Below are 144,179 nucleotides of genomic sequence, written 5' to 3'. Positions count from 1 at the left end.
ATCCTTCTCATTTTCAGTTACCTCAACCCACGTGCTTCGGATGCCATGACTTCGGCCATGCCAAGTATTGCCTTCTGTGACGTTCGTTTGAAATTCCCCTTAAAAGATGCCTACGTTAGGGTTCATATTGCTGCATGGAAATACCATGACTAAAAAGCCAGTTGGAATTTATTTGGCATACACTTCCATATTGCTGTTCATTATCAAAGGAAGGAACATTAGCACAGCCTCCTTCATGTTTTGTCTAGGCAGCCATGTTGAGCACTCGATACTTACTGAGTCTGAGTCTTTAGAAACATTTTGTTTCTCTCTCTCTCGTGCTCTCTCTCATGCTCTCTGCTCTTTCTCACACACACACACTCGTGCTCTCTCTCGCTATCATGCCCCCGCTCGCTCGCTTGCTCACTCACTCTCTCTCCCACTCTCTCTCCTGCTCTCTCCCACGCTCGTTCTCATTGCCTTCTGGACTCTGAAGCAGCACTGACATCGTCCCCGTGATCGAATCTTTGTGTCACTCCAAATTCAATATTGAAATCCTATTACACGTGAGATGATGACTTCAGAAAGTAGGACTTCTGGCAGCGAATTAGACAGAATCCTCAAGAATGGACCTAGTGACCTCCTTAAAGAGATTGCTAGGTATTCCATCGCCCCTTCCACGATGTGAGGATGACGTCCCTTAAGACTCCTAGTGTCCCGGTATCTTCTCTTAGGTCCCTTGCCTTCCAGAACTGAAAATTTGTATGTGTTGGTCATGAGCCAAGCTCACCTGCTAGGCAGGAGACAGCTGTATCCCTCTATTTCATGTCCCTTTCAAAAGCATCCTGCTAATGCTTATACTCCATTGTCAGAGTTTTGCATCAATCAGTTTAATGTAATAAAAACAGTGAGGGGCATCAAACACACGTTTGAGTTGAAATAATTGAATTACATATCCTCGAAAATAAAGTGGATGGTTTTGTGGACTTTTTCTTTAAATAACCTGAACCCCAAGCACAATCAGATGCTTCATCTGGTACTCAACCCAAAGCTAGTCATCTGTTCCAACACTGAAGGCAACTGTATCAGACATGGCGTACATGTGGAGCCCTGTAAAGTTGACTGGCGATTCCATGACGACGAGGAATACAAGCGAATCATCTTCTTATTGGCTGATCTTAAGATCTGACCTCACTCCATCTGTGTCCCACTAACTCAAGCTCAAACAGATTGGTACAAGAGAGAACTAATGGCTAATAATAATGTTTCCTACACAGCCTTTGCATAGTCAATGAGGGCAGAGTAGGAAGAAAGGTTTTTCCCAACAGGAATAACATGGTGACCGATGTATAAGGATAAGTGAAGAAAAACGGCTCTCAGCTGGCTTCCTCTTGTACACCAGAACTTGAATTCTGTCTTTTTCAAATTTATTTTAAAAGCCAAGAGGGTCCAGATGGAGTTCACAGTATCTCAGATGCTCTTTTCTAACTCATCAGATGCCTTGGAAATAACGCTGTCCATGAATACGGTTCAGCAAATAAAGTCTGCGTTTACTAAGCATGTGTCAGGAACCTTGCTGCATAAGCACCTCCCTCCACAGTATCTCTTGTTTGAGCCACACAATCACTCCACGAGGTCACCATTACTTTTGTTATTGATGAGGACGCCGAGGCTCACGAAGCCTTGTTGTCTAATTGGTAAAGCAAAGGCTCAACCTCATGTGGCTGATAACTAGCACTTGCTGTAGCAAGACAATGCTCCAGACCCTCTGGATATTTAATTACGGCCTTGATTAGATCAGAAAGTTTCCAAGACCTTTTCCCTCATAGCACATATTAAATAATACCTCCTTAACCTCCCTGCCATTTAGCAACTTGAAAAGCACTTTAGACATGCCATCTCACTGATTAATAAGATTCCACAAAGCAAACATCGCTTTTGGTTTTATCAATAAAACTGCTGGCTAGAGCATTAGAACTAAGTTAATATGGTTCGAAATGTCGAACAATCTGTAGGTAGGGATGAAAGGACATGAACTATGGGTAATATGGCATTACCCAAAGTTAGGATTTTCATGCCATGGACAAGCAGCAACCCTTGTGGAAGCACCATCAGCATCAGGTCCACCTATACACCCAAAGCAGGGGTGGTGAGCAGAGGCCAGAGTCAGTTTGGAAACCACATCTTTCTCCACTGGAAACTGTTTTTGGCTCATGCTGAGCAGATTAAAACATTCCAAACTCATAGCAGGACTTAAGTCAGAATCTAAAACTTTTCTTTGCAATTTCCACAGTGTTTTTCTCCTTTCTAAGTTCTTTACTTAACTGAATCCCTGTCTGCTCCTACCCCTTTCCTCAGTCACTTCCCAGAGTACAACAATTTACTGCTCATTCCCTAAACTGCAGCAGCCTTGCGTTCCTTCCCGGTTGTAGATCTCTTCAGTATATCTGTTTTTTAAAGCTATACTCTTGGTTAAGGAGAAATTAGATGATATTTGGCTAGAGATCCAAGGAAATACAAATCCTACCCTTTCCATGGGGACCAAGAGGCAGAAAACACACAAGGAGAAACAGTACAGATGAAATGTAATACCACTTTCTTATTAGCCAGATGTGTGTGTCTTAGGTGAATCCTATTTCCTATATACCACTGTGACCATGAGGAAATCCCTCTGGCCATTATGTTATATTTATGTTCCAGGAGTAATAGTGACAGCCTTGGATTCCACTCCTGGAAACTCTCCTGCTGTCAGCCTGCCAACACATACATACCAAATCCTATCTTCAGAGACCACAGAAACTGAAATTCAGTGCACAGTGGGAACGAGCTGTGGTTACAACAGAGCTAACATCGTGTTCTGTCATTTCAGGCCACTCCATCCTGTGGGTAGCTTCAGACAACTATAAAGCAACCAACAAAGCCACCAGAAGAAACGCTCACAAGATAGGAATGGACATGTGTAAGGGCAGACTCCCCCTTCTCTCCCGACAACCAGCAAAATGGGCAGGTGGGATTGGGTGTATGGACAACAGTGGAAGTTCTGAGAGGCTAAATGCAAAGTCAGGGGCTAAAAGGGAGCCCACAAACGTTTTAGTTCCCCAGAGCTCCATACAGTCCACAATTTAACAGACAGAAAGTACATCTTCTGTCCTCCAGAGAATAGATAAGCATAAGAAATATAAGGCTTGCTTCAAATTTTTCTCTGCTCCCCACCCAGCCAGATCCTGCACACTCTTCTCCAGGGTCCAGTCTAATAATTCTGGTCTTCACCCTTCATCAAGGAAGCTGTCTCTTTAAAATAGACCATTACAGAAAACCATGACTGCTAAAAACACAGAGTTGTGGTGCCCAGTCGCAGCAGATACATCTACAAAACACTCCCATATCTAAACCTCAGGGAATATTTTTGAAAAGGGGGCAGAAAGATTATAAAATCCAGAGGTTCAGAATTTGCTGTGAGATCGTGTCTCTTAGTGACGTCAGAAGCTCTGTCCATGAAGTTCCACCAACATGACAGCCTAAACCTAAGCTAAAACAAGGACAACAGCAATAGACATGCGAAAATAGACTGGGGAAAGTAGATAAGGCCTCAACTCTACACAAAGAGCTAAGGCAACTAAGGAATGTTAAGAGAGGGATAAATTGTCTTCCCCAGGGAAGAATACACCGATTGGTTATCAATACCCAAATGGTCAGCAATGAAAACATATATACAAGTAACATTGTACGGACTAAGCAAGTTATACTTCTATATTTAGGAATACATGTATGTATATGTATGCATATATGTATATGTATGTATACATGTATGCATATGCATGTAACAATAATTTATAGAAAAGAGGCCATTAATTCAGAAGAGAGCAAGAAAGGGGGTATATGGAAGGAAAAAGGGTTTGGAGGGAGGAAAAGGAAGGGAAAATCATGTAATTACGTTATAATCTCAGAAAATAAAAGTAAATAAAATTAAGACCTGCAAAAGAATTTCTCTTTTCAGCCATTTCTCAGATGTCTAGTCCTCAAATGTTACAGGAATTAAATTATGATAACTCAAAATGCAGGAAGAGCAGTCAGGTCTGCATCCCTGAGGCAAACCAGTTGAAGCATGTGCCCTGCAAGTTTTAGTTACTGGTTCTGGGTGTTCTTTTGCAGCTACTCTCCTACAGAGTTTTTTCCAGCCCCTATCTTGTTAATTCCATGCACTAAAAGCTGAAATGCACCCAGCTTCTAGAGAGCCATGGTGTACCAAGTCAATGAGTATGTTAAAATCTGGATGGGCAAAAGCTGGAGCTTCAGACCTTTAAACTGACCTTTTTAAAAATTAGACAATAATATTTACTCTGTGGTCCTTATATCCCATGGAATCACAATTCAAGAAAGCAAAGCCAAGTCATTTGGACCTATTTCCTAGGACTTTAAATAGGCTTACATGCCTCTCAATGGAATCTTAAGGAAAGTGCCTTGAGTCATAGACCGAGTATTCACAGGTAGGTGCTCTGACCGTACTGAGCAATGTTCCTCCACCACAAATGTGGAGAGGAAGCAGGGCTGTCCTCTGCAGAGAAAGGGCGCCAGGTCCCCACCGTCTCTGCCACCTGTCCCAGCCCTCCCAGTCCATGGAGACATTGTGAACCCTGCTCCAAAGCAATGAATCTCAACTGGAAATTGTGTCAGCATCACCTGAAGGAACTCTCTAACCCACCCCCCAGATTGCTATAGACAACGGCAGCCTGAATTATCATCCGTGCCACCAGTGGAACAGAGAGGAACAGACGTTACGTTTTCCCCAATATTCTAATTTGTATCCCCTTCCTACCACTAAGGCACTAATAGATTCTCTATTGAAGTGTGACTGACAGTCAAAACCATCCACTAATTTGCCTAATCCATCCAAGCAACCCATCAATGGAGAGGGCAGGAGACGTCTAGCAAGGCGATCATTTCCCGCTGATAAAACTGTTCAATTCTCCTAGTCCAAATAGTCAAAGCCACAGCAGGTAGGATAAAGTGTCACTCTTTGGAGTTATAACCTATGCTTTGCATCTTTGCTAGGAACAAAACCAATAACAACAACAAAGCTAAAACTAAGTAAGTTTTTTTTAAAAAAAAAAAAAAAAAAAAAAAGTCTAGTCAAAGCAATTAGTCCCGCAAGTCCATCTGTGTGAGAGCTGAGATCTTGAGATCTGAAAACAACCACTTTGGCAACAAATTCTAAAACAACCCAAGTTCCCAGGCTTGCTCTAGAATGGTGCTGCTCAAGGTAATTATGAGTACTATGTCTGCATGTGTCACCATGTGTCACCCCGTGTGCCCTTAGAGGCCAGAAGAGGGAATTAGATCCCCTGAATCAGGAGTTGCAGACGACTGTGAGCACCACGTGGGTGCTGGAAACTGAGCCTAAGTTCTCTGCAAGAGCAGCAAGCGCCCTTAACAGTTGAACCATCCTTCCAGCCCCACAGTGTAGCCTGTAGACCAGTTATAGGAATATCTCTTGAGAGACTGATAGACATGCCATTTCTCCAGAACCATGACCCCTAATCGGAACTCTGCAGGCAGAATCCAGCAATCTGTGTTCTCAGATTCCTCCAGTTGATTCTGGTGTGTGCTTGAATTTCAAGAATCATGAATAAGGCTTTAGAATTATCCAGAAAACTGAAAAAAAATCAGAACACCTAAGCCCTAATCCCAGAGTCATTTCTAACAAAATCCAAGAAACATATTCCCTTCCCATCACAGAATGCTATTTTGAATAGCCCTTCAGAATTCATGGTTTCCTGCCGAGTGTCCACAGGAATCTGAGGAGAGCAAAAATGGGTTGACCTGCCCGTGCTAGCCTTAAACCACTTGAGTGAATAACTTTCAGTGATAGGAGCAGACCTCCAGCATTTTTCAAAATCTCCTCACACAATTCTCAAGCACAGTGAAGTGGAGAACAACCTCTACGGGGGCCTTCAGCTCCCCGTCCCCCTATGTCCTCATTTTCTCCACTGGAAGCCTTCTGCGCCCCCTCCTGCCTTAAGAGTCAGCGCCAACGATTTCAATCATTGGTAGTCACTTTTCAGAGCTCAGCCTCTCGTCAGCTGGGGCACATTTGTAGCCAACAGTTGTTGTGTAACCCTTCTCGGATTCACACCTGGAGATGGCGTTGCTAGTGTTAGGGGCAGCTCTGCCGGTAGGTAGAACCTGGAGCAGGGAAAGTCACATGCCCTCTGGAAAACACATTCCCTGGCAAAAGCAGTTCGGGCTGGGGACCAGACACACAGCTGTTCTAACAGTCTCAGTGTCGCAGCAAGTTCCTTCCAAGCAGCTTCAGGGATGCCCGAGGAGATGCTAAACCCATTAACTTAAGTCAACACGGCTACTGAGATAGCACCACGGGTCAGGGGACACTGTACAGGAGCATAAGACACTCTCAACGCAATTCTTGGAGGAGATGCTCTCACATCATACGAAACCACTGTGGAGACCATAAAACAACCTTGACAAGAACTGTGGGTAAATGATGGTATACGGCCAAAACATTTATAGACCCACCGGCTAAACATGTCTTAGGACTCAAGGATTTTATTTTTTCCCTCTGAAGTGGCATGCATTACTGACAGCTCATCAAACAAAAGGAAGAAGAAAGAATAGAAAATGCATATTCATGTGTGATAACAGAGGAAAAAGACACTGTAGGAGCAAATATTGATAGGCAAATATTTTCCTAGAGAAAGTGGTATGTATATTTCAGCTTCATAAAAATACACTTGAAAGACAAAGAAAAACTTTTTTTTCCCATTTTGGCTTCATTAGAACAACAAGAGGTTTTGTGTCTCCCATCAAAGTACATCCAGACCCTTCTGTCATGTCTGAGAGACTAGTGATTCTGCTATTAAATTGTGCTATATGGAAAAATCTTGACAAGAGCAATATCATTTATTAGACTAACAAATATGTTAGTTGAACCAGCTTTGGAGGCTTCTAAAATCCATTATACAACTGCAGCTCTTTTTCAGAGACCAGGATGTGTTACAGAGACCAATTCTCAGGACACAGTATGACTAATTTACTGGCACATTCCAAGAGACCATTATATCTTAAGAAGTATAGAAAAAATTATAACCTTCAACTTTGGAGAAAATCACTAGCGGCTGGTGTGTCTGTACTGAAAACCTCAACAAGTCATGTCTACGGCTCCGAGGATTCTCCCACTCAGCATTCTCAGACTCTGAAGAGGACACATTGAAGAGGAGCTACAGACAAAGTGAACAGGAAGCTTGAGCTCCTTTGGAAATGATTCATATGCCCAAGGTCGTCCAGCCCTCCCCCCAGCACTGTTCATACGGGGCTTTCCGCACATTCCAGTTCACTCTGACCAATTTCATTCCTATTTCTCTTTTTCTATGGATGGTACACCCACAGAGCCCTTTTAGGCCCTACAGTAATACACCCTAGTCCTAGATAAACACTTTATTCTCCCAGAGCCCACCGGTTCACCACGTCTCTTTGCAGGGAAGAGAGTTGAAGCCTAAGAAGAAAGTGAGCCTCACCCAACAGAGCATAAGAACGCCACAGCTGGGCCTAGCTCCCAGTGTCACGTGCCTCCGCCTCTCAGCTACACTCGCTATACAAACTTGGTTGTCACCAGGTGAGAGAAATCAAGCCCTTGAGAATGCTTCTACGCAGCCTAGGTTCCTCACCAGGAGATCTTGACTTTATTAAGAAAGTCGTCTCTTCTTCATGATCAACCAATGATGTGTGGTCAGGGCTGTAGATCTTTAACAGACAACCTGATGTACCTGCTGCCAAGTGTGCAGCCAGCTCCCCTGAGCCATGTCCTTGGCTGGGGAATGCTGGTCTTTGAAAGAACTGACTTTTGAAGAGAGTTAGGAAAGATTCTGGGCCACTTGGTAAGTCCCAAGCACTCAGCCACCTGCCAGTCCTCAGCCTCTGGAATACAGGTGATAAAGATTCATCATAAACCCCCAGCGAATCTGCAAGGAGAAAAAGAACCCTAGTACCTTCATCCACACACCAAGACGAGAGGCTTGCCATCAAGCAGACCAGAGACTTGGGCAATGCCAGCCTGGCTCAACCTTTTTGGCTGGTGTAGCAGCTGCTGGTGTAAAGAAGTAGGGATCTGGAAAGGGAGAAGAAGAAAAGAGAAAATGAAAACACCTAAGTGAAAAGAAGAGCTGTGGTCAAGAATTCAAGGCTGCCGGGCGGTGGTGGCGCACGCCTTTAATCCCAGCACTCGGGAGGCAGAGGCAGGCGGATCTCTGTGAGTTCGAGACCAGCCTGGTCTGCAAGAGCTAGTTCCAGGACAGGCTCCAAAGCTACAGAGAAACCCTGTCTCGAAAAACCAAAAAAAAAAAAAAAAAAAAAAAAGAGTTCAAGGCTTACCCATGAGCAATTCCCTTTGCCTCTAGGACATAGTTCAGGGGTGAATTGTTCTTGCAGGACTTGTTCTTCCACACCCTTGCAAAGCCCCATATGACTCGTTAGGCCAAAATGGACTGCAGCGGTGTGCAGCATTTGCTACAAGCCCCTTCATGACACCCTACCCAGAGCAGGTAGAGCAGATGCCTTCACCAACAGAAGGCAAGTTGTACCAACACGGGGGACCTTTGTCCTGGAGTGTCACCAAGATCTCCATACAATTTTGCTCCCATTTGCTACCATCCAAGTCACTGAACTTTAGTGGGTATCTATTGCTAAAATGTACACTGGCCTCTCCCAGTAGACAGAATAAGGAAGCCAAGAAGTGATTAAAAAATGAGAAAGAACAAAAACCAAGGAGAAAGTGAGGGATAAAGAGGAAGAAGAGGGAAAGTAGGAAGAAGAGGGGAAGAGAGAGGAGGATGAAGGGGACAGTCAACTATAACCCCCCCCCATATAAACTTCCTTCTGTTAGTGACAGAGACATGTGTTTTATAACAACGCCCATGGGAGAAGCCAGTGCTCAAGGGTCACAGCTTCACACTGCAAAGTGTGATGCATGTATGCATAGACCTTTCTATTGAGTCACACTTAATGCAATACACATACATACATTAATTACTTATTCATTATCAAACACCCACCAAATACCAGACATCGCAAGGCAACAGAAGAGACCAAAACACAGGCACAGTCACCGGCTTTAGGCAGCCTATAAACCACTGCTCCCCACCCCCTTAAAATGTCAGGAGCCCCTTCCAGCTGCTCCTGGGAAGGACAAAGTGTTTACAGACTCAGGAGCCGGGCAGTGATAAGTCTGGGGACAGCGCTCCCTGCTTTGGCTGGTTCTGCAGGCACCGGCTACTTGATCTTGAAAAGTTCCTGAGTTCCGTTTCCGGGGCTGTGATGAGACTGCCTGACCTAGACAACCTTGTGGAGGAGAACTCGGCACTGGCTCACAGCTTCAGAGATGCAGTCCCTCCTGAGAGCTTCTGTTCATCATTCAGCCCCTGAGACCCGGGTGTGGCAGAGGGGAGCCGCTCGTGGTAGAAGGGCTCACATGGTAGCAGGGAGGTGGGACGTCCCTGGATTTGTCATTTTTCCTCTGTTATCCTGGTGATAGTGCCACCTGCCTCCAGGGTGGATCCTCCTCTTTGCTCAGACCTCTCTGGAAATACCCTCCCAGACACACACAGATGTGGGGGACTCCACACCCAGTCAAGACAGCCATGAAGATCAACCATAACTAAGAGTGAGCGCTGAGGGTCAAAGTCCTCATCTCTGACACACGAGTTCAGTGTAGCTACCTCCCCATCACTGCAGTCACATAGAAAGTCAGGTCATAATAGCAGTCGTGCCAAGCAGTATTTACTGACCACTTGTTACGTTCCAGGCACCCACTGAACCTGGACTATTGCATTTAATCCTTTTCAATTGGTCACCGCAGGGAAGGTGGTATTTTTTTTCCTAGCTGCCATCAACATGTCTTTACCTACGGTCAAACAGAAATTTCATAGGGGGCGCTGCAGAGATGGTCCAACAAGTAGCAGCGCCAAACCTGAGTTTCCGTCTCCAGGATTCACGGACTGAAAGAAGAAAACTGGCTTCCACAAGTCAACCTTCGACCTCCACATGCCTGCCTGCCTGCCTGCCTGCCTGCCTGTCTGTCTCTTTCTCTCACTGTACATAAATAAACATACAATAAAGAAAAATAAAGCTGCTTTAAATATCTATGTAAAAAAACAAAATTTTCTTTTGAAAAATATTTAAGAAAACTTAACATGGGAAACAAAGCAGCTATTTTGGTTTTGTTTTTTAACTTTTTCTTGGAGCTATCAATGCTCCATCTCCTCAGGTCCTCAAAGAGAGCAAGCACCTGTGAGACACTCTTGAGTAATTGATCTCTGTCTTTGCTAGGAAACGAAGCTCTTCCGTTCAGGATCTATCTCCTTCCTGCTCTGGGCGGATCTTCCTGCCTCATCTAAGCCTGCAGGAAAGATGCTGAGTTTCCTCTGTAGACCAGACCCATTCTTCTCAGTTCCTGCGACCTCTGGGACAGCTTCACCTTCTTCCTTTGTTCCCCTTGGATCATCTGGGTGGCCCACAAGTTGCACGTCTGGGGTTCCCAGGTCTTAAGAGCAGCGTACCTTGCTGAAGTACGGCTGCCATCACTCTTCATTCCAGCCACTGTTGGTTACTTGTGTTCCTGTCTGTCCTTAGAACTAAATAAGAAAACAAACCAACAAACAAGTACAGACATTTTTCTCTAGGCTTGTAATGGAACTTCTGGCTGACTGGGTATTTGGTGAATCTCGGAGATCTAACTTTTTAATTTAAAAGTTGTTTCGAAGGCGCACTTGAGTAGAAATTCTAAATAACTGCCTGCCAGTTCCAACTAGCAGGCCTGGGAACCCAACAACGAGAGACGGGTGTGTGACTGTTGGCAGGAATGAGACCCCTTCCAACACATAACCTGGAGGCTGGGCTGCATAACGACGGTGCGATTGAACAACTTATTCTAATGGAGTGAGCCTTCTGCCAGCGGGTACCACACACATCCTCGTCCTCGTTCTGTTTGTCTGGCGCAGTATCTTTAAAAATGCTTCCATGTGTTCTGAGTATTTTATGAGCAGAAGATCTCACGTAGAATACAGACTGCAAACTTGTCTTGAAGTCAGATGATCTGGCAAACCAGGAAGTATGCCCCTCCCCTCAGATTATCCTGGCCAGTGAGCAGCCGCTGACCTTGGTTGGACTGGGCTGAACTCTCTGGCACTCAACAGTCTCTACTACTCCCTGACATCTGGCCTATTGCCTGTGTGTCACCTCCCTGAATACCTTCAGAGCTTTTAGTCGGCCTGTTTAATCCAGGTTGCTTAGTAACACAAGGAGATTGTGCACAGGCTATATGTGCCAAAGCCTTTTTAAAACTCCCGACCTAGTGGCTCCCCTTTCCCTTGGTTAACTCCACCTAGCATTGCAAGACCTGCCCTCGAGAATACCTTGGCTAACTAAAATGTCAGTCTGTGACTAATGCGCCGCTCTCAGACGACAGCACTGTTCATCTATGGGAAACTCTCGTGTCTGATTCTGGATGCCGACGTCCACAATGACTTTAGATGCTGGGTCTGTGTTGCAGGAAGCGTACCCAGTCCCCTCTGCTCTGTGTTCACACGCGCTGCATACATCCAAGAGGCTCCCATGTGCCTCCGCTGCTCTAGTTATGAAGTATGTCCCTGTGAAGTTCACCTCTAGTGGGGTAAAGACACAGAATAGATAACACAGGATATGCCAGATGTTGCCGTTATGAAGAAAATGAAAGAAAGTAGTGGGTCTAGAGAGGGATGTGGGTCCTGTTTTTGATACAGTGATACAGGAAATTTTAAGGACGTGACACTTGAGCATGGACCGGAAAGAGATGGACTTGTAAAGCGCATATTCATATTTGTTGGAAGAGCCTTTCACATAGACAGAAGCGTGAGTCAGCCTTGGGCGTAATGTGCTCAGCATGCAGTAGGAAAGCAGGAGCACTGTGGCTGGAGCTGCACATGCAAGGGAGAAGGGTGATGGGCAGAGTACGGGGAGCTGACTGACAGAAGTGGGCATTGCACTGAGCTACCTGATGGAGGAGAAGTGACAGAATCAGCTGGATAATTGCTAGGATAGCCCATGGAAGGCCACAAAGGGACTTTTGGCTTCTAATCCATGTGGAAAGAGGAATCAATGGAGAGTTTAAACATAGGATTGGTATGATCTGAATTAAGTTTAAAAAAAAAAAAAACATTGTTATGTCCACAGCATGTATATGAACATTCAAAGCCTTGTTCTCTGTAGACAGGCTTGAAAACAAATCTAAATGTGTATCATCTGATAAGGGAATAAATAAAATATAGTATATACATGCAATGCAATGTTTTCCAGAAATTAAAAGGAATGAGAAAGCCTGGTGATTTGTGCCTGTAATCTCACCACTCAGGAGAGAGAAGCCAAGGATTGCCAAGAGTCCAACCTGGGCTATATTACAACTTTCAGGCTAGACTGGGCTATAGAGTAAATCTGGTCTGAAAATTGAAACAAGGAAGCTACCCTATAATAAGGAGACAATACTTTATCCAGACATATTGGACTCTCCTAAAAATTACAAACTATTGCCATGTTCTTAGTTATGCTTCAGAACCTAGGGGTAAGAGACCATTGCTGAAGACAGCATATCTCTATGTCGTAGGACATGGAGAAATCAAGCTGGTACCAACCCAGAAGCTTCATCCCTACTGGCTAGCTTTTCCCGGGGCTGGGAGGGTCTAGAGTGCCACAAGAGTGGGAAATGAACAATGTTACCAAGCCGCCAACCCTGTAGACTACAATAACCACTGGCAAGATGCACCCACCAGTACAATAGCAGCATGTCTCATGGGAGTAACCAACCACTTTCTGGTTGAACTTAACACTCCTGCATAAGATAGAACCTATGCCTGGAACCTTTAGTCAGACCAAAATCCCCTGGCTGGCTAGGTCACAGACTCTATGGTAGAATCTAACACGATTATTTTGATAAATGGATATTTTATTAAATGTCCACATAAGTTCTTGTCTTTATACTCATAGACTAGTGTGTCTCTCAATCCTCATCAGAGAAACCTCTTTTTTGTAGTAGATGACAGAGACCCACAACTGGCAAAGATGAAGAAAATAAGAGATTTTGGGGTGTCCAGCTCTAAATAAGACATCTATATCACATTCCCTCCCTGAAGACTCGGATCGTTGAGAAGAGGTGGTGGAGAGATTGTAAAAACCAAAGGGAATAGATGTCAGCACCAAGCCAATTTGTGAGACAGGAGAAATAGTTGCATGAATTCACAACAGCTGCGACTATGTGTGCATGATCTGCCCTGGGTCAAGACAGCCAAAAGCCCAGCATGGGTGGTGGGAGCATCATGAAGCCCCACCCTTAGCTGGGGAACTATTGACAGCTGGTGACCATCCAGGGAGACATGTTCAGTTTTCTTCAGGGATGCAGGCCCTGAGAAGCCACCCACGCCCCCAGGAATGGCACCACACCCGTGTATATACAGGCAGCACTAACCGGATTCAGCGGGTGTTAGAAAGAAAGAGAGGGAGGGAGGAGGGAGGGGGCTGGGGAGAGGGAGGAAGAGAAAGAAAGTTGGGAAGGGAAAGTAATGGGGGATAGGAAATAAATTGAAAAGAAGGAAATGGGGATGGATTTGACCAAAACACGTTACATGCATGCATTAAATAAATTAAATAAAAAGAATTAGATACATTCTTTTTAATGGCAAATCATTTTTTTTTAAAAAACAACAGCTTAGTTTTTCATATCATTATATAGTAAAAGTTTAATAGTGGTCAGGCTGTGATTGTGCATGCCTTTAATCTCAGCACTTGGGAGGCAGAGGCAAAACCAAAGAAACAGGCTAATAGGTAATAAATATTAGCATAATTTTTCAAAAAATAAAGCACTGTAAAATACAAAATAACAGCAAAGGAAGCATTGGCGCATGTTAAAACATCGATAAGCCTAAATAACATCATCCTAAACAAAAGAAGCAGACGTGATTGATCACACGTTGCATGGTTCCATTTACAGGAGATGCGAAGTACAAACGGGGAGGCATACAGCGGAGCGTTAGTTCTCTGGGACCGCAAGGAAGGATGTGCATAGACCACAAGGAAACGCGAGCTTTGTTTTATTCCAGCGCTAGCGGTCAAAACTAGGGTTTGGGATTGCTGAGCAAGTTCTCTACACTGTCTGTGGCCTTGGTTTTAGAGACAGGGTCTCTCACTTGAATTCACTCTTAGCCCAGGATAGCCTGGACTTCAGGATCCTCCCGCCTCCAGGAGTATAATTGTGTACCACCACGCCCAACTAAGAATTTTATAAACTGAATTTAGGGGTGGCCACACCGCTCTGCGAAGGGCTAAACACAATTTAATTGTATACTGAGTACAATTAAACTTCAGGGTAGATAAAAGAATTCATCAATAAGGCCGTAGGGGCTTGAATCATTCTGACTGTTCTGGGGGTGGGGACTTCAGGGAAGGAAGGTGAAGAAGGAAGAGAGCCCATCTAAAGGCTTGTGGAATTATCCGGATGAAAGCAGTGTTGACTTGAGCTGTGATAGCCAGTGAGGGGTGAGATGTGGTCAGACACTGGTCCTCTGTCTGAGGACAGCAGTGGCAGAACTGGCCGCGCAGAAGAAAGGAAGCAAGACCAATGCCGAGCCGCAGAGTTGCCCTTTACCAAAAATGCAATGGAAAATGTGAAGAGCTATATTGTAGACAGAGAAGGTGGGGTATCTACAGGAAAAGAGAAGGGGACTGGGTGGGATTCAAAGCCTAGAACTTAATGAAACCAGATGCCTTAGTGACAAGAGCATGGTTGACCAAAGGGTCAGCAACATGCTTCACCTCCTGGTCACACAAGCTGCTGGCACGTGCGATATGCATTCAAACACATATCCCTGCAGATTGCGTTCAGCACAGGCTGCACACACTATTCCAAGTTAGGCAGGTGCTTTGGGAGTAAGACCCCTAAAGGCCAAACAAGCAGTGCAGACAAATGGCAAAAGGAAAGAATTTCCAGTTCATGCATGCTATTTTCATGAACAATCCATGATGCGCTGATGGCATGCAGAACCACAGTGTTGCATAGACGTTAACCATTTGTAAATTAACAACAAAAGTCCACTTAGGATTCTAAAACCAAAGTCAGACAAGCAACAATATATTTGTTCCACTTTCATCAACCCACCGCAATATCATAAAATCATAAATATTTTTTACCTTTTAGCTTTTTGCCTTTCAAACAGGGTTTCTCTGTGTAGCCTTAGCTGTCTTTGGCTGTCCTAGAACTTGCTTTGTAGACAGGGTAGCCTCGCAAACACAGAGATCCTCCTGCCTCCTGAGTGCTGGGGTTAAAAGTGTGTGCCACACCCACCTGACTAAAATTACAGAATCTTAGACACAAAAGGATCTTGGAATGAAATAGACAGATGAGATACAGAGCCTCCCAAAGACAAGTCGACTTACACATCAGTACAGAAATAATTTCTTTAGGATTACTGAATGAGAAGTGGCTTCCGAAGGGAACGGTCGTGGGAATACGGAAGCACAAGTCTAGAGAAGAGCTGATGGCGCCGAAACTTTCCCTGTGACTAGGTTACATGACGGAAGAGACTTGTGACAGCACATTGGCCATTTAAGTCAAAATGTTAAATGTCTGTGGCTTCAAACCACTGTTTCTACATTTAGAAATGCAAGCAAGGAAGATGTCTGGAGAGTCAATGCATACCGTTTCTCATGCTGGCATTCTATAACCACTAATAACTTAAAAATAATGAAATACCATTAATAAAATAAATTGAAAATGAATGAAAAGTTATATAAGCAGGGTTTTTAAACAAATTAAGACATATCATACCATGTAGGTATTATTCAATCACAAAAATAATGATGTTTCAATATTTACTAATATAAAAAAATTAAGGCACATTGTTAAATATAAAAGAAAAATTAAAGGCACACTACTGAGGTTTATAGATTTAACAAGATTTTTTTAAGACCGCAGCATCTAATACAACTCTATTTGAAATACAGAAAGCCATGTGTGCCGACTCTCAATTTTAAAAACTTATTATTTATGCATGTGCATGTGTGTGTGTGTGTGAGAGAGAAAGAGAGAGAGAGAGAGAGAGAGAGAGAGAAAGTGAGAGAGAATTGTGTGCACACATACACCTGTGGAAATCAGAGGACAATTTGCATAAATTGGTTCTCTCTACTGTACGGGTTCTGGGGATTAAATCTGATTGTTGGGTTTGGCAGCCAGTGACCTTCCCCACTGAGCCATCTCACCAGCCGGGGAATAATGTCTAATATACAATACAGTAGGAGCTATAGCTGACAACAGTTAATTATATTTCAAAATAGCTCACAGAAGGGATTTTTAATTTCCAAACACAAAGAAATGATTAAAAAATGAAATGATAGATACGATCATTTATGTGTATTGAAATGTCACAGTATACCTTGTAAGTACATAAATTACCATGTACTAATTAAGATTTTGATTTTAGAAAGTAATTATCACTGATTTCTCAACAGCTACTGTGCTTTTCTCCAGCCACCAAAGCCTGACTGTGGATGGAGGGTGTGCTTCGTCATGCACAGGGGGAAGCCCCTTCCACTGCATTGAGTGACTGGTTTAGGATTTGCTGGCCTGTATACAACCGTTTACAACTGACAAGCAGCTCTGGAACCCTGAGTGCCAAGCCTAAAGTAGGCATTTAGTTCAGGGACACTGTGGCTCTGTGATGTTCCTATTGACCAGATGACACACCTGTGGTAACAGTCGCCACAAAGCTTGCTGGTACCAGGCAGTCCAGACTCTTGAATGGCCTCTGAAAAAACACTGTGTCTCTCTCTTCCAAGAACTCACTTGTGCCTTCTCCCCACCCCACCCAACCCAGTTGAGTGCAGTCTTCCTTCCATAACTGTGAGATGTGGGTTGCCAGACCTGCTCCACCCCTCCCCCATTATGAAATATATGATGCTTGAGTTGTTCATATAAAAGGATATGTTAGCATATAGCCTAGTGACTCCAAGCCATCCCTAGGTGACTTATAGTGTCTAACTCAACATAATACTCTGTAAATCATTGTTGCACTAAATCGTTCACAGAAAAATGACAAGAAAAGAAATGTTCAATAGATACAATTTTTAAAAAATATTTGCAATCCTCGGTTGGCTGAATTCAAGATGAAAGACCATGAATACAGAAGATCAAATGTATTTTCTGTTGCACTAAAACTATTCATGCCTTGTAGTGTAAGCTCCTCGCTGTTTGACTACCTGCTCCCACCAAAGTAAGGTAACACCCCAGGCTCCTTTCTGTGGGATCTCTAGTTAAAGGAGAGGTAATTGGCAATCAGTGGTGTGGCCTCCGGGAAAATCTCACAGTAAGCGGTTCAAGAGCGAGACCACCCAACCCAGACAGTTGCTGTCTACAGAGCCATACCTGAACTAACTTCTTGGAGACTTTGTTGCCAAGGTTTGGGACCAGAGCAAGAGGCACAGTCAGGCTAGCTCTGGTTCCCAAGGCTCTCTTTGCATAAGTGAGTTTTTATCGCAAGCATTGCAGGAGCTTTGGAGCCAGGTTGCCAATTCCTGAGAAAGCCGGGAACCGACAGGGAGGGCTGAAACTGCCTGAAAAACATTTCATACTGTGTTACAAGCCAGCCCCACCACACAGAAGGCCCCTATTCGGCTCTCTACGTGGTTCTGAAGTCTCTTCAAAGCACTCAATTAAAACAAAAATGTTGCTTCTATAAAACTCAGGGCAGACTATTACGGAGCAAACAGCTGCCCTGTCATTAGAAACACAGGAAATGTTCTGAAGAGGGGATGCTTGGTGTTCCCAATCTCTTCTTCTGTGCCCCAAGTATGATACCCAGAAAATGAAGCAGTGTGTTAACTCGTGTTGTTGATTTTGTTTTCAAAAAGACTATTATAAAAGAGATGAGAATTCACTATAGAAGTATGTGAACATAGGGAAAGATCAGACTCAAGATCTTAACACTCAGAGTCTGTGCTTTCGGTGTTTGACTGTGTGTTTTGTAGCATGCATTTTCGAATTCTTGAAGACATATTCCAGACAATGTACTTAAAGCTTGAAAATCTGATTTTTTTTTTTTGCATAACTTTGGTCTATGGCCATTTCACATCCAATGGAGTGACATCATTAGCTAATAATGTCCCAGGAAATAATTCTGTGATAAATAGCCTTGTGTCTCTCTTGATGTACATCAGAGTGCCTCCTGAGGACGGCTTTACAGAACTCACATTGAGAAACAAGCTCTGCTTTGGGTTAATTAAAAGACAATGTATTAAATATTAAATATTAAAAGATAATAGCATCCTTACTTAAATTCCTACAGTGTCCTTTTAGTGTTCCCTACTATTAAATATATGTTATCAAATATTAATATGCTATCAAAGAAATAACTTTTTTCTCCTACAAGGCCTGAGTTATGAATCAATTTTTTATAACATAATTCTGTTAAAACTGTCAACTGTGGCTATCCTTAGGAAATAAAACTTGATTTTTTCTACTTTTCTTTTTTTTAAATTGCATTTCCCCAGTTTTCTACAATGGACACAATAGCACATTTACAGTGTTTCATAAAAGTAAAAGATTTTCAAGTAATGTGCATTCGTCCCACTCAGTGCTTTAGAAAAAACACTGTAGACGGCAAACACTGCTTGTCTTCCTGCTTACTCAAGACCTCAACAGGGAAAGTTGTGTTCCAGATTTAAAAAAAAAAATTAAGTCGATTTGCACAAGATTAACTAAATTTATTTATAAAACCGTGTAATCATTTCTTTAGTGCTCCCCATATAATCTGCATAAACTTAAGGTGGTGAAGCAGCAAAGCCCCCTTCTTGAAGACTGATCTGGGGACACACACAGTCCACACTTAATGCTCAGCTTCTTCTCAACATATTTCCTGATTTGAAAAAGAAAGAAAAATGAATTGAGCAATGTTCCGAGAATGCCTTGGTGCATTCATTATCCTCGTGGGTTTGGTAAGTAGCAAAGGAAGCCTTACAGCGTATAAAACCTCAGGCACAGAAAGTACAGGAATGAAAGTTAACTTGGGCAACAATCTTCTCTTGAAAGGAGGAAAAGAGAAATCATTAAATAGTAGATGTTGTGGGAGAAGTGGACAGCGCTCCTTAAGGAGAGAAGAAACCAAGCACTTAAAATACAAAACATTCAGAGACAAATGCGTATACCATATTAGTGTTCATCTTCCTCCATGACTCTTGATGTTACAGGCAAAATACACTCACTTCCGACAACTCAAAGAAAGGGGGCTTTTGAGAAAAAAAGACAGAGAACTCTACATAAAGTCAAATATACTCACTTTATCGTTTGGTCCCTGTAAGGCACACCAGGCTTAGATTAAATATACTCTGTAATAGTTGGGGCTTAGTAAGCAATGTTCTTTAATGTGTACCTGAGCGTTTTGTATTTGTTCATATCTTGCTCTACTTTATTCCATTGTTTATACCTAAAATTAGATTTATTTTGTATGCTCTTATTTTAACAGTACGAGTCTCTAGAGAAGAAGTTTTATTGACCTGGTTTCTAATACAGCTTTCTTTTCTGTGTGTTTAGTAGATGCCTATAAGAATCTGTAACCCAAAGCATTCACCTAGTAGCAGCTACCCAGATCTTAGGCACAGGACCACAGAGAAGACACTCACTAAAGGGTTATAATGGCAAATGCAAATCTGGTAATTAAAGACAAACTCACATTAGCCTAAATACTTCATGCCACAGTTAATGCTTGCTTCTTCCCCTGTTGCCATGGAGACGAAGAGCAGCTGGTGGGCCCTGTGTCTGTGGTTCCCCAGCTAGCCAGGGCTGCACATCACAATCACCTGGGGATCTCTAAAAAGACCAGACTCTAACTTCATTTCCCCTCCCCGAAGTCCTCACTCAGTGCCGAGATCATCAACTAGGCTTTGCATATTCAGCTCCAGGATTTTCATAAAAATTGGTTTTCTCCAAATTATTTTCCAGTCTAGTGCCATCAAAGAGTAAGAAAATATGTAAAACATTTAGTCTATGACATTTTATAAAACTCCTACGGTTGTCCAGATGTTTGAATTGATTCAAATATTTAACCAAAAAAAAAGTTGCATTTTGATGGGATTTTATTAACAGATCCGATGCCAGAATATTCCTGCAAAAATAAGCTGCTTCACCCTCTTCTGATTCAACCTTTTAAGCAACTAATATCTATGACTACAAGAGTTCCCTGAGAAATTTATAACATTAAGTAAATTTGATTGCTTAGTGGTTGATATGGTTTTGGGTTTTTTTTTTTTGTTTTGTTTTGTTTTTTGTTTTGGCTGTCTACCAAAATGGAGGAGACTATAAAGACATTTTCCACTGTAATTCTCTTTATTTTTTTTTTGTCCTCCTTTGCAAACAAATAAAATTAAGTGCTGAGAGAGAGAGAATAGACTAACAAGACCTACAAGGGAAACGGAGGGAGGGGGGCAAACGCAACTGCAATGCCCTCTGAAGGCACAGCCAAAGCCAGCTCTCCGGTACTGCATGGGATACGTTACCTGTACTGAGAAATGGAATTTTCCCATTAATGTTTTGGGCTGAACCTGTAAATACAAGAAAAGTAAGTGTCTGCTGGAGATTGAATGCTTTCTGCAGCAGACGCGAACACATTGGGAGTTTACAGCCTGTGCTGCTTCTGTTGATTTGTCTACCAGGCTACGTAACCAGCTCCTCGGAGACCAACAGTACTAGCCACACAAAGGCCTATGAAGCAGGATTAAATTAAAGAATGAGTCTACGTCTGTTAAAGTTCTGTGCCCCCGAGGTACCACAGCCACTTATCTGAGTGAATAACATTTTGGCTACAGATGGGGTTTTAAAAAGCATCTCAAGTCTTTAGTCGAAGGACCAGGCTTGGCGGGCAAAATTGTGGCATCCCGTTCCTACGTAAGACTGAACCTTAACTGGGCTATCAATCCAAGAAGAGGGTAGGCAGAAAATGAGTTCGGCCAGGGTAGAACCGGCTTCCTCCACTCTCATTCTGCAGCAGGGCTGGCTTTGCAGGGCTTGAGGTGGCTGGCGCCCCTGCCCACAGCGCAGGTTCTGAGAACGCTCCACACTCCCCACTGTCGATGCTCCCCTCAGAGGATCTCTTTGGCCGCAGTGCGCTGTCTCTTGACTCCCCCTGAACCCTGAGCTAAGCCTCCTCCCTGCAGCACGCCCATCTATGTAAAACGCTGCGAAGAGGATATAAGCAGTATAAAATCCTGATAGAACAAAATAAAATGTGCACCAATGTGCATCTGATAGATGTAGCAATTGATTTGTGGATTAGGTTTTTATTTTCAGCCCATTGAAAAGAAATAATGTATGGAGGCAATCTAGTACTAAGCATTTTAGAAAATCTATTTGAGATCATTTCTGCAGAAGCCCTGACAGTTTGTCATAAGAGGGGAGGAGAGCAAAGGATAATTGTCTCCAGTCTAGTAAAACACAGAATAACTGCCATCACACTTGAGTGAGCTTATAGCCAGCCGGTCCCAGGGCCTCCAGAAGATAGAGCAGTTAATGTTCCCTTTTATTTCAGAGGCTATGTCACTTGTATCACAGATTTATACCATGATACAGCAATTTCATCCAAACAGATGGATAATGATGTCAAAGGCAGAAACCCTGTTTTTATTGAGTTTTGCAAAGATTGCTCAGATAGCTGCTTCAATTGAAAAGCCCCAGCAGTACCTCAGCTCTTAATCTTTGTAATCTCAGTGGTATTAAATTTCATCATTTTTGTTTGAAGGAGGAAAATTCTGCAGTAATGGCTTCCTAATAGGAAACACAGAGGCGGCAAAGCCGGGGGCTCTCCGTGCGGTTGTTCCATAAGCACTGCTGATTTATAGGGCTGTTTATGACAGAAAGGAAAATTATCTGCTGCAGGTATAAATCAGGTAAAGAGTAGGAAATTGAACTGAGATATCATCTTGTCAGATGCTTAATGTTCTTCCTCCTGTCACTTTGGATAGGCCCAATTTGTAGAAGACTGCAGAGGTAAGGGAAGACAATTAACAGTGACAGAGTAGTAATAGATGAAGCTATAAAGCCAACCTGCTGGTGCTGGATGCTATGTATGATTTTAAGATGAAGTGGTGCCAAAAGTATATATTAGCTCAAACCAAGCATTTCCTGTGTTCAGCAATACCCAGCGTGGTACTTGTTTGTCACCTTCATTGAGATCTACATACTACACTTTACATATTAATGAACCCATAACATCTCACCTTTCCTGAAAGTCAAAGAAGTTCCACAGCTTCTTATTTGTTGTTTACTTATCAAACACACCAGGATTATTTGCCTAAGGAGCAAATAAGGAGGCTTCTCATTACGATAATCACATTTCTGGCAAACACCCAGAGGAGGGAAGGGAACTTAAACTCTCCAAACCCTCGGAGGCAGGGGAAGCAAAGAGAGGACAGTGCCGGGGGGGGGGGGGGGGGGGGGGGGGGGGGGGGGGGGGGGAGGGTAGGGGGGGTTGTGGGGAGCTAACAGCAGTATAGTCCCCAAAGCTAGTCTAGGGAAGCATTCAAAGATCACCCCAGAGAGCCATGGCAGAGCTATCTCTTTGCCATAAAGGCTGGGGAGGTTGGAGCAGAGACAGGTGGAGAAACTGACTGACCTTGGGCATCAGGTCACTGGAGCCCATTATCCGCAGAGGCTATGAACAACACAGGAATGAAACGAACCCAGGGACAGCCACCGTTTTAGCAGCTTCGTTAGGGCCAAGTAGAGACTCGGGCTGCCAAGAATGGAGGGCTTCTTGTTGTGGACTCTTTGTTTTTCGTTCCATCAAAGCCTCACAGAGTATTTGGCGTGACAGCGAGATTCTATTTAGAGAGAGCAAGGCACAGCACTCCAGGATCCTGCATCTCCTGATTAAGTTTCCACAGCTGGTAAATGAGATTCAGTTACACATTGGAGCCCGGTCAGTAAGCTGGCGGGTCCCAGGCAAAGAACAGTTTCAGGGTTAGGAAATCTACCTCAGCTCTGGTTAGCAGGAATTGTTAATAATAGTAATGGTATCCAAGATAAAAATAAGTTGCCTGAGTACATGCTTCCCCAGAAGAAACAAATCTAAAGAATTCCAGAGACATGAACATGAGGAAGTTCTAAACCACTGCTCAAAGGTGTCATTTCCAGAAAACTATTGGCACCTGTTGCAATGTACAGGAAGAAATATTTCAACTGAAGTTCCATGCCAGACTCAGCCTAAGAATGATGACTTTGGGCGAGCCGAACTCTATACAATCTACCTAAGTAAGCTCTCCATTAGATGCTACATTGAAATTGAAAGGTAGTAGCCAGGCGGTGGTGGTGCACACCTTTAATCCCAGCACTTGGGAGTCAGAGAAGGGGGATCTCTGTGAGTTCGAGGCCAGCCTGGTCTACAAGAGTGAGTTCCAGGAAAGGTTCCAAAGCTTCAGAAAAACCCTGTCTCAAAAAACAAAAAACAAAACAAAAATAAAAAAATAAAAATTGAAAGGTAGCATGCCGTTCACGCTCAGTGGATTAAATCTGAACGAGTGTACACTTGGAATCTATGTTTTTTTTAAGAAAGAATATTCTGCTCTTGGATCCTCAATCATTCTTCTCTGGTAAATAAAGATTTTTTTTAAAAAAGTATACGTTGGTATTTGCATGCAGTTTTGAATCTATACATTTTTCATTGTTGAACCGTTTTCCAACTAAACATTCATCTGTCTAATATGTGAGCATTTGGTTAAGTTCCTAATATCAGTGGACTGAGGGGAGAGTAGGCAAGTGAGGTAGCTAGGAGCCAGAAAAGGCGGGGACAAACGGAGAGCGGGTGGAAGGATTGGAGGGCCATGCTAGCGAGTCCTCTCCACCCAGAAAGAGTGAGTTCAATAAATGAGGCGGGGGCCAAAAGCAATAATAGGTGGAGAGAGGAAAATGAGCCACCTGCAGACTGTAAAAGGCTCTAAGAGCCAGAAATAATCACAAAGAAAATATAGTTGCAAATGGACCAGAGTTTACGGAGAAGTGTTTGCCAACAGTTCCTTACTAGACTAGGGCAGTGGAGAAAGGACATCCACAGGACATTAGGTGGCCATTATGCGTTTTTAAAATGGAGTTAAAATCAACAGTAGGGGCAGAGGCAGTGGAAGGTGGAGGAAGCAAGAACGGAGTTTTCCAGATATTAGGGTGGGAAGAGAAAGCAAAGGCGAGGCATAGGAGAGATGGAGAAAGGGAAGAATTCCCTAGGAAGGTTGAAAGCTTAGACCTTGGGGCTGCTGCAGGAATGCTAGTGCAGGAGAGAGCAGAAGTGGAGGCTCAGGCGTGGACTGGGGATAGAAAGGCATGAGGCAGGCCTTGGGATGGGAGCCAGGAGATTCACAACTAAACAAAGGGATCTGATCTAGATATCCGTCAGATCACTAAGGTAAAGAATGTCGAAAGTACCAAAACAAAAAAACAAAACATAGAGTGTGTACCTTTGTAAAGCACAGCTCATTGTGATGGACTTTCGAGGATCCAGCAATAAACACTTAAGAGTCAGATAATAGAATAATAATAAGCCAGCAATAATATCTTAAAATATCTTCTTTTGAATATTTATTCTATGTGTGTGAGTGCTTTGCCTGCATGTGTGTAAGTACCCCCTGTGTGTGCCTCATACCTGCAGAAGAGGGAGCTCAATCCTCTGGAACTGAATCACTGATGTCTGTGAGCTGTCATGTGGGTACTGGGAATTGAACCTGGATCCTCTGAAAAGTAGCAGGGCTCTTAAACTCTGAGCCATCTCTCCAGGCCCTTTAAAATATTTTCTCGTTGTTAAGTAAATTAGCCTGGAAACTTCACAGTACTTGGAGAGATTTGCAATTCTTATTGTTTAAATTTAAATTGGTTTTTTTAAAAAAACTTCTTAGATTGTTTTGTATGAATGAGTGTTACATCAAGCTATCTCTCTAGCCCCAATTTAATATAACCACTGAAGTGTTTAAGGCACTTGGATAAAATATCCCAAGAATGAATGCTCACTACTTTTTATGGCAGGGAGAAATAAAGGCTTATCAACAATTAAATAGGAAACTCATTATCTGTGGGGCTAAGTGTCAAACCCAAGATTTGCACATGCTAGGCTAGCCCTCTATTGAGCTCCACACACACACACACACACACACACACACACACAGCCCCAAATGTGCTGTTCTAGAAGGATACTGTGCCCTTGAGCACACAGTCAGATCCTGTGACTCTGGACCCTCACCAAGGCAGAGAGTGTGTCTCCTTTTCTTTACAGGCAAAGGTCTCTGCAGACGCAACTGGAACAGAGCCAAAGCTTTATCCATATCTGCCAGACACAGTCCCTCCTATTTGTGGGCAGGGATGGCAACCTCATGAACCATCAAAAATGCAGATAAGCCGGGATGTTTAGCTAACTTGACGCTGCGAACGCTGCTGTGCATAGACTTTGCACAGTCAGCTATGACTAAAATGTCAGATATCCTCCACGGCAACTCACGTTTCTAAAACTTTGCAGCTGGCTGTTTCCGTGGCCTGTTGGCTCTTCTTTAATCTGATCACTGAGACCTACGAGGAGATAGCATGAATCACATTCATTTCTGTCCTTGGCAGTCTTCACTTGACTTCTTAATGTTATTTGGCTTCTCTACGTTTAACAGTTTGAATTAAATTAAAGTCTAACAGGAATGGGAATCAGAATTTGTAAGATAAATCTTTTAACGAGCCCAACCTATTTTTTTTGAAACCAAGATTATAAAATGTTTTAAAGTATAAGAATATGAGAAATAAAAATGCCCCTTGCTCACTGTAAGACTCAAAGCTATGTTTAAAAAGATGAAGCTACTAATTTCAAAGCCAGGATTAATATATACTCCAGCATACGAGAAAAGATGTGCATTAATTTCACTATGCAAGGTTTTGTCATACAACTCTGAAGACAGAACATCTATCTAGTCTTAGGGTAAGCTGATATCTAAAATATATGCCGTGCTTGTGTCTACGGGGGAGACTGAGCTAAGAGAACTGGCTATTCAGCCAATATCTAACTAAGCATCTAGTACTTGAGTTGAGCTTTGAAGGTTGTTGGGACTTCCATAAAATAAAAATTAAATGAAGGAATCCCAGTTGGAATGGCAGAGGCAATATCAAGAATATCAATTTAGTGTGGGCATGTTGTTAGTTATCATCAAATTGCCTTAATAGAAAGGATTTTGGTCAAAGAAAGGAAGAAAGAAGAGAGAGAGAGAAAGAGAAGGGGAGAGAGAGAGAGAATAGGTAGATTGATAATAGGTAGGTAGTTAGGTAGGAATTTGTGAATAAATATCTTTTTAAAAAGAAAAAGATTCAAAGAAAGGGCAAGAGAAATATCTCCTTTCATTTACTAAACTCTGAAAATACAGAAATGAGTACGGCCCAGTCCTCAGGCTCACAGTTATCACCATGGTGGGGGAGGCAGCAGCAACCCTACAAACAGTAGGTCAGTGTTGTTTGCCTTGGAAATCTTTTGAGCACCCGAAAGAACAAAGCCAGCCTTGCATACCACAGGAACTTTGCACATCCATGAAGTATGGCATGGGGCACCCACGCAGAAGAATCAGCTTATGCAAAGATGGTTAGACACTTTCCTGTAGATTGTGTCCCTCTATTTTTTTTTTTTTTTTTTTTTTTTTTTGGTTTTTCGAGACAGGGTTTCCCTGTAGTTTCTAGAGCCTGTCCTGGAACTAGCTCTTGTAGACCAGGCTGGCCTCGAACTCAGAGATCCGCCTGCCTCTGCCTCCCGAGTGCTGGGATTAAAGGCGTGTGCCACCACCGCCTGGCTAAGCCCTTAGCTTTTTGTCAGGGGGTGTCCTCCCATCGAATCTTCAGATTTCCCTGAGGTGGGTATTATCTCCACTTAGCACGGGAGGAAACTGAGGCCCAGCGGGTTAGGCACTTGCCCAAGGTCACACGGCTAGAGGGTAGATTTCAACTCAGGAAGGCTGGATCTATTCACAGCTGTTAAATGAAACATCAGCACACACCCGTTAGTGGGTGAGGTGAAGGAAGTCTGGGGGGTTTGTCCCACCAGTATTACAGTTTGGAGAACATTTTCAACATGGCAAAGTCACTGGAAAGGAAGCCATTCTCAAGCACACGCTGTGTGTGTCCGTGTTGCTGCCTGTGTGGAAAGAGGGCCATTCTCAAGCACACGCTGTGTGTGTCCGTGTTGCTGCCTGTGTGGAAAGAGGGCCATTCTCAAACACACGCTGTGTGTGTCTGCCTTGCTGCCTATGAGACACTGTTGACTGCTCCAGGGACTTCGCCTTTCTGTTTGGAAATTGTGGTAGATGGCTGTCAGGGTTTCTGCTCAAAACTTCTATTCCCTTGAGAACAATTGGCCCTAAGTGCCTTCCTTTCCAGCGATGTGCTCGCAGTAGGGACCTCCTTGGTATCTGGGAGTCACAGCAATAGGACTGAAATGGTAATTGGTGAATTTCGCTGGGTTGAAATATGGTAGGTTTGGTTGGCATCCTTGGCTGTTTCTTCCACCACGTAGACAACACTGTGTATAGCTGTTGGGGGTAAAGCCAGAAGGCAGAGAGAAATATATACGGTTGGAAATTGGAGAGAACATTCTGAGGGGATTTGAATGCCTACGTTCTATTGTCCCTGAGTTCTAACGTACCACTTCTTCTTGAATTAAGGCATATGAGACAACCCTGTCATCTTCCAAACAATCTCTTCTACCGTAAACTAATTTAAATTCTGCCACTTAGAGTAAAAAACATTCTAACAGAAACATAAAAGAGTCATATGCACACAAAAATACTCAAAATAACCTTTATAAACAAAAGTTGCTGTGCCACTGGATGGATAAATAGACAGATGGATAGAATAATATATATATGTATATATGTATACATATATATTCTGATATATAGAGATATGCAGATAAATAACTAATCAGGAAACTATTTCATGAATGTGATTAGCAACTGAACATTCAATTAATGTTGCCAAACTTCGTCTGATGATCTTAGGGCTGCCCTCTTCTCTGTTGCCAGGACTCGGGGTTAGGCATTTTGCCAAAAGTTTCCTGAGTTCTTAAAGAATCTTGGGAAGATGCATTTGGAGTCCAAGTGGTATATAAGCTCCAATTCTACAATAAAGAAACTGATTTTTAACTAACCATAGCAGAGGGTAAACCCCAAATGTATACGTTTTCCTTTCAAAGTCATCAGTCTACAGCAACGCAGTAAGTCTTCAGAGGCTGCCATTTCTCGAAGCAATACCAGAACTGTACTTGGGGGTAGCCTTCCCAGATTCCCACCTAGTTCCCTGAATATTCATAACAGTACGAGGGTTTATCATTGGAGACAAGTCTAAACTTTTGGAGTGAGCCAAATATTGAGAGCCAAAGTTGTTGATTAAGGAGAGTAATTGAGCTTAGAAAACCATTTGGCATTAAAATAATTTTGAATGTAAATATGAAGATAGACTTTTCCATTTCATTATTTATAAACTGCCTTTGACAGGTAGTTTCACTTAGTTTTATACTGTTTAAATTCCATATGCAGTTTAGCTAAAAAGTAAAACTTCCAAATATTATTTGTGTGATTCAGCTCATTTGTCTAACAGATTCAAAAATGAAAATAAGGAAAGGTATTTTTCCTAAGTCTAAGGTCTGACAATAACACGAATACATACACTGCCATATGCTTTTGTATATATTATGTAAGCATATTTTTCAAGTCAAAATTTGATTTTTAACCTCACAAACAATGAACCATCATTTAGTCAGACAGCATTTTATCAGGAACAAGAGGGAACAATATGCAGAGATTCTTTATTTTAAATGTAATTTTTTTCCTCTTTGAAAAATAGAGCAGTTATAGCATTAATCATGTCAGGGGTTTTCTTTTAAAACATTTCCTTCCTTTTCAAGGAATTCTTTCACCTGCTCTGAGACCAAGACACCCACGGGAGGAGTCGAGTAACCAACACAAGCACTCGACTGCTTTCAGAAAGGGCATCATGACAGAGCTCTTCCAAAGCCTCCTCATTCACTCAACACAAAGATTTCAAAGCAGTCTCCCAAGTTCCCCAGAAGAATGTACATAACTGACTTTAAAAATCTATCAGCAAGATTGGCCCAGCATTATCTTTACTAGTGATTTCTTAAATAAACAAACAAACAAACAAACAAGCCTCTCCCCCCCCCAAAAAAAAATCTTTCTAGAACATCGTTTCAGACACCCCAGACAGAAATGTCACATGCGTGGCACGGAGGGCTGTTGCCTCTGTCCTGTTTCACGGTCTCGCATTCTGAGCAAACACAAAGGCTGTTCTCCCCAAAGAGTTCAGAGGGCACACGATTTCATTTCTTCAGAAAATTGTTTCTCGGGGTTTCAATCTTCTTAGCTGGAGATGACAAAACATAATATCAGAAGCACTTATTCCTCTGATCTGCCGTATTTTCACCGCATAAATAAAAGCTCGGGATGCATTTAAGACAGGTGGACTCAAACTTCGGGATACGCCACAGAGGTCACAAAAGGAAATTGGATAAACGTGAGAACATTTAATTGCAAAACGTTTATGAGCATGATCGAAGCAAAAGCCAAACCCTTTTAAAACAGCGTGAATTGTCAGTCTCGTTTTATTCGAGCGGCATTTGATTTTTCTAAATCTTGGGGTTCACGAGACAAGTGACAAAAAAAAACCAAATTGGATTTTAAGGAAAGGGGCTTCGAACAAGCGCCATTTGGCTGACGCTCCTCCTTTCTACTTCTGCGCGCTGTGGTGAGCGCTCTTTTGGTTTTCAACCTCATTACGCTCTTATTCATAAGGAATGGTATAAAAACCTTAAACCTCAAATGCTTTTAGAATAAAATAAACCACGCGTCTATGAAAAGATGAGAGCATAATGAGTTTTTGTAGCAGGCCTGGCGCACTGTACGACTGGCCTGGCCCCGCACTGAGTGAGCAATTCACATTAACATTAATATGTTCTTAGGCTCCTACTGTTCTATCATTTAGGCAATAATTCGAGGATCAATTTAATTGCATGGGAATTTCACTATTCCGGGCTGACTTTGTGGCTTTGTCATATAAGGAAATTGAGTTCGGAGCACCTAAGATTTCACGGTGATTTTTTTCTCGAGTAACTGACCACGTCTACTCTCGCACATCTGTTATATACCTGTCACTAAACATGTCATCGCGGAAGAAACTAGTTATAAAAGGGGGCTGCTTCCGAGGTGTGATACCACCTGTCTTGTCTCAGCTTCCAGATGATTTGCAAAAATCATACAAACTCTGTCACCTAGCAGAACATGAGTTACATATACCCTGTTCTATTATGGCTGCCATCTTGGATTAAGGCACTGCCTTAGCAGGTCCCTAATAACGCATTCATATTTAATCTGGGAATGCTAACATAGTGTGTCACATGGAATGTCTCCTTTAGACATCACGCGGTTCAGGAAAGTGTTTCTGTGTTGAGGTGAAATAGCACTCCCAGGATTGCTCTATGTTCTTAGCTATGGGGAGCTTCAGCAGACAGAGGTTCTTGAGGACTAGGGCACGGGGCATGGGGAAGGGAACAAAAGCTAAGATTCTGTTTCCGAATTCTTTTCCGTAGGTTTGAGCAACTAACTATATTCTTGGCACCAAGAATTACTTCTAATGATTGCAAGAAAGTCCAGAAAAGGTGCCTTTCTACTCTTAGGCAGCATTTCACACATTCTCCCTCACTGGGGAGGGGAAGGCTGAGGGTTATGAGCATTATTCTAAGACTCAAACTTTGTAGAACTTCTGAACTTGGATAAAATGCATTGAGAAGGTATACCAAGTTTAAATACACATGTACCAGACAGACACCAAAGCATATAAAAGGTCAAGTGCACTCTGATATAGCAGTGGGTGGTTCACTCAAGTCCAATAGGTCCTCTAAAACCAAAACACAAGGAAACCTCAGCCTTAAACTACACCACAGAGAAAATGGTTTAACAGACATGTAAAGGACACTCCATGGGAAAGCTACAAAAGACACATCCTTCTTAATAGCACATGCACTGTCTCTAAAATAGACCTCATTCTAAATCACAAATCATTGGAACAATTGCTTGTATTTTATCAGATTACACTGCAATAAAACTAGAATTCACTAGCATAAAAAACTACACAACTACAAAGAGGCTGAATGACATACTCTTGAGTGGTCACTGGGCTACTGAAGAAATCGCGGAGGAACTTAGAGAGAATGAAAATGTAACTTACCAGAACCTTTGAGACACAGCTGAGAGGAGCTAAAGCAGTTCCAGGGAAGGAGTGTGTGTAGAACTGTGATTGCTTCCACTAAAAAATCAGGAGGATCACAAAATAATAGCCAAATGTTGTGCCCAAGCATCCTAGAAAAACACTAACAATTCAAATTTCAAAGCTGTAGGTGGCAAGAATTAAATATCAGAGCAGAAACTAATGTAATAAAGACAAAAAATACATAGAATCAATCAAAGAGTTGATCCTGTAACTTAGTAAAATTAGAGTTGAAACAGGAGGTCATAGATTCCAGTGAAATCCAGACAATCATTAGTGAACATTTTGAAAACATTTGCATTTTTGCAACAGCAAGGAGATGAAACTAGCCTAAATATCCATCAACAGAGGAATGGATAATAAATATGTTGTATTTGTATGTATTTGTATGTATTTGTATGTAGTACAAACTTATATGTAAAGAAAAATGAAATAATGACATCTGTAGAACTATAGATAGGCTGTATTTTAATAGGCCTGACGCAGAAGGTTAATTCCCTATTATGTTTTCTCATACACAAATCCTAGATGTAACATAATTGTGTGTCCAAGCATGTGTGTGTTTATATTTACATGTGTGAAGTTAGCAGGGGATTGTATTCATGGAAGAAAAGAAATGGGGGTTGGGGAGAGAAGGTAATAGAATATTTGTGATATAAAAGCAGAACAGGGCATATCTGGGGGAAGGGAACCAGCCGAGGGGGTGGGGACAGAGGACAGGAAGGAGGCAGTGAAGGAGGGGAAGGAGGGGAACAACCTAGAACAAAGTATAATGGCATTTATTTATGAAAATTCTACTACAAAATACATACTTCATATTTTAACCTAAGAGAAGTTAATTTTAAAAAAACTTAAAGCCCACTAAAATTACAAAAATTTAAACAAGTTTTGAGGACATTCTGTTAATCTCTTTCTGAATGATTCTGTTCCATCTTTCGCTCAGCTTCCTAGGCCAAGTCCTGAAGATGCCCAGTTCTAACAGTCATTTGAACATTCATCAAAAAACAAGATGCACATTCTCCCGAGAGATGTGTGTGGCTCAAGAAATACTCACATGTATAATACCACTTGACTTAGAGGGAAAATTGAGTTAAAAATAGACCTCCCAAAGTTTAACATTTGCAATAAAAATATCAACAAAAAAATAAACCTAATAACATATTCTCACAAAAGCCAACATCCTGATTTAAAAGATATTATAAAATCATAATTTTTATCTTGAAGAAAAATGAATACATTATCATAGTAAGAAGATAGATAGGGATAGAGTATTTAAAGGGGAAAAATAAAGAATTGGGGCTGCTTTGTAGAAACAAGGGGAAATGCCTGCAGGGTATGGAAAAAGTGCCTCCAAGATTAAGCACGAGGCTACTCTTCTCTTAGTACTTAAGACCTAAATTCTGTGGTTTGAAACTTGCTGCATTTCCCTACTGCTGATTTGAGATGAAATACTTACCTTAGAAAATAGCGTGTATAGCCAACAGGTGCCTCCTGAGTTGTATTAGGCCCTTTCTCCTATTTCCAATTGCCTAAAAGCTAATTAGTATCATGAAAACATGGAATAGACTTTACTGGAAAAGCTGTTGTCCAAATGTAGATGAAGTGTTTCTAGAAGACAGGAGATATCTACACGTCCTATGTGCATTAGCTTTTTGGCAATCTGAAAATGTAGGAAACCTAAACAAAATAACCTCCAATATCCACCTAGCTTCTCTATTTTAGAACTGTTTCATTCTAGGGACTCCAATGCAATTTAAAATTGTTACACTTGTTTGTGTACACCCATGCATTCATGTACACACTACAGCACACATGGAGAGGTCAGAGAACAACTTCAGAGAATCAAACTCAGAGTTTCAGGCTTGGCAAATACCTTTACCACTCAGGTTTGCGGGGTTGGTAGAAAATCCCACTGAGCCAACGTGTCAGCTCTAATTTAACTTTTGAATGATGAGTAAGTAGCAGTAAATATAGATACTCTAGAAGACAATACATTTGCATATTAATTGGTGACAGAATACTGCTTGTTACCTCAATAAAAAGAAGCATTCTCCATTTTGAAATTCCAATGTAAACCATGGAAACTCCTGAACAACCCAGACTGTTGCCAAAGCTCTCCACAAACTAACGGTAAGGCCCTATTCCTGAAAACAGCACCTAGGTCTCAATGAACATGGAGAACTCAAGCTGGTGCCTTCGCCCCTATCATGGTTACGAAAGGTACTCTGTGAACTAACAAAGAAAGGTAATACCAACCCTGCTACAATCTGTCCCTTCCTGGTGACCTGCTTGCATGATACACTGTTGCAATAGTAGCCCAAAATCTGTGTAACCAACCACTATCTAATTGGATTTAAGGTCCACTCCGTAAGATGGAACCCATGCCTGACACTGCTTTGGTGGCCAAGAATCTAAGACTAGATAGGCCATGGACCAAATAGTGTTGTTCCACTAAAGGAATGTATGACTCCTAACAACGTTCTGTTATGCTCACAGATAAGTGTCTCACTCTGCAGTCATTAGAGAAGCTTTCCCCTGGTGGTAACTAACACGAGATCCATATCAAGACAATGTACAAAGAGTGAGAAACCCTGGAACATTCCATCTTAATTGGAATGTCTTCATCAAAGCCCTCTTCTCAAGACTCAGGGAACTTTGGGGAAGTGGAAACAGAAAGATTCTAAGAGCCATGGGGAATGAGGACACCATGAAAATAAGGCCTTCCAGACCCAACAGGACCGATGTACCTATGACCTCACAGAGACTGTGGCAGCGGGCACAGAGCCTGTATGGGTCCAGACAAAACAGGGTCCCAGCACTGATGGTGAACTGGACACCATCTCCCAGTCATGACTCCAGCTGTCTCCAATTAACAACTCAAAAAGGAACACTTAGTTTCTCTAACGCAGTATGGTATACAAGTCACACATAAGGGCAAGCCTATACCCAGAAGTAGATGACCGACACAAAATGAACTCTAAGGATTTGGGGAAATTTTCTGTCTCATATTACTGTGTCTGGGCATTTTCTTTTTTACCTTTTACTAATATATAATGGTTGTGAGGGTTCTCTCTCTCTCTCTCTCTCTCTCTCGCTCGCTCTCTCTCTCTCTCTCTCTCTCTCTCTCTGTGTGTGTGTGTGTGTGTGCATTCCTCATGGTCTTTCTTCATCCCTTCCCTCTTCCTTCCTTTTTTCCTTCCTTTCTTTCATTAGATTATTCCTTGCATTTTATCCTAGTCTGTCTTTTTTATTTGCCTGTTTGTTTTCTTTTAAAAGAAGAAAAAGGCCTGCAGTTGGAAAGATGGAGAGGCAGGGAGGATCTGGAAGAAAATAAGGGAGGGAAAACTGTGATTGGAATATACTATATGGAAATAACTATGTTTTTAATCAAAATTAAATAAATAAATTCTAGCATAAGAGAAGGTATGGGAAACATGTAAATGTTTAAATCAGCTATCGGGGCATGCCCACATTTGGGGGAATGTGCCCAAGAGGATATCTTCCTTTACAGTCCTTTAAAGATACACTCGTGAGAATAAACATTTTCTACCTTTTGGGGACTGTTCCATTAATTCATGACCAAGAAGCTATGTTCTAATCCAATACTTTGAACAAAAAAAAAAAAAAGATAAATCTGCCCAGGCCTCTTTCTTTGGCTCCTCTCTATTTTAAGTAGCAAGCCTGGTGATCTATTTTATTCAACACAAAATAAAAGCAGCGGTTGACTTCCACAACTGCCTTTGTTCTCCCTTGTTGGCCCCTTTTTGCCCTATTTGAATAGCACTGTATCTCCTTCAGTTTCCATTCTTAATGAGGTTATTTACCTCGCATACCCAATGAACCCAATGAGATTGTACCTTATATAATAAATTCTCTACTCTGAGGTATGTCTGAGAGGGCAACCTATTTCGCTATTAAAAGGTATAACCTTTTAACTGAGATCGGTCCTAAAGCTGGACACAACTTCTCTACTGAATTTCTCCAATTACTTAAAGATGTCACCGTGGCATACAGGGGTGTTCTCATTTACACACACTCGTGGATCAGCCACACAAACACCCACTCTCTACAAAATGACTTTTAAAAGCTCATTTGCTACCATATGTATAAATGCTCTTGCTTATGTGTGTTAATGAAATACACGTGTGCTAATGCTGCAAGCTGGGCACTAAAGAATAATCATTCCAATGCGTTAGCTTCGCTATTGATTACGTGAGCTAACGAAATGCACGCAACGACAGTCCATTCGGGCTCCAAATTTCCTTCCAGTCAGGAATTGCTACTCTCCCTATGCCCAGTTATTTACCAGAAGCTGTAACGTTGACTACCTTAATTTCAACTTACATTATTACCACAGTGAGAAATAGCAAGCCGAGAAATGTCCGAAAGTTTTGAAGCAAACAAAGGACAAGGAAGCCTGGATAGTTTACCATTTTGATGGTAACTTTAGTCTGCCATCATTGATGGGATTGAGGTAGAGACTGTTAGTAATTGAAGGGAAGTGGGGGGAGGGGCTGTTAAGTCTTTGAGTCCATTTAAGTAATACCATTAGAAGATACTACTATTACAAAGCATTTTAAATAAATACATTAAATAAAATTGTTTTACTTAAAAGTAATTTTAATAAAACTTTTCCTTAAAACCCTTTCTCACCTTTTTATTCTATTTTATTATCTATTACATTATTATTCTATTGACACAGAGTTTCACTCTATAACCCAAGCTGACCTATAACTCACAATGAAGCCCAGTTTGGCCTCAGACAAACTCAAGGTAATCCTGACTTCAGCCTCAGGTAATGGGACGAAGGTGTGAGCCACCATGTCCTGGGACTTTTGTATGTCTTTTCTCCCAGGGAGGGTGTGAACGCAGTCACCACCACCACCACAAATTTTGCAGCTGAGTGTCCCGCATTTGGAGAAATTGCAGGGCTCAGCACATATGGTTCACGATGGATGAGCCTGGCCCTGGGAAAACCACCTTGGTGATCACGGTATCTCCCCTGCCAGCTGAGTATACTTTCACATGTCTTAACTTCAGATTTCCATTAACCTGATCAGTGTGCTTGATGCTGCTGCCCCAATCTAAAAAACATGTTTTCAGTGCCATCCAAGTACAGTGCTGGTCAGATTGAATACCTACATGGAAAAGAATGGAACTTGATCCTTATCTCCCACACCTCACAAAGCTGAACTCCAAATGGGTCAAGGACCTCAACATAAGACCTGGGGCCCTGAACCTAACAGAGGAGAAAGTAAATGCTTGAGCTTATTGGGACAGAAAGCCTTTCTGGTCAGGACTCCAATAGCACAGGGAGTTCAGATCAACAGCTCAGCACATGGAGAGATGGCTCAGTGGTTAAGAGCACTGACTGCCCTTCCAGAGGACTGAGGTTCATTCGGAACACCCACACAAAAACTCACAACTATCTGTAGCTTCGGTCCTAGGGGATTCAACACCCTCTTCTGGCCTTTTCTAGCACCAGGCACACGCATGGTACACAAATATGCATGCAGTCAAAACATCCATACACGTAAATAAAATTGTCAAAAGACCAACAATTAAGAAATAGGACCTCACAACGCTAAAACGCTTTGTACAGCAAAGGACACCATCATTCAAACTAATACTAATTTGCACCAAAGGAAAAAACATAATCATCAGTCTTAGCTGTGAACCCTGAAAGCTACAATAATGTCTGGCCTGGCAAGACAAACCTGCTGGTGTAAAAGTAGTGTGAACATCAGGGAGTGACAAGCCATTTTCTAATCGGATTTAAGGCTCACTCTACAAGATGAAACCCATACCTGGGCACCATTGTCAGGCCAATAATTTGTGGCTCGACAGGTTAGGCTCTAGGGAAGAACCCACTACTGCTATTCTACTAAATGGACATAGTAGCAAACCAAGTCTTAATGACTCATTATTATAACCATAGGTCAATGCATATCTCAATCCTCATCAGAAAAATCGATTTGCATCTATTTCCATTAGATGTAAATGAACACAGAGACCCACAACTGGTCAAGGTGCCGAGAACAAGAGACTGCAGAACGCTTGGCCCTAAATGGGAAATCCGTATCACATCCCCTCCTCCCAGGGCTCAATATCATTGTAAAAGACAGGGTGGAAAGACTATAAGAGCCAGAGGTGGTGAATGAATACAAGAAAGCAGAGTCCTCTGGATACAACAGGGCAGCTGCACATGAGCTCAGCAAGTGTGACTCCATTCACAAGCCTTGTGTAAGGTCAAATCAAACGAAAGCCCTGCATGGAGAGGGAAGGTGGACACGAAGTCCCACCTCAGGTAAAGGAGCTATTGGCAACTGATAGCTGTTGGGAGACAGGAGCCAGTTTTCTTTAAGAGTTTTGCCCTTGGTAAATCGATCACACTGCCGTGGAAGGCCACACATTCAAGAATATATGTGCAGCACAAATTGGATTCGATGATGGGGGAAGGGGGCGGGGAAGGACACAAAGTTGTTCGGGTTGGGAAAGGGGGAGATCTGAGAGGAGTTGGAGGAGGGGTGAATATGATCTAAAAACATTGTACAAAATTCTCAAAGAATAAAAGAAAGGAAGCAGCGGCCAGAAAAGACCAGCTCTCTTAAGCCAAAAGCCTTTGCTTACAATTCTCAACAAAGGAATAATTAGAAGGAGGGTCTCCTCCACATAAACCATCTTGTTCTGCTCCCCTGCGGGAGACCCAGGAAAGTCTAGCCTGCTGGGACCGCATAGGTTGTGCCGAGACAATTCAAATATTGACGACCTACCATTTTACAGGCATTGTAAACATAGCAGAGAACAAAACCTCAGATATTTCTGGCAATAAGCATTTTTTCTACTGGTTGGGGAGATGATCTAGTAAGATATATATGTGCAGTATTTCAGAGAAGGATAAGATTGCTGCTGGGTGCTGGCAATAACAGTGAAATTGGTTTTAATTTAAGAAAGAAAGAAAGAAAGAAAGAAAGAAAGAAAGAAAGAAAGAAAGAAAGAAAGAAAGAGAGAGAGAGAGAGAGAGAGAGAGAGAGAGAGAGAAAGAAAGAAAGAAAGAAAGCGGAGTGAAGAAATATTTTAAAGAGATATGACCAGGTCAGAGACAGCAGGCTGCTGAGTATCTAAGATGAGTTTAAGGCAGAAAAAAAGGGGACACAGAAGAGGACCACCACGCGGGCATAAGGATGAGCAGTGTAGATCTTGTGAGCCATTGTGCGGCAGGCTTCTGCTATAAACATGAAGAGTAATGATAGGCGAGCAGGTAAGAGCCTATTCTAACAGCCCAGGTGAGAGAGGAGAGGGTCTTGGTGCTGAAAGACAGGCTGAGCCCACAGGCGGACTCAGTCACCATTGATCCTGCAAAAATAGCTATATTATAAATTCTAATTCAAAATATTTAAGTACTATAAAACACAATTCATGAGTAAGGATACAATTTAGTGGCTCCTGGGTGTTACAATTTATTATAAAGTATATTTGTATGTGTATCATTTAAGGCTGCTGCATATCTACATTAAAGATTGAGTCAATAATCACGGCAAGCAAAGCTTCAAAGCTAAGAAAGAAAACGGTTACAAGTTAACCTATGCATAATTTACATGGACACATCTTATAGTCTTATGTTGGTGTAGTATGAAGTGTGACTATTGTTACAACAAATAGACACGGTTTTCAAAGACATTTCTTTTTATTATTTTATGCATATTAGTCTGCATGTGTATATGCCTGTACCATGTGCATGCCTGGTGCCCAAGTAAGCCAGAGAGTGACTGAGCCCCTGGAACAGAGATTACCAGATAGTTGTGAGTTGCCATGTTGGTGCTGGAAATGAACCTGGGTTTTCTGCAAGAGAATCGAGCGCTGTTAGCAACTGAGCCATCTCTGTAGCTCTGCAGAATTTTTAATAAGACAAATAAATACCCTTAAGTAAACAGGTAATGATTATTTTGAATCAACAAGGACTGATATCTAAAACAAGTCATAATCTTATAAAAGTCAAAAGTTAAAGTACAAAGCTTGGTTGTGTTCAGTCACTTTTTGGTATTAAGGACGGAATCTGGGGCCTCGCACACGCTAGCAAGAGCTCTTTACACTGAGCTAAGATCGTGTGCTGTATCTTTTTCATGGTATAAGTCATTGAAACAAAACACAAGGAAGTTTTTAGTATAGGTTATTGGAAGAGGTTTTAAAGCAATTGTAATCTTAGCTTTCAATCGGGGGGGGGGGGGTCTCTTGAGCTTCGTTTTATTTTACAATTCTCCTGAAATAACTGTGCTTAAACTACTAAACATACAATCCTCTCGGGGGAAAAAAATGAGTCAAATGATTGGGAAATAACTATGTGGAATCTTTAACATAGTAAAACATACAACAAAAACAGTTATCAAGAAGAATTACATTTACAATATTCAGTCCATTTGTATTTAGCAAATTCAGAGAAAATACTCCACCATGCATCCCATCTTAGTAGCTCCAAAGTTTTATGCCTAATTTACTTTCTATCATAACTAAGGGAAACTAAAACTCTATTTAGTCTTTAACTCCATCAAAGATCCCAGAAGGGTGTACTATTACCTGAATAAACAGGAAGCACATTGCAAGAAACTTCCAAAACCCTAGAAATGACAGAGACATCTGGCTGCCTGGACAGTCACCCAAAGTTCCTCTGCAACACTGGGGCACCTGTCTTCAACCTACAGGCCTAGAGTATCTGGTAGACTTTTCATTGAAGCGGGAAATTTTAAGGACAGTTCCACCTTGTATTGGCAGTTTGTCAGTCACTTTCCTCGATGTCCTGCAGAGTGTCTGGCAGGCTCTTCCAGAAAGCAGGATCCCTGAAGAACCACCCCACATTGTTCTGGTAAATCAGTCACTGTCCTGTGGGTCCTGCATGTCCAGTTTATACAGCATTCTCTCAAGCAGTCAGGGCAAAAGCAGTTTCTTGCCCAAATGGCCAGCCTTGCCACAATGAAAGCAAGCTCCTATGGAGTTTCTTCAATGCCCATCATACTTTTTATAAAGTAAACACGTACTTCCATGATCCGATGTGTGTCGTTTTCATAGAAAACATTCTAAATTCCATATTCTGTAGGTCTTTGAAGGATTTGAGAATCATCTAAAATACACCAGTTTAAACCCGAAAACATACCTAATGTGACTCTAAGTTTGATGACAGATTAACTACTAAACTCCTTTCTCATCTATACATTGCATTTTAAATGAGCACATAAGCACAATACCCCAAACAAGAGTAGAAACATACAGTGTAACAAATTATCTTTAAATGTGTATCAATATACTAAAATTCATGCCAGTGAAAAATATCTGAGATTAATAGTTTTCTTATCCTATATTTCTCTATTCCCTTAAATGATAACAAACATCCATAATCCACAAAATAACCAAAGACCACCCACCCCATCTCTTGGGAATGTGGGCATCATGTTCTCCAAACTGCTTCCTCTTGTCTATGCACAAAAACATCTGTAAGGGTCCCTGAAAATGTTTGAGATAACGGCCAAGTCCTGGGAAGACCGGCAGTAATCTTTGTTAATATACATCACCTGTCAAGATTCAGGAGTTCTCCCTTCATCAAACCAAATCCACACTAACCTGCAACAAATCCACAGTCTCTTGTTTCCTGTGGAAACAAAGGCAAAACTTCTTCTCCAAAGTATTTTTGACTTCCATTTGACAAATACATGTTTTCACTTCCATTTTAAAGTTAAGGCATTCTTAAAATATCTAGGCTGACTTATTTCAAACAGCTCTTTCAATCCCATTTCTCTTAGCGGCTGTCATTTGCTTATCAACTATCAAAATATTCAAAATACTCACAACATACAGGATCCAGACTCCCTATGTATTTTCCAACTCTATGTGGCTTATTCATATATATATATATATATATATATATATATATATATATACAGCTTTACTTCTCTCTTTAAAGACTTTATTATTTCTAAACTATTTCTATGACTGTCCATGCCTTCTTTCTTTCTGAAGCCTACACACATTGAAACACACACTGGAACCTGTTTAGAGGTCTTTCCATCTAGACCTCTTTCACTGTATATCTTTTAGCTTTTCTTGACCGTGTGAGCAAAGCTTAAATTGCTAAGCTACAGCTGGGTCCTCCACGTGTCTTTGTTGAATGGCTCCGCCCAATTCTAGGCCCTGGGAGAGCTGGACCCACCCCTCACTGACCACTGAAACTGGAGAGCTGGCCCCAGTGGCTTTGGTGCTGGAGAGACGGCCCCGCCCTTGCCTGAGGGGTGGTTCCTGGAGGAGACCCTGGCAGACCAACCCAGCTACCACCCAGGCTCACATCCATGGCTTTGAGTTAGCCCAACCCAATATCTTCACCATCTATGACCTGCTGGAGCACGTGAAGAGGCCAGTCAGGCAGATCCATAGCCAAAGGCTCTCCATGACTGGGGCAACAACAGGATAACAGAAGTCTCAGTTAGAGTCTAATATTGATGGCATACCAGAAGCTAGGGGCCTTGAACCAGGCCAGCAACTCATTGCAGTGCATATCTGCACGTAAAGCTGTTTGGGCAAATGGGCATACTGTGCATGCGACACAGTGCAGCTTCCAATATCACTACGGCAAATGAAGATGTGATGGAGAAGAGGGAAAGAAGGAGGAGTGAAGTGGTTTCTTAATCATTTTTTAATTTTATTCTGGGGGAGGCTACAATGGTGGAGGGCAGACATGGAAGGAAGCAGTGGGAAATGAATGGGACGGAGGTACATGCTATGAAATTCCCAAAGAATCAATTTTTAAAATTGGGTTAAAAAAAGTAGAGGATACATGAAATACTTACACAATGGATAGCTAAGTTCAAACCTTGCCTCTACCACTTACTGAGTGACCCTTACATGAGTCAGTTTCCTTATCTACAAGAGATGGAGATAAAAATTATCTATTGCAAAGAATCATTCTAAGGATCAAATAATACTGTGGACATGAAAGATCTTATAACAGGCTAGATAAATATTAAGTGATCAATAAGAGCTCCACCCCATAGGAAACTAATGAATCAAAATGCCTCCAATTACACTGTTATACACAGTCATACGTTTAAAACACATAACTCTTAAGTAGTAGCCCTACAAAATCTCACACATACTGTAAATTTATCTGACTTTACAACACTAAATAGTGAAGTTAATTTTCAAACCTATTACAAATTGTCTTAAGTTCTCAATTGGTGAGGCTTGTATCATAATTTGTAGTAACTGTTCTTTGTTACATGAACATTCTAGACCAAACTATACTAGCATGCAATACTACATACTGCAGTATAATCATTTCTAAATTTATATACAAAGCCAACTTAAGGAAATTATTTGAACACACTTAAGAAATAGTCTCTGTAAGAGCTCAGTTGTGAGATGTCCAAAGAAATATTTTAAGGGATCAAAGATTATGGCATCATATTGAATATAATAAAATAAGTACTTATTAGGAGACAGAAGGTTTGATTCATTTCTCCTAATTAAAAAAATTAATGAGCTGCGCAGACACAGGAAGGCAGAGGAAATACGCAGCTGTGAGGAGAAGGGCTTCACGGTGCAGGCAAGCCCAGAGTGCTGCAAGCCACTGGGAGCCACCTCGCTCTGGTTCCTTCCTAATGCTCAACCCTGGATCATTCATAGAGCATTCCTTCCTTCTCGCCATTTTCTGGGTAACAGGGGTCTCTAGATTTTAATGCCCATAAAAACTCTTTTTCTCCCCAGACTCTGATCTCCCACTTTTAAAGCTGAATTTAAGCCAACTCTTTCCCAAAAGACTTTACACATATAAAAACATTCTGAATTTTGGAACTAAGAGTATTAACTGAGATCTGGCGATCTTTCTGTTGGGCCATTGTTCTAGATTTTAAGTTTATTTTAAAATAGTAAATGTAGTCAGAAATAAATTAAGAATAAGTAGTGAATTTTGATAGTAAGTTTAGAAAACTTGAGAAAAGTAATGCATATCCCACAGTTGAAGTAGTCAAAACATTGTATTTTTTCAAGTTCTTTTTATTTATGTCTAACACACACTCACACACACACACACACACACACACACACACATCTGAATTCTCCGATGTAAGATTAGCCCATATGCACTGTAACTTTGTATCCAGTTTCCTCTTAACACCAAACAAGCATTCATCGCACCAATTTTAAATTTTTTTAAGTATTTTAAAGAAATTAAAGACTCTCCCCCTTCCCTTTAGTATAGTGAAAAATATAAATGATCAGAATAAGTCAAACTAAAAAAAAAAACAAAACAAATGGATATGAAATTAAGGAGAAATTGAGGCAAGAACTGAGACTATGCACCCATGCATCCGTGCCCTCAGCTGTCTACATGGGAGGGAGAAACTCATTACCGTTGGCAGCTGCTCCAGGTCTGTAAAGAGCAGGTTAAAGGGTTGCAGCCTCTTCTTGGTGGCAGATGTCTACAAGGCCTCGGATGGTAGCGAGCGGACAGTGATTGATTCTAGAGTTTGGCAAGCGCAGTTCATGTGAAAACAGCTACAAGAAGCAAATTCTGGTCCAACCAGAGAGCATCTTGCTCAGACCCAGTTTTACTTTAAGAATGTAGCTAATTATACAGCAGTCTTATATAATTTATAAAGTATACAAACGGAAAAAACTAAATACTAAAAAGGAAGCTCACTATGTGTTAAAACTATGTGTTAAAAAGATAGCAAGGCCAGCAGGCATACACACAGACAGAATATTGTATACATAATAAATAAATAAATAAATAAATAAATTTAAAAAAAAAAGATAGCAAGCTGTAAAAAGAGCTTTGCAGAAATTTTTGGTGCTGGGGACAAAACTCGGTGGTTGAGTGCTTACACTAGGCCCTAGGCTGAATCTCTAGACCTGAATGGACAAGAAAATGACAACAAAAGACCACAAGACACAGCAAGCAGACACGAGTGAGCAAGATTAATGTCATGACGTCACTGCAGAAGCAAGAGCATCCTAGGAGGAAAGAAGTAGGAACTAAAGAAAATGGAATAAAGTTAAGTAGGAATATGATATTTACAATAGCAAATGTATTATGATTCCTCACAATACACCATCTTATTTTCAAAACTTAAAAAATATGACACATTTCAAGCCATTCTTCCACTCAAAAGTGTTCGTCGATAAAGCTATCATGAGTCCAAAACCACACTGAACACACTTTTCCATTAACTTCACCATGCAGTGTGGCTTCTGCTCATGAGGACAGTTTGAAGAATTCTCTAGTGCATGAAGATTCGATTTTTCACATCGGTCTAAACACGGCTATAATGCTGAGCAGTCGTTTAGTGGTTAAGTGTTCCCATGGCACAACTGCCTCCCCGCTTTGACTCCTGGTCCTCTTAGGAAATTAAATGAGATCTGTGTTCTTCTCCAGGATCAATGTGTGTACACACACACAAAACTGTACAAAGCATTCCCAGAGGCCTCCGAACTCCTTCCATCCCTACTAACAACCTCTGCATTAGAAAAGGAGGGGTTTAAAGAGAACTAGTAAAGAGGTAAACTGAGTCACGGGGCAAGGAAGACAGGGTGGAAGCTACAGGAAGAGCTTGGCCATTCTGGACCACACTGGCCAATGCACTTTCCACTTAGCATCTAATTAAGTGACACCACTGTGTTCTCATCTCGGAACTTCCTGTGGATGAGCCAGGCTATCAGACAAAACAGAGGCGCTATGAACTCTTAAGAACAGGGTCCCAATCTCATTTCTATCCCCCATGTCTGGCTTGTGGATAGCACTCATCGAAGGGAAAATGAAGGACTAAATGAACACATCAGGACGAAAATCCTACAGATGGCAGAACCTGTATGTGGCATTATTACAAAAGGGTCCTTATTATCACTAAATGTTCTTTTAGTCAATCACTGGCATATGTATTAAAATATCATTTGGTAAACCTGCTTTAAGCTGTCTTAGAACTTATCCCTAAAACACAAAATAGCTTTGCATTCATCTGCCTGTTATCAGTGCAATAATTAACAACCTTTATTAGCGAACAAGTGGATCTCATGAAGACCAAGCTTGTGTTGGAAACAAACGTACAAATTATAGCTATTTCCCCAAAAAAGCTAAACTTTACAAATTTCATAACTGGAACTTAAATGCATTTTAATTTTTTGCAATAATTGCATGGAAGGTAGAAACTAATGCAGCACTCCAATCTACTAAAGGTAATTGCTGCACCCGTGCTCATGCTGCACCAGTGCTCATGCTGCACCAGTGCTCATGCCAGGTTGACGGATGGCTCTGTGCAAAGGTCAACCTTCTGCACTCATACATTATCAAATCTGAAAGCATAATATTTGATTCTGACCAACCTTTAAACCGCCCACAAGACGTGTGAAAAATAGATGGAGTTTTACCTTTTTTTTTTTTTTTTTTAAATGAACCCATGTTTCGGAAGCAGAAGGGTCAAAAAGGCGGTGGCAAGGCTAGATGTCAGTACTATGAATCTCGCAGTGTCTTAGCTTATCAGCCAGGTCTAGTACAATGATTACAAGCAAAAATTGCTATACTAATGAAGACAAAGATCTAAGAAATTGACTAGCGCAGGCCCCCTGACAAAGGGCAGTACTTGGTGGACAATGATGCAGAAATGGGGGCATAAATCACCCTTTAGAGATAAAAACCCATGGCTCCGCAGTCATCTCCACGCTGTGGAACAGCCGCCACAACCCTCACTGCTCTGCTGGAATGCAGCAGCCTGCAACCCAGCTTCCTGGTCAGAAGACAAGTCATCGCTTCTCACGCTCCTCTTCCAACTCCACACATACAACCCTGCTGACCTACAACTTAGTAGTTCTGTGGCATTCTGGATTAAAAAGCAGTGTTTGCTGGGTGGACAAACCGGTCTGAACCCAAACAGCTTCTAGTCTCTCCAACAGAACCAGGGGACAGTAGGAAGAAAGAGAGAACAGTAGACAGAAGATCTCCACTTTCAGTAGACTATGGTTTATTATTAAATTGTTTATTCAGAGTGGGAGTGTTGTGTCATGGGCCATGTGTGGAGGTCAGAGGACAACTTTCTGGAGTCATTTCTTTTCTTCCACAATGTAGGTCTTGGGAACTGAACTCACGAAGCCAGGCTTGGCAGCAAGTGCCTTTACCAACTGAACAATTTTGCCTGGCTATGCTTATTTTGAAATACACTGGATGATAAAAGGTTGCTTATTTAAGGAAAGAAAGGTTTCATAATTTGAAAGAATTGAAAAAAATCAAAAAAGGTCCTCAAAACCAAAAAATGTGTTGAAAAGGAAGAGCAAGAATCCATCACATCTGTCAGTTCCCTTATTTCTCTGTTAGGTTTCTGTCTGGCAGACCTGTCCCATGGTGAAAGTGGGGTATTGATGTCCCCACTTGTGTGGGGGATTAATGTTTGATTTTAAATTTAGTAATGTTTCTTTTAAATATGAGGGTGTCCTTGTATTGGGGGCATAGATGTTCAGAATTGAGATTTTTCTCGATGGATTATTCCTGTAACAAATATGAAATGTCCTTCTCTATCTCTTTTGATTTTAGTTTGAAGTCTATTTTCTTAGATATTAAGACAGTTATACCAGCTTGTTTCTTTTCCCAACCCTTTACTCTGAGGAAAAGTCTGTCTTTGAGATTGAGGTGTGTTTCTTGTATGTAGCAGAAGGATGGATTCTGGTTTTGTATTCAATTTACTAGCCTGTCTTTTTATAGGTGAGTTGAGACCATTTATATTAATGGATATTAATGGCCAGTGATTGTTAATTCCTGTTAGTTTTTGTTGGTGGTGATGATAAGTTCATAGCAGCATTAGTCACTGGAAACAACCTAGATGCCCATCAACTGAAGAATGGATAAAGAAAATGTGGTTCATTTACACGATGGATTATTACTCAGCTGTAAAAAATAATAACATCTTGAAATCTGTAGTAAAATGGATGGATCTAGGAAAAACATATTGAGTGAGGTAACCCAGACCCAGAAAGACAAATATATTCAAAGAAAAACCAGCCAATCCACAATCCAAGAGAACCTAGACAACAAAGAGGACCCTAAGAGAGACATACATGGAAGACCTACATAGGAAGGAGAAAAAGACAAGATCTCCTGAGTAAATTGGGAGTGTGGGGGGTCACAAAAGAGGGTAGAAGGGAAAAGGGGAGGAAGGAAGGGAAGTGGAGAAAAATGTATAGCGCAATAAAAAAAAGAAAAGAAAAAGAATCCATCACAATATTCAGCCAACTAGGTCTCAAGAATATCAATTTTATTTCAATCTATATTGTTTCTATTACAAGACCCAAAGCACTCTACTCGGAAAATCCATACACTGTAGCTATGTGGACACACAGTTGAGAATAAAAGTTTATCCCAAATTTGCTTTTTTTTGAAAGATTGTATAAAGCAAAATATTATTAACTTAAAAAATGTATCAACTCCTAGAAAGTAAGAAAAGCCTTTGAAATTCTTGCTATAGACAATAAGACATTAGTACCAGTTTCATTTTTAGCAAACAGCTTATAGCTCATCAAACAAACATTGGCATGTCTTCATTATACTTGTACAAGTGCAGGATCCATTCCATTACACTGTTTTACTTTGAGGCAAGTACCCAACTTTAAAATCTATATACTGACCTATACATTAAAAAAGAAAACATTCTTAAATTATATTGCATACAAGGGGGTATGTGATTCTAGGCCGCACTAGATCCGGATGTCAAAAGGCAGCAATTTAAGAAACATCCTAAGCTACCATCAGTCACAGCATCAAATGGGTTGGAAATAGTGAAGTAAAAATCAATACAGTGCCTGGTGTGGCGGTACAGCCTTTAACCACAGCACTCTGAGGGCAGAGGCAGGTGAATCTCTCCGAGTTTAAGGCCAGTGTGGTCTACACAGCAAATTCAAGGCCAGTGAAAGGTAAATAGTGAAACTGAGAATATATATTTATAAAGTCATCTTTAAATATCTTAGAGGAGGAAGGGGAAGGATTGTTGAACCCAAGTTACCTTACCTGCAATTCATAAACCCAGCCCAAGCAACAGGCTCTCCTGAGCACCAGTCACGCTGTCTCTACTCTCCCACCCCAGAGCATGTGTGTGGGTCCTCTCCAGCTCAGCTCACGCATGCTATTGAGGCTCTCCTATGTCAGGCACCAAGAGAACAGCAGCAATACATCCTGGCCCCCAATTGGTGCTCTGGGCAAGCACTCACTTTCTAGACCTAACTCCATCACTGATAGGAGTTTCGGACAGAGCCAGGGCTCGACTTCTGGTGTCGGCAAAGGCAAATCCAGCACTTAGCAATAGGAATCTACTTTCTGATGATATATTTAGCACATCCAGTGCCAAGTTGGTGTTTACTTTGGTTTGAGATCAAGAGGGCGACAATCCGAAGGAACGCAGTCTATCTCCAGTATTCAATGAGAACTGGGAAGCAGGAAACCCAAGCACCCAGGTGTTTTTGCACAGATGCCATGTAAGATGATACAGAAGCAGGAAAACCTGAAGAGCCTTAGCCTAATTCCTTCAGCTACCAAAGAGTGCTCACGGGTGGTGAAAGAAGCAATCCAGTTACCATGTTGAATCCTATTTTCAGCCCATGATCCAAATAGTTTTCAGAAATGAATTTAATCTCCATGTGACACTGTTCTCTCCTCGAAGGCATTGGGGGACGCCTGAGAGACTGCAGGGGACATACCTAGAGCACAAGCCTCACCAGCAGGAGGCGCTACAAACGTCACCAAATGCCCTGCCTGCAACACCCTCCAAAGCAGACTAAGAAATATTTATTCCCATTTACAACATTTCTGAAATACATTTCCCTCCAGTTTTCCTAAATCAAATGCCAGAGATCTGGCAAAAGTCTTGAGTAGCTAAAAATTTGGCCTCTCTCACAGAATTTTGAACTGAGGGGGGCTTTAAGAACACTTTTTAAGCATCTCAGAATACTTGCAACATTTATCAGTTTTGATGCCAAAGGAAAAAAGGGGAGATGGCCAGCATGCTCCTGAGCGCACCTGTCACCACCCGTCAGAGATGGGAGGACGGCCCCAGGCAACCGTGCCCAGCTTTTACACCAGGGCGGCATACCCAGACTCGGGTCCTCATGCTTACAAAAAACACTTCCTCAGCTCTGACAGCAGTCTTTTTAAAGTCTTTGATATTTACATTGATTTCCTTTGTGGATATATGTGGGCATATAAATGCCACAGTAGGCATGCAGAGGTCAGAGGACAACCTGAGGACATTGGTTCTATCCTTTCCCCATGTGGGAACTGGCAGTCAAACTCAGGTCATCAGGCTAGGCAGCAGATAACTACCTTTACCTGCTGAGTTATGGCCCGGGCCCTAAAAAGGTTAAAGGTAACAGTAAAAATAAGTGAATGAATGAATGAATAAATAAATACAAGTAGAAAATGACAACTAGCTAAAATAAGCTGAGACAGATTGCCCACAGACTGACGCAATTCAATAATGTTTTCATTTTGCACTCATTTTAGTTTTTATTGTTTTCAAGACATAACTTTTCCAAATTTATATAACTGTCTAAATTCAAAATATATTATCAACTGACCAGTAGTATTAATACACTTAGAAAAGCTTGAGATACACCAAATTATAAAGTTATTATGATCCAACGGATCTCAATACACAAGCAATTCTATTCTGATTCATTATGACTTGGTTCTTAAATTATTTTTGGGTGGTTCCTTAGTTTGTGAACTGTATCTTCTGTCTCTCCATTTTTTCCTGCTGTTGTCCTAGAGCCATTCCACCGCCCACAACCACTGACAACAGCCGCCCGCCTCATTATTCTGCCCTCCAGCTGACACATACGAAAATCTAACAGGTTATATGCTAACTAAGTTAGGTACTGCCAGCTGGAAAAACAAGTTGTTAAAGAAATCCTAAACTTACCAATATTGAAACATTGAAAAACTAATGCTTCAATAGAAATCGTCCTACATTAAGTTAGATCTGATTTCACTCAGATGCCCATTGTCCCTGACCTAAAACTGACACTCATTCAGCATTGTGGAACCCAGCATAGAGTATTTAATGACAATCATTATGTAATTAAAATCAGTCTTCTCCGCCCCCACATACCCACATACATACACACACCCACATGCACATAGCTACAGACTTGACTCTACTGTGAAGGTGTGTATGCACAATGAGTGTAGGATGAAAAATGCATAGTTTAATAAATAATAAAATGTCCAACCTTGGGCTCCAAGTGGAGCTACTCCAATTCAACACCTATATATTGATTTCCTTCAGTATCTACATAAACAGGTGGTATTTCAGAACAAGAGCTTATGAAATCTGGGTGGCCGAGAGAAACTTTCTATATATTCAGCACTGAAAATTATTATGTATAGAAGCATGTATGTGGGGAAGGGAGTCAGTGGTGACAGTAGCTATAACACAAAACAACAACAGACGTCAGAATCAAGTCGGCAGAAGTCTGCCCTGGGCTTTGTCGGTAAGTACCTATATATAAGATCAGATCTCCTCTCTCAGTCAGACACAGAAATCATGGCAGGCAGAAACAAAGGTCTGAGCTGCAGAGAACAAGAGGAAAGCAGCAAGATGAAGCCAGATAAGCGGTTTAAAAGGCGATTTCACAACCTGAGGTGACAGGGGCATGCATTAAAAGGCAGTTCCATGATGACTTAGTGTAGGGACTTTAGGAGCCGGAGGCATATGTATTTCAGCAGCAGAGCTGTGTTTAACATGTATGAGGCCGTGGGTCCAATCCAAGGACAAGGAGGAAAAAGTCATCACTAGGTATGTCTCTACATTCAGATCTCTGAGTTTCCACATACCAGATAGAGAAAAAGCTGCGTACTCTCTCTACATCTTGCTTCTTGCCCGTAACTCAAGATATCCTCACAGAACTGTTTCAAAACCAAAACTGTGTGTAAACACACACATATACAGCAGGCAGAATATTATTTGATGGAACAATACAAATTATTAATATAATTCAAATGAAACGAAGACATAAAATAAATGTAAAGTGTTTAGAAGGGAGCAAGGCTCACAAAAATGATCCCAGAGCCCAGGAAGCTGAGGCCACGAGTCACAAATTCCAGACCAAGCCGGGCTATATTGCAATATTCTGGGGGAGTCAGGTGTTTGGAGTTGGGATGGACAGTCTGACTACAGAGGGAAAGGAAGAGGAAATAGACTTGAATACTGATGCTATTTGGTGGAAAGGAGAAACAAGTCTGAACAAGTGTTCTTTTTAAAGTATACTGATTTCACAATGGCAGGGCAGGAGGTGGGTAAATACGTAGCTATATCAAAGCTAGAGATCTGACGTTCATAGATAGACAGTAATTATGAAATCTCTGGACACTGATGAGAGCTCCCAGAGAATGAATGTACAGGGTGAAAACTAGCAATAGGTGAAAGCAGGGAATACCAACATCCAAAGGACACCGAAAACAAAAAACCAGAGGATAATGGTAGTGTATGTCCAGAACCAAAGGAAAAGGGTGTCTCAGAGGAAAAAGAACACTCCGTCAAATCGACCTGCCAAGTCGGAGTGAAGAACTAGAGTATTCACCGGACTTGACTAGTTAGGCACCTGATGAATGAGTGGAACATTAGTAGACCCTCAACACCCAGACAGAAGAAAAGCAAACTGTGAAGACAGTTGATGAGAAAACAAAGCACCCTGCAGTAAAAATTCTGAGCAGACAAAGTGACATGATACAGGACTAAAAGGCAGCCGGTCAGCTCAAGACGGGGAGGTAAGGGGACATCCCTGACAGAAAAGAATTAAGCTGACACTTCAGGCAGAAAAGGACGAAGCACAGCCACAGAACTGAGAGGAGATTCTCAACTGAGAGCCTCTAGAAGGGTATAAGTAGGAAAGACAGAGAGAGAAGCTAAGCCCTGTCTGTAGGTCACACTGGACACATGACCTGCTGACCGCTTGTGGACAGGATCATCCGGCTTCACAGCTTGCTCTCCCGCACTCACTCGTCTCCACAATCAGAAATGGGGAGTCTCTTTCTCTTTAGCCACTGACATCAGAGTACGATTTCTGCTTTAAAATATGCTAATTACTTCTCTTTTGCGTTAGTTTTACTAATCTCCTTTTATGATTTGGATTTTTATTTTTAATTATGTGTATCTGTGGGGAAGAGAATGTCCATGAATTTAGGAGGCCAGAGAGAAGGCATCAGATCGGCTGGACCTGGAGCCCCAGGCGGGAGTCCAGGTGAATGCTGAGAGGCACACTCCAGCACTCTAAATGCAGACTTACTCAACCACTGGCCGTCTCTCTAGCCCTCCTCTGCCTTTCTTCTTGGAGGTGTTTTTTATAATAGCTGCTTAGGTTCATCACTAAATTCCTTTTCTCTGAGGTGCTCACCTTCAAGCATTTTACATCAGATGTTTTTAACAAGATTCAACAAGGTGCTACCAACACACACACACACACACACACACACACTCAGAGTGAAATTTAAAAACAAAAAATGTTAGATGAGGCTGGAGAGACAGCTTTAGAGATTAAGAGCACTTCCTGCTCTTCCAGCCAGATTTGATCCCCAGCACCCACGTGGAAGCTCACAACCATCTTTAACTATCATTTCAAGGGATCAGTACCCTCTTCTGGCCTCTGCAGGTACCTGCCACACATGTGACGCACATACATTTCTGCAAGTGAAACATTCGCACTCATAAAAATAAACACATCTTTCTAAAAGGATTCTATTCCACAGTTTTACTTCTCCACTTCTTTAATCTATCATTTAGACACAAGCATACGATATGACAGCAGTGCAGCAAACTGGTTCTGTACGGAGCAACTGACTCAATGTTCATGCTTTTAAATTTCATTATCTCCCATAGAAATGACCTCAATATTTCATAAGGTTTTCAATAATAATAATAATAATAATAATAATAATAATAATAATAATAATAAATTCAACCATGTAACCTAATATCTACTAATTTTCCAGCAAGAAAGCTAGGCACATCATATAAATTATTTTTATCATTTGAGGAATACCTATGAAAAATGGATAATATTCTTCCCACTTTACAAATAAAGTGAATGCAGAGAGGTTAGGTGAAATGCCCAGGATTACAAATCTGACATTCAAGTTTAGTTCCATATGCTTGAGTTTATGGGCACTAAACTTAAATACCACAGACTGTCAAACTGGATTCTTTAATATATGTCAAATGAGATATTACATCATAAAAATAAACTTTTAAAAGATAAAAAGTTTATAGAACTGAAATAGACATTTATAACCAAAAAGATTGGCCAGACACACTATGCCAGCATGTCTCTGCTCTGGCATAGTGATTTCACTTCTAGGTGTTTCAATACTGAAGAAGACACATACAAGGAAGCTAGAACAAACTATCATATTGTGTTTAAGAATAACTAGTCTATATCAAAATTCTTCACACCTGATCCTGGGTATACACATTCAATCCAGTAAGCTTCACTAGCAGTTAACTGCCTAGTCTAAAAACATATTGTCCTCAAAGTTAAAACTGCAAATGTCATAATGCATCTCAAAATCAGAAAAATTTAACTTATGATTAAAAACACTATCTTATTTCTCTGAATTTGGAAGTATAAATGAAAAACAAAACATTATATGTATTTATCATACAATGAACTCTCCCAACCAAAATTATTTTTCAGATAGCTAGTCATCCATCAAAACACATGTGAAGAAATCTAGATATTTAACAAAGAAAAACCATTGCCAGGTCATCTTTATTTTCCTTAACAAAACACACACATGAAAAAAATTCATTTATATATCATCATTATTTTACAAATATAAATAATACCAAGAATTCAAGTACAGCCAAGTGCAGACGCAGTTCCTATCTGTTAATATGTAAACATAAACTAACTATATACATCATGTGCCTTTGGCCCAGCTGCAAAGAAAAAGACATCAAAAGAAACCCTGCCCTTGACTGTTGGATGCATCTTATTGAGAGTTCGTACCAATGTCTATGTAATCAGGGTTACAGCTTTCAGTGTCACTTAATGTAAACACCTAAACAGATATTTCCTTCCCCACTGGCAAATATCTCAGGAGTTAAAATTTAATGATGAAATATTCAAAATCCTAATTATGTTTCAATCCTTAACGCTATTAAAGAAATTATTCCTAGCCAAAATTCCTATGTCAAAATGGGTATTACTTACAAGTTATAGCTGTAGAAAACAAAAATGCTTTTTTGTTTAAACTTTAGAATGCACAAAGTACCTAACAGCTTCGTGGGTCTCTGCACACTCACTGACACCACGTGCTTTTACATTCAATGCCCAGTAGTCAGGACTTGAACACACTGAGCTCACTAGGCAATCTGAATTTGAATAATATTAAGCATATATCTAAAGGGCAAATTTTGGAGTACCACAAAAAAAAGCAATAACTGACATCAACAAGACTACAAACATCCAGTTGAAGGCACATGGAATTATTTACTATTGTGTCACCAAAGGTTCTCCACTTGGTTCAAGATCAGAAACAGAATCATCACTGAGCATGGCTGGCTTGGCTTCATCTGCTGGTGTTTCCTCGGTCTCAGTCTCTTCTAGTGGCTCCTCTGCTCCCTCTGAGCCAGGTGTTTCTTCACTCGCTGGGCTTGTCTGCTCCGCCACCGGTGGGTTTTCATCTCTCCGCTCTGTACTATTATCAAGAACATCTTGTTCCTCTAAAGACTCTGAAAAGAGAAAGACATAAGACTTCAGGAATAGCCAAATGTCAAAAGTGCTAAATAAGGCAAAATCAAAGATAAGCTACACATGTACTAAGAAACAGTAGAATGGTCTAATATTACCTCTTACATCTTCTACAGCAAGCACTCAACTCTATAGCATACCACTTAGAAATGAGTATAACTGAGTAACTGACAGAAATAAACCCATATTTTCATAATTTCATACACAACAGGCTTCTAAAGATACATCGGCAAGTTCACTGTCCAAAACTCAAGGCCCAACGGGATGAGATACTGTTTAAGTGTATTGATTTTTGATGACTTGACACAGACTTGAGTCACCTGGGAAAAGGGAACTGAACTGAAGGACCACCTCCATCAGATCAGCCTGTGGGCTTGGGGCATTTCTTTTTTTTCTTTCTTCTTCTTTTTTTTTTTTTTCTTATAAATGCCTAGCCTTAGTTTGGCTTCTTTTCCTTTTTTCTTTTTTATAATTTATTTTATTTTTTTTAAAAAGAAAACAAAGTATCTTTTTTCGTTTTACATACCAATCCCAGTTCCCACTCCCTCTCCTCCTCCCATTCCCTCCACCTACTTCCCTTTCAGCCACCCCATCCACTCCTCAGAGAGGATAAGGCACATCCCCAAGGCATTTCTTGATCAATGATTGATGTAGGAGAGGCCCAGCACACTGTGAAACAAGATGAGCAAGTCACAGGGAGCAAGCCAGGAAACAGCACCTCTCCAGTCTCTAGATCCTGCCTCCAGGCTCCAGCCCTGAGTTTCTGACCCAACATCCCTCAAGACGGACTATGACCTGGAAGTTGGGAGTTATAAGGTGAAATAAACTACTTCTCCTATGAAATTAATTTTGTAAGTGTTTTATCACAGCAATAGAGAAACCTAACTAGGACAATAAGGTAAGAGTCTAGAAAACAAAACAAATGTACAATCTCCCAAGTTTGTGAACAGAAAATAGTTTTCCTAACACTGTAAGCAATGTATAAATGATGCTTTTGTGAGGAGCACACATGAGCATGTATGTATGTATATGTAGGCAGTACTCTCCAGACCATATACACATTTCCATTATTAAAGAATGAGAGAAGTCAAGATCCAGCTTTACAACTCTATGTCTTGTCTCTCTTTATCCCTATCCAAGCCCCCTCTATTTAAACTTAGGGATTAGAACAGCCATACTTGACTGTGCTAGGACAAAAACAACAACAACAACAACAAAAAGGTCTTTTTCCTTCTGTCTATACACAGAAAGTTTGTACCTACACGAGAATTTACTCCCTTTAAATTCTAGTTATTTTTGATTTTTAATTTAAGTCTCTTAATAATAATAACTTAGTAATAAAAACTAACTAAACTTTCTTAATCCTTTAACTATTGCAGAGCGAGGGGGAGCGAGCGGCAGAGCGGTGAGAGCGCGGGGTCACCTGGTTTTCACGTCAAAGATAAAGATCCAGCCTGAAGGCATTTCCTTTTTATATATAATAAACCTAATATTCTTGCTAGCAGAAAAGTAATAAAACCACATGAGCTAAGCAAAAGACAAAATTTGCTATGCTCATAATTGTTCTTTATGATAAACTATAAATGTTATTGATACAAAAAATCTGGGGGAAGGCCAACCTGCTTAAGGAAAGAGTCTAGTTAAAGTCCTTGTAACATGTAGCCAAAATTTCACAAATAAATAGTTTTGTAAGAAAATGATGAGTATTATGCACACACCATTGGAAAAGTACTAGAAATCTATGGTTTAAGCATATTGGTTTTAATAAATACAAACACACCTTTTGTCAGAATTTGGAAAATATTTTAAAGTATTATCTCCTAAACTGATATCCTGGATGCCCATTTACAGGATGAGTTACAACTACTTTCTCCTTTTACAGAACAAACGGCTCAGACTTGACAGTTAGGGAATCCATATAGTGATGTCTTACTGTATGACAATCCAAATAGTAGCAGTCGCACAAAGTAGTGAGGGATAGTCATAAATGATACTTGTGACACAATTATAGAAGTCTGGTTGTTATCATACGGAACTTAAATGGCACTGCTGCACCATGGGAAGAAAAGCAATGAGTCACTCAGTTTTGTTAAATTAGCAGGGCAGAAAGGGCAAGCAGAAAGGGCAAGCAGAAAGGGCAAGCAAAACTCTATGGATATATACAAATCACTTCTGCTACAAAAGCAATCACCCTCTCCTGCAGAAAACTTAGGAGTTACCAACCACTTGTAATTCAACCCTCACAGAATTTATTCACAGTGGAATTTTAAGTCACAGCTTGGTCCTATGCTTGTTCCTTCCCAGTCCAGCTGTGGTTGACAGTTGTATGGCTGGGGCAGACTGAGGGGCCACTGGAGTGGCACTGGGATTTATCTCTACTGCATGTACTGACTTTTTGGGATCCTATTCTCTTTGGATGGATACCTTGCTCCGCCTAGATGTAGTAGGGAGGGCCCTGGACCTTCCACAAAGCAACATGCCTTACTCTCTCTTAGGATTAGATGGGGTGGGTGGGAGAGTATGTGGAGGGAATGGGAGGAGAGGAGAGAGTGGGAATTTGGATTGGTATTTTAAAAAAAAGCTAATAAGGGGTACAACCCACAAACACCACATTTAAGTGAACATAGGCACATACCATTGGTTAAGTTCTAACACACAAACACAATAGCAGAGAGGTCAAGGTTCAAACTTTATTATATTAAACTTCTGTAATATTACTAACTTTAAAAACTTTACCAAGTCAAAGCCAATTTTAAAATTCTAGGTTTGTATAAAAAGCTAATACACAGAATGGAACTGGAATTTTAAATGTGTCTCAATAACTAAAAAATATGACACAGTCTCCAGTCAAAATTATATTTCAGAAAATATATGGAAAACTAAAAACTTGTGAAATGATCAGTAGAAACTGAAAATAACCAAACTGCCTATTTATAAGTATTTCTCTTCTCTAGGGTTGATCTGTAAAACCAATCTTGACGGGAGCAACACTGAAAAAGACTGGCGTGTTATACACCTACAACGCAAACCAGCTAGCATTTGATGTGGAGGGGTCAATTCCACCTTACAGGAAACCATACAAACAAGATCTAAAAGACCAGGTGCACAGAATTAACATATAACAATTTACATTTAAACATCACAGTATTACAATCCCCAAAGTATGAATTTCTATGAAAACACCATTTGCCTATTCTAATAAAAACAAAAACTGTTTTGTTTTGTTTAATGAAGCTTCAGTTTAAATTAGTTTGGTAATAGAAAACAGTTTACAATATGTTAGTATTTGACCATAAGATACCAAAAAAGACTTTAGATAGTGACCTGAATGACCTGATTATATATGCAAGAAAAAAATAATTCAAATCAGGTTTGGTATCTATAATGCAAAACAAGCAAAAATAGTATACCAAAATATGATGAAACAAATCAATCAATCTGTTCTGTTTCCTATTCCTATTCACCACCTTCCCTCCAAAATTACTAAGACAGCAGTGTTTTTCTACCAAATAACAGCACTTAGTAACTGACTATTTAGGCTGAGCCTCAGCTCAGCTAGATGACTCAAACTCAAAACAATGTAACTGTATAATAAAAACACTATTGCTTCACCTATAAACACACATGTGCAAAAACATAAAAAGAGTCTTAGCTTTAGATTTTTATCCTAGCTCTTAAAGAAAACTAAATAATATAGCAAAATAATTTCTTTTTTCTTTGTAGGGAAATCAAATCTTGGCCTTCTTACAGTGCTCACTATACACGTACACTATACATATCCTTCCCCATCATTAAATTGAAATTGACAATTTCAATCTTTAAGTACATAGGTTGTAAAGAAGGCATTTTTGTCTTCCTTAGGGTCAGTATATTTAAGGAACAAAGACATGGATTTCATCCCAAGTCATAAGAATGACTCAATAAATAATTCAATTAAAATATAACCAGATTTTAAAAAATAGTTAAAATTCAAAAGGTAGAATATTATGTAGTTATTTATCACTAGTGAACAATTCAGTTAAACAAATTATGAGTTTCATTACGAAGCAATAACTTAAAACTAAATCATTAGGTGGAAATGTTTAGGAAAAAGGAATAAGAAGATCAAATTATATCTCTATCTAATACAAAATACAAAAATATTCAGAAGCTCACCATAAACAAAGGTTGAAACGTTGGTGAGGAGTTTGACATATTCACAGGAACCAACAAAATTTTCATTATCAAATGGTAAAATATCCTAGAGCATCATAAGAAAAACCCTAAAAACAGAATTCTTATTTGTTCAATAGAACCTAACAGTAACGGTATTCTGAATAAAAGAAAAAATAATACCAGATTACCAAATTTCATATTTTATAAAGTCTACTTAACTATCAGTACTGGATAGAAGCCAAGAATTTTCATATCCTAGAGTGAATAAAAGATATTTTCAACTAAAGCAATGACCTGGGCCCTAGATAATCATAACTGAGTAATGGAAACAGTATTTTTTTTTCAAATTTGGTAGCAAAGAAAGAAGCACTAGACTCACACAACAATGTGGAGACCTCATTGTGCTGATTACAGCATCCATGACTAGAATCTTAGAAACAAGGTATTTTGGGAAGGACTTTCCTCATCATCAGCATTGTTAGTGTTGGAGAGGAACATATACCATGGCATGCGTGCCTTAGCCAAAGGGCAACACTGGAGTTGGTGCTCTCTCTCCACCTTGATGCAAACTCAAGGACCAAACGTGGCTCATCAAACTTTCACGGCAAGGGCTTTGGCTCACTGAGTCATCTTGCTGGCCTCAGTTTTGGGGGTAGGAAAAACCAGTCAACTACTTCAATGTCCACTGGCAGAGTTAATTTTTTATATAGTTATATATTGTATCATTTTATCATAAAAGAAAATAAGGAATCTAAAAGCAGTCCTTGTTGGTATGTCATATCTGGTACAGTTTTAGAAATATAGCAATTAATACCACTAGTTTCTTGTATTTTTGTTATTATCTGTTATCAGAGTATCTGGATGTACAGTAAAAAAGTTCAAGGATTAACAAGATTTCTTCTAGGTCTCTTTGGTGAAACTAGATTCCAATGCTCTTCTGAAAAGTGATAAAGAAAATTTAAAACCCTCACCCTAAGTGTGAATTCTTCTAATATCAGAATCCAGAAAAAACTTAGCTGCAAAGACATGTGACATAGACTGGGAGGAAATAATCTTAGTTCTAGATCATTTATATAAATACTTACTGATACTTGTTGGAAGAAAACCTCAGAAGGAAGTTATCTTTTCAGTGTATTTGTAAATTCAACAACATATTCTGTACAGTTCCTGCTCAAGAAGCTATTTCAATATGCTTTAAAAATACAAAATGAAGCCGGGCGGTGGTGGCGCACGCCTTTAATCCCAGCACTCGGGAGGCAGAGGCAGGCGGATCTCTGTGAGTTCGAGACCAGCCTGGTCTACAAGAGCTAGTTCCAGGACAGGCTCCAAAGCTGCAGAGAAACCCTGTCTCGAAAAACCAAAAAAAAAAAAAAAAAAAAAAATACAAAATGAAAACAAAATTTCTGTCTAGTCTTCAATTATCTACAACCCTAATGAATTTAGAAATCAGAACTTTAATCCTCCAGCTCTATAGACTACTAGTCCAGAGATAATTGAAATCATACTGTCTTACTTAATAGCTCAATTTATCCAACACTGTTTACAATATATGCAGCTCTCTCTGCTCAACAGAAACACTTGGCAGCATTTGCTACAGGATCCAGTATAACCATATCATCGTGTAGTAATGGGAGTCTTGGAGAAGTTTTCGTCTTCTGAAGAAACAACAAGAAAAAAGGTGGCCGGCCACTCTGATGAATCCAAAGAGAAGCACGAAAAGTTACTGCTCTACAAACGCCCTTTACAAGATGGAATTACTGCTTCAGCTCTTAGTACTAAGGAGTCATCAGACCCTGCCTCAAGTTTAGTCTTCACCTATTAACATTACCTTACTGGGGTTCACTTTGAGCCAGTTAGACTTCATTCCGGAGATTTCAGATAGAAAATGGGACATCTGAGGGACTGTTCCTCCTAGATTAGATGAGAAGGAAAAGTATGGCTGTGTGTTGTTTGCTAACTATCCATCTTGACCTTAGCAGAAGAAATAAAGAATAGGACCCATTATCAAGATTTATATTTTGTTGTATTTTTTTCCTTTTCCTCTTTAAGAAGAAAATCAAACAAAAAATACTGTTGGCTTTCAAGCATTCACTTTAGCTTTCATAAGCATGGCTACTCATGAAGGGACTTGAGTCTTTCCTCTAGGCATCTTCAGTATAAAATCCTTTATTCTCAGTTCCAAGAGGTCGCAATGCCAAGGCAGATGGTTTGCATGTGTCAGCATGCAGCTCAGAGCATGACTTAAGCAAAAGAAAAAGGTTGACACTGTGTTTGGAGTTGATGCTGTAGACTTGGAGACGAAGATGCATTCACTCAGCGCTGGAAGTACACAGGCTCAGTCACAGCTGTCTGTATTCACATTCGCTTTGATACTTGTTAGTAAGCCAAACGCCAAGCCAAATTCCACACATATTTCAGGTTCATTCCTCAAAGTTTAAAAAAAAAGATCTTGAATCTCATACTAACTTTCTGATATCTAAAATATTCACTGCTTCATATAACCCAGCTAAAGCAATTATAATGCTTTTATGAAAAATAAATCAAATGTATATGAATGATAATTGTTACTTGATTTATGAGCTTCCGGGATGTTTTTAAACACTAGGCAATAGTAACAAAATATTATGGTCTGTTTCATAATTTTAGCCATGCTCCTAATTTAGAAATGAGTGACAAGAAGTGAGTGAACACTACTAACAAGAAACAGCTGGCAGCTTTCTACTGCAACCACTCAAGTTCCCAGGGAACTACCTTCCGAGTTCCTACGATAGACTTGCAAGAATAGTTCTAAAATACGAGTTCTAGTAAATCTTGTTCCTATACAACAAAGTGACTCCTTTATCACCGATGATGCTAAGCTCATGGATTTCTAAAAAACTGTCCAAATGAAACACGGTGCTATTAATATTAACCTAGTTGTCCAAAACATGCAAGGATGACTTTCCAATCCTAAGGTTCCTGCTTTCCGATCATCTCTACAATCTGAATGGTAGCCGCACACCTATTCCACCCACATATATTCTAAATATTCTGCCCTTAAAACAGTTGTTTCCTAATTTCAGTGCTTCATTGTGACACATCAAAGGGATTCCATGAGAGCATCCCTAGTTGAGTCTCTTGGACTTTAGAAGAGTTCACTCCATAAACAATGCTTAGCCAGCTGGAGCTAAGTGCTGCTGGTCACAACATGATCTGCATTGGAAAACTGAAACACATCATATCAATCACAGAAAAGCCATCAGTGCAACAGCTGACATATGCATGCTGAAGAACTTGATAAATTAATCCACTGTCATCTTTATAAGTATTATGCTCTTATTATCAGGCTACACACATTCCCAGACAAACATTTTACCTAGCATAGTCATACCTTCACTGAACTGGCTCTGTGTCGAGGGTACACTTTCTGATGACATGGGAGCAGCTGAGCTTGAGCTCTCCACTGCCTGCCTCTTTTCAAAACTAAACTCTGGAAGTCGCGGAGCTTGAGGTCTGGTTTTTCTTGCAGGATTCAAGAAAAAACAGTAGGCACATCGAAAAGCTACATAGAAGTTTTTAAAAATGAAGAAAGAAAAAACAAATTTCAAGAACTAATCAGATAACTCACAAGATTATCCTTATAAATAATCAGACTCAAGTTATAAATGTATAACTTCTGAATTGCTACCTTACTATAATTAATAGCTGTGCTAATCAACATTAATTTTAATGCATACTGCATGATTACTATAAAAATTCAAATATTAATCTTAAAGGTGTAACAAGTTAAATAACAGTTTAATAACAAAACTAATTATTTAAATACTTGACTCAACTTGAATTTCTAGTCAATAGAATAATTAGATATTTTAAGACCCAGAATCTTGTCTAAGAAGATGTAGCATGTTAAATTTCTAAAGCATAACTTATCATGTGAGTATTTAATAATGGCTGCATATGAAAATAATTGGTGATCTTAAAAGTGAACGCTAATGCTTAGCTCCCACCCCCAGTAATTAAATCGGACTCCCTGTAGTTGAGTCTGGGTAGCAGACTATCTGAGAACAGCTGGCCTAGAGGCTGTGCATTCTAAAAAGGAATTGCATTAGTTTTTCTCCTTTGTTTTTAGTATTAAATAAGGAGACAATGTACCTGGTCAATATGTACAGGCAGTACCTAAAATAAAATATTACATGGAAGTAGATGAGAATGATATGTTTAAGAGTAAAATATTTAAACCTAACTATCCAAAAATCCTTACCAATGTATTCGAATTCTTCTTTCAAAGCCATGCCATTGTGAGAAAAACATTGCTGACATATGAGAGCATACCTACACCACAGGAAAATAACACACTGGTTACACTACAGATGAAGTTCACCAGGGAGGCCACTTAGTCATTGTGACTATGTCAAATACAGATGACTATGCCATAATAAATGAATGTCAGCAATCATTAACAACACTCCTTAAGCAAAAGCTGAAGTTAACCAAAACCAAAATTTCAACCAGTTTGAAATACGACTTGAGTTGGGAGTATAGCTCAGTGATAGGATGCTTAAAAATAAAATAAACAGGACATAAAGCATTTAAATGTATATATGCATATATAAATAGATGTGTATGTGTGTGCATATGTATATATGCGCATCTATATATACAAGTTATTAAAAATAAACGAAGGAACAACTGAATATATCCTAAGTTAACAGAAACAAGTTTAGAAATCAAGGGCTTGAGAAATGGCTCAGCAGTTAAAAACACAGCATATACTACTCTTCCAGAGGACCCGAGATGGATTCCCAGCACCTACATCAGGCAACTCACAAACTGTAACTCCAACTCCAGGGAGTCATGTTTCTGGTTTGTGTGTACCTACATTAATATACACAGACACACATACATACACACAACTTAAAAATTAATTAAAAAATAAATCTTTTTTTTAAAGTTTAGCAACAAAACACTTAAATTTCTCAATGATTTATTACTGGAGATGAAAACTTCCAAATTGTGTTTTATTAAGACTGGAAATGATGGAACCTTCTTAAAGATTCACAATAAATAAGATAAAGAAGAAACACTGAAAACCCTTACAGAAAATAAATATGTTTAATTCTATATAATTAGGACCAATAGTAACTTTTGATATGATGTGGTTCCTGTACCTTTCTCATTCTCACTTTCTGTTCTCTAATCAGATGGTTGGCTTAATCAGATCATTCTGTTTTGAATAACATACAACTTATATTAGCATTAAACTATGCTCCCTTTATGAAACTGATACTAACTAGAGAAGATTTTTTGAAAGTAGAGTTTTTTTTAAAGCCTACACAATGACAAATGCTTTGCACACTCATAACTACCTTCCTAGATTTATGGTAAGAACCAAGTAATACAATAATCTGAAAAACGTTTGAAAAATAATAAGAGCTAAATAATACACACTGTTTTTATTACTATTGGAAGTATTTCCATCACCACCAACAGTGACACATATGAAAAATTCCATTTCTCATCAACCTACCAAGTTTGTACTATTTTTCCTCTCTTCAATTTTAACAGTTGGAACAAAAATAATTCAATTTCTCTAAAATGATAACAACTATAAGCCACAAAACATCACAAATATACATATACACTAGCCAGTAATGTTTTTTATGTTCCTTTACCTACTAATGAAGCAAACATTACCTGTTCTGTGGACCATCACCAACTAAATATTCAACAATTCTATCCAGAGCACCTCGTTCTCGGGGGAGAATGGGTCTTGCTAAGGGTGGACCTGGAGGATGAAGACCTAGCAAAGAAATAAAAATCAGAAGAAATTTGTATGTATATAATACACATACAATATTTAATTCAACTACCAAAGTGATTCAGTTGTGTTAGAATATTTAACATTTGTTGAAAGATTTTAACAAAACAAAATACTAACTCTTATAAATCTCTATACAGCATGAAATGTTTAATAAACTATACTATAAAATCTACTAAAAAGCCTATGATAATAATTTAGACTTCCACTTTGGACTCAGAGTAAGAGATCAGGGCTACCTTCCCCAAAGACTGTGAGAAATATGGGAAGTGTATTAAGAATCAACATGTGCATCAAACAATATATGTTAAATTTCCCTTAAAAAACTAAAAACCAAGACAAACCCTGCAACTGCCCCAGCCTTTTGCTTACAGTCAGTTTCTACACAGAGGTAGGAGGTAAACACAGCTGTCGCCCAGAGTTGATAAGACAGCACTGCGGCTCTGGGGAAGCTGATGCAGTTCAAACTCACAGGACAGGGCCAGAGAAGGGGGGAAACACGAAGAAAGAAAAGCACTTAAGTGTTGTGGAATATTACTTTAACTATGTAAAGCTGTCTTACATTTGTTTATGTTGCATTATATCAAGATGTGTTGTTTTACTTTGCCTGTCTAAGGCACCTGGTTGGTCTAATAAGAAGCTGAATGGCCAATAGCTAGGCAGTGAGGGATAGAAGGGCTGGCAGACAGAGAGAATAAGTAGGAGGAAGAATCTAGGCTCCAGAGAGAAGAGAATGAGGGAGACAATCAGGACCAGGCAGGCAGCCACCAGCCACTGGAGAAAGCAGGAAAAGTAGGACATAAAGAATGAAGGAAAGGTAAAAAGCCTGAAGAAACAAATGTAGAAGAGGGAAACAGGTTAATTTCAGTTTTAAAAAGCTAGCCAAAAACAAGCCTAAACTAAGACTGAACATTCATAACTAGTATGTCTTCCATGTTATGATTTGGGAGCTGGTTTGTGGCCCAATAGAAAGCCTGTTATACGTAAGCATCTACAGAGGGCCTCTCAAAACACTCAGCACATTACTGACCAGCCCATGTATCTAAAAAACTGAGAGTAAAAAAATCTCCAAAAGATTAAAGAAAACAGTATTCACACACAATCAGAATGACTGCCTGTTTCCAAGAGCTAGAATAAAAAAAAAAGGGAGGTGGACAAGAGGAGGAAGAAGAAACATACCCAGTAATGTAAAATCTGCCATTTCTGGCATTCAAAAAATACTAGCTATGCAAACAAACAAAAGTACAAAAGTGAGAAAAAAATTGTTTCAGATACGACTGAATTAGTAGGTAAAAATACTAAAACACTTCCACATGTTTGAGAATCTAGGTATGCTTAAAAATACATGAGAAAAACTACAAGTACCAACACTAAACTTCACAGAAATCTACAATGTGTAGGATGAAAAAACCCACAGATGAAATAAACAGACATTTAGACATTAAAAACAAGATATCAGTGTGAAGACATGGCAATAAAAACCATATAAAATGTAACAAAAAGGACCAAAAATTAAGGGGCGGGGGAAATCAGTAAGTTATATAACAATCTCAAACAGTCAAATGAACAGTTCTGTAGAGAAAAGAAAAAGGTATACATAATTGAATATATAATTTCTACCAAATTTGAGTTTTAAAGATAGAGATTAAAGAATCTTAACAAATCCCAAACATAAGACACGCTATTTTGTACACACTCACAAACTGCTTAATAATAGGCCTAATGGAGTACAATATAGAGAAAAAGGAGACAGCAGACTTTTAATCAGATGCAGGCTAAAACGAAACTTATTTTTAACATTCTGAAAGTGAAAGCTGTCAGACTAGAATCTGTATCCAGCATAAATATCTTTTTTAAACAAAAAATAAGGCAAAATGAGATCTTTTTCCAGATGTATAAAACAAAGAATTTATCATTGGTCAAACTACATTACAAGAATAATTTTTAAAAGTCCTTACAGCCAAAGGAAGCGACAACAAGTATAAAAACAAAAATAAAAACAAAATCAAAAAGTAGATCTAAGCTTCAGGGGCGGCACAGCCCTGGCTGTTCTTGCAGAGGAACTAGACTTGTTTGCCAGCACCCAGTGGAGGTTCAAGATCATCTGTAACTCCAGTCCCATTAACATCTGACACCGCTTCAGCTTTCCATGGGTACTAGGCTCACAAACACAGAAGGTTGGGCTTAGCTGTGAACCAGCCAAGACTGCATAACTGATTAAATAAAAAAATAATTGTGAGGCTTATAATATGTATAGAAGTAAAATGTAAAATAAAACGAAAAGAATTAAATAAATAACACAAGAGCCAAGAGAGGGAAATGTTAACTGTATTTTTGTCAGATCTTTAAAACTATAGGTGAGATGGTATCACATCACATGAAAAACTGTGATTAGAGGTATTTACTAAATCTCAGCACAACCATTAAAATCACATGCCAAAAGTGTTACAAACAATATGACAGTGAAAAAAGATTAAATGTAGTCACAAAAATTTCAGTTCAAAGGGAAAGAGCAAATGGAGAAAAGGACAGCAAACACATGGGACAAAGGAGCTCACGTCCCACAAAACGTTTAAACTCAATCCCAAACATAGTCACGGCATCATGGTCAGCACCGCATGATGAAACAGGCTGTCAGATGGGACAAAGAAGCAACTCTTCAATATATGCTGTGCACATGTTTTTTTTAAAAAAAAAAAAAATAGGAAAAATAAATAAATTTAAAGTAAAATATAAAAATATGCTAACACTAAGCATAAGAAATGTTAAATGACTATAAAGGTCACAAGGACAAAGGCATCTACATCAAAAACTAGGGCCCAGCAAGATGGCTCAATGGATAAAGGTGCCTACCACCAAGCCTGAGGGTGTGAGTTCAGTCTCTGGAATCCACTCAGTGGAGAGACCCTAACCCAGCAAGTTGTCTTCTGACCTCCATGCCCATGTGCACACCCATTCATGAATAAATAATATATAGCTTTTCCTTGAAGTACAACCATGCCAAACATTTAAGTGCAGATAACAGAACGTCAAACCCATAAAACAAAAACTAACAGAAATTCAAGAAAAGATAGACAAATAAAAATTATAATTAAAGGTTTTTAACATTTTTGATTAAAAATAAATCTACAAAAATCAGGGGAAAAAAGACTTGAAACACTCACTATCATCAGCTTTATCTAATGGACTTTTAGAACTGCTCTACCCTACATGAACAAATACATGATTTTTTTTTTCAAGCAGAGAGAAAGCAGTTACCAAGACATGACATAATGGGTCATTAAACAAGTCTCAATACATTTAATCAGATCCAAACAGCACACAGTATATTTTCTGACTACAAAAGAATTAGAATCAGCAGCAGAAAACATCTTAAAGCTCACCAACTATCTAACTAATTCAGGATGCAAAGCAAAATCAAAACAGAAATTAGAAAATATTTAGCTGAACTAAAAAGAAAAAGGAAACATAAAAATATATGTGTAGCTAATACAGTACTTAAGCAAACATTCTACCACTGAGCTACATTCCCAGTGTTCAAATTAGATTTTGAAAGCATTTATATCAATTTAAGTGGCTGGAGTATTTTACTTTTACATATTTAAAGTGAACATGTCCACAAAGCAATCTGGATACATAAAACAAAAGATTTCATCCAAGTATCTTAGGCTTCCTGCAACTTGGTAATAACTTGATTAAATAACTTGGCAACTTTAAAAATAATGCATCTTAATACTCATGATGTCATGGGGAACAGTAAATAATAAACATTAAAAGCAATTATTGTAGGAATACTGGGCATTTTTACACAGTTTGGCAAATTATCAAATACCTGCTGCTTATTAATTTTCAAACATATGGGAGCACTGCGGTAATATACATTAAATTGATTCTCTCACAAACATGTTAGAATAGAAAAATGAATTACTAATTTTCTCTATAATAAATTGTTTAACTCATTCACATTTTTGGCAATGTACAATATAAACAGTATTTCCACAGAAACTAATTAGAAACGTATGCAAAACGTTTTATTTACATGCACATGAAACTTAAGCTACAGTTGCTTGTGTAGCCCTTACACAAGCAGTAGACAGTACAGGCCTTACAACTATATACGTGGCTAAGTTGCCTGCGAGTCAAAGACTCTTACCCGAGTCTTCGGTTCTTAAACAACCAAAATTTGAATTTACAAATTATGGGTATCTCAAATCACCTACAAAGCAACTAAAAAATGAACTGTTTCAGCCCATTAAACTGTCTCAATTTCACAAATATATAACTATTTTATCATTACACTTAAAATTGTAAGGTTTTAAAATTATTTTAAATACTAGGATTTTTATGCATTCCATTCATAGTCAGTTCTCTTACTTTGTAAATCAATAGTTTCCTAGTCTTTTAAAACCTTAGCTGCACTTTTATAGGAACCCAAGCAAAAAAAAATCTACCATAAATAACATTGGGGTTTTTCTATTTAATAAATGCTCTAATTACCCAACTGATTAGTGTCTACTCTCAAAATCATTACTCTAGAAAGTAGCAACTAGTCATAAAGTTCTAAAGTACTTCAATTAGAATTAAATACCATAAATAAAATAACCGTTTACTCTTATTTAATAATCTGACATGGAAATCTACACAAACCATGTCATCTGCTAAAGCAACAAATAGATTTCCATGCCCTAATCACACTTCAAAATAAAAGTGGCTGACCAAATGTTACAGCGCTGAATAAAATCCACAGATCAATCACACTCTTAATAGAACTTAAAGGAGCCTATAAGAAAATACTATAGTTCCATGACTTAGGAGAAAAAAAATCTATTAGCTCATATTTACAAAAGTATTATCAGGCACTACAATGCTTGAATATTTTTCCTGAAATATGGTAATTGCCATGTTTTAGTGTCTATATGAGGAATTAGCAAAGAATATAAGTACTTGCTAAAGTGTTCTCCTCTATCCCAACCATATATAAATCTAGAGCCATTCTAAGAATTGAATATAAAAAGATAATGCTACACTGTAGACTACAGAATGCTACAAGTTTTATTGCCATTTAAACAAAGAAGCCATAACAGTTAAATGAGCTCAAGAAATAGGTTTGGTATCACAAGGTGCCAGCTGTAAAGAGTTATAGCTAATTGAATATGGAACTCCAGCTTAATCAGATAACTGCTCTGCTATTTCCAAATGAAATGTCATTTCCATACTATCTGAAAATGGCCCATTTTATTGGTAACCAGAGAAAACAATATAAACTGTAAATAACATTAAGTGCTGTGTTTACCCATTCCAGGCACTGAAGTAGCAGGGGATCCAAGGCGCCTGGGTAAGGCTGGAGCAGCAGTCCTTTCTGGAGGCCCCCCAGGAGCCGATGCGTCCTTTGGCGGCCCAGGAGTGACTGGAACTTGTGGAGGAGGGCCCTGATTAGAGCTTGCTGGTGCTGGGGAAAGGTTTCTCTGAGCTGCAGTTCGCTGACGAATCTCTGAGAATAATAAAATATTCTAGACTTAATGTCTAATATATTAGCCACAACCATAAATGACGTTTACTGAAATTTCTAGCACCAACAGGCACTGTTTCTAAGCATTTATAATGTGAATTCTAAAAAAAAAAACATCCAAACTAGGGAACTTTTTCTAGGAACCCATAATCCAACTGTACAAGTTTATACAACCAAACTAGCCAGGCGGTGGTGGCGCACACTTTAATCCCAACAGTTAGGAGGCTGAAACAGGCTGATCTCTTGAGTTCAAGGCCAGCCTGATCTACACAGTGAGTTCCAGGACAGCCAAGTCTACATACACACAAGATAAACTCTGTCTTGAAAAACAAAACAATACAAAACCAACTTGATTTGTCTACTGACAAATTCAAAATAAAATCACCACCCAGTTACGTGTCACACCTTTTTATAACAAGCCTTCCAACAGTGATACGGAAAAGGAAACATCAGAATTGGTGAAAATTGCAAACAGTAGATTTGTTTTTGTTTTTCAAGACTAAAAATAATGATTTTAATAAGGAAATATATACATGTATATTCCGGACTAATAATTTAAGTAGTCATAAGAACACTATTTAAAAAGTATGCTTCAACTACTTAGGTACCTACTCCTTCACACTATGGTTACCTTCTTAACACACTGATTTGTGCAATACATTCAGAGAAGGAAAACTTCTCGTGTGTGTGTGTGTGTGTATATATATATATATATATATATACATATATATATATATGTATATATATATATATAATGTTCTGTCATATATGACCTTAGCTTTCAGTTTTAGAAATTACAAAATTCTTTACAGCAGAGATTGGTCCAATGTGCCAGTTTGAAGCTGGCTCTGTTTATAGTTTTTGTTTACATATTATCTACAACTGCTTTCAAACAATTGGGAAAAGGCACAAAAGGAGCACATGACCCTTACGGCCATTTGCTGACTGGCTACACAGATGTTTCATGATCGACTAGATGACCTAAGCGACATGAACAGTTCCTCTCACACCTGAGCATTAGAGAGCAAATAAAGAGACCCTCGTGACTTTTTAATCCTGTATATCACAGTAAGCTGTCACAAGCCTAAATTACTGGGTTGGAACTAAAGAAATCATATGTTCATTGGCCTAAACAGTAAAAAGTGCATGAAACATTTTTGATTTGGATACTGACAGTTTTTTAAAAAAAATTGTTTGTTTAGATAGAGTAGATATATCATAGGGTACATATATCATAGAGTACATATATCAAACTCCTTAGAAGGACCTGGATCTTCTGATCCTCCTGCTTCCATCTCCCAGTAGTAGAATGAGAGGCATGTAGCATCAGGCCCAGGACTTCACATATGCTAGACAGACATTCTATCAACTGAGCTACACTCCAACCTTAAATTCTTGATGGACATTAATAATCAGTCAACAAAATTTAGTTACCAAATATGAGAATATGCCTAGCTATAGTGGTTTTAAATTCAAATTAAGCCAGACTCAAATTACATTAGAATAAACAAAGAAAATAAAGTTTTAAAAGTAATTCTCTAAAACATCATGTTATGATAAGACTCTCTACTCAATCTTCCCTAACTTCAGCCACATTGTTTACTTCATATGCACACAGCCTTTTCTAAATTGATGACATCTCTCAATTTTGCTTCCTCATAATGAAAATACTTAATCACTATGGTTATTATAAAGAATGAGAAAATTAACATTAAGAGCTTAGCCAGAGCACATGAAAAGTACTTAATAAGTAGTAGTTATTAGTATTAGCACTAATAAACAGGTTTCATGGATTACAATAACCAAAAACTAAGCAATCTAAAGCCAAGTACAGTAAACCACATGGAATCCAAGTAGTAAAGAGGCAAAGGCACAGATCGACTCAAAGTCAGTCTGGACTGCGTGGGAAGACCCACGGCCCAAAAACTCAGGAGTTGGAGCTATAGTTAGGCAGTAGAACAACTGCCAGAAATCAGCAAGCCCTGAGTTCAATCCCTAACACTGGAAAAATAAAAACTAAAGAAATAAGAGTAGAAGCATTCTTAAGCAATCTAGTTCCTACACTGATTACATTTTATAGGAACGGAAAACTGACTCAGCACTTAGGAGCAGAGTAGGTTCAGTTCCTGGACCCCACATGGCAGCTTACAACTGTCTGTAATCTCAGTTCTAGGGGTTCCAGTGCCCTGTTCAGTCTTTCATGGGCACCTGGAAGGCATGAAGCACACTTACATAGCAAACATATATATATATATATATATATATATATAGTATTTTAAAAATTATTTCTTTTCTATGTAAGTGTTTGCCTTTGTGTATGTATGCCCACAGCATGCATCATACCTGCTGTCCTCATCAGAGCCCCTGGAACTGGACTTGCAAATGCCTGTACGTCATCAGGAGGTGCTGGGAAGAGAGCCCAGGTGTTCTGTGAGTGCTCTTTACTGCTGAGCCATCTCTCCAGCCGCTAAATATTTCTTTTTTTAAAAAATACAGATATTAGGGGATTGGAGATATGGTTCAGTGTTAAGAGCAATGGTTGTTTTTCCACAGGACCTGGGTTTGTTCCCAGCACACTACTAACATTGTGATCAAACAGCTCCAGTTCCAGGGAATCTGATAGCCTCTCTGGGCCTCTTCCAGCACCAGGCACACACATGGTACACAGATATACATGCAGGCAAAACCACTCATATAAATTAAATAATAAAATATTTAACTTATACATTAAATATTTCACAAGTTATTTTTGGGTTTCTTTAGTGAAAATCTAACAATTGTAAAATTTAAAATCTGTCCCTGGTCCATGAGTTGGCTTTTTGGAGACATTCCCTACGGTGGGATGCCTTGCTCAGCCTTGATGCAGTGGGGAAGGGCTTGGTCCTGCCTCAACTTAATGTGCAGGCTTTGTTGACTCCCCATGGGGCCTTACCCTTTCAGATTAGTGGATGGGGGATGGGTTCGGGAGGAGGTAGGAGTGGGTGTGGGAAGGGGAGGAGGGGGGTAACTGTGGTTGGTATGTAAAATGAAAATAAATTTAAAATTAAAATATGTATCTGTAGCTTTCTGTAATTCTTGAGCTGAATATTCTGTAATAAAAATATAACTTAATTTTACTTTTCAAAATTGACCTAGGCATTTCCAATAGTGATTTGAATATCAACTTCTAACTCACAGAAGCTATGGACTATTCATGAAAGTATCTCCTTGCAATGCTGGAAAGACTGTGCAAGCACATAACTGTTTGCAAGATTCTCACATAGAAAGGGTACCATGGTCTTAAAACTATACTATGAGGCTTTTATTTTTGCAATGCCTCTCAAGAGACTTGGTAGATACCTAGATGGTTTATTGACTCCTCCTACTACCCACTACTTTCCCAAATGTAATCACTCAACTATGTCGATCTATACTTTCTCTAGCCTGTCCAGTGGTTTCTCAACCTTCCTGTAATACTGCGACCCCTTTAATACAGTGCCTCTTGTGATGACCACAAACCATAAGATGTCCATTGCTACCTCATAACTGTAGTTTTGCTATGTTATGAATCACAATGTAAGTATCTGTTATGCAACCCAACCCCCGTGAAAGGGTCACAACCCTCCCAAAGGGGTCACGACCCAGAGGTTGAGAAACCACTGCTCTAGTTGCTCCTTTTCCACTGACATTGCCATAACTTGTATGATTCATGACCTCCTCTCATATCTATACTAGATTATATCCTAATTTATGTCTCATTTTTTGTTCTCTGTTCTATCCAATCTCCAGGATTTTTTTTTTTTTAAAAAAGTCTTCTTGATTTAGATTTCAATCTTACACCTGTCACAATGGTTACAACAATAAAACAAATAACAACTCACTCTGGCAAGGATGTGGAGAAGGGGAAAACTCCTCCACGCTAGTGAGACTGCAAATTTATACAGTCACTAGGAAATCAATGTGGCAGTTCCTCAGAAAGATGGGAATCGATCAACCTCAAGATTCAGCTATATTATTTCTTGGGCATACACCCAAAGGAGACATCATCCTACCAAAGAGACAGCTGCTCATACCATTTCACTGCTGCTCTATTCATAATAGCCAGAAATTGAAACAACCTAGATATCCTCAACAGATGAATGGTAAGAAATACGGTACATTTACAATATGGAATATTACTCAGCTTTTTTTAAAAATGAAATTGTAAAAATTCCCAGTAAATGGGTGGAACTAGAAAATATCTTGAGTTAACTCAAGATTAGACAAATATGTATGTATTCTCTTACACCGTGGATATTAGCTATTAAGTCAATAATAACCAAGGTATAATCTAGAGTCACAAAGGTTGGGTATAGAGTAAAGGACTAGGAGGGGACAGATAAATCTCCCTAGGAACGGGAAACAGAATGGATGGCTGTAGGGGGATGGGGTGGAGAACTACCTGGAATGAGGGGGATCGAGTGGGGAGGGGGAAAGGGAGACAGACAAAGGAGGAACATAAGGAGGCAAGGAGGCTAAAATTAAAAGCCTTTTTGAGGGGTAGTATGGAAACCTAATACTAGTAGAAGCTTCCTAAAATATATAAGTATATGAAGACAATCTAAATTTAAACCACCCAAAAAAGGGGAAAACAGTAAACCCCAAACTGAACAGCTCTTGTCACCAAATGAAGCTTCCAGGAATCCAGAAATGAATTACATTAAGTTGAGTTGCTGGCCATAGGGGTTCTACAGGAACCAGAAAACAAAAAAGAAAACAGTTTGCTGCCAACACTATAGATTGCTATCCATAAACTGGTGGCAAGGCCCTATTACTGAAGACACCTACAGAGCTCATTGTAATGTAGAGAAGTCTAGTTGGTGCCTACATAGAGACTACCCCATATATGCCATTGTCCTTTGGTACAGGAAAGTACTCTGCATGCTACCAAAGGAGAAACAAAAACACAACCCAGCTTTACAAACCCTTTGATCTACATACAACACTGTCTTACCACAAGACATGCTAATGCAATGGTGGGGCAAAGCTTGTGGGAGCAACCAACCAGTATCTGATTTGACTTAAGGCCAACTCCACGAGATGAAACCCATAACCCAACACTGCTTGGGTGTACCAAGAACCTAAGACTAGATAGCCCAAAGACCAAGGGAAAAACCAAATACTACTATTCCACTAAAAGACATAGCAATAAAATTGCTCCTAACGACATTTTGCTATACTTATTGATCCTTGCCTTGCGCAGCCATTAACACAAAGCTTCCTCCTGTAGCAGAGGGGAACATAACGGCCAGACAATAAACAGATAAGAGAAACCTGAAACCATCCCTAAATGGGTTTCTCGATCAAATCCCTCCCTCAGGGAGAGGGAATCCACAGAATAGGAGGACAGTGGAGATCAAGTGTAAGAACCAAAAGGGATAGAGGATATCAAGGAAATAATGCCCCTATAACTCAACACGAGCAAGGCACATGTGAACTCAAAAAATCTCCTATTCATTTGTACTGGCTGGTTTTATCTGTTACCTGAACAAGCTACAATTCATTGAGAGGAAGGAGACTCAGTTGAGGAAATGCCTCCATGAAATCTGCTGTAAGGGCATTTTAGTGATCAACAGGGGAGGCCCCAACCCATTGTGGATGGTGCTTCACCTGGGCTGGTGGTCCTGAGCTCTATAAGAAAGCAGTCCTGAGCAAGCCATGAGGAGCAAGCTAGTAAGCAGCACCCCTTTCCATGGCCTCTGCATCAGCTCCTGCCTCCAGGTTCTGGCCCTGTTTGAGTTCTGTCTGACTTCCCATGATGATGAATAGCAATGTGGAAGTCTAAGCCAAAGAAAAATAAGCATTTCCTCTTCAACTGCTTTTGGTCTTGGTATTTCATCATTAGCAACAGCAACCGTAACTAAGAGAGTACATTTAGAATTAAATAAGTCCTTGATTTCAAGATCTGGAAAATGAAAAGTTTAGTCCTTGAAAATTTGGTCTTGTGTAATCAAGATCTTGAAAGAAATTTAATTTTCATCATTCCCAATACTTACATTTCTATATAATACAGAAGGTACTCAGAAGTTTATATTGTGGCAAATTTCATTTTTCATTTGTCTAAGCTTTATCGCTTTTTAAAATGAGACAAAAATCTTCCTGTCTTCTAGTCCATAATAATACAAGCATCTAGGCAGCAAACAGTTCTACCTAATCTATATGCACTACTTTATATGCTTATTCCTTCATAGCAAACAATAACCAATTTTTTTTAAAATAAAATTCTCTTAAAAACTCCTTACCAAAGAAAAATGTTAGGGAAAGATCTCTGAAGGTCATCAAAAAACAAAGAAAAATCCAGAAACCATTTCAGTTAGAAGCTGTCTAAGAAGAAAAGACAACTAAACATAACTAGAACTCAAACGGTATCATAGAACAGAAAAGAGTAATGTACAACCTTCGGTTAACATATGAACATATGAACATATCACATGGCTACAAACATATCTTATTGTTATGATAAAAGGAGAAACTTGGTACAAGAAAAACAGGAACTCTAGACTGTCTTTGACATTTGTTTACAAACCAAAGCTGTTCTTTAAAAAAAAAAAAATGAAATCTACTTGGAACTGAAAAAGAATGTCAGGGAAGATGGGTTTAATCATGCTATTTCTTTTAACATAAAACCTAGGCAAATCAAACAATACTATCCTCAAAAATTATAATTAGTCTAAGCACAGGAAACATTAACAACTCAGTTACACAAAAAACCTATTATACATGCATCAATTTTGTAGGTCAGCTCAATTTAGAAGCTAGCCCAAAATAGACACCTTAAATTAAAATCCTTTGACGAGTAGACACCTTTCAAGGGGCCCATATACAAATGCAATATATGTATTCATACTTTACCTTCACTTTCTGTTAATCAAAACCTAGATGAGAGAAAGGTAAGAGAATGGCAAGAAGGAATTGAGCAAGAGGAAGGGAAAAGGGGGAGGGACGGGAAGGGAATTTGAGGGAAAGCTAGCATGCAAATGTACAGCAGAAACTAAAGATTTCAAACCAACCGGAACTCAAGTCAACTAACACACAACATAAAACCATCACCTATAAGAACAACCAGACAGGTAAAGAAAGGTGGTGCACATCTGCAATCCCAGCACTCAGGAGTCTGAGGCAGAAGGATTGCCACAAGTTCCACATTAGTCTAGGCTACTGAGTGTAACCCTGTCTGCAATAAGCAAAGAAGATATGAAACTAAAAGATGCTGAATAAGATTCAATGTAACTAAAATGTAATTCTGAAAAGGTAGAATAAAAATTATAACACAATTTAGAACTTTTTAAATAAGAAAAAAAAACAGAATCAAGATATCCTATAATAATATACCCCTCACCCCCAAAAAAGTGTATTTTAGTTAAAGTTTTAAGTTTTTGAGAGAGATAGGATTGGGAAAATAGCTCAATCATAAAATGTATGAAGTTCAAGTTGCAGGACCTGAGCTCAGTCCCCAGAACCCACAAAATGAAAGACCGGACAAGAACCTCCCTTGTAATCCCAGTGCTGGAGAAGCAGAGACAGGAGGTCTCTAGGTTGCTAGCCGGACAACCTAGGCTACTTAGAGAACTAAAGGGAAGTGAGAGACCCTGCCTCAAAAAAAAAAAAAAAGGAAACAGCACCTTGAGTGACAGCATGAGGGTGTCCCCTGGCCTCCACTACATGCATACACGTGGTGTATAATATACATACAAGAAGATCACAACACACGCAATATATAATTTTTATGGTTAAAAAATGATAACCCTCATCTCTTTACTCTACAAGGCACCTGCCTATCAGTATTCAATACATTTTTAATTAAAAGTCTTTATTACTTCGAGGGAGAAAAACTGTGTGCCTGTAATGCCCACGGAGCATGTGTGGAGGTCAGAGGACACCTTCAAGAAGTCAGTTCTTCTAACTGGGGATCCCGGGGTAGGACGGAGGCCATCATGCTTGGCAGCAAAGCCTTTACCCACCTGAGTCATCTTGCCTGCTCCTTAAATGCATTTTTAAAATGACTGATCACAATAGAGCTAAAAATTAATCCTCTCTAAGACTATCCCAAGAGCAGTGCAAGTATCCAAAGCAATGAAATCAGCAGTAGTTTACTATAATTATGATATGGTGTCAGAAGAAAAATTGTATTTGTGTCTCAAAATTTTCTAAAAAACGTTTAAATTCTGAAAATAACTTGCTTGAAATACTTTAGTACTTAGTATACCTAGAAAAGCAACAGCCATAGTTTTTTGCAAAATACCACACTGAAAAACATATTTACTAGTGTTATTACTTATTCAAAGAATTTCTTCAACATTATTAAATGATTCCTACAGTCAAGCTAATTAGCCATTCCCATCATGCCAGTTTTCCTGTATATGGAGAGAACACATAAAATCCACTGTCTTTGCAAATTTCAAGCACACATACAGCATTACTAACTACAGTCACCACAGTGTGCATTAGCTGTCTATGTGTCATATTCACCTACTTAACTACAGCTCTGGATTCTTTGGCCAATATCTCCCTACTGTCCCCGTCACCTCTGTATCTCTGGAAACAACAATTTTACTCTCTGCTCCTATGGATTCAGACTTTAGCAGTACTTCTTAAAAGTATGTAAACAAATATGTTTCACGCAGAATAAAACTTTTTTCTATGATTGCTTAACAAATGTATAAACTATAGAAAAACTTAACACTGATTATGAATATGTGAATTTCTTTAGAAACATATATATCTAATTTATTTTAATCGTATGTGAACTTTTATCAAAAAAATCAGTGAAAAAATAAAGAAAAGCTAATATTTCTCTAATTCAAAATACTAGTTATAAAGACTGGGTGAATTCTTCCCACACAGCCATACCAGTTAGGAAACCTAAAATATGACTCATTTAATCTTCATGGTCCTTGCGGATATTTATAAAAACATTCCCTCTCAAAGCTACAAATAGTATCATAACTTTAAAACCAGGCTTCAATTCTGCATAGACCAGAGTTAGTTTTCTATGTATTTTTTTCTTCAATGGCACAAAATCTTGAAAACTTATCAGATTCTAGTGAAAAAAATAAAGATTAAAAACTAATGCAAACTCAAAATATTCACATTCCACTTCAGGAGCTATTTCATATAACCATATGAAATGACTTCTGGGGGCTGATGAGGAGACTCACTAGGTAAATGCTTACCCCATAGGCCTGAGAACCTAAGCTCAATCCCTTTAACCTACAGAAAGGTGGAAGGACTGAGTCAACTGCACAGTTACCCTCTGACTGCTACACATGAGCCCTGGCATACATGTCCCCACACAACACATCCTTCATACAATAATAATAAACTAAATTTAAATAATTCGCAATAAATAAAAAAAATGACTCGAAATTTTATACTTAATATAAGGTGATGATAGGCAATACAACTCCAAAAAATTTGTTGTTATATGAAAATTTTCTTTCTATATATTTCTATATGAACTATATAAAAAATTCATATATATTCAATCCTCTTTTTTCTCATTTTTAAATTATTTACTTTTTTATTAAGTAAATGTGTTAAAGTTTTTTAACTGTCACAAAAATCTTCATTCTCCAGAAGGAACTCATAAAAATGAAGAGATATTAATAACAGATATTCCTAAGACTATTATTTGCAAGGGAAAAAGCTCATTATATAAGTAAAATTAATTAAATTTCAAAGTTAAAACCAATTATTTATTTTAATCTCAATAAATATTCAATATTCTAACTTATCAGCGTATTCCCACAAAATAAAAGCAAAAAATATTGTTATCTATTCTATGTCATATGTCAGATTACCAAGTATAAATGAACATAAAAGCATTTAACTTTTTACACACCACCAACACACACTTGTGAACTCACTTGGGTAAATATGGATCTTTCCAACAGCAGCAGCAGTTTCTACAAAGTTATTTACCTTGTCCTGGTTTTGCGGATACAGCTGCTCCAGCAGATGGCGGCTCTAACTCCTGTCAATTACAACAATGTTCAAATTATGCAGTCCCGGACACAATGGAGAAGTTGTAATGAAAAATCAGCAGAGTAACAGTTTTACCTTTGCTTTCTTTGATTCTGGATCAAACCTTTCCAGAATTAACTTAGCTGTCTTATAAGTTTCTTTTTCCATGACTTCTTCAAGCTACAAACAAAAATTCCCATAAATTGTTATATTTTGAAATTATTATCTTTTATAAATCGTATTCAAAAGATATTAAAATCTTGGAATCAAAAAAAATAAAATCACCCCCCCTGTTTGTACTTACATTCAGCAAATGTATCTAAATACAAAGATTTCCTACGATCAAATAATTAAAATCCAAGCTTTTAAAATAGTTTCTAACCTCTAACACATTGCTTGTATTTTAGCAGCTTTACTGCAAGGAAATACCAAATATGGCTAATTGTTTACATATAATGAGGAGAATAATTACATGCACCGACTTCAATAATGGAATGTGCAGAAATCTATCAGCCATCATTATTGGAAGTTATTAGACATGACAAGCAAATGACAGGCAATTCCTCAGATTTATTTCCTCATAGCACTTAATGCTATTAATTTAAGAAGGTCGTTAGCCAAGAGCTTTACAAAATAAAATCTCTGTGCCAATTAACTGCTGTCAGCATCGATTTTAGATTATTTATTAGCAGAAGCAATTAGCTTGCTGCAAGTGCAGTGAAAACTCAGTAACTGGGAGAACAGCCATGGCTTTGCTCAAGTGACTCAAAAAGCTAACGTCCTCCCCACCCCCTCTCTTTTTTTTTTTTTTTAACTTAGATTCAAACGACTTTAGAACAAAAAAAAAAACAAATCCAACAGGATTTAAGTAAAATTTGTACTGGGTTTTACGCTCACACTAGTACTGTAATTAAAATACTTCTTGTTCCAGCACTTTACTCACTGTGCTCTCAAGTCACTTTAAAGTCTAATACAGGGGTTTGATTTTAAAAAAAAATTTTAAAAAAATAGTAAAATATCATTTCAGCCATCTTTAGAGCTAAGATCTAGTCTCAGATAGTCAGCACAACAGAAACTAAGGTGTAATATAAAATGCTTTTGGAAAACCTGAAAAAGGACCTTCTCCTTCCCAGTGACCAACAACCACTTATATTCATTATAGGTCGTGTTCATTCCAAGGACACTTATTTTAGAAAGCAACTCAAATGACATTTACTTAGCTAAAGCATAGCTTTAAAAGAAATAACCCACACAATAGAAGTTAATAGATTCCCCATTAAATGTTCAACATTTAAGAAGCTAAGTTCTGAGAAGATTAATGACTCTCAATTTAGTAAAACTAAGATATTTTACTAATTATTCCACAATTATAATAAATTAATAATGATAAATATATAATAAAGTTACTTTAATTTTATGATGTAAAATTCATTTTGGACTAGAGAAGAATTAAGAATGGATGTAGAGAAAGGGTATCACAGAAAACACTCCCAAATTAATGTCATCATGGAATATTAAAGAGTTTAATCTCTGATGCTAAAGCCTTTTAGACCTCTTGTGAAACACAACTCTCAGTAACAAGAGAGATGCTCTACACTAGCACAACAGAAGCCACTAAGATGAATATGGTGAGCGAGCACTTAAAATGTTGCATTGTGACCTATAGATTAAATGTACAGTTTTATTCCACTATGAATAATAATAACGTAAATATCAGAGTGGCAAGAAGCTACTGATTCCATCAGCATAGCTACAGGTGCAGCCTACTACTTTTACAAAGACTGGCGTATTAAGAAAATTAAGGCCGGGCGGTGGTGGCGCACGCCTTTAATCCCAGCACTCGGGAGTCAGAGGCAGGCGGATCTCTGTGAGTTCGAGGCCAGCCTGGTCTACAAGAGCTAGTTCCAGGACAGGCTCTAAAAAAGCTGCAGAGAAACTCTGTCTCGAAAAACCAAAAAAAAAAAAAAAAAAGAAAAAAGAAAATTAAGCCAGTCTCAGAGAAGCAGGTATTGTATGTTTTCTCCTGTATGTGATTCTTAGGTTTTATACACATACAAAAACATGTATAAACATATGACATAAGAAAAGGGAACTATGGGGAAAAAGGAACTAATGGAAGTGGGGGAGACCGGGGAGATACGATAAGGGAACTTGCTCAATACAATAACATACTTGTGTAAGATATGTCCTTATGTAACATAATAAATACAATAACTATATGCAAAGTTTTTTAAGATAAAAATGTTTTAAATTTTTTTTAAGGTTAGACAAAACTGTCATCTTTAACAGAGAACTCAAATCAATGCTATTTCAACACTGCAATTCCTAGTAGGTCAGCCTTAACATTCACTTGTGTCTGTTTCATTTTTTTCCTTAATAAGATAATTCTAAAGTACTAATTGATACAAACCCACTCCTCGTTACGTTTTGTAATTGTTACTAAAATTCTTTTCATACAACATGCACCCATGGCGAGGTGCGGTGCTACCACAGGCAGGCAAGCAATCAGGGACTAAAGCCTTTAAGTCAGGAGCCCAGGTGAGCTGTCATCAGTTTAGTTGACACCTCAGGTTTTTCACAGCGACAGACAACAAATCAACTCATTATGCTCCAGACACAAGTACACTAAACAGACCATGCCTGAGTAAATTCCATCTATGAGTTTCTATACAACATCACACTATCAGCAATCACCACCATTTCCACTTTAATACTAAGAAAACGTGTAAAACCACAAAGGCAAACCCCAAGACCAACTCACTTATACAGACTTTCATGTGCCGACCTCTGAGCCCCGCAGCCCTTTTCCTTACTCTAGTTCTCTTCCCAAAACACACAAGTCATTCACGAACGCCTCACAACGGGCATCCATGTGCTCACCAATGCAGGAGTAAAGCAAAAGATACCAGAAAAAATATCATAGTCTCTCATTTCAATCTTTCCATGTTGAGTTTCTCTTATAACTAATATTCCCTTTTTCCCTCTCTCTCTCTCTCTCTCTCTCTCTCTCTCTCTCTCTCTCTCTCTCTTTCTCTCTCCTCTCTCTCTCTCCTCTATACTAAAGAAACCTAAGAATGAACACAAGTATACATTTCCCCCACTGGGGCTCTAAAAACACTCTGGACACTCACCTTTATACCTCTGGCCTCTTTTTAGTTCTTCAATATGAATTTATTTGCTTACTTTTCCCAGTTAGCATAGTTCTCATAATCTAAAAACCACCACATCTAACCTTTTCCTGTATATTATCATTAACTACAAAAAAATCATGATTTCAACATCAAAATACTGTCAAAAGTGTTTCCTTGAAGAGTCACTAAGGAATAATACATAAACATTAATTATCAGTTCTTAACTTATTTATATAAATTAACTTTAGATAAAATTTAACTTACTATCTTTTTCTTCTGGGATTTTAAATACATCCAAGGCTTTCGTCTAGAAAACAAGATTAAATCAAAGCTAATCAAATATTAAGATGCTTAGATATGAGACTCAATCATCATAAATTATGAGATAAACACAAGAAACTGTCTGGGAGTCCTCTAAATTTATCACATATGCAGAGATGAAAATTATCTTATAGTTTACCCATACATTTCATATTCTGGCTTGTATTGTACATTTCAAGATTCAGGAAAAATATTAATGGACTTTATATAGACAAACTTTTTTAAACTATTTTTAGTTTATGTGCATTGGTGTTTTGCCTGCATAGGTGTCTGTGTGAGGGTGTCAGATTCCCTAGAACTGGAGTTACAGACCGTTGTGAGCTGCCATGTGGTGCTGGAAATTGAACCAGGGTCCTCTGGAAGAGCAGTTAATGTTCTTAACCACTAAGCCACCTCTCCAGCCCCTAGACAAAATTCTTTATGTTTTCAGAAACAATACTTTTACTTGTTTTTAATATTCACCACATTAATTTACAGATACTGAATCTCCTTTTATATATACTAATAAAAATATTCTATTTATAAGCATGCTACTTATTTTAATAATAAAGTTTTGAAAATCTGTATTATATCTGGGAAGAGGCTTAAAAAAGGTTATCATTAGCATTCCAAAATTAAAGATTTCTAAAATTTGCATGCTTATTTAAGTTTGCAAAGTGGAACATGAAGAATCATTTCAAAAGATATCCCTTAAGTCAAGCATGGTGCTGCACACATTTAATACTAGGGAGAGGCAGAGGCAGAAAGATTTCTGTGAGTTCAAGCCCAGCATGGTCTATGTAAGAATTTCTAGGTGCCAGAGCTACACACTGAAGCTCCGTCCCAAAATAATAATTTTTAAATAAAAATAAATAATTTTGGAAAAATAAAAGAGGGGTTGGAGAGACGGCTCAGAGATTAAGGTACTTGTTGCTCTTGTACGGGACCCTGGCTCACTGACCAGCACCCATATGATGGTTCACCACCACCCTTAGTTCCAGTTCAGGGATCTGAAACCCTCCTTCTGACCCTCACATGCTCTAGGCATTCATGGTGCACATACATGCATGCAGACAAAACACACATACATATTAAATAGAACTAAAACAAAAAAAGGAATCCCTTTACCAATGTATTGCGATTCTAGTTTTTCTGTAGAAATAATTAGTAAAAATAAGTAACTCCTGCAAGCTATTCTCTGTCCTGCATATGTACAGTGTGGCACCTCTACACCCACCATATGCCCACATACAAACACAATAAATAGATAATGTAGAAAAATAAATTCACCAGGGAACAATATTAGGACTATAGAGCAGTTATCAATACAAATTTGACTTGACAAGGATCTAGAAAGATGGCTCAGCAGTTGCAGAACACTTGCTGTCTTGCACAAAACTAGAGTTTAGCTCCAAACACCCTTATTGGGCAACTCACAACCACCTGAAGTCCAGTTCCAATGATCAAATGCCCTCTCCTAGCCTCCGCAGACATCTGTACTACATACATGGGGCATATAAATACATGCAGGTGCACATACACACACATATATATAATAAAACTTTTTAAGTGAAAAATTAAGTGTATTTAGATAGTATTTGTCAAAGATTAAGCATGTAATTATATTCAAAGAGGATAGGGTTGCCAAAAAAGTAGGATAAGGAAAAGTGTGAGAAAAAGAAAAAATCAAAGGTGTCTGAAGACAAGTGTTATTTGGACTCGGCTCACATACTCCTAAAGCAGACAGATAGTGACGTCAATGGATGCAAGGTAGGGTTATTTTAAAGTCCATCTACTTATACAACCTTATTTACATACTGAATAAAAATATTTTTAAAATATTTTTATTTTTAAAGCAAGTAGAACTTCTTAAATTACCAGAATTTTTTTATATTTTTTATATTAATATTTTACTAATATTTCTAAGTAATGATTAATGCATTATATTATTACTCTATTTAAGATATACTTCAAAATATGTAAATAGTGAAGATGAAGGCAAAAACAAAATTAAGATAGACCATGAGTTGATAACTGCTTCATTAGAATCGCAGATATTCATTAATTCAGTATACTAAATTTTGTACAGTGGGGAAAAAAAACAAAAGAAAAAGAAGCAAACCAATGGAAAGTTTATTTTTAGAAGAATGTATATTTCTCTTGTGAACACAGAGAGGTCAAGCTGGTGCTTAGCTAGGGGGCTTTTGCTGTTAGTGAAGACTAGGGCTAACGTACTGAAAGATACTCGATACTGCAGAGGAAAAAGACCAACACCAGTCCAGCTACAAGCCCTGTGGTCCACGCTGTGACTTATCTGCACAGCACTCTAGTACAACAATGGCACAAAAGCTGTAGGAGTAGCCAGCTGCTCTCTACTTAGATTCAAGGCCCACCCCACAGGGTAGAACTCATGCCAGACACTGCTCAGGTGGCCAAAATCCTAAAACCTAGGAGAAAACCAAATACTACTTACTATTGTGTTAACAGAGTGGTTTTCAACCTATGGGTCATAACTCCTGTACAGGTCAAACGACCCTTTCACAGGGATCGCATATCAGACATCCTGCATATCAGATATTTACATTATGATTCATAACAGAAGCAAGATTACAGTTATAAAGTGACAATGGAAATAATTTTGTGGTTAGCGTTGACCACAACATGAGGAATGGTATTCAGGGGTCGCAGCATTAGGAAAGTTGAGAACCACTGTGCTAAAGGAACATAGTGCAATAAAAGAACCCGTAATGGCATTCTGTCAATACCCATAGATCATAGCCTCACTCAACCATCACCAGAGAGCCTTGCTTTTGCAGTACATGGAACTAACAGAGACTCACAACTAGACAATGTTTAGAGAGTGAGGGACTTGGGAACATTCAGTCCTAAATGGGTATTCTTCAAACTCCTTCCCCCAGGTTCAGAGCGCTATGAAAGAGGCAGTGAGGAGACTCTAGAGCATGGGGATGGGTGAACACCAAGGCAACAGTGTCTTCCAACACAACAGGACAGGTGCACACATGAACTCACAGAGACCTGGGGCAGCAAACACAGGGCTTTACACAGAGTCAGTGCTGAAAAACAGAAACAGATACAATTTCCCATCCCTAAACAAAAAAGCTTTTCCAATGGCATCCTCTTGCAAAGGAAAAATTAGTTTTCTCCAATGGAGTCTTATTGGGCATGTTAACCACACTTGAGGGTAGGCCCCATGCCCAGTAATACATGACTAACACAAAACGAACTCAAGGTATTTTATATGGCCTTTTGGTCTCATATTGCTTTTTTGGGACTTTTTTGTTTGTTTTACTGGTCTTTATAGATATGATGTTTTGATTTTTGTGTTTTTATGGGTTTTGTATTTTGCATGTATCTGAGTGTGTATATGTATGTGTGTTTCTTGTGACTTTTTTGTTTTTTTGCTTTTCTTATTCTGGTTTTTTTTTAATTGCCTATTTGTTTTCAAAAGAGAGAGAGAAAGGTTGTGGAGTTAGCTAGGTATAGAAGTGGAGAGGATCTGGGAGGCGTTTGAGGGAGGAAAAACAAAGATCAAAAATATACTGTATGAAAAGAAATTTTCAATATAATCAAAATGTATAACTGATTAAAAATATTTCTTAAGACTTGAAAATCTTTACAACTTGCACATATATAAAACATACACAGAAGCTGATTCTTATTTTTATATATTCAGTTAAAACAAAGCTAAGGGCTATGAGGTGTAAGGAGAGTAATACAGTTAAAAGAAAGTCAGAAGGCCAAAGAAATGGCTCTGTAGTTAAAAGCACTGTGTTACTCTTCCAAAGGACCCAGGTTCAATTCCTAGCACACATAGACATTCATAACCATCTTTAACTAGGAGATCCAATGGTCTCCCCTTGACTCCACAGGTACCAGGTGGCATCACACATAGTATAGACAAACATGCAGGTAAAATACCCATACACATAAAATAATAAAAGAACAAAAATATATGTGTTATATTTTACTTTGTACCAAAATGTTTCCCACAAAGATTAATTTACAAAATACAATTTGCTTTTATTTAAAAAATGTTTTGTGAATTCTAAATAAGAACTGATAATATGAAAAATAGAAATTTATTATGTTCATTAAACTTTACTTTATTGTATATGCAAGAATTCTGATACTTACTATAAATCTCATACATACTATGAATCTTATAAACTATTTCATAACTAGCTTATAAATATCGCACAATGAGTTTGCTTACTTTAATATATATTTATAAAAAAATATTTGGAATTTAAACTTACTATTTCTCTCTGTTTCTCTTGGAAAAGAAGAAAATAAGCACAGTCTTATGGTCCAGATGCTAGAGAGGAAGCAAAATTCAAAACAAAATCAGAATCCATAGACTTTAATTAGGGTTAGGTATTTTTCTCTACATATTAAATGTTAAAAAAGTAGTATATTCTATGAGGGAATCCAGTTAGATTGCCTAAACTTTCAACAGAAGAGTTCTTTACCTAAACTCCATAAGGGTTCCCTTGGAATTATAAAAACTGCCTTTATTCATATGAGTTTCTTCTCTAGAGAAACCGTTGCTTTTGTCAACTTCTAAGGGATCTATGAAATCCCCCAAGACATTAAGAACAATATTACAGAATGCTTTCTTTTATTAATATTTATTTTATTTTTACTTATGTGCATGTGTCTGTGCATTTATATGTGCATATGTGTGGGTGATGTCCACAGAGGCCAGAAGAAGGTGCAAGACACCTGGAGCTGAGTTACAGTTGTAAACCTACTAAACAGATGCTAGGGATGAACTCAAGTCTCTGCAAGAGCAGCACAAGTCTAACCACTGAGCCATCTCTTCAACCTCAGGATGCTTTCTCTAAATAAGTATCAATTCCAAAGACTTTTCTTACATGTTCCCTTGCCAGAACAGGCATGTATGTTCCCTTGTGTGAACAGGCAAGAATGTTTTGCTTTTCCAAACATGAGCATTATTACTAATCCATTGGAGAGTTCTTCTTTATGGTAATTAGAATAGGCTATCTGGAGAAGGAAATGGAGGGGAGGCTTACTTTCAAATAAATACTTGATAAAAAAATTTAGGTAAATAACTCTTTTTAAGATTTCATAGTAGCTAAGCAGTGGTGGCACATACCTTTAATCCCAGCAATCGGAGGCAGAGGCAGGTGGATCCCTGTAAGTTGGAAGCCGACTGGTCTACAGACGAGTTCAGGACAACCAAGGCATACAGAGAAACCTGGCCTCAGAAAAGGGTTTTATGGTATAACTCTTTAGACTTTGAACTACTATTATATCCAAAATATTAAAAGAATTAAGAGAAACTCAAAACTAATGTCGAGGTCATCTCTTCAAGTCAATATAACACATAGAAAACAGTAGGCCAGGCGGATGGCTCTGTGGTTAAAAGAGCTGTGAACACCTGACACAGGAAGCACATGATCAGCCCACAACCCTGTCCTCCATAAATGCATCATGACATGGAACCACCCCACAAACATGCATACACACAAATGAAAAGATTAGAAATTAAATGAATTATAAAAAGCAATGAAATTAAACAAATAATAATAAAATAAATGATCTCTCAAATGAAACAGCCCAGATGGATTTACTAGTGAAATCTCCTGTTTAAGAAGCAACACTGATGCTTAAACTCTCCATAAACAGAAGGGGAACAACACTACCAAACTTTCCATGAAGCCAGTATTATCTCGATACCAAAACCAGAAAACAAGATAGAACAACAAAAGAAGAAAATTATAGGCTAGTTTTCCCTAGTGAATACAGAAATATAAAAATATTTACAATTCAAAAAAAGCATCAAAAAGATCATCTGCCACATCAAGCTCTGGCAAGCAAACAGACAAGAGGGAACTCTTATATACACTGTTGGTGGGAATGTGAGCTAATCCAGCCTGTAATTACCATGCAAGTTCCTGAAAAAATAACAAACAGATCAACTCTAAGATGGCAGGCGATCGATCCAAAGTATTTACTAAAAGGTCTCCAGTTAGTCAAGAACACAGTTGGAAACATTCCATTCATCCCAAACAAATCTCCCACAAATAACTGGCTCAAAATAAAGTAAAGATAATATATAGAAAGCCTTTTATAAAAACTAAAAAAATACATTATATTTAAAAACTAAAATTAACTTCTTTCTTATCACCAAAATGTACTAAATTTTAAACCAGAAATTCAAAGAGACCGACATACTGGATCATAAAATAAAAATCTAATCCTTAACATGAACTAACTTTCAAACTGTTTTCTCAGACTGAAAATCATGAATGAAGACATACCAAGGACTAAAAAGTAGAAGTGCTTATGTTAATATAACAAAAACAAAGACTTAACTAGACAAAGTTACTTATCTTTTTAATCTTACTACCACAAATTAGTTGTATAAAATAATGTGTTTCATTATAATGTTTCCCTTACATATGTACATATTGCACTTCTAAAAGATCTATGAAAATAGTTTTTTAAAGGTATGGCTCCTTTCTAAAAATTCACCCACTAGACAGCATCTGGGGTTGGGGAGACTTCAATATCTCATCCCTACACAAAAGTCAATTAAAAATACATTACAAACCAGTATAACATATTTCTTTGAAAAAGCTTAGAAAAAAAAAAACACAAAAGGAAATCTCTGGGGCATATAATTAAGGAAAAGGTTTCTTACAAGTGACAGAAACACAATAGTCATAAAAATAAAACTGACAAACAGCATCTCATCAAAAAAAATTTAAAACTTCTGTCATGGAATCCTTGAGATGGGGGAAAAGGTGTTTGCCATCAAGCCTAAAGACTAAGGATGATCCTCAGGGCCCACATGGTGGAGGGAGAGAATCAGCTCCTTCAGTTGTTCTCTGACCTCCACACACGGGTGTGTTTGTGTGGAGAAAAGGAAATAAGGAAGGGGGAATGAAGGAGGAGGGGAGGAGGAAGGGAGGAAGAGGTAGGGTAGCCAAATGAATGAATTTACTTCAAAAAGCTGCCATGTTTGCCAGTGTTCTAACTAAACTCAGGAAATATCCAGCAGTAAGGAGCATGAAAACTGTGTGTGATGGTTTGAATAAGAATGGTCCCCAGGGCTGGAGAGATGGCTCCAGAGGTTAAGAGCACTGGCTGCTCTTCCGGAGGTCCCTGAGTTCAATTCCCAGCAACCACATGGTGGCTCACACCACCCATTAATGAGATCTGGCGCCCTCTTCTGGCGTGCGGGCATACATAGAGGCAGAATGTTGTATACATAATAAATAAATAAATCTTAAAAAGATTTTTCATAGCTCATATTTGAATACCTGGTCCCTAGTTGGTGGAACTGTTTGGAAGGGATTAGGAGATTTGATCATGTTGGAGGAGATGTGGGGGTGAGCGCTGAGGTTCCAAAACACCCAGGCATTTCCAGTGTGCCTCTCTGCCTCATGGCTATTTTCTCAACATGTGAGCTCTCAGCTGCTCTAGCACATCCCTGCCTGACTGCACAGCTTGCACAGACTAACCTTGGGAACCAATGAGCCCCAAATTAAACTCTTTCTTTTAAACGTTACCTTGGTCATAGTATTTTGTCACTGCAATAGAAAAGTAAGTAGGATCAAAGTAACCATTTTGTTAAAACTATTCTTAACAGCTAACTGAAGTGGGGAAAGAAAGAAAGAAACGAGAGAGAGAGAGAGAGAGAGAGAGAGAGAGAGGAGAGAGAGAGAGAGCGTAGGGAGGGAGGGAGGGAGGGAGGGAGGTAGGGAGGGAGGGAGGGAGGGAGGTGAGGGAGGAAGATGACCACTTTTCTCAGTTCCCTTGCTTAAATTTCTTCCCTCAGAGTCCCAGAGAAAACAAAACAACAAAAACGATTTGATTTAATTAAAAAACAAATCCACCATGGAAGAAGACAATGGTTTATTCCTCTAGGGAAGATCAAATTTTTAAAGTTATTAATTTCTAAAATTAGAGGGAATAAAATGTCTAGGAATTTTATTAAGAAAGGAAATGAAGGATGGAGAGAGGGAAGGAAGGAAAAGAAACAGAATATGTCTGAAACAGTGGCTTATAATATTAAAAGGTAAGTAGCTGAGGTTATGACTAAGTGAAAGAGTGGTTGTCTAGCAGCATGGGCTTAATGACCACATACACACACAAAACATCTAAAAGTTGTTCACTTTAAAATGAACCAATTAGAGCTAGACTGTAGTGATATTTTGTTTGTGATCTAACAAATAAAACTTGCCTGAAGATAGAGTGCTGAGGTAAGCTACTAGTTAGCCATAGAGGCCAGATGGTGGTGGCACACACTTTAATCCCAGCCAGCACTTGGGAGGCAGAGGCAGACAGATCTCTCTTAGTTCAAAGCCACCCTGGACTACACTGGATTGAATCCAGTCTCAGAGGAGAAACAGAGTCAGGTGATGGTGGCTCACAGCTTTAGTCCCAGCACTCGGGAGGAGGTAGACAGGAGTGATGTGACCGAGCAGAGAGAGGAATATAAAACAGTGGAGGAAACAGGAGCTCAGATGCAGTCCGATGCAGTCTGAGGATTGTAGAGACAGGAACCGCCCCTTCCCCTCGGAGCACATGGTAGAGTAAGAACTCTCTAGTGGCTGACTGTTTTGCTTCTCTGGTCCTTCAGCTTTCCACCCCCTAATATCTGATTCTGGGTTTTTATTATTAATGCCAATTAGAATTCATGCTACACTCAATGCAGTTCAGTCATAGATAGACTATTTACCTAGCACACACTGAGGCCTTGGGTTGGAGACACACACACACACCCCAAGCAGGCCTGGCTGTTCACGCTTTAATGGCTCCTTGCCCTTGAGAGGGAGGAAGGGGAGGTATGGGTGGAGGGAAGGGGAGGGGAAGGGGGGGAAGGGGGGGGGGGGAAGGGGGGAGGAGGAGCGGAGGGAGGGGGAGGAGGAGGGAAGGAGATGGAAATTTTTTAAATATAAAAAAAATAAACCATGAGAATGAAAAAAAGAAAAAAGAAACTAAAATAGGAAAATCTAAGTTCCAGGCCTTGTCTAAGCTACAGAGTAACTTCAAGGTCAGCCTGATCATTTGAGCAAGACCCTGTCTCAAATTAAAGCTAAAAAGGGTTTGAGGATGTAGCTCAGATAGAATGATTGCCTAATACATACATCCCTAGCACCCCTTAAAAAAATAAACTACTTATGTATGCATGTGCATGTACGTCTGTGTGTCTGTATAGCCAACTCAAACAGGTATGTAGACATACCTATATTCACAGCATTCAGGAGGATTACCAGTTGGAGGCCACCCTAGACTAGACTATGAACTGAGATATTATTTCTTTATTTCTTGAAGAAAACAGATCAATCAATTCCAAAAATAATGTATATCTGCAAAAATAAAATTTCTAAGTACCCAAACTTTCCCTCCTTGTGGCAAAGCCTAACGATGCCTATGACACAAGCATTACATTCTGAGTATAATTTAGTGGGTTAGAGGGTAGAATACCTGCCTACCGTGTGTGAAGCCCTGGGGATTTGAGCCTTAGCACTGAGCATGGGAAGCAAAGAGGGTTAAATCTTATGCCGGAATACACCCCAGAGGTAGAGTATTTGTTCAGTATGTATAAGGCCTTGGATTTGATCCTCAGCACTAAAAAAGCAACGTTTAAGTTTAAAAGAATTGAAAAAAATATATATCCACTTAAGTCTATGTTCTAGGAAACAGTAATAAACCCTAAAGTTCACCCGTCTTATAAACAAGGTGAAGACGGAGCACTGATACCCTACCACCAAGGGCAATTCAGCAACAGCTGTGACTGCGAAGGCTCTGTCTTGGCCCTTGACCTCTATAGTTGAGCCAGCGCCAAATACATAATAGAGATAATGGTCACATTTCGGACATATCAGACAAATTTCTAAGTGGTCTAATCAATAAAAATATGAAGAATAAAGCAATACATTTTATTACTCCTTCTGCTTCCAATACATGAAGTAAATCCTAGTCCAGCCGTCAGAACTGTTCTCTAAGAAAAAAAGGCCAATTAAACTTAAGTAATAGTTCCCACTACCAATAAAATAACCCAGGTGATAAGTCTTTATTTACCCTCAGCATCCACTTCCACACCTGCATTGTTTCATGCTGACTGTCACTGCCTGGAAAGACAATCTATTCCTTGTTAGGTAACTTGGCCTGTGCTTCCCAAAGTGAAGAGCTCACTGAAACAGAAGCCACAACAGTCGAGAAGGAGGTAACAATGAATGAGACGAAGTGAGGTGGTTCTGCAACTTATCAAACCAGAACGCACTAACTACAGTGACACACAGCAATCAGAGAGCACAGTAACCAAATGCTTCATGGGTAGGCAAGATGACTCAGTAGGCAACAGTTCTTGAAGCAGAGTAGGATAGCCCGAATTGAATCCCCAGGACCCACATGGTAGAAGAGAACTGCCACCCAATAAGAATGTTATTTGACCTAAGCCCACATGTACAAACACACACACACACACACACACAATGAATGAATTTAACTGTTCTAGTTGCCTTTCTGTGGCTGCTAAAACCCACTAACAAAAAACAACTGAAGACAGGAACGCTTTATTTGGTTTACACTTAAAATGTCACATTCCATCATTAAGGAAAGTTGGGGCAGGAACTCAAACAAGAACTCGAAGGTAGGAACCGTGGGGGAAAACTGTTTTCTGGCTTCTGCCCAGGCTCATGCTTAGTAGCTGTCTTCAGGCCAATCTGATCTAGACAACCCTTCAAGTGAGACTTTTCTCCGATGACTCTAGGCTATGTCAAGTTGACACTTAAACACTTAATGAAGTTTTTCTACTTTTAAAAATGATTCAGGCTAAGAATATAGCTCAGTGGAAAGTAACTCATGCACTGGGTTCCATCCCAGGATCATCAAAAATAATTACTATAATTTTTTAATAAAGTGATTTTTTTCAAAAGGAATTCTTATGACTGAGTAACAGATCCAGCAAAGCACAATTTGGGGCAGCAGTTGGAATTAGTGGAGTTCTCTATCAGGAATCTATAAATTACCTCTTATAATCAGAAAATCAACTGCTCTATAGAACTGAATGTCAAGTAAGAGTATTTTTCCTAGTTTTGTGAAAATATTTAAATCAAGTAAGTATCTCATACTTTTAATCTTTATTTTCTCCCTGTTTTTTATGAAAAATATAAAGGAAACAGTATAAGAGTTCAGGATTATAAGTTCATCTACTTGAAATTTAAAAAGATCCAAAAGACTTCTAAAAAGAAGGGAAACAATAAGCTAAGAGCGAGGCTGGGAGCAGAGCAGAGACAGAGCTCTAGCCGAGGGATGGCGAGGCCCCACAGCCAATGTCCAGAGCTCAGAGACAGAGCTCTAGCCGAGGGCATGGCGAGGCCCCACAGCCAATGTCCAGAAGATTAACTGCAATGTTCCACATGAGCTCCATTTCAGTTCTCAGATCTGAATATAAAAATAAACTTGTTCACCTCTGCACATGCAAAGTTGATTATTTTATGAGTTTGGGAGTTCAAATTTAGAAATATGTCCCAGGCTAAATGCAAAACCAAAACCTTAAATTTCTTTTTCTACATCCCATTTTCTACTATTATATTGTATCAGCTTTAACTTCCAAAACATTTCTAAATTATTTATTAACTTCTGATGTTACTGAGCAGCCCAATCTACCTTTATCTTTAGATAAATTTACGAAACCAAGCATGGTGGTGTAGGCCTTTAATCACAGCACTCGGGAGGCAAAAACAATCAGTCTCTGGGCTTGAGGCCAGCCTGGTGTACACAGTGAGACCTAGTCTCAAAAGTAAAACAAAAGAACTTACATAGCAGCTTCCCAGGTATTGTATTTTTTCCTCTCCTCTTCCCAATCCTCACGACAGCACGTAAGTGACCCTCTAAATGTAATTTCTACCGTGCCTTTCTTCCACTACAGGAGCTTCCCATTCCGCCCACTACGAGATGCTTCCTCCCAGCTTTGACTGCCTGATTCTCCATGCTCACTTCACAGCATCCTCCTCTCTGTCACACACCCCAAACACGCCGCCTCTCTGCCCTCACAGAAGTAGATATTCATCGTCAGTCTACACATGACTGCTTTCTAGTTAGAAACATCGTCCCGCAACTAGCAGACTTTGTTTTTTTAAATGTAAAGTATACACTGATGGAAAAAATCCAAACACTACCAGAAAACATAGAATAAAAGAACTACTTAAAAGTCTACCATTAGAAAGATTACAATAAGATTTTGGGAATAATCCCTTATATGTAACTTTGTAGGTATATGTGCCACTATATGCTATATATAGTCTTCACAAATTTCAACTTTTTCTATACTTCTTCTTCAATTCAAACACCACTTCCTAAAAGAAGGCCTCCCAGGACCTTTCTCAAGAAATCTATTTTTTTAATCACATCATTTGACTTCCTTCATTGCACATATTTCTCTCCAAATAAACTGTGTCTTTGTTAACTTCTATTTTTTGTTAACTTCTATTTGTATCTATCAATTATAGATGAACTCAGGTTCCATGAGAGCAGAATCTTACCACGACTTTTCCCATCACTACAGTTTAGACCACTACCTAACACATTGCAGATGACTAACATTTATAAAGAGATTATAGCTTTGGCAATTGTGTGTGTGTGGGGGGGGGGGGGGTACTAGGACCTGAATCCAGAGCCTCACATCTGCTAGCGAATGTTCTACTAAGAAGCTATAGCTTCCCAACACCTTCGTAATTTCCGAGACAGGGTCTTAGTAGGTTGCACATCCTGAATCAACTCCCCCTATAGTCTAGGCAGGCCTTGACCTTGTGATCGTCCTGCCTCAGCCCCCCAAGCAGCTGGGACTAAAAGTATGACTTCATTAAATATCTTCTATTGAAGTTTCTCTAACTTCCGTACTCATACTCAACCATCCATCCGACAGCCCCAGCTGGAGAATGAGGGTCTACCAAACCCTCTCCTACTCATAGTGTTCACTACTGTGATGAATGATAATAATCTCAACCAAACATCCCAAACTAGAAACCTGAATTTTATCCTTCAAATGATTCTTCCTCTTCAGCCCATAATTAGCCAATCACCAAATGCCTCTCAATTCTACTTCCTAAAGCTCCAACACATCAATTTCGTTCAATCCATCTGCTCTTCTCCCACCCACCCAATACAAATCATTCATCATTTCTCTTTATCAACTATAATATCCTTCTAGCTTCCTACTCTAGATCCACTCTTACTTCCTTCTAATTTATTAGATCTATACTCTCAGAGGCTACGATGATGTGCTGGTTAATCTTGTCAGTTTGGCTGGATTTAGAATGACGTAGAAGAAAGACATCTGGACATGTCTGAGAGGCTGACCTAAAGTGAGAAAGCCTGCGCTGCACATGGATAGACTGTGCTCAGGGCTGGGTCCCCGACATAATAAAAAGGGAAATGCCCAGTGTAGCAATAGCATTCACCTCATTCTGCTCAAAACCGCACAGCCTACAGCCATGGCTGCAGCTCCTCTTGCTGCCATGCCACAGCACGTCACACATATCCACTCTGCAAGTATAAAATTCAAACACCGACTTTACAGGACTCTGTAGAAGACAATCCACAGACATCTTCCTAACACAGTAATCTAGACAAGTGCTGTGCAGATACAATCACAGCAACTGTGCAGATACAATCACAGTTATTGATTTTAAGTGGAAGACTATCAGGGATTACCCAGGTAAATCAGAGTCGACCAACAACCTAAGTCTGCAGTTCTCCCGCAGAGACTCCAAATACACTTCTCTCTGACCCCTGGAGACTCACTCAGGCCTGGGTCTAAGCAAAGACCCAGTTAATCTGCCTGAGTTTCTGAACTTCAGAGCTCTGATATAATGGATATTGTTCTAAGCTGCTTAACCTGAGAACAGTTTCTAGAACCCTGTCCCCAAGCTGGGTTAGAGCCCCTGTTAAAAGTTCCCATAGCACTTTGTATTTCTCTGCCATAACATTAATCATACTGATTCCTTAATATATATAACCTAAAATTTACAGCCAATGATTTTTTTAATTTTGTTCACCATATACTATTTTTCTTTTTTTTTTTTTTTTTTTTTTTGGTTTTTCGAGACAGGGTTTCTCTGCAGCTTTTTTAGAGCCTGTCCTGGAACTAGCTCTTGTAGACCAGGCTGGCCTCGAACTCACAGAGATCCGCCTGCCTCTGCCTCCCGAGTGCCGGGATTAAAGGCGTGCGCCACCACCGCCCGGCTCACCATATACTATTATAACCCAATGTCTACACAATTGTTATTCATAAATGCTTGCTAATTAAATGAAAAGACTTCTTACTGTTTCCCAAAATCCTCAGTTGAGATACACCTCCCATAAAGTGCCAGATTATGAACTAGTTAAGAAGGAATAATTGGCTGATAGCAATAATTAAAAAGAGAGGCTTTAGGATGAAAGATACATACTTAGAGGCATTTGGACACTCATTATTTCGGTATTACAAACCCTACCCAGTCATCTCCATACTCCATATATCATGCCCAATGCCTATAGCGGTAATTCTCAGCCTTCCTAAGGCTGTGACCCTTTAATACCATTCATCATGTTGTAGTGACCCCCCCAAACCATAAAATTATTTTCACTGCTAATTCACAACTGCAATTTTTCTGTTAAGTCATAATGTAAACATCTGATATGCAGGATATCTATTATGTAACCACTATGAAAGGGTTATTTGACCTCTGAAGGGGTCAATACCCACAGGTTAAGAACCATTGGCCTACAGGAACTATGGTAGCCTCAGAGAAAACTATAAACTATGACTAGCAACAATGGTGCTATCCCTAAGGTATAGTGACATTTTGTTAGTGTTTTAACAAGTAAAGCTTGCCTGAAGATCTGAGTACAGAACTAAGTAAGCCACTAGAAGCCAGGCAGTGGTGGCTCACACCTTTAATGCCAGTATTTGGAAATCCCACATCTTTATTCCTAGCATTAGGGAGGTGGAGACAGGAAGGGATATAGCTGGGCAGAGAGAGGAATACAAGGCGGGAGGAGACAGGAGCTCAGACAGATGCAGTCTGGAAATGCAGTCTGAGGATACACAGGATGGCCCCTTCAGTCTGAGCATTGGTAGAGGTAAACTGTCTCTCTAGTGGCTGGCTCCCCTGCTACTCTGACCTCTCGGCTTTCACCCCCTAATATCTGACTCTGAGTTTTTATTAAGGACAACCCTTTAGGTTATAGACTAGAAATTATACAATTTAAAAAAATAGTTATCAAACTATAAAAATAGTCCAAATTTATTCAATCTGAGACACCTTATAATAAAAAGAGAATGAATATATTATAATTATCTGGTCAGAAAAAGAAAGGATCAACAAAAAGAATACTTTACTTACATAAAAGGAAAAGCGAAGAATGGGAGTGTCATGGCGAGTCTTGCTGTAAATTCATCAGGAAGATACCACAGGTACACGATTAAGCATGTAAACAGATAAAGAACTGAAGAATAGATAATTAATCTTCCAACCCATAATTTTTGCAATCTCTGATTTTTTTCTCTAAATTCTTCCAATGCTTCAATTTCCTGTTAAGAGAGAAGTACTCCATATTATTAAATCTCATAAAGCATTTAAAAATTAAAATGAGAGAACTAACATGACAGAAAGAGCATACAAGAGTCCTAAAGAGTCAATGAAATTCAATGTTCTAATATTTCAAAGCAAACATAAGGGAAGGAAAACTAAAAATGAACTTAAAAACCAAAAAGCCTTTCTCAACAAATAATGTTTAAACTGAAATATTAAATGTTATTTTTAATCTATTAAATTAGCAAAGACTAGAGAAATGAAACTGATACCAGCAAATACTTATTGAATCAAAAAATAATAATAATAATAGCTCTCCATACATGGTCTTTAGAAATCTGGCAAGAAAAAAAAAGAATATAAATTGTAACAATGTAGGGCCAGGATGGTAGTATACACCTTTAATACTGAGGTAGAGAGAGGCAGATTTCTCCTAGTTTGAGGCCAGCCTGGTCTAAACAGAGAGTTCTAGGCCAGACAGGCAGAATAATATTAGAGAAATTGTCTCCAAAAACAAATAAACAACAAAATCAAAACAATGGTTGAAACTCCATCATTCCAGTCTATTCACTACTTCCAATATTCCTAGGAAAAAATACTTTTTAAGTAAGAGAAAAATGTCAAAGCTACAGAATTTTTGCTGACTGATAAAAGCTACACAGTAGCCAGCAACCTTTATGATGCTATCTGTTACATTCATTTACACCATGTTAGCTCTAATTGCATTCTATCGGATTCTATTACTTGATACAGGCTTCTTAAGTCACTGAGAGACCAGATTTTTTTTTTTTTTGAGATCATGTAACACTAAGGTTCTCAGGATTCCTCTATATTATCTTTAAGTTCTCATATCTCTTCTCTAACATAAAATTGTTAAAATATTAAGATAAAATACTAGAGTCAATGAACATACCTTATCTATATTTTCTAGAACTTCGACTGTTGAAGGTTTTGCCTGTTTTAGAAACAGAAATAAGGCATGGCATTAGAACTTGTTACCGCAAATTTAGAAACACTTGGCTTTATAGTCATTAGAACGTTTTAATTCACAACTAGGTTTCTCAATGTTATCAAGCTATAGTTCTACCTGTTTTAACTACAATAGAAAAATTAAAATTACCAAACTATATAGTTGGGGGGGTGTTTTTTGTTTTTTCAAGACAAGGTTTCTTTGTACAGGCCTACCTTTCCTGGAAATAGCTCTGTAGACCAGGCGAATCTTGAACTCACAAAGATCCACTTGCCTCTGCCTCCCAAGTGCTTAGATTATAAGGACTCCCCCTCCACTGTACAGCTAGGATTCTTAAAGTAACACTTTTCCTAAAACTTTCAACTGCGATAGTTCTACGTTTACCATTCTTAACCTCGACAGAACAGACTTTTATATAAAGAAATAAATTTTCATCCAAAGGAATTAATATACCAAAATATTCACAGGCTAAAGATAGTTTAATTCAATAATGCTAAAAGTTCATTCACCTTGGGCTCTGCTAAGTACCACACTGACTGATGCACTGAATCACAACAAGGCTTTGCAGGTCTGATTCCTAAAGTACACAGTCTGGGGAGAGTTGTTTGTTTGTTTTGTTTTAAATGTGTATAGGTGTGTGCCGGCATGTATGTCTGTATACCACATGCATCCTGATGCCCACAGAGGTCAGAAGAGGGCACTGGACCTCCTGGAACTGAAGTTATAAATAGCTGTGAGTGAGGGAAATTGTATGGCTGCTGAAATTGTATGCAACCAGTACCTTAACCTCTGAGCCATTGCTTCAGCCCCAAGTACACAGCTTCATGAAGATTAGATTTTTAGAGAGTATCTAAGAATAGTTTATAATAGCAGAGATTATTTGTCAAATACATTTTTATATAAACCAGAATGATTTAAATGACAATTGAGAAAATATTTATCACAACAGTAACAAATGTCAGTGCTAAAGTCTCTACTAGAGTTGTTTATGTAAGGCTGAACCACACAAAACTGCCATTTTTTTTATGTCAAAGCAGAATACTGGCAACTTCATATATCCAACCAAATAAAAACAAAGGAAAATAAAATTCTCAGTCTGTCAGATTTTTAAAGAAAGTCATTTCACATCAGTAGGATGGAAAAAAGCTGATCCCATAGGAGTAGAAAATGAAAAGCTACCAGTCTAGGGAAACTGGAGGTAGAGAGCTACAGGGGTCAAGGATACAAAACGCCATATAGTCCACACAGCATGGGGACTATAGCTTACAGTTCGTGTTTTAAGTATGTACAAACACATTTATGCCTGTGTGTACTCAACGTGAGTACAGGGAACATGGGAAGCTAGAGGTGCCACATCCCTAAAACTGGAGTTCCAGGCAGTTGTGAATAACCTTTTTAGGGTACTAAGAACTGAACGCAGGCTTTGCAAGAGCAACAGGTGTTCTTAACCCCTTAACCATCTCTCTAGTCCTGATATACCATAATCTTGAAAAATGCTAACAAAGGGAATGTTAATTATGAGCTAATGCATATGCTAATTAGCTAGATCTAAATAATATAATGTACACACTTTAAAATATCATGTTGCATGCAATTTTACCTGTGAATTTTTTAAAAAGAGGGAGTCAATATAGCACAAATCTAAAACATGGATTAATCTAACAAGTCAAAAGCTAAATCATATATCACTAGTCCCTATTATAAGAAATAAGTTAATTTGTCTTAGACTATATAATCTCTTCTTACATTAGAAGAGTATCTAACAATATAATTTGTATCTTTAAATTTGAGATACTTTCTCTAAAGGCTTAACTAACGAAATCTTCATTTTTAATTTTGTTCAACCTATAACTCTTAAAAGCGTACTTAGTGTGATATTAGTGAATTTATATGGCATGCTAAAAACAACAACAACAACAACAAACAAACAAAAAAACAGTTCTTTAAGCCCCAGCACTAGGAAAGCAGAGGCGAGGCAAATTTCTGTGAGTTCAAGGCTGCACAGTGAAACTCTGTCTCCAAAATAATTAATTAAATAAATAGACAGATAAATAAACAAGCAGATTAGCAGTCTATAAAAGCCATAGCTACAGCATAAAACAAATTCAACTACTTTTAGAATAAACTTGGGATTTGGGCAATATAAGAAAACTACTTGCATAAAATACACAAATAAAAATGAATTTCTAGAGACATTAGATAGCCATAAAATAAACAGAACTACCAAAATAATGTCCAAAGAAGTAACTCTAAATGGAGTTAAATGAGATTAAATATATAGTATCAAACTCCCTGAAAAGTAAACCCCAAAGGAGACCATTACAAAAAACTTTATGTAACATTTTTATGTTAGACTTGAAAACTTGCAATACAGAAAATATGTTTTCTTACCCTCCATCGAGAAAATAGTCCACCCATCTTTTATTTGTAGAAAGTTGGCACAATAATAAATATCATGGGTTGTCCAAAAGAAGTCACAGCTAGAAACAAAGCAAATAGTTTAAAATTTTAAGTTAAACACACAGCAATTCTCCCTACAACTTTTATGTTGCAATAATACTACATTAAAATACCATAAAGCATCTGTGGTCTCCACTCAACTGAAACAGGCAGCCACTGGCATATTCAAAGTGAGGACACATTTGAAGGCAAAAATAGAGCTGGACACTTAATGACAAATCACTTTAGAAGTACACACATATCTACAAACTTTCTATTTTTTAAAGTAGTTTCCCTATGTTATTCTTGTGATAAAAGAATGAATCCTTCAATAGTTCGAGCTTTAATTACTTTGTTAATTAAAGTAAATATATCAATAGTTTGTCACAGTACAGTCTTTACTGTAATCACCTTGGAGATAAGAAAACTCAATGACACTGGAGTTAGTGACTTGTCCAATAGCACCTAAGAAACATGACCTAAAGTTCCTTTATCTTCAGTCTTCAGACCTTGAGACCTATTTCTAAAAACACTGCTGCTCAGTACCCAGTTAAGCATGTGTTACTAAAATTCTAAGACCCTCAAATTTAGATGACCTTCATTTCAGTTAGCTGTGTATTCCCTTTGTGTATCTGTGACTCTCAAATATTGCATAAAAACTTAAAAATGATAATATCATAAGTCAATTTAACAGATAAGTATATAATTTCTACTCTTTTAAATTGAAATAGTATTTTTTCCCTTTGGTTTTTCGAGACAGGGTTTTTCTGTAGCTTTGGAGTCTGTCCTGGAAGTAGCTCTTGTAGACCAGGCTGGTCTCGAACTCACAGAGATCCGCCTGCCTCTGCCTCCCGAGTGCTGGGATCAAAGGCGTGCGCCACCACCGCCCAGCGAAACAGTAAAATTTTACCTTCATATTGACGTGTTTTTATCAGGCTACAAGTATATGCTTATCAGTATGTAAACCTACTTCATTATACATTTGTGCACACACTTATTTTCATATATCCCCCATATCTTAACCATAATAAGTAATTATCAGCACCCAGGAAGAACTTCAACACTATTTATATATAAGGATTAGCTCAAGGCATACCTATTTTAAGAATTTCTTTTCTCAGAAAGTAAGGAATGCCTGATTACCAAGTGCTTTCATTTACAAAGTGACTCTTCAGGACACAAATTGATCTGTCCTAAGGTGGTCTGAAGCAACAATTTCACAAACTACAATTAAATTGTAAATAATATTAATCCTGCAATACTGGCTCAGTATTAAAAATTCTAAGCTGTGACTATGGGGTATTTGGGAGTTCTAATAAACAAAAAGGAGCCATATCTGGGACAAGATATTAAACAAAGCTTAAAACCTCCTTAAGAAGCTAAAAATAGTCACCAAGAAAGGTAGAAGGAAAGACATTCACATGAACTACTTAATTTGGCATTCTCAAATTACACATCACCCCACTGTCTTGAAACTAGTGTGTGCTATCTAACAGTTTTTCATAAACAACTGGACTACAAAGATCCATTTCTGAAAGAACTATATCCTTCCAAGTCAAGTCTGTAGCCATCACACCTTGAGACCAAATTTTCTGTTTTGGTTTGGTTTTGGGGGACAGGGTCTCCCTATATAGTCTAGCCTACCCTCAAGTTCCACCTTCCTGCCTCAGCCTCCTGAGGACTGGCATTAAAAAACTGCATAATCATGCCCTGCCTGGCTCAGACAGCTTTTTACTGTTTGAAATTAATGGCAACATCAACTACACACTTAGCACTAAATCTCTAAGGAGCCCGAAAACAGATGGTTTGTAAAACTTTCATCATTTAGATACTGTCCCTCCACTCCACAAATTAAGACCCTGAGCCTACAGAAGTAATATGTTAAGCTCCAAAGACAACAAGTAGAAAAACCAAACATTGCACTTTAGTTTTTATTTTTTTAATGCAACCAGTTATTCCCAAAATCATAAAATCAGAAATGGAGAATACTAAAATAGCGTAGGCTGGAATATATCTATATATTTTGGAGGAGCTATGTATAAGAGACAGATAGATAGCTGAGGATACAGGTCATAAGTAGAGCACTTGCTAGTACATGTGGAGTCCTGAGCTCAATTCTTAGCACTGTAAAAAATAAAAACAAAAGCAAAGTGAAATAAGACCTATGAAGGCACCTGAGCCTTCTCAGATAGTTGACAAGAGCTACTAAAATGGAGAATGAGTTATAAACGCAAGAGACAGTGTTTATGGCAATGTATCAGGTTGCCCAGCTCCTTTATCTGATTAAATTTCAGTGCTAAAATCTGCATTAGAAAGAAGTTAAACTGCTGGCTAAATTTCTAGGACTCCAGTTAGAACTTTGAGAGCAACGGGCCTAAAACAGTCATTGCTGTAACTTTTGAATGATTCACAATAAATAATTCATAATAAATATCTATTTTATATCAATTATTCGTCTCCAGAATGTTTTGTGTTAAAAAAATTAGTCTCTCGTCTCCCTAAAGAAGTTGTGCTTTTAAATTTACCCTCTGAAATATTGGTGAGTCATTAAATCCATGCTTTCATATTTATAAGCAAAGAATCAATTCTTATAGATTCAGAAATTTTTCTATTAAATTATAATATCATTAAAGAAGCTGGTTGTTATAAATGCTATGCACGTACACCAGTTTTTAACAAATATGAAACATAAAAAGATTAAATATTTTCTCCAGGACTAAGTTCATTTCTCTCACCACTGCTTTTGTCTGTCCATCCAGACATTTTAACTCCAATTCTGACTGCCCATCATTTACTGGGAAACAATGCACAAATAAATCACCTAAACATCCCTATTTTTCAATTTCCTCATCTGCAAAAGAGGGATAGTTAGAATCCTCTTAAATGCAGAAAGACTTAAATAATGTCCTATACTATCTGCTCCAATCCCTGATAACGTGGTAATTACTAAGAATAAATTGTTTCTCTGACTGTAGTCCCTGCCATTTTCTAATCCATCTCTACTTTCTTGTCAAGTAACGCCAGCATTTCTTTAATAAACCACTCACTTGCCATTAAATGAACCTCGGCAGCTGTCCCCAAACTGTACCATCTCTTCTCGGCTCTGATATTACAATGGGATTTAGCATGTTTGACCATAGGGATCAAGTGCACCTACATGTGTTTTAAGATTCACTTAATTTTACTTGTTCGAGCATTTTGCTTGCATGTATATTTGCACCATATGTGTGCCCTGTGCCCAGGGAAGTCAGAAGAGGATGTTACTAGGATATTAGATACTCTAGAGCTAGGATGTGAGATACCCCAGAACTAGGATGTGAGATACCCCAGAGCGAGGGCGTTAGATACCCCAGAACTAGGGCATTAGATACCCCAGAACTAGGATGTGAGATACCCCAGAGTAGGGCGTTAGATACCCCAGAGCTAGGGCGTTAGATACCCCAGAACTAGGGCGTTAGATACCCCAGAACTAGGGTGTTAGATACCCCAGAACTAGGGTGTTAGATACCCCAGAGCTAGAGCTGCCAATGGCCATGAACCACCATGTGAGCCCTCTGAGTGCTCCCAACTTCTAACCCATCTCTCCAACTCCCTAAGTGTGTTTTTCAATAAGCAGCAATGCCTACTAAATTACATGGTATTTTCTATTGGTATTCACACTCAGATTGAAGTGACAGATCTTAAAATCTTAAAATGTTTTTCTTGAATTCTCAATTCATTTCAAATCACATCAAAACAATGGGATAATGATTCAAAACATGGCTCAGCCACATACTAGCTATATGATTTTGGGTAAATTACTTAAACTCTTTAAGCCTTGGTTTATAAAGCAGTAAATATATTTACATTCCATGGAATTGTATAAATTAAGTGAACACAGTGTTCAGCACATACTGTTTAATAAATTGTAGCCATTACTACTGCTATTACCAAAAACACCCACATGTAATATTTAAATGAAGTACATTCCTAAATTTTTAAATGAGCATTTATTTCATAACTTAAAATGTTTACAAATAAGTCTGTATCTTTACTGAAAGTATTTTTCTCACTTACTGTAGCATGAAAATAAAGAAGACTATTTTTCAGGCACTTCTCATTAGAATAAACTCGCAGGCCTTCATAGAATACAACAAGGGAAGTTGAGCTGTGTTTAACTTAAGTCCAAAACTTAAATATAAACTAGTCACCTTAATGCAATTTGTTCAAAATCGCTTTCAAATATCCAAACAGGCAATTCTGAAGTATCTTACACCAGGTTTATTGCCCGAAAATAAATGAAAAGAAACACACCTCTAAAAGCACTTCAGATGCGTGAAATGACTGTCACAAAAAAAAAAAAAAGGTAAGGGAGATTTCTATATGAAATCATATATTTATGATAGTCAACTGTCCTTCCTTGCATTCTTCCAACATTATAGACACTACGTTTATTAACAGCACTGCTGTGCTGACAACAGATGTCAAGGAACTTTTTAAAAACTCTATGTTTAAATGAGCCGCTCTTGTTTAAGAAAATGTATTTAAAATCAGCCCCGTTCCTCTGAGACACTATGGAGGCCTTTGGGGAGTAGGGATTAGACCTGCCTGCCAGCTTCATTCAACATATGCCTGAAACTAAATTTACTCCCAATCCATTACACCTCTAGACAGTTTTGTCAACGCTGAGACCGAGGTCACTGAGACAGAAAACAACAGACTCTAAGCACAACAAACCAGAAGCCAAAAAGGAAGAGCAGAGCATGGAAAACTCGGTGAGTCACAGGTGTTGCTGACAACTGCACACAAAACTTAAATTCACCAATCCGAACTCTCCGTCCGAAAACACGTCGTCAAAGGATTAAATCTACTGACATCGTTCGGAGTAGCTTTGCCCCGGCCGCCCCTAACACCACTCAGCTTCGTCTTTCCCCTCCAACCCTCCGCCGGCCGCGGTCCCTCTAATAAATAAGGACAATGGCCATGGAGCAGCTCCTCTAAGGCGCTCCCAATCCACGCCCACACGCGCGGACTGGGCAGCGTGACACTGACAGTTTTCAGTCCTCCCCATCCTGCTAGCTCAAGGGGCCGCGCAGGCGATCAGAGCACTCGGGGTGGCGATTTCAGCTACGGGGGTGCTTGCTGGGGCCTTCGGGCACTTCTCAACACAGGTAGGGTCACGGGTTCGGGCTCCAAACCACCGCCACTGCGCCAGGATCCCTGAGAACCTAGCCCGGAGAACCCCGGCCAGGGGGAGGCAGAGCCGGGTCTCGTGCGCTCCGGAGCCGCTCGGGCAGCTGTGCTGGGCGATCCACGGGAGAAGGTGAGCACCGAGTATGAGGGCTCAGCCCCGCCGCGTGTCCCCAGCCACTGCCGAGCCCTAGGCCACTTGGCATGGGCGGAGGCACCCGGGTCTGCGCGCGGAGGAACCCGGGCACCGATTCCCGCAGCCCGGAGCGCCGCGGTCTACGCGGCCCTCCCCTTCACCGTCCTACCTGAGGAAAGCGGGAGCCGCCCAGCCCCGGCGTCCGCTCCGGCAAGCCCCGATGGCCCACAGAGCAGCCCGCCCCTTGAGCAAGGAGCAGCAGCTACTGATACAGCGCCGGGCCCGGCCAATGCCTTCCCATCAAACCCCGCGCTCCCGCCGCCAGCCAATGGGCGCCGCGGCCGACGCGCGCCGCTCCCCCGTCACGTGATCCGGCCGGCTCAGCCGTTGGTGCCTCCGAGCGACGCGTTTGACCGGAGGGTTCCGGCTGCGTCTCCTCCGCGGCCCTGCTGGTTCTCAGTTCCTTAGGTCACTGCAGGGTATGGCTGTTCCGAGGACTCTTAACTAGGGTTTGATTCTTAGTCTTTCTTTGCCTCCTTTGCTTTTGAACAACCTCCCTCCCCCAGGTCTCGCCAGGAAAAGAAACTCAGACTGATTGTCCCAGACCTGAGCGAGGGAGAAGACTGGAGAGGACACGGAAGAGGGGTGTGAAAAAGAGCGGGTACCTGAGGGTCCAGCAGCTGTCATCCATCAGGCAGCACAAAGGTTTACGCTACATAGCTCAGAAGAGGCCAATCCCAGCCAAGCCAGTGGAAACATGTATTTATCGCCTGCTTGGACCCCTGGAGGCTTCTGTTGCTCGTGGACGTCAAAAAGGGTTCTTTGATGACTGGACGGTTACCTCACCAGAGTGAGATGAGCTTCAAACGCAGAGGATAGCCTTTTCAAACCTGTGGGTAGCAACAAAAGCCGAGCTTTCTTTCCATCTGTACACTCAGCCACAAGAACACTCCAAACGCTCTGCTTAACTGGGCCAGCACAGAACCATCGGGCTCTATTTCCACTGCCTAAGGAAGGTTAAGTTCCTAGTCAACTGCAAGTATCAGTGACAAATGACACTTGAATGAGGAAGGGGAAAAGCTAGAGATGTGAACAGCATATTATACTTATTAATGTTTTGAAAATCAGAAACATTTTCTTTAGTAAAGTTGAAGAACCCATAAAAATGATGGCACACGGGATAAAACATAAAAGCCTTTGTTGAAGTTTCCTTAAGAAAGCCACACTCAGATCTGAAGAATAAGAGACATAATGTGGAAAACACAAGGAATGTCATATGCAAAGGCTTTTGTTAAAAGCAGGCATTGCAAGCCTAAGAAACTAAAAAGAGGCCATTGTGGCTGGATCATAGATACAGGGAGACAGTGATACAGTGAAACTGGGCACCACACTAAAAGATTTTTCCCTGGCCTTGTTTTTAAAAAAACAAAAGTTAATCCTTTTCTTGAGAAAACAGCAGATTTGATAGGATCAGAGCAAAATCATTCCAGCTACAGTGTGGGAGCACAAGCACTGTCAACACTGGACCAACTAGAGTCTACAAGTGGTGGGTGAATTTGGACACAGTTCAAGTGAAATAAGATAAGAACAAAGAAATGGAAATAAGTAATGCAGATGGAACAAATTAGAAAGTAAAATGAGAGGTCTCGGTGACAGATTGAGATCAAGGCTTAAGAAAAGAGAAATTAAAAATAACTTGGTTTCTGGGTCCCATTAGATTGCTACTAATGCCATCACTGAGATATGGGGAACACTGGGAAAGAACTAGAGTTAGAGAAAAAATGGTGATTTTTGGCGTGAACAAAGAGTTTAGGATGTTTTTGCAACTTCAAAGGAAGTATAAACATTGGATTTATGGGTCTGAAACACCAGAAAGTCAGGACTAGACAAAAATGTGTTACCCTTTCTGCAGGGTAGCCACTTTCTTTTCAATGAAGCTGTTCTTACTCTAAGCTGATTGTCTTTACATTTAGAATAGAAAACACAAAGTAGAAATCTCCATAGCAGAGTCCCAGGTTTCTCTGAGAATCACCAGGGACTCTTGTAAAACTCTAAATTCTCAGGCTCCCCGTTAGAGATACTTGTCTGTTGTGGGCCTAAAATTTAATAAGTGCCACTGTTGATTCTTTTTATGACTAAGTATATTCAAGCCATGGTACTATGATGTCAGCAACTAACTGCATGAGAATCACCAAAGTACTTATTAAAATACAGACTTCTCTCGCCAGAAACAAACTGCTCTTAAGGGTAGACTGCATGCCCAGCAGTAGATGGCTAACAGAAAGCAAACTCAGTGACATCTTTCAAGGTTCCTTGCCTCATAATGTCCTGTCTGGGCCTTTTCTTCTTTTTCTACTATTTTTCTTTTTACCCTTCAGGTTCTATCATGGCTTCTAGTTTTGTGTTTTTATGGGATCCTGAGTGTCCAAACGAGTGGGTCTCTGCATTTATATCTGTTTCTTGTGCCTTTTCTTGGACTCTTTTCCTGTTGTTTTTGTCCTACTCCAATTGCTTGGTTTTCTTTTATATTTTATTACCCCGTAGATGCCTGTTTGTTTTCTCTTTTGAGAAAAGAGAAAATCATTATTCTGAATTTGCTTTAGTGTTTTGTATGTATGTATGAGGGTATCAGATCCCCTGGGACTGGAGGTACAGACAGTTGTGAGCTGCCATGTGGGTGCTGGGAATTGAACCCTGGTCCTCTGGAAAAGCAGCTAGTACTCTTAATCACTGAGCCATCTCTCCAGCGTCCACCTGTTTTCTAATGAGAAGCAAAAGTGGGGTGGGATCCAGATGGGACGAGAAGTAGGGAGGTACTGGAAGAAGTGGAGGGAGGAAAAAATGATAATCAAGATATAGTGTATGTAAAATCTATTTTTCAATAAAAGGAAAAACAGTTATCAAGATGCTGGGAATGTAGCTCATTGGTCGATCACTTGCCTAGCATGTACTAGGATATAGGTTCCATTCATTATATGTTAAATATAAGTAAATAAATGTACAAATAAAATGTAATTAAGAAGTAACAGCCATTTCTCTTTTTTGCATTCTTTTGCTTTTGTTTGTTTCTTAATATGTTTTACATTGTTGAAAATACAAGGCTCCCAGGAGAGTAACAAGACAGGAACATAAGTATGCTGAACTTGCATAGGGAGGGGGGAAACTAAGAAGTGGACACCCAGTAACCAAGATAAACACGTGTATACAAGCCTGCCACACCCCTCATAGCCTCTACCACAGAAGCCAAGAATGGAAAGTAGGATTCCAAACATACCAGCATGTCCGAGATGAAGCTGTGAAGGACAAGAAAGACTCTCACACTGGGGAACTGCTGTAGAAAGCGGAGTTGCATGCTGTAAGCAGGAGAAGAGTTCTGACTTGAATAACAGGCTATCAGCCCTCCTCTTCCTGCAGATCCTTCTACAAACGAGATGGGAGAAACCACATTCACCCCAGCTATCAGAAACATTGATACTAAAAATTTCAATTTTGTTTTATTTTTTCTTTTTTGAGACCAATTTTTGTTTTATTTTTTGTTAATTCTGTTCTAGTTAGCTTACAGAGTAACAGGGTTCTCTATGGTATTTTCTTACATATTTTTTTGGTTTCATACCTCAACCCATGCACATCTTCCTACTCATTCCACCACCATTTCCACTCTACCCTTCCCTCCAGTATCCCTCTTTATGTCCCATACCCTCCCACCTACTTGCCTTAAAGCCCATTCCATGGCCCTTTCTAGTTTCCTGGCCACTATCCCCACTAACCCCAGACCTAAATATACATGTCAGAGCATCTTTATTTCATTTTGTTTTAGCTTGTAACTCATCTGAAAAGACTTTTACGACCTCTTTCCCAGTATATACAATATTTTCCCTTGTATATCTCTTGCCTCTAACCATCCACTTTCTGCGCTGTTTTCTGAACTGTGTCTACACTATTTTCCTTCATCATCCTCTATCCTCTGACTTACCAATTTCCGTGCTGTTCATTCTTTGCTCCCTCTTTTACCATTCTCCCACCCCATCCTTTTTATATCTTAACCATCAATCATGATTGTTTTAAAACCCCTGTAAACTACATTTTCCTCAGTCCATTCCCTGGGTCTGCTGTCCCTGAAACTTCTCTGGGATCCAAGGAAAGTAAATGACTAGTTTTTCCCGTTAACACTGGTACAACTGCCAAGTCATTGATTTTGTGTGTGTGTGTGTGTGTGTGTGTGTGTGTGTGTGCTACTTCAGTAAGCTTCCTTCCTAAAACAAATGAAGATCATACATTCAGGTGACAACTCTCTGGAAAGAATCACAGATCCAAAACCAATTAGTGGAGAGTGAGCAGAAGGGAAGTGAAAGCCAGAGGGCACAGTCACTGCAGCAGACTGGCAACGCAGAACAAAGACACACGGCCAGAGAAAATACGCCACTGCCATAGCTCTGAGATTCAGAGCTCCAGCGCTAGGAACTGAAGATGAGCTGAAATTCCACAAGAAAATCTTGAAATCCTAGTTTTTAAAAGGATCAGTAACCACACACAAGACTCAATAAGCAGATGAATAGGGAAATCAATCTGGAGCCTAGATAGGAAGGTTAAGCAGCATGAATGAAGAAATTTGAAGGTAAAATTCAGAATCATAGAGGAAATTTTCAGCTAAAAAAGACTCTGGAAAAGAACCAAACAGACAAGCTGGAAATGGAAGAGCCAATCAAATAACACAGTGAACAGTGTCACAGTAGACAAGACAAAGCAAAAGAATAAATGTTGGAGATAGAGGACAGGATTGAGACAATAGCATTCAGACATATATAAAGGAAAAAACTGAGAATGACCAAAACTTCCGAGAACTATTCAGGGACGACCCCTGGAAAGGTGTCTGGGTTCACTGCTGGATGGCCCAGCTCTCTAGACCCTAGCCCCCGGAGGCACATCCTGCACCCAACCCCTACCCAGCGAAACCCCACAGACCTGGGAGCAGACTCCCCACACCCACAACCATCTCTCACCGCTTCTCTGACCACTGGAGCCTTGAACCTGACTACCCCAGGGGAGGTGAGTGTCTGGGTTCCCAGCTAGAGGGCCCTGCTCTCCAGGCCCTACACAAGGAGGAACGTCCCATGCCCCACCCCAAACCACCAAACCCCAGATACTCCCGAGCAGGTTTCCCACACTTGGAACCATTCCCCACTTCACCTGACTGCAACAAATCCTTAACACAAAACATGCAGGAAATTTGGGACACCATGAAAAGACCAAACCTAAGAATAATGATAGAAGAAATTCAACTCAAAGACACAGAAAATATATTCAAAAAATCATAGAAGAAAACTTTCCCAACCTGAAAGTCAGAAGGTCCAGGAATGATGTGCTGCACACACTAAGAGACCATGGATGCAAGACCAGACTACTATACCAAACAAAACTTTCAATCACCATAGACAGAAAAAAACAAGATATTTCATGGCAAAACCAGATTTAAACAATACCTATCCATAAATCCAGCCTTACAGAAAGTACTAGAAGGAAAACTCTGATCCAAGGAATTTAGCTGCACCTGTGAAAACACCGGCAGCAGATAACCTCACACCTCACACCAGCAAACCTTAAAGATGGGAAACAAACACTACCACCAAAATATAACAGGAATTAACAATCACTGGTCATTAATATCTATTAATATCGATGAACTCAATTCACCTATAAAAAGACACAGGTGAACAGAAGGGATACAAAACAGAATTCATCCTGCTGCTGTATACAAGAAACACACTTCAATCTCAAAGATAGACATTATCTCAGAGTAAAGGGTTGAGAAAAGACTTTCCAATCAACTGGACCAAGAAAACAAGTGGGTGTGCATATCCTAATATCTAAGAAAATGAACTGAAATCAAAAGAAATGGAGAGGGACATTTCATACTCATCACAGGAAAAATCCATCAGTTTGAAGTCTCAATTCTGAACATCTATGACCCAATTACAAGAGTATCCACATATATAAAAGAAACATTAATAAAGCATAATTCTCACATCAAACCCCACACACTAATAGTAGGAGACTTCAACACCCCACTCTCACCAATGGACAGGTCTGAAAGAAAGTTAACAGAGAAATAAGAGAACTAACATGTCATGACTCTAATAGACATCTATTGAACATTTCACCCAAACATAAAAGAATATACCTCCTTCTCAGCAACTCAAGAAACCTTCTCTAGAATCACATACTCAGTATCAAAGCAAACCTCAACAAATAAAAAAAATGGAGAAACCCCTGTATTTTATCAGATCACCAAAGCTTAAAGTTAGAATTCAAGACTAGTTGCAGAAAATTACAAACCCAGGGAAATTGAACAATGCTCAACTGAATGACCCCTGGGTCAAAGAAGAAACAAGAAAGAAATTAAAGACTTCCTAAAATTCAACAAAAATAAATGTACAATGTACCCAAACCTGTGGACACTATAAAAGCATTGCTAACAAAAAAGTTCATAGCACTAAGTGGTACATAAAGAAAATGGAGAAATCTCACACTAGTGACTTAACAGTATTCTTGAAAACTCTAGAACAAAAAGAAGCAGGCTCACCCAGAAGGAGTAGAAGACTGGAAATAATCAAATTAAGGTCTGAAGTCAATAAAATAGAAACAAAAAAACAATACAAAGAATCAATGAAACAGTTGGTTCTTTAAGAAAATCAAAAGGAGCCGGGCGGTGGTGGCGCACGCCTTTAATCCCAGCACTCGGGAGGCAGAGGCAGGCGGATCTCTGTGAGTTCGAGACCAGCCTGGTCTACAAGAGCTAGTTCCAGGACAGGCTCCAAAGCCACAGAGAAACCCTGTCTCGAAAAACCAAAAAAAAAAAAAAAAAAGAAAGAAAAAAGAAAATCAAAAGGACAGGCAAACCCTTATCCAAACTAAGCAAAAGGCAGAAAGAGAATATCAAAAATAACAAAGTCAGAAGTAAAAGGGGGACATAACAACAGACATTAGGAAATTCAAAGAATCATTAGGTCATACTTCAAAAACCTGTACTCCACAAAATTGGAAAATCTAAAAAAAATGGTCAATTTTCTGGATGGGTACCACATACCAAAATTAAATCAAAATCAGACAATGTAAATAGGCCTACAACCCCTAAGGAAACAGAAGTCATCAAAAGTCTCCCAACCAAAAAAAGCCCAAGGTAGATAGTTCCAGTGCAGAATTCTACCAGAACATCAAAGAAGAGCGAATACTCCTCAAAGTGTTCCTTGCAATAGAAACGGAAGGAATGTTGACAAACACTTTTTGTGAGGCTTCAGTTACCCTGATATCCAAACTATACAAAGACTCATTGAAGAAAGAGTATTACAGACAAATCTCCTTCATGAATATTGATGCAAAAATACTCAATAAAATACTGGCAAACCGAATCTAAGAACACATCAAAAAAATCATCCACCATGATCAAGTTGGTTTCATCCCAGAGATTCAGGAATGGTTCAACATACAGAAATATGTCAATTTAATCCACTATAGAAATTGAAGAAAAAAAAAACATATGATCATCTCATTAGATGTTGGAAAAGCCTCTGACAAAACTTCGTACCCCTTCATGATAAAGGTCTTGGAGAGATCAGTGATTCAAAGAAAGTATCTAAATATAATAAAAGCAATATACAGTAAGCCAACAGCCAACATCAAATTAAATGGAGAGAAATTCAAAGCGATTCCACCAAAATCATGAACAAGTCAAGGATGTCTATTCCATATTTACTCAAAGTTCTAACTAGAGCAATAAGACAGGAAAAGGAGATCAAAGGGATACGAATTGGAAAGGAAGAACTCAACCTTTTGCTATTTGCAGATTATATGATAGTATATATAAGTGATCCCAAAAATTCTACCAGGGAACTCCTACAGATGATATACACCTTTAATAATATAGCAGGATACAAGATCAACTAAAAAATACTAACCCTCCTATATACAAATGATAAAAGGGTTGAGAAAGAAATCAAAGAAACATCACCCTTTACAATAGCCACAAATAACATAATATTTCAAGGTAACATTAACCAAAAAATTGAAAGACCTGTATGAAAGGACTTTAAGTCTTTGAAGAAAGAAATTGAAGAAGATATCAGAAAATAGATCTCCCATGTTTTTGGATAGGTAGGATCAACATAATAAAAATGTCAATATTACCAAAAGCAATCTACAGATTCAATGCATTCCACATCAAAATCCCAACACAATTCTTCACAAACCTTAAAAGAACAATATTCATTTCATATGGAAAGCCAAAAAACCCAAGATAGTCGAAACAATCCTGTACAAGAAAGGAGCACCCGGAGGCATCACCATCCCTGACTTCAAGTTCTAATATAGAGCTATAATAATGACAACAGCTTGGTATTGACATAAAAACAGACAGGTGGACCAATGAAATCAAATTGAAGACTGATATTAGTCCACACACATAGGAACACCTGATTTTTGACAAAGAAGCAAAAAATATAAAATGGAAAAAAGAAAGCATCTTCAACAAATGGTGCTGGCATAGCTGGATGTGAACATGTAGAAGATTGCGAACAGATACCTATCTATCCCCATGCACAAAACTCAAGTCCAAATGGATCAAAGACTTCAATATCAATCCAGCCACACTGAGCCTCAAGAGAAAGTAAGAAGTAGCCTTGAATACATGGGCACTCGAGACTTCCTAAATATAACACCAGTAGCAGAGACACTGAGAGCAACAGTAAATAATAGGAGCTTCTGAGAATGAGAAGCTTCTGTAAGGCAAAGGCAATAGTCAATAAGAAGGAATGGCAGCCTACAAAATGGGGAAAATTACTTGTGAAATGTCGAATTGAAACATTTTGTTTTCTAACATATATATATACACATATATACACAAATAGACACATATAAATTGTGTGCATGTTAGCTGAAGATGGAGCTAAATGTTAAAGCGTTTACTTGCATGTTCAAATCTTTAATTTGATACTGAACAATAAAAACACAATGATGGTGGTGGTGATGGTGATGCAGCAGCTAGGTGTGGCAGTTTGCACCTATAATCCTAATACTAGCAAGGCTGAGGCAGGAAAACTGTCACAAATTAAAGATCAACATAGACAAACTGGACGTTGGTGGTGCACATCTTTAATCCTAACACTCAGGAGGCTGAGGCAGGAGGATCTCTGTGAGTTTGAGGCCAGCCTAGTCTACAAGAACTAGTTCCAGGACAGACTCCAAAACTTCCGAAAAAAACCCATTTTGAAAAACAAAACAACAACAACAACAAAATACCAACATAGACTATAGAGTCAGAGTTTCAAGCCATCTGGGCTACTGAGTCCCTGTCTTCAAAATAAATAATAAATAAATAAATAAATGAATGAATGAATGAATGAATGAATAAGTAAAGACAGTAGGGGTTGGATAGGAAGCTTCCGTGGAAATTAAGATCACGTGTTCTTGGAGAGAACCAGAGTTAAATGGCAGCTCACAACTGCAACTCCAGCTCCAGGTGATTCTTTGCCTTCTCCAGACGTCAGAAGATACCAGGCACACACATGGTGCACGAACACATACATCTGGGCAAAACACCCATACACATCAAAATTTTTAATTAAAAAAATGGCAATGAGAAGAGGACCTATTGCTCTTATAGGGTAGATTCCGTCAGACGTGAGCAGTGTCGTTAGCTCCAATCATTGTGCTTTACTGCTGTTATTAAAAAGCTTATGCGTTATTTTCAATTTTATCTCCAAGGGAAAACTGGCCTGCAGCCTTATTCAAGAATGTGGAGCACCGGCCAGGTCTGGTGGCACAGGCCTCTAATCCCAGCACTTGGGAAGCAGAGGCAGGCAGATCTCTGTGAGTTTGAAGCCAGCCTGTTCTACAGAGTTCTAGAATAGCCAGGGATACACACAGAAACCCTATCTCAAGAAACAAAACAAAAGCGAATTCTAAGCATGGTTTCTGGGAGCCCCTGACTCGAGTGTAGTTTCTTACGTCTGGAAGGGGTTGGCTGATCCCCTCATAGTTTGATTCATTGGCATGTATCAGAAGACAGATTTCATCTCTCCTATAAGTCGTTTTCCAGCGGCGGGGTGGGGGTTCCTCCTCTGTTTTGTCTAGTTAGGCTGTTACGTTTGTCTCACGCACCGCCTATTGTTTAGTCTGGCTTTGGAGATTTACAGTCAGCCGTCCACCCTGTCTCTGTGTAGCTGTGGGTCTGTTCCACACATGTGCGGTTCAGAAGGGAGACCGACGATTCCGCTGCTTCACCAATAGGACTGGAAGACTGTCTTCAAGCCTTTCTCTTCCAGGATTTCTCCCTCATCCTGCCGTCCACTAGAGCCCTTTTCCCAGTCTTCCTCTTCAGCTCCTAGCTGGCACAGTTCTCACGGCTGGGGCCACCCGCAAAGGAAACAGCAAGAGAAAAAAAAAATGATTTTTAGAACTGTGAACTCTCTGAGAGCCAATGCGTCCGATTCTCGACTCCTTTCAACAGAAAATGAGAACACACACACACACACACACACACACACACACCTCCACATTTCGTCTTCCTTTGATTAGTCAAGAAAAAAAATATTACCCTGTGCAGTCTGGCTTGCCAGCCAGTAAACAGTCTTTTTCCCAGCCTTCTGGACAGCAATTAGAATCTCAGAATTTTATCTGTCTGCAACTGGAATGTGTGGTGCCATCAGGGACCCTTGGCTTAAGACCCTGAATAAAAAGGGGGGATGAGAAACTCACCCCCGAATAGCTCACCTCGCCAATGTCTCCCACCTACCTGCCTCACTCTTTAAAGTCTCCAGCTTTATGGACTTGTTTAGAGATTTTAGTTATGAATTATCAAACAGATATAAATATCAGACATCAGGAGTTCTGCCTGCCCCTTTTTCTGTGGTGGGGCAGGTCATGGAGATCTGACTAAAGGCCTCCTGTTCTCTAAGCAAGGGCTCCACTGCTGAGCTATGCTGCAGCTCCAAGCTTCAATACTTCAATAACTTTTTTCAAGAGAGGGTTTCTGTGTAGCCCTGGCTGTGCTGGAACTCACTCTGTAGACCAGGCTGGCCTTGAACTCACAGAGATCCACCAGCCTCTGCCTCCCTTGTACTGGGATTGAAGGTGTTCGCCACCACCTCTATTCTGCTAATAATAAAATTCCCCACCCCCAGCTTGTACACTTTTTGGTAATCTCTTGATTTGACAGTGAGTTTTTAATATCTTCTATAAAGAAGAGAAAGATAATGGAGTAGTTTGGTTAATTATAACTGACAGTAATGTTCTAACTTTATAATAATAATAGATAAATGTTTAAGACAGATGTCAGATATGGGGAGAGTGCCTTTGGGGTTTTATATCTGTACCATAAAAACTCAGGGCTTGACTGGCAAGATGGATTAGTGGGTAAAGGTGTTTTTGTGCAACCCTAATGAAAGTTTGATCCCTAGAACACATGGAAAGGTGGAAGGGAAAAGAGAAGCTACTTCACAAAGTTGTCTAAAGACCTCCAGGCTTGGACACTCATAGACACACACAACTTTTTTAAATTCAGGACTTTAGAACTTTGTGAAATAATTATAAACATTTTTAATCAGTGACTACTACCCATCCTTAATGCTTTTATTGCAATAACATTTTCTAATGATTTTTTTCTCTGTTTTCTTATGTCAGATAAAGTAGAATTTTCAATCCTTTTCCAATGCGTGTGTGTATGATTCCCTCTTCTCATTAGCTGGATTATTACACAACCAAAGAGCGTCTTCATCGGTTCTCTGTGAAATGTGTTCCTTCTAGTACAGTCCTGCTTTCATTCTGATTTGAAATCTTTTGTTTTTACAATTTATGCTCAATGTTAGAGTGATTTTGCCAATATCATTGTATCTATTTATTTTTGTTCCATATTCCGCTTTTTGTAATTTTTTCTGAGTTCTCTATAAATACTTTTAAAGACATTAAAGAAGGTTCCCTTCATGGAAATAAGCAAATTTTATTTCCCTAAGAGACTTGCTGGGATGTTCCAAAGTGTCTTTCTCAGTTACAATCAAAGGGAGGCATCGGGTCTTTGTCAACTTTTAGAATAAGTTTTTGTTGTTGGTTTTGGTTTTTTTGTTGTTTTTGCCTGGTTTGGGTTAGGTTGAGTTTTAGTTTGTTTTGTTTGTTTTGGGGGTGTTTTTGTTTTTTATTTTGTTTTGTTTGTGCTGGGGTTTTCCTTCCAAGTATTCAAAAATAAATTTTTGAATCCTAAAATGTATAGATGTGCTGGACCTCTGTGCTGCACGGCTTGAATGGCTTTACAGCAGGTATCTCCCTAGATTATACTGCAGCTTCCAAAGCTCATCTTGGCATGTGTATGTAACACACCCCAGTTAAGAGAGGAACCTGAAAAGATCCCCGTGGTTAACAACCGTGGAGGCAGCTTTTTCCCTCGGCAAACGGAAGGACTGAGCCTCAAGCAGTGTGCATCCTGGGAGCGCTTTTCCTCAGGCATCATGGCTGCTATCTCCTCCGTGAATGCTTTCAGCCACGGGCTTCTGTGGTCCAAACTTTGCTCCACATTCTTTTTTGTTGTTGTTCTGTTTTGTCTGGGAGGTTTTTTTTTGGGGGGGGTGTTTTTGTTTGGCGATTTGTTTTGGTTTTTTGTTTGTCTGTTTTTGTTTTGAGACGGGATCTCTGTGTAGCCGGCTGTCCTGGTCCGCACTATGTAGACCAGTCTGAAACATGAACTCAGAGATTACCTGTCTTTGCTGCCCACCACCCCCACGGGCCAGGCGTGTACCCCCAGGCCTGGCCTGTGCTCCACATTCCTGAACAAAGCCATAGGTCAGTTTTCTATCCATGACAAAACTGAAAATGACTCACGAGCTTTTCCGTCTCAGGAGGAAAGTGCAACACGCCCAGCTAACGACACTGCTTACGTATGACGAATCTGCATCCTTGGCGTCTGTTTATCTGCTGAGTCTTTCATCGTGTATCTCTGTTTCCCCCTATGTCAATCAATTCCTCATAAACCACTATTGTTTTCATTGGAGCATCTTTCCTTCAAGTTCCATGCAAAAAATTAGCTGAAATCAATAACGAGCTCTAGGAGTTGAATTGGATTTTAATCATTTGAATCATGTCCATTATTGCCATCAATAACTTCTGACAAGTCCCTATGTGACATAATAACTTCAACTGTTCTTACAGCACTTCAAAATAAAAGAGAAAGTCGCCAGCTGTCCTTTGATTTATATATAATATAAATATATATAAGCATGTTTCTCTGGTGCTAGCTGCAGTAGTCAAAGACGTTGAGGGTTTTCGGTGTGCTCTTTCCATCTGGAAACCCACCCAAATAATGTATAATAATATATATTTAGAGTAAATAAATACATAAATATAATGTATAATTGTAAATAATTTCTGCCATGAAAACTATTTATAAATAAAACAGGATAAGGCTAGGAGTCATGGACCATACCTATAATGTCAAAACCTGAGAGTCTGAGTCAGGAGCATTGCCTTGAGTACAAAGACGCCTGGATATAGATTTAGACCCTTTTGCCACAAACAAAAATATTTTCTGAAAGTGCTAATGAACACGTAATAGGAGTGCCAGGGTTGGGTTGCACAATTCCTATCCAAACAAAACCATGTGAGATGTATATCCGTGTGTATGCTGTATGAGCAAGGATTCTTTATAGTAACAAATTTAATTAAACTACATGCTGGTGAAAATTTAATCTACAATTTACAGCTCTGCTTGTCTGATGACTGAAAGAATTTTCCACAGACTACATTCTGCCTCTATACACTGCAAAGCTTGTCTCTACCCCACTATCAACCTATTCCTGCTGTTCAGGTGCCAATCATAACATCATAACCGAGCCAGACAGGGTGGTGCATGCCCTTAATCTTAGCACTCTGGGGGCAGAGGCAGGTGGCCCTCTGAGCTCAAGGTCAACCCCGACTACAGAGTTTGTCCCAGGACTGCCAGGGATACACAGAGGAACACACACACACACACACACACACACACACACACACACACACACACGGTGCCCATATATGCAAGAAAATCTTTTAATTTTTTTTAAAGTATAGCATTACTGTTTCTTCCACAGAACTTTGTAAAAGGTCCTAAACTTTTAATTTTCACTTTATAGTGAAACTACCTGTAGACTTTAGTTCTGGGTTTTAATGAGTTTCTCTCATTGCTCAGAATATCCTGTTCCTTCTGCTCTTTCTAGTGAAACCACCCACTTCTTTCAGAGAATGACTCAAATAACTAATTCCTGAGGAAGGAGCTAATATACTTGGAGGCTTCAATAAGAGACTGTGTATCAGAAGCAAATTATTAACCTTTTTGTCTCCATTTTTATTTATAAAATATAGATACGGATATTTACTTTCCTGAATTGTCTGGGTTTTTTTTGTTTTGTTTTGGTTTGGTTTGGTTTGTTTCAGTTTAACTTTCAAGACAGGGTTTCTGTGTATAACAGCCCTGGATGTCCTAGCATTTGCAGAGTATCCAAATTCAGTTCCAGACTCACAACCATCAGTAAGTTCAGTTCCAGGGGATTCAATATCTTCTTCTTACTTCTGTAGGCATCAGGCATGCACAGGGTGTACAAACATACACACAGACAAACCTATGTATACATAAAAAATTAAGTCTAAAAAATTAAAGATATGTCTACATATTTTAAAAATCAATCATAACCCTTGTAGAAAATATAGTCAGGGTCTATTTTAGACTTGTCTTAATTCTATGCTTTGAAACTGAAAGTAATTTTGTATTTTGAGTAAATAAGTCCTTAAAGAATAAATGAGTCGCTAGAGTACTTATATTTTGTATAATTATTTTGTGTATAGGTAATATATGCTTTTGATACTGTCTTAGTTATGCTTTCTATTGCTGTGAAGAGACACCACGACCCTGACAACTCTTACAAACTCTTATAAAGGAAAACATTAAACTGGGTTGGCTTACATTTTCAGAGGGTCAGTCCATCATGGTGTAACAAGATGACAGGCAAGCAGACGTGGTGCCGAAACAGGGGCTGAGGGTTCTACATCTTGATCCAAAGGCAACAGGAAATGGACTGTCTCACTTGGTGTGGCTTGAGGCTACCTGAGACCTCAAAGCCCACCTCCACAGTGACACACTTCGTCCAACAAGACCACACCTCCTAACACTGTCAGTCCCTTTGCGGGCCATTTTCTCTCAAACCACCACACATAAAAAGTTTTAAAGTTGTGTAAAGAGTGTATGTAGAGTGAAATTAAGTCTTTCTCCCACCCCTTCTGCCTACACACTTGTACCAACCAGTCCCCCGGGAGGCAGTGAACACTATCAGCTCTCAGGTGGACTTTTAGATGTAATCTCTCCTCCTGCTACTACTTTCTTCTTCTTCTTCCCTCTCTGCTGCCTCTCCTTCCTGCCTCCCTCTGTGATGGTTTAGGAACTGAGAGGTTTCTCTCATGCTGTGCAAGCACTGAGCTATGTCTCGGGCTTTTGTTATTTTTTACACAGGGTTCCTCTAATGCACTACTCTCTATTTGTCTATATCTTAAGAATTATTCTCAAAGAAAAAAAATTTTTCATCCATTTTAGTGTCTGTATTGTATACAACTGAAAAGATGTAGCCTTTTTAGCTAGTCTTCATTTAATAGGCATTTACCTTATTCTGGACCCTTACTACTACAATGAACACTTCAGTATGTATCCTGGTACATGTGCCATTTCTTTACCTGTCAACATCCATTGTTAACAAAAAATTCTAGTAGTATAGTTGCCGAGTTAAAAGATATATGTAATTATAACTTTGGCATATATTGACAAATATACCCCTCATGAAAGTTGTACTAAATCACATGACTTTCATAAATGTACCCTTTTTCTCTATCCAAGACCAAACTGTAATCATTTTTTTAATTTTGTAGAAAACAAGATATTAAAATTACAGTTTTAATTTGGATTCTTAAAATTATGGATAAGGTAAAACAATTTGTGCTTAAAAAATCACAGTTCACTCTCCAACTTCACTGCTTGAAGAGTAGTCAATGACTTCCTACTACTCCTAGCTAGATTCTTCTCATCCTCAATGAAATAAAGACCTACCAAGTTGTAACTTTCTTTTTCTTTCCCCAAGTCGTAACTTCATAGCACCTTCATAGGTATTTAAGCAAAGAAAGAAGGAACTCTACTATACTGTCTTAGACTAGAAAGACACATTTCTAACTATTTCTGAAAGAATTCAAAACTCCATGTTCGGAACTAAAATAGATATGTGAAGTTATGTAATAATAAAATTGGAAGTCTGCCAAAATAAATAAATCCTAGGGTTTGTTTCCACCCCACAAAGTATAAAATACAGTTTTACATAAAAGTACAAAATGACTTTTGTGCTTCTTTTGAGTACTACAGAATAAAAATTCAACGTAGAATTTTGAAGTCACAAAAATTTAAATGTTTACTTTCAAAGCAGAACAAAATTCTCACAGAGGGGACACCTTCTCCTAGTGAAAGTTTGTCGTTAGGGTGCTTCTAACATGATAATTAAGGACTCATGAGTTAGAGTATTGTTTCTCAGAGCAGTGATATTCAGAGCCGCCACTGGCAGATGAAGGCTTTGATGCCGTCAGTGGATGAACCCTGGAATGGACTCAGAATGGGATGGCGTTGTTGAGAGGCAGCAAAAGTAGGATGGGGATATGCCAACTTGCCTTATGTCAACTTGACACACAAGCTAAGGTTTCTGAAGGAACAGACCTTAGCTGAGAAAATGCCTCCATAAGAGCTGGCTGTAAGACATTTTCTTAATTAGTTATTGATGGCAAAGGGCCCAGCCCATTGTGGGTGGTTCCAACCCTGGGCTGGTGGTCCTTAGTTCTATAAGAAAGCAGGCTGAGAAAACCATGGAAACAAGTTAGCACCCTTGCCCCATGGCCTCTGCATCAGCTCCTGCACCTGTCCGGGTTCCTGTTTGAGCTCCTGTCCTGACTTCCTTCGATGCTGAACAGCAATGTGGAAGTGTAAGCCACGTCAGCCTTTCCTTCCCAACTTGCTCTTTGGCCGTGGCATTTTGTCACAGCGCTAGAAACCCTAGGAAAACATGTGGCAACTTAGAGGAAGGAGGTCAGGAGAGGGCGTGCCCTAGAAAGAGATGCTTTGCCCTGATCCATCCACCTCTCTCTGCTTCCTGGCCTGCATGAGGTGAGCCACTTTGTCTCAGTACATGCTCCTGCCACCATGGTTTTCTGCCTCACCATAGACCCTCAGAAATGGAGCAAGCTGATCGTGAACCTCTGGCACTGGGAGCTAAAGTCTTCCCTCCTTTAACATGTTCTCTCAAGTGTTTGTCACAGTGATGGAAAATTGATCATGAAAAAAATAAATAAATAAATAAATAAATTTAAAAAAAAAAAAAGAAAGAAAATTGACCATGATAGTTGTTAAAGGGGAATTATTTTGGAGATGTCAGTAGTACCCCTGATTGGTCTGGAACTCACTAGTAGATCCGAGTGGCCTTAAATTCACAGAGATCCACCTGCCTCTGCCTCCTGAGTGCTGGGATTAAAGTTGTGTGCCATCAGGCCCCGTATAGTATTAAAATACTGTAACTTTAAAAAATAACTATCACATTGAAGACAGATGCTTAAAAGAAATTACACACTAGCTCAGAATTGAGTATAATAGAGGGTTATTTATTTAGGGGTAGACTCACAGATTACAGTCCTCTGCTCGAACAGGGAACAGCAACCGAATTCTGTTGCAGGTAGGCCACTTGTTCATCCCAGCTGCCCAGAACCAAAGTAATCACACAGAAACTGTATTATTTAAATCACTGCTTGGCCCATTTAGCTCTAGCTTTTTATTAGCTAACTCCCACATCTTAATTTAAACCATTTCTATTAATCTGTGCATCACCACAAGGTCGTGGCCTACCAGCAAAGTTTCAGCATGTCTATCTCTGGCAGCAGATCCATGGTGTCTCTCTGACTCCACCCTTCTTTTTCCCAGAATTCAGTCCAGTCCTTCCTGCCTACCTAAGTTCTGCCTTATCAACAGGCCAAGGTAGTTTCTTTATTCATTAACCAATAAATGCAACACACAGACAGAAGGACCTCCCATACCAGAATCCCACAGCCGGAAAAGAGGCCGGACGTGTGCCATACATCAACATATATAGTATAAGAGGCCATGCCCAAGTGGGCGAGTAATTTAAAGCCTACTGACTGTAGGAATTCCTACAGCATTGCATTTTTTACAGTTCTCCCACCAATGTAAGTAAATAAACATATACAGTTTTATTTTCTCCTGTGGCATATCCCTGTCAGTAGTAAAGCATTATGCTTATATCATTGTTATTAAATTTAATCTTACTAAATAAAGGATAGCACTTGAAATGTATCAGAAAGATTTAAGACTTCTCTGGTTTTTATTGTGCGGAAATCGCTTGGTATCTTAAAAGGTCTAGATGCAAGATTGATTCTTTAATATTCTTATTTGGTAAGCTATTCTTTCATTTCCCTCAACTCAAACCTAAGGTCTAACTCTCTCCAGTTATAGACAAGAAACGTCAGTTGATCAGACTGGTCTCTGCAGTGAACGGTGTGCTTACCAGAGCCCTCTTCTTGCCCTACATAGTGGCACAGGCATCTAAGACTGAAAAGAAGCTAACTCCAGGCATCATTTAGTCTGGACCTTTCTCTTCTTGCAAGGCTCTGCCTAAAATGTCTAAGATGGATGGTTTCTCCTTAAAATTCACCTGAGATAGAGCTTCTTCAGGATTACCCTGGAGCCTTTTCTAATGTTTAATCACTATGACTGTCAGGTCAGTTTAAGCTCTCTCCTGCTGAGTTTTCCTCTGAAGACATGGGACACAATTAGTCAGCAAGTGTTTTATAATCACCTTTCCAATACACCTAGGCACTTACCAAGGTGCCCTGGCACCTCATTTTCTCCTATGATATACAATTTATCTTCTTTCTGTTTTTAATATATTACTACTTCTCCTTATTGTCTAGGTTACTTTTCATTGAACTTTTTCATTTGTTGCAGATCACTCGTAACTGGTTTTGCAATAAATTCCTCCACGGTGATAGAATGTAGGCACTATTGCAGAGCAGGGGAGAACCACGCGGCTTATGGTTTGGGTTTTCTGTGATGTTGGGGAGCAGACCCTAGGGCTGTACGAGTCCCACCACTGAGCTACTCTTTCAGTAGCTTACTGAGTAAATACTTACCCGGTACCAACGAAACAATGCATACCTCCTGCTCTCATGTAACGTACGTTCCAGTAGAGGAAAATAACAGCTCACACAATTTTTAGTAAAAGAAAAATAGTAAAACGTTTTGTATTGACTGGAGAAGTGCAAGTTCGCTGTGATAAAGATGTAGATGTGGCGGCTTTGAAATGGCGTGCTTGCCTTACCTTCCTCTCCCATGTGAATAGCCTACACCAAAAAAAAACCCATCTCTGCTCCAAGAGATCATCCACAGCATCCACCACAGCCATCACTTTGCACTAGCATTCTTTCTACATAGTCTTCTTTCCTATATTACATCCTGACCACAGTTTCCCCGCCTTCCTCTCCTCCCAGTCCCTTCCCCTGTCTTCTCTTTCACATTCCCTGATTGGCCACACACACACACCCAATCCCCACCCCAGGAAAATGTTCTTGTTCTTTGCAATGCTGAAAACTGAATCTGGAGCCTCGGACACGAAGAGCAAATACTTTACCACTGAGGCACCCCTGATCCCAGAAGGATTTTTTTCTTTAGTTTGTGTTTTATTTATGTATATCAGTGTTATATGTATTTGCACCATGTGTGTGTCTGGTATCTGATGACTGCATAGGCCAGAAGTATGCATCAAATCCTCTAGAAATGGACTTACATGCAGTAGCAATGGAGTTACAGATGGCTGTGAACTGCCATATGGGTGCTAGGAAACAAACTCGATCCTCTGCAAGAGCAGCAAGTGATCTTACCTGCTGAGCCACCTCTTAAACCTCTCTTTCTAAAAATGTTATTTTATTTTTAATTATGTGTGTGTTGTATGTGTGTGGTGTGTATATGTGGTGTGGCTGTGTGTTGTATGTGTGTGGTGTGTGTATGTGGTGTGGGTGTTGTTTGTGTGTGGTGTGTGTATGTGGTGTGTGTGTGAGAGAGAGAGAGTGTGTGTGTGTGTGCGTGTGTGTGTTTGTGTGTGTGTGTGTGTGTGTGTGAGAGAGAGAGAGAGAGAGAGAGAGAGAGAGAGAGAGAGAGAGAGTGTGTGTGTACATGTGCGTTTGGGTTCCCACTGAGCCTGGAAAAGGGTGTCAGATAACAGGAACCTAATGCTTTCTTCTGAACTGCTCATGCACCAGACATGCATGTGATGTGCAGATGTGCATGCAGGCAAAACATTCATGCAATTAAAATAACTTAGAAATAATTTGTAAAGAACTTTATCAGCTTAAGAATACCTTTAAACGACCTTAAGTAATGTTATCAGGTTATTATATTTATTTTCACAAAGTATCCTGAGAATGAACCATAGAATAAGAAGAATAGAATATGAGGCTTTGTCTGAATGTTATAAAGAGCCATGTAAAGGAGAGTGAGATACAAACCTAAGCACAGGATCATGTCTTTGTAATACTTCAATAAAGCAGTTGTGCTGCAAGGAGATTAATAAAAGGACTGTTCATGGATGGTTTGCTTTTTATCACCATTATCAGTTCAGGCAGCCACAAAATACCAACACTACCAGGTACCAGTGCCTGCCCCAGCTCTCTGGGATTTGCATATAAGGAAACATTTTATCCAGTCTGTAATGCGACTATTTCAGAATGTTCTAGTTTGCAGTTAAATCTATACTTTCATTTTCTGAGGTGGTTTTGTGTGTTTGTTTGTTATTGTTATTTTTGTTCCTTTTCCCCCAACTTAGAAGTTTAAGAAAAAAGATAACTCGAGCATTGAATTTTAACTTCATATTTGTTTCAAGGCCTGCAAAAGGCTACATAATTCAGGGACATACTAAAATTACTTAAGACATTTTCACACAAATGCCAAGAACTCTATCTGCTAATAAGCTTTACCCAGCTTGGAGACCAAACCCAACCACATAGTATGAGAACGCCAGATATAGGACAATAAATATTTTTGGCATAGTTTCAAAGCTACATATTGCCAGACATAGACATGTAAAAGTAATGGCAAGAACTACAAAGATTATAAAAGAAATAAAGTCACAGTTCGTAATTCATACAATTACATATGCAAGCTTAGATGGCTATTCACATAATAAGAGCCACATGGAAAAGTATCAGAGATCTTACTCCGAAAAAAGATAACCAATATTGAAATAGTTTTTGAAAGTAAAATTTTGTTTAAAGCTTATAAACGTCTTTTTGCAAGCTAAAGGAAAGTAACCTCAACTGTTTTATTTTTTTCTATCGAGGTACCCAAATGCTTCCTCTTTTGTCACAGACAAATGTAATAAGTAAATAGCAATCTCCAAGACTGGAGCATCTTTTAAACATTGTCACTATAACCTCTCTGTTGAAACTGAGTTTAGGAGGAAATACTATTTGTCTTTAACTAAACGGTTCATTGTACTTAGGGAAAGGATGAAGACAATATACTTAGTAGATGATCAAGCCTCTGTTGGGTACTGGGTACTGATGATAAGTCTCAAAGCCAACATGAGCAAAACACTCTATAGCAATTCCACTATAGTCCTGACTAGAAGGTGATTGCATGGGGCTGATTTTCAAGGACGAAGATTCTAGCATGGTCTGTACTGTTCAGAATATTTCATTTTAAATGCAGAAAAAAATCAAGGTAAATCATGCCTGCGATGGGTTCGATTTTGCAAAGATCAAAGACACACACTTTTAGTGTTTAATGTGCGCTTCGTTTATGGATTAGAAACGATCAGCCATCGGGGTGGGCTAACGAGAAACAAGACCAAGGGGAAAGCTGGTGAGAGAGGAACAAATGGAACTGTAGGCTCTGAGACAAACTCTCAGTCCCTTAGGCAAGATAAGCCAGAACCCCACAGTGGCAAGATCGGCCAGCTAGGGTTCAGCTCACAGTCATGGGCAGAACTGAGAATCATTCATTTTTTGGGAAGGAATTTTAATAGGATAGAAAATAAAAGTTCAATAGATGGACTATTAAAAATAGTCATGTTTTAGGATTCTCTATTCAATACGCTAAAGGACTAAATATATGGAATTTTTATTTTGTTATGGAATGCGTAACAAATGTTTCTAGTCCTCTTAAAGGTGGTGTAAATTGATAAGGTGCATAGCAGTTCTTACTGCCTTACTGCCAACTTCTGCAGGAATTTTTAAGATAACTCTCCTGCAGCCCATTGTGTTGAGCACATGAGCTACTCACTGGTAGGAAATACATACTTTAATGTAGCTAGGAATGTTTGAGAGCAAAAGACACTTGCCCGTTGAGTTCGATTCCCATTTACACATGGATCCTTTTAATGGATGTTGAGAGTTGATTTAGAACTTTTAATAGGCCCGTTTACATTTTTGCAAATCTCTACCTTTGAAATAAAATGCAGCGATCCACCCATCTGCAGACAATTAAGACCAGCGGCCAAGTAAAAAAGGGTGGGACAACTTTTAATGGGTGTTTATAGATTGGAAGCACCGACCCCCTTTTAAATGAAAGAGGCCTAAGAAGAAATAGTAAGTGTTAAGAATAACCATGAAATTCATTTAACCCCCCCAAGCCGAGATCTGTTATCAAAGAATTGACTGGATTCCATACTTTCTAATCTGAAACCCTCAACTTCGGAAAAGACCTTAGAAAGAAAGTCTTCATTTTGAAGTGTATCGATTATAATTCCGCAGTTACTTAAAGGTCAAAACACAAGTCAGCAGGAAGAGCAACAGTGACGTATGTGACATAAAAACAATTATTATCATAAAATCTTTGCCCTAGCAGAAAGATAAACTCTTAGTAGGTTCAAGGTGGGAATTTGGGGGAATAGTATGTTTTTCCCCCCCCAGGAAATACTAGTTAGGCTTTTTATATAGGGGTTCTGCATTTGTGAAGGATAATTTGCTCTAAAATATGTGGGCAAGCAGCCTAAATTCTCTAATTGAGTAGTTTGCTCATAACCCCAGGCCATTAGGTGAATGTAAACTGTTACAGGCTTAGTAAGAAAATAGTCCCATTAGGGTTTTTGTATTTGTATGCAGTTGTGAGCTAGGAGTAACTGTTTCCAAAATCCTGGATTAATGAAAAGCCCTCCCCCCTTTTTTTCTGAGTTTGCAAATACCAGCTTTGAAATGCTCAAACTAAAATTCAGCCAAGGGTGTCTCTCTCTCTCTCTCTCTCTCTCTCTCTCTCTCTCTCTCTCTCTCTCTCTCTCTCTCTGTTTTCTCACCAGTAACTGTTTCCAAGAGCGGGTCTCTCAGTTCCAAGTCAGTTATCCAAGGAAAAATAGAGGTATTTAATCTACTAGCTGTTGGGAATAAGGGGATATGGACATATTTTCTTGGATACTGTCATTCTGATACATGGCTCCTGGTTTAAAAGTCCCGGTGTTGGCATCCACCACAGACTTTAACATATAGACAATGAGCACCGGCTTTAGGAAGATTAACGGGGAAACTCAAAAAATATGGACATGCGTTTCCTTTGGCACAGCTCTCAGAGGACATACACACCGTGTTTATCCTGGCCTTCTTGTAAAGCTAAGCAGAACTTTCTGGGTTGCTGTGTTCAGTCAGCCTCGGGCGCCTCTCGCAGGGTGACGCTGTGGTTCAGCCATCACCTTCCCTTACCGCCCCTGACTCTTGCTAACTTACTCCTCTGAACTTTGTTCTAAAAGTCGCATTCGCGTACATTCCAGAGCAAGCCAAAGAAGTCACCTGAAGCAGACAACATAGTACACGTGAAACAGACAACATAGTACACGTGAAACAGACAACATAGTACACGTGAAACAGACAACATAGTACACGTGAAACAGACAACATAGTACACGTGAAACAGACAACATACAGTATCCCCAAAGGCAGGAAATGGAGAAGAACTGCAGTCAAGGGAAGGAGCTGTCTGACCAAGTAGAGAGAGCAGGGACATTTAACAGACAGATTCACCATCGAAAAAAAATCCACATCTGTTTTGTATCTCTGGGTCTAGCAAGGTTTTGACTGTTAGTATTATATCAAGTCTTCAAAAAACTGAAGTATGTAGACTTTTTCTTAGCAATTAAATTCTAAAAAGAAAAGTCAAAATTCGAACCCAGTGTCAGTCTCTTCTCACCTGGACAGTGCCAGGGGTGGCATCTGCTGCTTAACTATTTACTGGACAGGGCTGGGCGTGGCATCCACTATTTACTGGATAGTGCTGGGGGTGGCATCTACTGTCTATTTACTGGACAGTGCTGGCTGTGGCATCAGCTGTTAAAGTATTTACTCTGTCACACTTTTTTGTCTCCTTTGTGTGTTTTGTTTTATAAAGGTCTTGTTTCGACGGGCATGGTGACACACACCTTTAATCCCCACACTTGGGAGGCAGAGGCAGGTGGATCTCTATCAGTCTGAGGTCAGCCTGGTCTACAAAGTGAGATCCAGGACAGCTAGGGCTGTTATAGAGAGACACCCTGCCCGGAAAAAGAAACAAAACAAGGCTTATTTCAAACACTGCAGCAGATCTGAAATAATACTGCTAACACATCTGCCTGGTAATGTGGGGCATTTTCTTGATTAATGACTGATGCAGAAGAACCAGTCCATTGCCTGGTGTCATCTCTGGACAAGCGATCCTGGGTGTATAAAAAGGCAGGCTGAGGGGCTGGACTACTGACTACTCTTCCAGAGGACCTGGATTTAATTCCCAGAGCCCACTCGGCAGCTCGCAACTGTCTGTCACTCCAAGATCTGAAACTCTCACATAAACATACACCAATACACATAAAGTAAAAATAAATAAATTATTTAAAAAAAAAAGAAAAGAAAAAAGAAATCAAATGGAGCAAGTCATGAGGAGCAAGCCAGTAAGCAACATTTCCCCCCATGGCCTCTACCTCAGCTCCTGCCTTCAGTTCCTGCCCTGACTCCTCTTCATGAGGTTCTGTAGTCAGATGTGTCTGAAATAAACCCTTTCCTCTCAAAGTTGCTTTTTGTCATGGTGTTATATCACAGCAGTAGAAAGGCTAAGACAGCTTTCTTTTGTGATCTGAAAGGGTTTATTTATCACACCGCAATCCTCCGCTACTCCCACATTGGTCAGTCCACTGCATTTTCTTTCATCCATGACAGGATTTAGTGCATGGTAGCTCTTCTCAACACTTTCTAACTGTGATGATGGTGGTGGTGGTGGTGGTGGTGGTGGTGGTGGTGGTGGTGGTGATAAACACTTGTAGAGAGGCAAGGTCACTATTCCTTAGATTCTTACGAATTTGTTTATGTCAGTCCTAACTATGAATGATGTCAAGAGCAAAATAAAAAAGACTGTTTTCTGCCAGGTGTGGTGGCTCATGCCTTTAATCCCCACACCCAGGAGACAGAGGCAGGTGGATCTCTGTGAGTTTGTCTACAAAGCAAGTTCCAGGACAGCCAGGGCTGCTACACGTCTCTTGAAAAAACAAGAAAAAAAAGAGAGAAAGAAAGAAAAAAGAGAAGGAAAAAGATAGTATTCATGGAGAACAATCACACTCAAAGTGAAATAAAACCAACAAGATTCCAATGACTTAAATCCATACACGCAAACAAAAAATTAGAAACTCGCAGGTTGAAAAGGCTTCAGAGAGTGCTTTAGATAAACCCCTAGAAGACATGTCAGTGAACACTGAAGGAGTAAGTGCCCATCACGCTTACACTCACGCACGCCTGCACACCTTTAACGCTTTTTGTTTCCTGACGGGAGGGGCTCAAACCTAAGGCCTTGCACTTGCTAGGCAAATGCCCACCAGCGGAGCTACGTCTCAAGCTCAGTAAAGAATTTTTAAGTAATTAACGACAAAAAGAAGAAACAGTCAGTGTGTTTCTGATACGATATCTACCTTGCAAGAAAGAAATCTCAGAAATCTGAATGTTTGTCTTTTAAGTATTTACTGAAATGTATCTTAAGGTGCGTCTCTGGTAAATGACAGCTGGAATCAGGGGAGAGGATTCCATTGCCCTATTCTCTTTTATGAAAGTTTGAATTATCTGTAAGAGCACGTTTAAAATACGTAAAGCAAGATTCCTAAGGGGTTGGAAAGTGGATTGATTGGCACTTGCAGAAATCATACTTAATCCTCAAAAATGGGAGAATTATCGTAGAATTTTTCCTGTGGGAAAGATGGCTGGGTGAAGGGATAATGGTGTGGCATCTGCTCTGTCAGGTGAGAATAAAATAAAAAGGTAGGCTGAGACAGAAAGGGAAGGCAGAAGGAGGGGGCAGAGCAGCGTTCTAAGTACGGTGGCTATTTTAATGTTACAAGCCTTTGTTTTTCTGACGCTCTGCCACCTCATTAACCTATGTGTCATTCTGAAGTATTTTGCCATGCTCGGATGATTACAGTCTCACTTGCTAACAACACAATGTTTTAAATGCAAGCTCTTCCCTGGAGTCATGGTGAATTAATTTTCAATTAGTTTTCATTAATGAACTTCATTTTTATGGGCCTAATTGCTGTCCCAGCTTCAGGAAATGGAGCAAGTACTTTGGTCAGGTGTGGGGTAGAGGACTGTTGGAAGACTCAAGAACATCATGGGCTTTTGAAAAAGGCTGTACTTCTCTAAGTGTCTAGAAGCACATAGTCAGAAGTCATGTCAATGGTAAGTAAAACACCCGTCTATGGAGCGCATAATCTTCTCTATGTTTGTGGGAGACACTTTTTATTATTACCTGTATCTTGTGAGTATCCTTTTTTCTTAGTTATTTGTTTTTATTTTATATGTATTGGTGTTTTATTTACATGTGTATGAGGGTGTTGGAGCCCCTGGAACTGGAGTTACAGACAGTTGTGAGCTGCCATGTGGGTGCTGGGTACTGAACCTAGGTCCTCTGGAAGAGCAGTCGGTGCTCTTAACTGCTGAGCCATCTCTCCAGCCCTCTCATGATTACCTGAAGAGATGAATTATATTTCAGTAGAGAAAGGAAAACTACTGGAGGTCTCAGAGAAGTTAACAGTAAAAAGGAAATTATTTTATTTTCCTTTCTGGGAAAAAGAAAGAGAGAAAACGAGAAGACAGTTGCCTATGCTATCTTACTATATGGTTCATGACTACATTTCCAGAAGGCGAACGAGATTCTAGAAACTAGGTCTTATCAGTGTCTTTCTTCAGGGAGAGGGATGAACACCACTCTCCTCAGAAATTCCTTGCTTCTACAGAGAAACTAACCATCATCTCTGTCCCTAGGCTCACTGTTAAGCCTGGGGTAGACAATCTCTATGCCTTTAGAAGTATCAAGTAATAATTACACCTCATTTAAAACAACTTCCTCCCCTTGCTAACCCTTGTTATCTGTCTGCCACATGGCATTCTGTCTTGAACGGCTTTCATGTGGAAATAATACTACATTTCTTGCTACTTGGACAGTTTTACACCATTATTAATTAATATCATCAGACAGGATTTTACTTCACTGCTTTCCAAGCACCGCACATATAAATAATACCAAGAGGGGCTGGAGAGATGGCTCAATGGTTAAGAGCACTGACTTCTCTTCCAGAGGTCCCGAGTTCAATTCATAGCAACCACATGGTGGCTGATAACCACCTCTAATGAGATCTGGTGCCCTCTTCTGGCCTACAGGCAGGATACTGTATAAATAAATAAATAAATAAATAAATAAATAAATAAATAAATAAAACCAAGACTAAGAGGCACGGTTTGAAGTAGTTTCTCCATGTTTCTGCTGCCATTTCACATTTAAAAAAATTAAAAGTCAGATCTGAATAATTTCACTGGAGTTTGTAGCAGCGGTCGGAGGAATTTGGAAATTGGAAATAACCGAAAATAGTCCTTTTAGAATAAATCAGTTTTAATAAAAGGAGAATAAGGGAACTTACAGAGCCAAAGGTCCAGAGAAGCAGAGCGTGATGCGGGGGGGGGGGGGGGGGTGGGAAACAGGGCCTCCCTCCCGGACCCGGTTCTTTTTAAAGGTACCCTTCTTCCCTGGGGCAGCCACGCCACTGAACGCAGGGATTGGGCCAGCTGCCCCAACAGGAGTTACTGTAAATATATGAAATCTGAAGCTGAATTGAGGCAAACACTATAAGCATCTATCTAATGAGAACCAAATAACCAGAATTCTTTTTATTTTTGAGATCCTATTATAATTACATCATTTCTCCCTTCCCTTTTCTCCCTTCAAGTCCTCCCATAGACCCCTCCCTGCTCGCCTCCAAATTCACTGCATCTTTTTTGATTAATTACTAATTTCATGGATATATGTATATACATATATAGTCCTAAATATAGCCTGCTCAGTCTGTATAATGTTACTTGTATGTGTGTTTTCAGGGCTGGGCATTGGCACTATACAACCAGCTGGCGTGCTCTTCCTGGGGGGAGGACCCACCTCTCCTGCTTCCAGCTCCTCAGTTACCTACAGGGTTGAGATTCATGGGGTTTTCCCCCAATGCAGTGTGACAATAACCAGAATTCTTTATGCTCACAAACAATGATAATTTATGTTCCCAGAAAGGGCCCCTCAGATTATAGGCCTCTGGAGGCTCAGGCCTATAATCCCAGCACTTGGGAGGCTGAAGCAAGAGAAGGGTTACAGAGAATTAGAAGTCAGCCTTGAGTGACAGAGGACAGAGTGAGAACCTGCCTCCAAAGGAGGGGAGTGAACGAGGGGGGGAAGAAAGGAAGTAGGGAGGGAGGAAGGGAGGGAATAACAACGGTTATTGTTATTGTTATTCTTTAGCAAAAGGGAAGAGCGGAGGGAAAGAGAGAACTTCTGAATCACAGAGGACAGTTATGTTTGCTTCATTCTTAATATTAAAGTCATCTTGTTATGTTCTATTATCTTGATGTGTATGGCCCAAAACTGAAAGTTCCATATGTGTGGGCATCTTTTGCCACTCCACATGTTAAACTAATAATATCATTGTTTAACGTTCTCAGCACAACTTCACTCATTTCTCCAACTCTTGCTCGTTCCCTCTGATTTTACATCCACTTCAACAAATGACAGACACATTGTGCATGGCTTGAATGCCCACATTAAAGCCTTTTTTCCTATGAATCTAACTTGAAAAAAATTATTATCCAGAATAATGGAGGATCCCACTGATAATTTTAAGAGCATGTGTGTATGCTTTGTTTGGGTTTTTAAAAAGTATTTCAAATCTATTGGTGTGGGTCAACGGTAGAGAATTTGCCTAGTGTGCGCAAGGCCCTGGCACGATTCCCGGAACTGCAAAGCTTGGAGCAGAACAAAAATATCCCCAGCACATGAAACTGTTCCATCGTTAACTATTTTTATATTCATATGCACCAGCATAAAAATGCTTTTGTTTTGACAGACAGAAACCAAAGGAGGCAAGGAAATGCACAATTAAGCCAGAAAGGTACTGTGACATCCAGTGCTCAGCCAACACGGGCTGTGACGAGAGAGCCATTAGCACACATTCTTTTGTGTTATGATGACATATGGAAGGCTTCCAAAATTAACACAGTATTTTGCTGCCTACTAGCTTGTATCACAGGCTTAATACATTTTGGGAGTTTTTTTGTTTGTCTTTTTTTCTTTGAAAGACAGGGAGAGAGGGTGTTCCACGTATTTTTGAGAAGGACTTTTGAGTGTTTGTGAAGCATATTAACTCTATGAAGTGGATGGCTCTGGATAAGAAAACCATGAGAAATCACCACCACCACCGCCCACCCCCTTGTTCTCTACTCAGTAGGTTACCCCTTATTCACTGACATAAGCTTCTCTTTGCTCGTTCTCTCAAGCAATCTGAACTTTTTAAGAAGATACTTAAGACCTAGTCTGGGGAGATGGAGAGACGGCTCAGTGGTTAAGAGCACTTGCTGCTCTCGCAGAGGACCCAATTCCCAGCACCCACATGTCAGCGCACAACCATCTGCAGCTCCAACTCCTCTGCTATCTTCTGACCTCCGTGCGCTCCTGCATGCGTGTGGTGCGCATCTGTGCTCAGAGGGCCACGGACTCACCTGAAACGCTAAATAATTCTTGTAAAAACTAAAATAATTTTTCTAAAAACTTCTAAATAATTTCTTCTATAAACCGTTTTTGTCATGGTGTCTCTTTACAGCAATAAATAGAAAAATCACTAAGATGGGTTGCAGAATTTCTGTATGGAAAATGAACAAGTTTTGAAGTAGCTGTTTGAGTAACTGTCAGTGTAAGCAATGGCACCAAACCGAAACCTAAAGGTGGCTACAACTGCAAATTTTATGTAAAGCGTGTTTTGTCACTCAAATAAAAGAAATTCAAGAAATAGGCATGCTATACCATATAGCCTTAAAAAGGAGAAAGAAAAGGAAATCTTAACACCCTGAGACCAGCGTGCTGGAGAGGCCACATGCCAGTGCTGTGTCTGGCGGACAGTCTTAACAGGGTCTTACCTTCCATCTCTCCCTGGCACTATCCAGACATGGGAGACCTGTATTCGATTCTCCAGAGCAGCCCGACCTCTATCTGAAGGCCCTAAGAAGTCTCACGTAATGTCACCTAAACTGCGGATTCACCAAACTAAGCTCAAAATCAAGAGGTGTCATAAAGTATGTTCTGGTTTGGGGATAAGGCTGCAGCAGCCAGCCTTGTTCCACTCTCCACACATCAGCTGAGCTGGTAATTCCCGAGTGCCTAGAGAACGACATGAGCAAAGAGTGCTCAGGGAAGCCAGGCAGTGGTGGCGCCTGCCTTTATCCCAGCACTCGAGGCAGAGGGAGGAGGATCTCTGTGAGTTCGAGGCCAGCCTGGTCTGCAAAGCAGGGTCCAGACAACCAGAGTTGTTACACAGAGAGGTACTGTTGCAAAAAAATAATAATAACAAAAGAGTGCTTAGCCTTATAGTGCTTACCAGTAGAGTACTGGTCTCCCTCACCTACACAATAAGCTGCTTTAACCATGGTATCCTGAGTTGCTGGTAAGTATTTGTGACACATGAGGGCCACTTCAATCAGATGTCAGGAGCTTAGAAATGGCACTTTGTCTTCGTTCAAAATTAAATTACTTTCATTAAGTCCAAAAGGTTGAATGAAATATCATAAAATATCATATATCCCCATTACTAAAATGGCAAACAAGAACAGGGTTTTATTTTCACACACACATAAAATTTTTTGGTGATATTTTAGACAAAAAAAATGACAACATGTCTCAAATATTTTATTCTGAAATTAGAAACCAAGGAGCCTTCTAATTTTAGACTAGTCCTGAGTCCATTGTCTGGTTCTACCACCATGCACAGCAGGACATATGCACTCCCTAAGTCAGCTTCATCCTCCACAAAAAGGGAATATCGCAGTTTTTCGATTTTGGCTGCACACTGGAATCTCAGACACAATCACCCAGGCTGTATTCCAGACCAATTACAACAGAATTGTTGTGGGTAGGATACACGCTTTAGGCTTTCAAAGTATTTCCCCAGTAGTAGGGGGTGGGTCCACATGGTTGAGTATATGCTTAGCATGCATGGGACCTTGGCTTTGGTCCCCAGTGCCAAAAGAAAGACTAGTCCCAGTGCCACCAAATGAGAGTGTGACGGGAGCGTGGGGAAGCAAAAGGAATCAAGGAAATGTGAAAACATGAAGTGAATGCTTAGAGATCAGAGGCTTAAATAAAGGAATGGATTAAAAGCGAAAGAAACGGCTTTAAAGCCTAAAGAGTGCTGGAGAAACGGCTCTGGGTGTAAACTGCTCGCTGCTCGTGCTTGCTAACTTTCCAGACCCCAGAGAATTCAGCTGGATAGGGTCTTAGTCAGGGCTCCTATTGCTGTGCTGAAACACTATGACCAAAGAAACCTGGGGAGAAGAGGGTTTGCTTGGCTTACACTTCCACATTGTAGTCCATGGAAGGATCCAGGACAGGAAATCAGACTGGGCAGGAGCTGTTGCAGAGGCCATGGAGGGGTGCTACTTACTGACTTACTCTCCATGCCTTGCTCATATAGAACCCAGGACCATCTGCCCAGGAGTGGCCCCACCCACAATGGCACTTTTACATAGGTCTCTAATTACGTAAGTAAATACCTTACAGGCTTGCCTAAAGCCTAATCTTATGGAAGCGTTTTTTTTTTTTTTTTCTCAGTTGAGGCTCCCTCCTCTCTAGTGACTCTAGTTTGTATCAAGTTGAGATAAAACTAGCCAACACATGTAAATGCTGATACAAACTAGCCAACACATATAAATGCTGATATAAACTAGCCAACACATATAAATGCTGATATAAATTAGCCAACACATATAAATGCTGATATAAACTAACCAACACATGTAAATGCTGATATAAACTAGCCAACACATATAAATGCTGATATAAACTAACCAACACATGTAAATGCTGATATAAACTAGCCAACACATATAAATGCTGATATAAACTACTTTGAGTAAGTTAAATGATATCTATCATTGTTTTATTTCTGTCAAAGAAAGAAGCATTACGAATGTATAGATGGGGCTGGAGAAGAATCTCAGAATCGAGAGTATGTGCTGCTCTTGCAGAGAACCCGAACTCAGTTCCAAACACCCACAGTGGGTGGCGTGGCTCACAGCCATGCAACTCCAGCTGTAGAGGGTAGGACGCCTCTGACACCCTCAGGAGCCTGTACTCATGTTCACAAGCACCAGGAAAAGCATACATACTTGCTTAATTAAAAAATAATTTGTAGGGGCTGGAGAGATGGTTCAGCGATTAAGAGCATTGGTTGCTCTCCCAAAGGACCCAGGTTCAATTCCCAGCACTCACATGGCCGCTCACAATGGTCTGCAACTCAAGTTCCAGGGAATTTGACACCTTTGTACCAAATGCACATAAAATAAATTTAAATAAATATTTAAATAATAATAATAATAATTTTTAAATGAGTGTATAGGCTACCACCAGGCAAGATGCACCCATATGCATTGGGGCACCACTGTTATAGGGATAACTGCTCTCTGATTGGATGTGAGATCAACTCAACAGGAAGCAGTCCATATGTGGAACCATAAACTCACTAAACCCCTGTTATAGGGAATGCCATAGAACCAATCGGAAAAGCTAATTCTGCTGTTGAGATAAGTCGAGATGGCATCAAATCACCTTCTGAGTAGTTCTAAATAAATATGTTTATACCTGTACATAATTATCACTCTTATCCTTAATTCTGGATGCTTCTTCCCATAAAGGCAGACCGTTATGGTTTCTCAAGGTACTGAGAACAAGGAATGGTTTATTGCTCAACACTAAGTGAGACATTTATACCCCTCCTGGGCGCAGAAAATACTGCAAAGGCTGTATGGCTTTTACAACTTCAAAGCCGACCCTCAGTGACACACTTTCTCCAAGAGGGCCACACCTCCTAACTCTTCCCAAACAGTTCCCCTGCTAGGGACCAAGCATATGAGCCTGGGTGGGGGGGCATTCTCATTCAAACCAACACACCCTCACACACATGCACACATAGAGAAACATGTAGACAGATATAATGAAGAGAAGGAAAAGAAAAATCCCAGAAGGACAGAGAAGTCCCCCAACATCCATCTTGCTTATTCTTCCAATGCAATGCACACCTGGACGCAACTCTCTTCATCCAAATTGTCACCATCTTTGTAACTTTTCCATTAAAGCCAAACTGGACTTAATGTGGGCAATGACAGACCTTCCACCTGATAACTGTTTCCCTTGTGCAACTGATTGTGGAATGGCTGGAACTGGGAAACCAGGGCAGAAGGGTCAGTGTCTGTAAGAACCACCAAAGATCCTAGGTCAGAAGAATTCTCAAGCACACACCAAGGATCCTATGCAGATAAACCTACTTAGTAAAGAGTATCCCCGTGTAGTGATATTTCATTCGTATTTTAATAAATAAACCTTTCCTGAAGATCAGAACACAAAACAACCACACTAATCAGCCATACAAGCCAGGCAGTGGTGGCACACGCCTTCAATCCCAGCAGCCACACTAGTTAGCCACAGAGGCCAGGTGGTGGTGGTTCATACTTCTAATCCCAGCTCTAGAGAAGAATACAAGGCAGGATGAGACAGGAGCTGGCTGCCTTTCAGTCTGAAGATTTCACAGGGGTAAGAGCTCACGAGTGGCCTTGCTGCTTTGCTTTTGTGATTCAGCTTGAACCCCAATATCTGTCTCTGGATTTTTATTATTTGTGCTACATTTGGTGCTCAATGTTTGGGGTATAAATTCTCAAAATAAGCCATTTTTCCTGTGGCTTTTTAGCCACTGGCACAGGCCAGAGCTGCATGTGGGTCTCCCCCTGGAGTTACATAGGGGGGTTCAGCCCCACCTGGCTAGGCTTTCTTTTCTTTTTTTTCCCCAAGCCTCTGAGTGAGTTTGGGATTTTCCTGTTGTAGCCTCTCTGAAATAGTCTCCAGCTGCCACCCAGACTCCAGGCAGCCCACCGCCCCTCCATGTGCTTTTTCTGAACAATCCCCTGTGCATAGACCTCTCTCTCTCTCTCTCTCTCTCTCTCTCTCTCTCTCTCTCTCTCTCTCTCTCTCTCTCTCTCTCTCTCCCTCCCTCCCTCCCTCTCCACCATGGGCTGTAAGCGCTCCCTGAATCCCCTTCTCAGGCTGCTGCCAAACTAGGTAGCTGCCCTGAACTCCAGCCAGGCTTTTACTGTTCTATGCAGAAGCAAAAAGTCTCACATCTTTATCATCGTTGGCAAATTTGGTAAGACAATTGGGAATTCTTAAAGGGAGGAATTATTTAAAAGAGAGAGGTTTTTTCCCCCACATTAAAAAATGGAAAAAACCATTACAATAGAAGGATTTGTGTCTCTGTATGATAATATGCTAGGCAGTTTGAAAATGGAGTGACTAAAGAGAGGATATTTAATTTAGATCGAATTTATGTAATGTTAATTGTAAACATCAACATCCTTTTTCTCTTATCACTAAAAAAGTTGGTTAATCTGAGTGCTAAGATACAGGCCTTAGAAAAATCTAATAAAACAGATCACAGAAATATTCAATTCCAGACAGAGGAATTTAATGGAGAACCAAGTTCAGTGTTGTGTTTTAAGGTTAGAGAGGAACAGCCTAAGACTGTCAAACAACCAACTTAATATATCCAGTACCCTTACAAGAATTGCCAAATGGCAGAGGCTCTGTTATAGCTAACTTGACTCCTGTGCCAATGTTAGATTTAAAAAGATTCAAAGAAGCAATAGTCTTATATGTCATGTACTCACCGTTTGTGAAGCAAATGTTAACCTCGTGGTTAGTTTGTAATAGAATTATCCCTAAAGACTGAGTAGAATTGGTTAAAGGTGTTTTAGATCCTTGGCCACAATACAATGGAGTACCTAGTTGAGAGAAGAGGCTAAGATTGTTGAGTAAAGTTAGAGATAGGGAAATCTCCCAAGATCAAATTCTTTTTTTTAAGATTTATTTATTTATTATGTACACAGTGTTCAGCCTCCATGTATGCCTGCACGCCAGAAGAGGGCACCAGATCTCATTACAGATGGTTGTGAGTCACCATGTGGTTGCTGGAAATTGAACTCAGGACCTCTGGAAGAGCAGTCAGTGCTCTTAACCTCGGAGCCATCTCTCCAGCCCCTCAAATTCTTGAAGGAGATTATGCTACTATAAAAAGGCAAGCTATATATGATGACCACACCATGGATTTATGTCATACAGCAATTTTGAATTCTTGGGACAGAATTGGAGAAATAGGAAAGAAAATTGAGTCAATTACTAAAGTTACACAGGGCCCAAGGAAGCCTTTATGGATTTCTTACAAAGACTGACTTTAGCAGTAAATAGAATGATAAATAGA

The 144,179-nt window shown here is 39.5% G+C and overlaps 1 protein-coding gene and 1 non-coding gene across 2 annotated transcripts; both read right to left on the bottom strand.

Annotated features, from left to right (window-relative positions):
- Window positions 1–36,186: 36,186 nt before the first annotated feature.
- On the bottom strand, window positions 36,187–36,350 carry LOC119820162. The gene has a single exon (XR_005286424.1). It is a non-coding gene; the product is annotated as a U1 spliceosomal RNA (small nuclear RNA).
- A 16,963-nt stretch (window positions 36,351–53,313) lies between these two features.
- Window positions 53,314–108,549, bottom strand: Lnpk (lunapark, ER junction formation factor). Its single transcript, XM_038337933.1, has 13 exons — window positions 108,428–108,549; window positions 102,906–102,994; window positions 100,458–100,499; window positions 99,356–99,543; window positions 88,243–88,305; window positions 83,934–83,976; window positions 80,635–80,718; window positions 80,497–80,548; window positions 70,342–70,539; window positions 64,925–65,030; window positions 63,492–63,562; window positions 62,622–62,792; window positions 53,314–55,077 (listed from the first exon to the last, which is right to left on the bottom strand). Exons 2-13 carry the CDS (start codon window positions 102,930–102,932, stop codon window positions 54,839–54,841), a joined length of 1,284 nt encoding a protein of 427 aa, XP_038193861.1. The 5' UTR covers window positions 102,933–102,994; window positions 108,428–108,549; the 3' UTR covers window positions 53,314–54,838.
- Between the last annotated feature and the right edge of the window lie 35,630 nt (window positions 108,550–144,179).

This window comes from Arvicola amphibius, chromosome 7 (genome assembly GCF_903992535.2).
Source record: "Arvicola amphibius chromosome 7, mArvAmp1.2, whole genome shotgun sequence".
In the NCBI taxonomy this organism is placed as follows: domain Eukaryota; kingdom Metazoa; phylum Chordata; class Mammalia; order Rodentia; family Cricetidae; genus Arvicola; species Arvicola amphibius.
Note: the sequence above shows the minus strand (reverse complement) of the source record. Positions and strands in the feature narration are given on the sequence as shown.

Excerpts from the sequence above, each read along its gene's own strand:
- Lnpk (XM_038337933.1), bottom strand. The coding sequence starts at position 102,932 with ATGGGTGGACTATTTTCTCGATGGAGG. Across the intron at positions 88,306-99,355 it reads TTCTTCGCTTTTCCTTTTAT|CATCTGGACCATAAGACTGT; the intron begins GTAAGTAAAGTA and ends CTTCCTCTCTAG. Across the intron at positions 83,977-88,242 it reads GAAACAGAGAGAAATAGTAA|ACGAAAGCCTTGGATGTATT; the intron begins GTTTAAATTCCA and ends CTTGTTTTCTAG.